At 39.6% G+C, this 144,179-nt stretch overlaps 1 protein-coding gene and 1 pseudogene across 1 annotated transcript; both read right to left on the bottom strand.

Moving 5' to 3' along the window:
* Positions 1-53,699: 53,699 nt before the first annotated feature.
* LOC130037376 (ATP synthase subunit d, mitochondrial-like) lies at positions 53,700-54,244 on the bottom strand (annotated as a pseudogene).
* An 18,729-nt stretch (positions 54,245-72,973) lies between these two features.
* On the bottom strand, positions 72,974-119,737 carry ST6GAL2 (ST6 beta-galactoside alpha-2,6-sialyltransferase 2). Its single transcript, XM_056125482.1, has 5 exons — positions 118,765-119,737; positions 105,290-105,387; positions 99,501-99,602; positions 96,338-96,512; positions 72,974-73,589 (listed from the first exon to the last, which is right to left on the bottom strand). Exons 1-5 carry the CDS (start codon positions 119,690-119,692, stop codon positions 73,318-73,320), a joined length of 1,575 nt encoding a protein of 524 aa, XP_055981457.1. The 5' UTR covers positions 119,693-119,737; the 3' UTR covers positions 72,974-73,317.
* Between the last annotated feature and the right edge of the window lie 24,442 nt (positions 119,738-144,179).

The raw sequence follows: 144,179 nt of genomic DNA, 5'->3' as shown, positions 1-144,179 counted from the left end.
ATGGTGCAAACACTCCTGAAATTCATATGGAACAATAAGCCCCCACGAATAGATAAAGAAATTCTTTGGAAAAAGTAAATGGAAGGATTCAACCTCCCTAACGTCAAACTCTACTACAAAGCAGTGATAATTAAAACAGCATGGTACTGGAACAAAGGCAGAGCTGCAGACCAATGGAACAGGGTTGAATATACTAACTCCTCCACTCAAACATATGATCATCTAATCTTTGATAAGGGAGCAAGAAATGTGAAGTGGAGCAAGGAAAGCCTCTTTAACAAATTGTGCTGGCAAAACTGGACAGCTACATGCAAAAAATGGACTCAGATCTCTGCCTAACACCATGTACAAAAGTAAGTACTACACAACGGAGTACTATGCAGCTGTTAGAAAAGATAAAGTCAGGTCAAAATGGATTAAAGACCTCAATGTCAGAATGGAATTCATAAGGTACATTGAAGACAAGTTTGGTCAAATCCTCCACAACATTGAAGCTAATGGTATCTTCAAAGTTGACATGCCACTGGCCAAGCAAGTGAAAACAGAGATAGACAAATGGGACTATCTTAAACTAAGAAGCTTCTGCACCTCAAAAGAAACAGTGACCAAAATACAAAGACAGTTTACAGAATGGGAAAGGATATTCGCCCAATACCCATCCTTCCTCGCCGGGACCCGTTGGAGGGGAGCGGGTTGAGCTTTCCTCCCCACCCCGACCAGGGCTCCGGCAGCCGAAGACCTCCAGGACCAGCCACCACCATGCTGAGACCACTCTCCGCACACCTGAAGGTACTGGCAGAGGGACAAAGCCACGTGGGTTCCGGGGCCGAGATCTCCCAGCCTACTCGGATTGGAGTCGAGCATCCTCTACCCAGATCCTCCAAATTCCAGTAGGCGGGGGTCACACCCACCACCTGGCCCCCTGGCGCCATGTAATCCCATCAATGGCCAAGACTCAGAGACTATAAAATCCAGCTCCCGGACGAGAACAGTGCAGTCTGCCCCCGCGCCTGGCTGTTCCTCGCCGGGACCCATTGGAGGGGAGCGGGTTGAGCTTTCCTCCCCACCCGAACAGGGCTCTGGCAGCCGAAGACCTCCAGGACCAGCCACCACCATGCTGAGACCACTCTCCATACACCTGAAGGTACTGGCAGAGGGACAAATCCACGCGGGTTCCGGGGCCGAGATCTCCGAGCCTACTCGGATTGGAGTCGAGCATCCTCCACCCAGATCCTCCAAATTCCAGTAGGCGGTGGTCACACCCACCACCTGGCCCCGTGGCGCCGTGTAATCCCATCAACGGCCAAGACTCAGAGACTATAAAATCCAGCTCCCGGAACCGCGCGGCCGCAAATGTGGCCGCGCGACATCTTATCAGGACATCTTTTATGACATCTTATCATCTCATTCCTACTTTGGACAAACTTGCAGGCTATCGAATGTAGCCTGCCCACAGGGCAGAGTCTGGCAAACTCCCCGTGCCGTACCAAATATGCCAAATACCAGTAACAATGATGGGTCTCATTCTCCTAAAGAGCCTTGAATATAATCTCAGGGTTAGGATGAAAGAGACGTTACTGGGGCCTGCTCGAGGCATTTGAAGAATAACAGGAAGATGAAATGAAAAAATGAAAAACCCATCCCACAAGGGTTGACTATCAAGGATATACCAAGTACTGGTTGAACTCAACAAGAAAAAAAATTCAACCCCATCAAAAATGGGGCAATGGAATGAACAGAAACTTTCTCAAAGAAGAAATCGAATGGCAAAAAGGCACATGAGAAAATGCTCTGGATCACTAATCATCAGGGAGATGCAGATAAAAACAACATTGAGATATCATCTCACACCACAGAGACTGGCCCACATCCAAAAGAAGAAAAGCAACCGGTGTTGGAGTGCATGTGGCCATAAAGGGACCCTCCTTTACTGCTGGTGGGAATGCCGACCGGTTTATCCCTTTTGGAAAACATTATGGACAGTTCTCCAAAAATTAGAAATTGAGCTCCCATTTGACCCAGCAATACCACTCCTGGGAATATATCCTGGAGAGGCAAAAACAGTACAGTTGAAATGACACCTGAACTTCTATGTTCATTTTTGCACTGTTCACAATAGTCCAAATCTGGAATAAACTCGAGTGCCTGAGAACAGATGACTGGTTAAAGAAACTTTGGTACATCTACACAACGGAGTATTATGTAGCTGTTAGAAAAGATAAAGTCATGAAATTTACATATAAGTGTTACTACATGGAAAGTATCATGCTAAGTCATATGAGTCAGAAAGAGAGGGACATAGAAAGATTGCATTCATATGGGGAATATAAAGTAACAAAATAGAAGACTAGCCCCAAAGAATAGCCGAGATAAGTACCAGGAGGTTCACTCCATGGCTTGGAGGCCAGCCGCACGTGCTAGGGGAAAAGGGAGCTCAGATAGAGAAGGGAGCACCAAATAAAGGGTGTTGAGAGAGATCCTCCCAGGATGGGAGATGCATGCTGAAAGTAGACTATAGACCGAACATGATTGCCACTAAATAACTCTTTTGCAAACCACAGCATCCAAAAGGAGAGAGAGAACAAAAGGGAATGCCCTTCCACAGTGTTGGGGTGGGAGGAGAGGGATGGGGGGGTGGGAGGAATATTGGGATCCGTGGTGGAGTATGGGCATTGGTGGAAGGATGGGTACTCGATCATTGTATAACTGAAACTGAAGCACAAAAAATTGTAAGTCTACAATTTTACCTCATGGTGTTTCACTCATAAACATTAAAAAAAAGAGAGAGAGAAGAAAGAAGTGTAAAGTACACATTCCTGAGAGCAGGAGAAGAGGGAAATGGCCACTTCAAGTGTGAGACTATCAGCTGTTGCTGTAAAACATCCTCTATGGAGGATTCAGAAAGAATATTTCCCACAGAACCTGTGACTCAGGCACCTCTGACCACTGTCTCCCCATGCCTAGATGCAGTTTTACTTGTCGTTTTGTATCATTGATTTGTGTGGTGTGACTCATTATCATCAACCATTCAGTGTACCCACTTTGCAAAAGACTTTTCCCACAAGTCTTTTCCTTATAAACACAAACATTTTTACCCTAAAAAAGTCAATTACCAGGGCTGGAGAGATAGTACAGTGAGTAGGGCGTTTGCCTTGCACTTGGCCGACCCGGGTTCGATTCCCAGCATCCCATATGGTTCCCTGAGCATCGTCAGGAGTAATACCTGTGCATCTCCAGGTGTGACCAAAAAAATCACAAAAAAGTCAATTACCTATATAACTCAAAAGGTGAAGTCAGGTTAGGAAAATACTATCTAGACAATTGTAATGCTATGATAATAAATACAAATCACTTTGGGTCAAAGTAGAGTCACAAAAATAAATCTTCAGCATTCGTGGAAATTAAAATTTTAAGCTGGAGCAGAGAAGGAATCAGAGAATACAAAAATAACAAGTATTTATAAGTTCAATGGGAGAGTTATAATAAAGTTGCAGCCATGTGCAATTCTAGAAGAAAAAAAGAGTTTCTTCTTTCTTCAAATGAAAATTCTGAGATATTTGACTGGAGGAAAGGATGGCAATAGAGTATTAGTTATTATAGGAAAGAAAGGGCCAAGGAATACTGGTAATATGGAAGAGTTCAGTAAGTACTGAGAGATGATTCTTTACACTTTTCTCTGAATTTTGCATATCTTGCGAACAGAGGCATTGTTTACCTTTGCTTAGAACTGTTTCAGGAAGAGTTTTTGCTGAGACTAGCCTTATAAGGTAGATAGTTTTTGTTCACTGTCCAATAAATAGATCATGTCTCCTCTGGGGCAAAACTCAGGTAGGTTTTGCATACTTTATAAATGATTTAAGCTTTCTAACTTTGGAGATACTTCACTGCAGTCTATTATGGGTACATGTATCATTTGACTCCCTTCTCATTGACAGGAGAATTGGGACTCAGAGAACGAATGTAACTAAGTTATTTATGCTTATTGCTGTGCTGTGAATAATAAAAATCACTTGTGTCTGACTAACACATTTCATATCTTTTTCTGTAAAATTGTAGGAAACTACTTTTTTGCTTACAAACCACATCAAAAAGCAAATGTTGGTAGCTCTGAACAGGGAGCACCGACAGCAAGCAATTTACCAAGTGATAAAAAGGATAAGTGTAGCCATATTTATCCATGCTTATGATGTTATACAAAATCTGACCTCAGGAAAGGTAGAGATATACTGTAGAAACTGGAGCATTAAAAAACCAAGCCCAAAAAACTGCAAGATTTTCTCATTGCTCTGTCCAAACAATGTTCTTTTGCTCCCAGTTAATGTGATGCTAACTGTTTTAAAAAGATTAAAAGTTAGTGCAAAGGAAATCTATATTGGTGCTATAATCACATACATATGATTTAGAGAACATCTCATATTTTTAACAATTTTTTTAGGTCTCATATTTGTAATGAGCTTTAGGAAACACTATCAGAATACTTTATTGGACAGTATTTGCCATTTTTTAATATTTCATTAAAATTTTCTTCCCTAAAATTTTGTGTCAATTTATGTATATGTTCATTTCATTTTCCCGTCAAATGGATTATTGTAAAGGGAATCTTCCCTTTATACATTGCATGCTTTGTTTTAATGTTTTATTTACAAAATAAATATAATGTACTATAAATTCAATTAAAGTAAAGAATATTGCTCCTTACTCTTAGCTCTATGTAACTGGTGTTTACCTATATAAATATTTTTCCTCTATTACACTCAAAAATCATAATCCTTTATCATAATGATAAATGGAGTATCATAATTCTGATTCTGAAAACTAATTTGCCCTTAAAGTTTTATTATTTTCCTTGACATTATTCATAACGTCATTATTTTCTAAAAAATTATTTTTGGTTTTTTTAATATTTAATAAATATAATCAATTTTATTTCTAATTTGGAATTTAAATAAAGATATAAGAATATTTTATCCTATGAGAAATATTTTTAAAATAACTAATCATGTAGAATTATATAAATAAAATGATTCCATGATTGACTTCAAATAAAAACTGAATTACTCCAGCTAGTTCCTTGGTCGGTGCTTTTTTTAAACACCATTTTTGCAATTATATAGTTTATCCTAATTTATCATGCTGTAGTAAGAAGCTGTGCGTATTTAATACAAGCCAAGCAGCCTTTGCCTTTTTCATTATAATCTCAGTGGCAGAGTAGATTTTAAATTAATCTTGAAAAATTCTACTTTATAAGAGCAATATTTTCAAAATAAAGATTTTCTTTTTTCTAAGAAATGTTTTGGTATTCACAAATTAAATTTATGACAGAACTCCTGATCCCGCACCAGGCTGACTTCAGCGGGGCAACTCGGAGGAGGCCAGGTTGAGTTTTCCTTCCTACCCCAGCAGAACACAGCCATACTCAAGGTCACTATCCACAGGTTCATAAGAGCTTCACCTACAGGGGAACCTGCAGAAAAAAACCCAGGTATGCGGGACCTGTGACTGAGATATCTAAGCTTGCTTGGAATGGGACTGGGCCTTCTCCCCCCAGATCCCCAGTTTTCCAGTAGCTTGACAGTCACACCCACAAACTGCACCATATAATCTCATCAATGGCCAAGATCCAGAGCATATGAAATAAAGCTCCTGGAAGAGAGCACCACAGAATGTCCTGGGTGCACGGCTGCATGACCTCTTATACTCTAGCCAACTGATGTACCAAAAGTAGCACACATTTGTTTGTAATCTCTTATACAAGGGTTTAAATGACTCCAAGATGAAATACAACAATCTTCACACATTTTCCCCTTATGATGGTGGGAAGGTGCACAGTGGTGGGATTGGTGTTTAAATATTATCTGTAATGAACTATTGTGAACAACTTTATAAAAATAAAATAAAATTTAAAAAAACAAATAAGGTTTACATTATTTCTTAAGTGGAAGTGTGGTTTTGTTAAAACATCACAAGTGGGTATGTGGTGAGAGATAATTACAAGCCTGCTTAAGCATTAAAAAATTATCCTGCTCGAATATAGCTTCTGTGTTTATATAGGAGGATGCAAATTCCCTATCATTCAGAAAGTCACCTTCTTTGATACCATGGCATTTTTTTTTTATGTAGGAGTACTGCTATTTATTCAGCCACTGATTAGCTGATTGAATTGTGCATGAACTCCACCTTACTTTTTTTCATTTTTTATAATTTTATTTATTGAATCACCGTGAGAGCAGTTACAAAGCTTTCGGGTCTAAGTCTTGGTCATACAATGAAACACCTGTACCTTCACCAGTGTCCATTCTCCACCACCAAAAACCCCAGTATACCCCAATCCTCCACCCTCCCCCTACCTGTGGGTCTGATGATTTCCACATTACTCTCTCTCTACTGTAATCACATTCAATATTTCGACACCAGACCCACCATTATTATTTGAGATTTTACCCCAACACTCAGATATGCTGAAAAGGCAACAGTAGACAATTTGTGTTCTATTGCTGGTTATGAATAACATATGATGTCGCATGGTTGCAGTAGGGCCATGTGATTTTGAAATTCTGAAATTTTAACACTTAAATCTGGAGGGATTTCTGCCAAAAGCCACTGGGTTTTGAGATTTGCTCCTGAGTCTCTGGGATCATGGCCGCTGAGCAGCTTGATCAGGAGCCAGAGAGGCCGTTCGTGAGCGATGGCTTGGGGTCTCATTGGGACGGGGAGACCAGGACCGGCTCCATCCCCATACTTTGAGGCCCAGCAAGTTTTGTCACTGCATGCCCAGACCTGACTGTCCAATGGCCTCTGGAGGATGATGGCCACCGAGCCGCCAAGGGGGAGCAGGCGAAGTGACAACACCCTTTCCCCCCTGGGGTGGCCTGGAGACAGTAACCTACTGTGGGATCTGCACATATTTCTGCCAAAAGCCGCTGGGTTTCGAGATTTGTTTCTGAGTCTCTGGGATAATGGCCGTTAAGCAGCTTGATCAGGAGCCAGAGAGGCCGTTTGTGGGCGATGACTTGGGGTTTTGTTGGGGTGGGGAGGACAGGACTGGCTCCACCCCCATCCTATGAGGCCCTGCGTGTCTCATCAGTGGGGGCCCAAATCTGACTGTCCAGTGGCCTCTGAAGGATGGTGGCCACTGGGCTGCTAGGGGGAAAAGGCCAAGGCATGAAACCTATTCTCACCTGGGTTGGCCCAGCACCAGTAACCTACTGCAGAGACCGGACGCATTTCTGCCAAAAGTCGCTGGATTTTGAGATTTGGTTCTGAGTCTCTGGGATCATGGCCACTAAGCAGTTCAACTCAGTAACAAGAGAGGCCATACCTCCAGTTATATAGCTGAGCTGGAGGTGGTTTGTGGGTGTGTTTCCTACATCCTAACTTTTGGCTGTTTACTTTCTTGGTAAACTTTGCCCCCAGTTTTTGGAGTCTGGCGAAAGGCACAGCAGCAATTTTGGGGTATCTGGAAGTCTGAAGGCGCCATGAGGCTGCAGATGCACTCGCCTCACAGGTACAGATTGACCTGCTGGTGGTACCATACCCCCACATGACTTTTTTTTTTTTTTTCAATCTGGCTTTTGTAAAGATGACTGACACTCTTCTCTTGGTTTTTTTTTTTTTTTTTTTTTTTAGTGCGGAAAATAAAACACATCCAATCACAAAGGAACAAAGAAGCTGACTACATTCTGCCTGGTTTCATCTGGAAACTTTCTACATTTCTTTGTGCCTAATTTCCACATGTGATTTTTTTTTTTTTGTGGGGATGGGGGACATACTCAGCATTGCTCAGTGGTTACTTTTGGCTCTACACTCTGGAAATGCTTCACCAATGCTCAAGGGACCCTGTGGGACGATGGATTGTACAGTGTACAAGCAAGCGCCCTACCTGGTTGTACACTACCCTCCAGCCTCTACTCTCCGGCCTACCCTCCGGCCTCTACAACTCTTGAGACTTATCTTTGAGTTTCCCCAGAGCAACTGCCTTGGCCAAGAGACATTCTGTCCACAGACGGAAAGCTAAGAGTGCCTGACATTTTTTATCTTCTGTACTTCCTTAGGTAAGGATTGATTGGACCCAGTATTTGAACCCCCTGTTCCATTGCATCCATATGGGACCTGTTCTGATTTTAATGCTCAACAAAGCTGGGGAAAAAGGGAGAGTCTAAGACCTCACCCTTACTTTTTTTTTATGCTCCTCAGTCATTCACCTCTGGGAGTTTAATTTCCTTCATAAACCACTGAACACATGAATATTACCCTTGGAATCCTTTTCCATGGGAAATCTGACCTAAAGCATAAAACAAAAAAACAAAAAGTCCTAGAATTCCAGTTATCAATATTTCTTTTTAAAAATTTTTATATAAGTATTTCTTTATTATAGGATTCATTGATAATTGCAGTTATTCTAAAGCAGTGATAAATACAAACAGGGTTGTGAGATGCTATAATTCAAGGCATTATTAGCACTATGTTGATTTATTGCTTTATTTGTAATCAAAGAAAGTAAAAATACAGTATTATCAGTGGAAGTAAAGATGTATCCTACCCACCACCAAAACTGCCTCATGGTATTAGGTAAAATAACAGCACTTTAAAGCTGTCTATGTCCTAATTCCCCAACCCTGTAAATAATTAATATACATGGCAGTGGGAATTGGCTGATGTAAAAATGTTTAAAATTTTGAGATGGGAGATTATCTGAACCTAGTGCTACCCGGGATTCCCAGAAGATATCAGAGTCAGAGATTATATAATGATAGATGTAATTGGAGTGAAGCCACCGGTAGGCAGGAAAGCCATCTTTCTTCAGATGTCCCCAAATGTCAAGGGACTTAGTTCCTCTTTTACACTGTGTTTACTGAAGTACAGTCCTGCCACACCTTGATTTCAACTTCTCACCATCAGAACTTAAGTTTTGTAAATTTTGGGTTTTGTTTTGATATAGCAGTGCTTGGGTGTAGTATTACATTGGTTAGTCAATCCTGCATAGCCTCAGGTAGTTTAGGTTTATTGGGTTGCTCCCATCACAGTGCTCCCATTCCTCTGTGTTTATTTGTAACTTCTTTCTTTGTGCTCTGTTGACTTGTAAATATTGTTTTTCTCTTCTCCTTAAGTCATTTGCATAGTTTATTTGGAACAATGTCATTTTTGCATGGACACAAGAGAACAATAAATGCTATGCTTTTGTAATTTGGGAGTTTATTGACTCTCAATATTATTTTCCTCCTGGGCATCTGTTCTCTCGACCTAAGCTTCAGTTGCCCAGACTTCCTAACACTCCCCAAAGCAGGGTCCTCATGAGGGACTATATGAAACCAGGGCAAGTGGTAAGCTATGTGCTATCCTGGCATCGAAATGGGCATTGAAATGGGCAGGGGAAAAGTGGCATAATGCTTAACAATAAGTTAAGAGCTTGATCATGGACAAATGCTGTCATGATACAAAAAGTAATAACTAGATTCGGACCCTGCTAGGGTTAGGAATGATTAATCTGGTCTGAGAACTGTAGTCTGAGTCTGTGGCAATATGTTCTCAGGAAAGCTGTCTTACAAGCCTCAATGTATCTCTTGCTGTGTCCATACAAACATAACTAGTATTAAGATGTTGATTGAGTTATTGGACTGAGGAAAGGAGAAAACACCTTAAGAGGTATTTTGTCCATGGGCAGTCAGGAAAGGCTTCTGAATACACTTAGGTGGTGTTTCCACCCTTGAGCCTGGTGAGCAAAAGAAGGGCTTTGTTATGTTGATTTTGCTCCCAGACTGTGTGTAGCATCTGCAGGGAGGGCAAGGGAGAGAGAGACAAGCTGGGGTAGAGAGAGGAGTGGGGGAGAGGCAGAATCCAGAGAGCTGGGATGGAGGAATGAGGAAGGAATGAGGAAGGAATGAGGAAGGAAGAGTGCGTGAATTGGGGAGAGACAAGAGATGAGAGAGAGCACAGGGTGGCAAGATGGAGTGAGGAGAGACTAACAAGGGGGACAGAGAGAGACGGATGTAGAAGAAGAATACAGGAACAGGCTCGTGGAGAGAGAGAGCTCAGGCTGCAAGATGGAGCGCAGAGAGATGAGTGGGAGAGACAGAAGGAGACAGGAATGAGGAGCAGTGTGAGAATGAGAGGCTCAGAGAGATTGGAACAGGCGTGTGGAGAGAATTGGAATAAACAGCATCTGATCAACCAATTGGCTTGGCCCTAGTTTCCTTCTCCTATCTCTGCCCCATGGCCCCGGGCCGCCCTGGTTGGGTGAGCTGCCTGGACCCACCGAATGTGGACAGTGAGGGGGAGAGCTGCCAGGGCCTACCCTGGCTGCCTGGGAGAGTTTACATACTTGGATACACAGTGCTGGGGGCCACCAAGGCTATACCTGTAGGTGCTCAGAAATCCATGTGGTACTGGGGATAGAGCTCAACATCTCCACAGGAACCATGTGCAGTTCAGCCCTTTGAGGTTCTGTACAAATTTTCTGTTTTTTTAGCCACATTTTTGGTGGCATTTTGTAACTAGCAAAAGTAAGTGATTAATATGGCTATACTCATCAGTCCTTGCATTTCATTCTCTACCCTCGTAGATTGATATGTCTGTTATATTACCAATCCTTGCATTAATAATATGTATTATTAATAATATATTTTGCAATAACATGAATTAATATTTTAATTACGATAAACAATTATAAAATATATTAATTGTTTTAAAATAATATTAATTCGATAATATTAACTATTGATAAAATAATATTGACTGCATGATTAATTGATTAATACACCTGTTACACTCATCAGTCCTTGCATTTCATCCATTACCCTCAAAAGAGCTCCCAAGATAAAAGCCCTTTGAAGAAGTCAGGTTTAGTGTTTAGGAAGGATATAGATTTCTTTACTATAACATCATGGTTCTTTCCCTTATTATGTGCTATGCCTTTATAGCTTCTTGACTTCTTTTTCATTAACTTTCACTGCCATTGTCAATCTAGCTCACAAAGGTCTTGGTCAAAGAGTTAGAAATGATGAGAAAAATTAATCCTTCCAATCAACTTAGGGTGTACCTCTACTCCCACCCTAATGTCAGGAAGACAGGAGAGACTAGAAAAGTTGTTAGGGAAATTCTGGTGCACAGGACTAAATGGATGCCACTTGGGTAGCAACGGAGCTAGGGATGTTTTCCATAACTTTGCATTGGCTAGATCTAGTAATGCAAGGATAATCAATGGGAATAAAAAATCTTCTTATCCAGGAAAAAAGCATGTTCAATCATTTAGTTCTACTCTAGGGCTTTATAATATTGTTGGAAGGGAATGATAGTATATATGAGCCTTATAGACAGGCAAAGAAAAACCAGAATGTGTCCCATTCTCTTAATAGGCTGACGTAAAAGATGCAATTAGATTTTAGAGGGGAAAACAACCAACAAGCAAAGGAGTCCTAGATGAAACCCCCCCTTTTTATGCAGGAGTACTGCATTTATTCAGCCATTGACTAAGCTGATTGAATTAGGCATGAACTCCACATTACTTTTTTATTCAGAATGCTAATTTTATTATTATTATCATCATTATTATTATTTTAATCACCGTGAGATACAGTTACAAAGCTTTCCTGTTTGGGTTTCAGTGATACAATGATCAATCACCCAACCCTCCACTAGTGCACATTTTCCACTACCAAGAACCCCAGTATCTCTTTAATCCTACCCCCCCTTCCTCTATGGCAGACAATATCCCCCATACTCTCTTTTGTATTGTTTGTTATGAGTAGCATAAGATGTCACTTGGCCAAGAGAGCAGCTGAATGCTCCTGGAACTCCAAAATTCCAGATAATTAGGATCAGAGATATCTCTGCAGTGAACTGCTTGGTTCAGAGATTTTTTTTGTGTGAATCTGAATCATGGCCAACAAGGAGCTTAAGTAGCAGCCAGAGGCAGTTTGTGGGCATGACCTCCAGGGTCCCATGGGGCCCATCCTCTATCTCCCCTATCCCTTGAGGCCTGGAGTTTACTGTCACTGAACCCATATACCTGTACATCTCATTGGGTTCTGGTGGCCGCCATGGTCTTTAGGGGGCAGGTGGAGGGACGATGCCTGCCCCCATCTGAGGTACCCTGTTGAAGTTGGCCTGGCTTAAAGTCCAGAGGCATCTCTGCAGTGAGCGCTCAGTTCAGAGATTCTATTGTGTGTCTCTAGATCATGGCCCTTGTTTCTGTCTTTTCCAGAGAAATAAATTATTGGCATATGCCCTGTAGGGTGTTCCTGCCAGCCCGAAGTGCACCGCCCCACTGGCCCTAACTGTGGTTTTTGATCTCTTTTGAGATTATGGGTCTTTGAAATAAGGTCAATAAATGAGCTTGTGTAGCTGAGCCAGTGGTGGTTTGTGGGTGTGGCTCCCACATTCCTAAATTTTGACTGTTTAATTTATTGGTAAATTGGCCCCAAGTTTTTGGGGTCTGGCCAAAGGCATAGCAATTTTGGGGTATCAGGAAGTCTGAAGGCACCATCAAGTTGCAGGTATAGGTTGACCTGCTGGCGACACTCTACCTCTGCCTAGATGAAATCTTAAAGATGATAAATGGGTTTGTTGTTTTTGTAGATGATTAGTATTTGAAAAGCTAGAGAGGAGAACAAAGGAAGTGCAGAGTAAATTACAAGTGTAATGTTGAATGCATAGATTGCTTCAGCTCATTATAATGAACAAATAGGATTAGTTGGGAATTGTTCCCCATGTCTGGCACTAAAATCACAGTGTGATATCTATCCTTGAGGAACACAGAGGTGATGCAGGAAACCAGACCCTTGGGTCTGGCCACAACTTTGCTAAATGAGAAATGTTCTTTAGTGCTGCATGGGGACTCCGAGAATGAAGAGTTGTACCTGGGAATAGGAATGGAAGGATTTGTGGGGCAGAAAGACTTAGGCTGGAGCAATGCTGATTAGAATAGAGGAGGGCTGACATTCAAGCAAAGTGACTTATGCAACAAAACTTACAAGACCTTGGTCCACAAGAGCTTGATTCAGAAAAACAAGCAAATCATGGAAAGCAAATTCCATCAGCATCCTTTCCCAGATGTATAGGAATCTACAGAGAGAGGCAGGAAAAGAAACACTAAATTCTAAGACTTACCACTAGATTTTATTTCTCTTTTAGTGTTTGTCTTAGACAGGTAAAATACCTTAGCACAGTCCACAGGGTTTATCGATTTTTTTGGTAAAGAATTTTGTGGCACCACTAAAATCCATTTCCAATTTATAAGAGACAGGTGTAATAGCTTTTTTTTCAACCTTTCTTTATTGAACTAGGAAGTGACTGAAAAAGGTTCAGAAACCAGAATAAAAAAGAAGGAAATTTGTATCGATACTTCAAATCCAACCCCCTACAACAAATCCGTTTTCTATCTCTGTTTTTCAAACATTTGTTTTAGATATGAGATGATGTCTTTTTCTATTTTAATGCCACACTATGTTTAACTTAAATCTTGGAGATTGGTTAAGTGGATAATATATACTTGTAATAATATTTTACTTTATTTAAATTTTTAAATCTTATTTTCATAAAGGTGTTCACAGTAATTGATTTCATTCAATATTTCAATACTAATCCCATTACCATTGTACCTTCCCACAACTATTATTTCGAAGTTTCCCACCACTGCTCAAACCTGCCCCACAGGCAGATGCTAGAACATTTATTTTGTATTGCTGTGGGTAGGGGTTTGCCTTGCATGTGGCCGAGTTGGGTTTGATTCCTCCGTCCCTCTTGGAGAGCCCGGCAAACTACCAAGAGTATCCCACCTGCACAGCAGAGCCTGGCAAGCTCTCTGTGGCGTATTTGATATGCCAAAAACAGTAATATCAAGTCTGACAATGGAGACGTTACTGATGCCTGCTTTAGCAAATAGATGAACAACAGGAGGTCAGTGCTACAGTACTACAGTGCTGTTAGAATAGTATAAGATGTCTGTAAGGGTTGACCTCACAGTGATTGAACAAAACAAACAAACAAACAAACAACAAACAAAAGAGTATAAGATATTGTGCAGCCATGAAAATTACCATGCACTCCTGGGCATCTAAAATTATAAATAATTGGGATCCAAAGTCACCTCTGCAGTGAGCTGCTCAGTTCTGAGATCATTTGTGAGTCTCTGGATCATGGCCATTAATGTGCTTCAATGGCACCTGGAGGCATTTTGTGGGCGTGACAGCAAGGACCTTGGAAGGGCGGGGAGATGGGAAGGGACGGCCCAGTCCTGACTCCTTGAGGTCAAGCACTTTCAGTCATAGATCCCGCATACCTGGGGTTTTCAGTGGATTTATTCTCTTGCTTGGGGGGCCCAGGAAGAGCCTGTGAAGATTGGCCATGAGGGTGTTGGAATAGTTTCTGGAGGTTTGGGGCTGCCAGGGTTTATCTGTTTATCTGGTGCAGGTGGAGAGAGAGGATGCCTCCTCCCATCTGAGGTGCCCCAGTGAAATCAGCCTCGTGCATGGTCTGGAGCCATCCCTGTAGTGAATTGCTCGGTTCTGAGATTCATTTGTGAGTCTCTTGTTATAATATATATATATATATATTTTTTTTTCTGAGACTAGCAGAAGGAGTGTAAAAGAAGGGATCCTTGGGGGGTGGGATCTCAGCTAAAGATATCTGGACAAGACCAAAGAAGTGAGATCAACTTTCTCTCTGGTGGACACAGAGAACTGGGAGTGGCAGTGGAGGGTTTTGATCTTGGGAGAATGCTTTTTCCACAAGGAGCTAAGAAAAATGAGGATTTGGAAAGTGAGAAGTGATTGAATCCATGTGTTTGAATCTGGAAGTCTCAGTCTAATCTTGCTGGTCCCAGAGCACTTGTGGGAAATGATAGGAAGGACCAAGCTGCTGTCTGTTATGACTGGATTGGATTTTTCTAAATTCAGATGCTGAAACTGGACCTCTTCTGTGACTGCACTGAAGTTCAAGCCTGAAAAAGGGAATGAAGATAAAATGAAGTCAGAAAAGTGGAGCTATGACTTGATGAAACCTTATGAGAACAGTGAAAGGTACCGACCGGAGTGTAGGCCATGTGAGACACAGCAAGAAGGTGGCTGTCTGCAAGGGAGGGAATGAGGCCTCATAAGCACCCATACTGGCACTGTCATCTTGGACTTGTGGACTCCAGAGCTGTGAGAAAATAGATTCCTGTTTAGTGATGAACAATTTACAACTACATTGATGGTACTGTGAGACTGCATGAGGTACAAATGACCCAAAATTGATTGAGGTCAGCTTTAACATTTATCCATTTCCTTGAGGTTTTCTTTGTGTGGCATGAAGATTCTTGAAGTAATTTCTGATGATCCTTTGAATTTTTGTAGATTCTGGTGTGATGCCCCTCTTTTCATTTCTGATTCTGTTAATTGTTTTTTTTCTCTCTCTTTCTTTGTGAGTCTTTCTAGAGAGGTTTATTAATCTTGTTTATTTTCTCAAAGAAGCAGTTCTTGGTGTCATTGATCTTTTGGATTGTTTGTTTGTCTTCCATCTCTTTAATTTCTGCTTTAAGTGTTTATTATTTCCTTGCTCCTGCTTGGTTTGGGCTCCTTTTGTTGGTCATTTTCCAAGATCTTAAACTGAGGTTAGTTTACTTATGAATATGTGCCACTCTTGCTTTAATTTATATATATATTTTGCAATATATATTGTAAAATATATTGGGCTGGAGCAATAGCATAGCAGGTAGGGCGTTTGCCTTGCATGCAGCCAACCTGGGTTTGATTCTTCTGCCCCTCTCGGAAAGCCAGGCAAGCTACCAAGAGTATTCTGCCTGCATGACAAAGCCTGGCAAGCTCCCCATGGCGTATTCGATATGCCAAAAACAGTACCAACAAGTCTCACAATGGAGATATTACTGGTGCCCATTCGAGCAAATTGATGAACAATAGCAGGACAGTGCTACAATGCTACATATTTTTTTGCAATGGTGTGGAAGCACTGATATTGGTGGCTAGTTGCTGTATATAATATACTCACAGAGTAATTTTCCAGTTTTTCAATATGTTTTCCCCCACCTGGAATAAAAGTCTTAGTCCTTATTATATATTTATTACCTCATATATTTTCTGTTTATGAATGATAATATGCCTTGCAGTACCAGTGAATCCCATAAGTACAATGCCTCACTCTTTAGTGTTTTACTACTTTGTTTATAAAATAAATTCTTACACTCTTGGATATGGCATCTTTCCCCACAACTTTTTATTCTAATTTTCTTATGTGCTTCTCAACGCTTGCCTAATTTGGTCACTACAACACAGCAAACTGATAAATCAATGTATTCCTAACTTTTTTTCATTCTTCCATGAAGTATTAAGGACAAAATATCTTTCTTAACGTTCTGTTCACTGAAGGGTAGTCTTTCTCTACTGTCCCTCACACCCACTGAAACAATTGTTTTCCCCCTGAAGAATTCACCCTTAAGTGAAGGGTGAATAAGAGTTGACTAGGTGGTATAATTCAAGGCTGGGGAGCAGGTCTTTCAGGATTGTTTGATCCTATTTTCTTAACTGTGGATTGTGACTCCATTGTGACTCACAATGGAGTCACAATCCACTTATAACATATACTCTAAAAAAACTTAAAAATACACAATTCATTGTGATATATTATCAGTTAATATTTGGCTTGTAAACCTGTTTTATAGAAATATCTAGGGTCACATAAAAGTTTCTTTGTCAAAAAGAGGTCACTAGTGGAAAAAGTTTATGTAGCCCTTTGCTAGATAATATCACAAAATCTACGTAAGACACATCTGGTAATTCCCAGGTGCTTTTGGTCCTGCTAAGGTTATACAGATACTGAGGGTATCATTGAGGACTGTTTAGAATAAAAGCCCAAAATCCAACCAATATAACTTAAGCGCCTGGGTTTTTGCCTCTCTTCTAGGGTTGGGTTTCTTAGGAGAGAAGCTGTGGGCCTATATTAAAAGACTCAGTGAGTCAGGATCAATGTTTTTGCAGTTCTTTCCATCTTAATTTGACCTTTTGGTTCTAAAATAATGCCCAAAAGTAGAGAGAGAAAGTAAGAAGGAAAGTGCCTGCCATAGAGGCAGGGTGGTAGGATGGAGTGGGAGTGGCAGGAAGGATACGGGGAACATTCGTGGTGGGAAAGGTACACTGGTGGAGGGATCGCTGGTGTTCAATCATTGTATGACTGAAACTCAATCACGAAAGCATTGTAACTGTATCTCATGGTGATTCAATTAAAAAATTATACTAAAAAAATGATGTTGCACCAAATCCAGAGATTGATGATGACTAAGGGCACAGGAGAGAGTATAATGACTAGAATGACTAGTATATGTGCAAGCCAAGCATGATCCCAACCCAGGTTCCATTTCCAGCACCGCATGATCCCCTGAGCAGCAAAGGGTGTCACCTGGAATTTCTCAGTCCCATCAGTGTGGCGCAGGTATCCCCAGCACTTCAGGACGTGGACAACACTGCATCCTCAGGTTCCTGCATTGAACCACCTACCTGGCTGGCTGAGAATCGCAGCTGGACCTCAGGACCTCCTGAGCACAAAAAAAGATGAGAATAGAATGATAAACAAATAAACAAACAAACAAACACTGTCCTCCTGTTGTTCATTGATTTGCTTGAGCGGGCCCAGTAACGTCTCCATTTTGAGACTTATTATATATAGTTACTGTGTTTGGCATATTGAATACGTCACGGGTATCTTGCCAGGCTTTGCCGTGCAGGCGAGATACTCTCAGTAGCTTGCTGGGCTCTCCAAGAGGGGCAGAGGAATAAAACCCAGCTTGGCTGGGCTGGCTAAGCGCAAGGCAAATGTCCTACTAAGTTAAAAGAAAAAGAAAGCGAGGTAAATTGGCCACTGCCCTGGAAAGGAACTTGTATTAAGACCATGTGGAACAGTGTGCTGTGGAAGTGTATGTTCTTGTCATCTGGCTGGGAGAGACGCTGCACCCAAATACTGCCCCAGTTACCCTGCAATCATAATTCTGTTCCCAGGCCCTGTCACTCTGGGTGGAGAAGGAGCAGGCCAGCAACTGTGAGAGTTCTGATGTCCTTGTAGCTGTGCTCCTTTTAAGTACCCAACAGGAACTTCTTGTAACATCTGGACTTCCTGCTGAGCCTGTTCAGAGAAGAAAGACATCAGCCCAGGAACGTCATTAGTGTGCCATTAACAAATTCGTCAACTGTGCTTTTGAACAGTTTTTCTAGTCTCAGAGAGTTTAGGGCTTATAATTCTGCCATAAAAATATACGAATTCTTTATGTGCTGACAAATCAGGAAGATCACCCCAGCGCTCCAAGAGAATTCACTGGGGTCGTCTCACCCACTTGGGTCTGTGTGGTCAGACACCAGCTTTCCTTGGTGACAGCCATTTTGCTCTTTGAGCTTCTCTGATCTTCTCTGCTCAAGGGTGGGGCATGTCTGGTGCTTCTTCGGTATTTGAGTCCTTCTCTCTCACCATATGTGCCTCAAATCATTCTGGTTCAAAGCATTCTGCCTCAAAGCATACAGATTCAGGTGTTGTCTTTTTATTTTGGTGATAAGTTTTTGTGACCCATTTTCACTTTCCATGGGTGATCCCATTGATGTATTTTGTTTCTTTTGCTGTTGTTGTAACAAGGAGTACATTACTTGTGTTTCTTTTCTATTTGCCTTATGGTTTCAGGTCTTAGATACAAGTCTTAAATCATTTTGTTATTATTGGGAGGCATATCGAGCAGTGCTCAGGAGCCACATCTGTTTCTTAGCTCAGAGGCTATGCCTGGTGGTGCAGTGCTGGGATTTGAAGAATTGTTGCAGTATCAGTTACATGCAAGGCAGATACCTCAACCTCTGTATTATCTGTCTGCTCCTCATTTGGAATTAATTAAAAAATTATTAGCTAATGGTCTGGTTTAAAAAATTTTTCAATGTCGCTATCAAGTTTTCTAGTACCATTTATTGAAGAAAATTTCCTAATGCTCTTGGATTCTTTGTTGAAATTGTTCACATATGTGTTTCTTTCTCGACTCTCAGCTCTGTGCAATGGCCTATGTGTCAGCTTTTATTCCAGTATCATGCTGTTTCAGTTATTGTTCTTTTGTAGTATAGTTTGAAATTGAGGAACATGCTATTCCTATTTTTGCTCTTTCATTAAAATATTTTTTTCTTATTTAGGGATCTTTTGTAATTCTAAATAAATTTTATAATTTTGAGGTTCTATTTCTGTAAAAAATGCTATTGCTATTTTTTTAGGATTGTAATGAACCTGACTATTGCTTTATATAATGTAAACATAGGGCGTTTGCCTTGTGTGCAGTCAGCCTGGCCGAGCTGGGTTCAATTCCTCCGCCCCTCTCGGAGAGCCCAGCAAGCTACTAAGAGTATCTTGCCCACACAGCAAAGCCTGGCAAATTACCCATGATGTACTTAATGTGCCAAACACAGTAACAACAAATCTCAAAATGGAGACGTTACTGGGCCTGCTTGAACAAATCGATGAACAATGGGAGGACAACGACAGTGACAGGGGTCCTAAAATGACTTCTTCATTCATAATGAAATGTAGAGGGATTTCATTCTAGACACCTGCATTCCAGGCAGGAGGAAGCAGAGAAACTGGAGGGTCAGTCATGCACTCTTGTTTTCATAAGAGGAAATTCTCCCTTAGATAATAGCTTTAGTTTCCTTGGTTGGAAAGGCACCATAGATGACACATGCCCCCATCCCAGTTACAAAACTGGCTGAAGTTTAATAATAGAGCTTTCACAGGTATGGTATGGTATGATATAGGCATGGGCATGGGAGTGAAAATTTGGGTGCAAGAAATAATTTGTCACCATCACAGTGTCTGTACTACCCAATGATGATAGCCAGCCATTTTACTTTCCACAAGCTCCCTAAAAAACTGGAACTGTTTCTCAGGAGGAAAGAAGTTATTACTCATGATGAGGACTCATTCTACCCCTATGGTGACATATCACACTCTTCACACAGCACTTCAAACTTACTGTAGATGTTTCACCCTGTATTGGGATGGTCAGTTTGAATAACTTGGTTGACTCAGCTGCTTGAACTGTCAAAATCCCTGATCATTTGAAAAGTTATTTTTCCCTCTGGTCACCACTCAAAACTGGAAGTGATTGTGGAACACAGTTAGATGACTGATAGCTGTGTGACAGATTGCTGCCTATTGATTCATGGTCATGTGGGCAACGATAGAGTTGGGGTTTGCCCATTACTCCTGGAGAAGTATACGATACATGCTGTGATCACTTTTAGGATCCTGGCTCTATTCCTGAGGCTTGACAGCTGGGCTGTAGTAGAGGCACGAATATAAAACTGTGTGCTACCCACAGGGTCCTCTTGTTTTCCAGAGTAATAGGTGTTTCCATTTCACAAGCACCCTTGGTATGCTCCATGCCCATGGAAATGGAGATTCTGTTGTTAAAAATGTCTCTCAACACTGGACTAAAGCAGAGACTAGACTTTCCTCAAGGATCTACTTGGTCATCCAAGAAAAGTGAACTTGGTGGCAAACCTGAGAAGCTGAGGACCCCACAATGCAGTGACATGTAATCAAAGCCCACATTCTTGCTCTCCTGAGAAAACAAGTGAATGCTCTAGGTCTCTGAGTAGGTGATTTAGTTTTGAATAGCTTAGAGTGGGAGGGCAGAGCTTGAAAACCATTTACCAGTGCCTAGAGGGGATAGAGGAGCAGGAGCTATGGGATGGATGTATACTAAGAGCCCACGTTTCATTCTTTATCACCTTAGTCATCCAAGGGGGACTGAATGGTGTGGGCTGGACTCTAGTCACACCACACACATGCCCCGATCTCCCCATGCCATTTCTAGTTTATGAGAAAGAAAGATGGCCATGCCTTCCCTTGGTTTGCACCAGTTGCTCCCCATAGAGGTGGAATTCAGGCTCATGCTACAAGGACAACCACCCCAACCATGATAACTTCACCGAGTGGAACTGAGTTCTCAATGTTTTACCTCTGTTACCAAGGGACTCTGGGCTGGAGTGATAGCACAGCGGTAGGGCGTTTGCCTTGCACGCAGCCAACATGGCCGACCCAAGTTCGATTCCTCCACCACTCTCGGAGAGCTTGGCAAGCTATCGAGAGTATCTCGCCTGCATGGTAAAGCCTGGCAAGCTCCCCGTGACGTATTCGATATGCCAAACACCGTAACAAGTGTCACAATGGAGGCGTTACTGGGCCTGCTCGAGCAAATCGATGAACAACGGGAGGACTGTGACTGTGACCAAGGGACTCTAGTGGAAAAGAGTAGCCACAAATATTGGGCTATGAGAGCCTAAAGTGGTGTATCATTTAGGCTCCTCCCGACATGGGTGCAATTAACTTTCACCCTATAGCACCTATGTGGAGACGAGGGAGAAAGCATGTCCTTGACTCTGCTCTCCTTCCTATAAAAGAGATCCCCCAAGACTGTGCGCTTGAGTGCAATAAGGCATACCAGACCTCGCTACAGCTCATTGTCTTTCTTTGTGTTACCTAAAATCCCTGATCAAATACCCAAGCCCACAGGAGTATTTATTCTTATTTATGTTATTGTCACTGTCGTCCCATTGTTCATCAATTTTCTCGAGCGGGCACCAGTGACATCTCCATTGTGAGACTTGTTGTTACTGTTTTTGGCATATCAAAAAATGTTATGGGTAGCTTTCCAGGTTTTGCCATGTGGGCAGAATAATCTCGATAGCTTGCTGGACTCTCTGAGAGGGGCAGAGGAATTGAATCTGGGTCAGCTGCATGCAAGACAAATGCCTTACCCACTATGCTATCACTCTGGCCCTTCTTATATATAAATTGCCGTAATTTATTTTCTATGATTAATATTTATAGAGTTAGAATTTTGTGATTATATACTATTGAGAGAGACTACTGTTACAGGGTTTTGTGTCATCTTTCTGTAAGGGTCTGTTGTCCTTGTAAGTTTGGTCTTATCTTATAGTAGTCCCTTTAGCCCTTCTTTTAGGTTTGGTTTTGAGTCTATGAAGTTCCTGAGCTGCTGTTTATCCAGAAAATGGTGTACCATTTCTTCGAGTTTGAGTGAGAGTTTAGCTGGAGAGAGTATCCTTGATGAAGTGTTCATTTCAGTGAATTTTTCATTATATCCCACCATTGCCTTCGGGCTCAGAGGGTTTCCTCTTGTAGGTCAGCTATGAAATATAAGGGGTGTTCCTTTGTATGTCATTTCCTTCTTTGACCTTGCTGCTTGTAGTATTGCATCTCTATCCATGGCATCCATCATTCTAACTATGATATGTCTTGGAGTGTTTTTGTTAGGGTCTCTTTTAGCTGGCACCCTTTGGGCTCCTTGAATCTGAATGGTTGCCTTGTCCAGCTCTGGGAATTTTTCAGCAATGATATGTTTAACCGTGGCTTTTTCATTGGAATTGTTTCCCTGACCTTCTGGTACTCTAATGATTCTAATGTTGTTTCTCTTGGAATCATCTTCTAGAAGCCTGATTCGCTCTTGAGCTATTTTGAGGTCTCTTGTCATTGTTAGTTGTTGCCTGTAGGCTTCGTGCAGCTGATCTTCCAGCTCACTGATTCTATCTTCAGCTGTGGTCATTCTACTGTTGAGGACACAAACTGAGTTTTATATTTCATCTATGGAATCTTTTATTCGTGCCATTTTTGTGTGTAGCTTTCCAATTTCTGCTCTCATTTCTTCCCCATAATTTCTCAATTGTTTCTCTCATGTCCTCCTTAAATTTGCTGGATATCTGTCTCACTGTTTCATTGAGTTCATTGAACATCTCATTATTTCATATCTGAATTCTTTCTCAGAGAGGTCCCTTAAGTGAGTAGCGCATACTGAGGCTTCTGGACTCTTTTCATTGTCCTCCCTATGTGGTGGGGATTTGCGTTGTTTCTTCATGTTGGTGTGGAGGTATGGGGACTGAGATGTTCCACGAGGTTTCTGGGTATAAGTAAACTACCTGCAGCTGCATGAGCATTGGCCAGCCCAAAATTAGACCATGCCAACTTCTACAGAAACCATGCCCACTTCTGAAGGGGCCATACCCCCACGGGTACCTGATGTGTGTGTGTGTGGGGGGGCTCAGCCCTGGGGGGGAGGAGAAGACCGGCACAGCCTTGGGGACGAACAGGAAGAGGCTCAGGGATGCTGCATGGAGGCTCTGAGTCCTAGAGTTCTTTTAGCCTCCTAATTCTTGCTAATAGAGGATAAACATAATTTGATAGAGAACATAAGCCAAAAGCAAGATTATGACCTATAATAAATAAACTTATATAGTCTAAACTAATGTAGTTCTTAGTATTTAAACTGAAAACACATAATAAATATTATACTAACATATTTTAAATTTTATTATAAACACATGGGTATATGGATTAGTATGCATACATATATTTGCTAGTCTTGTCTGCTCAGAGAATTTAGAATCAAGGATATATCAACAACTGAAACATACAGAATGGCTGGTATTGGTTTCTAAATATCACTATCACTATCACCCCGTTGTTCATCTTTTTGCTCGAGTAGGTGCCAGTAATGTCTCCATTAGTCCCTGTCACCTGATAGTGTAGTCTGATGGCATATTGTGGGTCCTTTCAGGGTCAGGGGAATGAGGACCATCATTGTTACTATTTTTGGCATATGGAATATGCCACGGGTAGCTTGCCAGGCTCTGCCGTGTGGGCGTGATACTTTCGGCAGCTTGCCGTGCTCTCCAAGAGGGATGGAGGCTTTTACGGCAGCTTCGAATCACCTTTACAGGTGTTCCCAGTCAAGCATATATATGGGCAAGATACTCTCGGTAGTCTGCCGGGTTCTCTGAGAGTGAGAACTAGACAGTAAGAGGTCGCACAGCCATGGAGCTTGGTTTTATAGTCTCTGGATCTTGGCCGTTGATGGGGTTACATAGCAGTTGGTGGGTGTAACTGTCTAGCTACTGAAAGATGGGGAATCTGGGTGGAGAAGGCCCAGTCCCAATCTGAGCAGGCCTGGAGATCTCAGCTCTGGATCCCGCACACCTAGGTTCCTCTGCTGGCTCCCTCATGCGTGAAATATAGAACAAATACAACAAATATTTACCACTCAGCCTTTACAACCTATTTTGGTGTTGGGGCCACACCCAGTAGAACTTTCTTCTAAATATTCTCATAAAATAAATTAAGATTCTTTGAAGAACAGTTGATTCTAATATTGGGCAGTCTTATGTCATAAAGTAAGAAAATGCTTAAGATAGGGGATGGGAGAGGGGAGACAAGAAAAAAGGAAAGGAAAAAAGAAAAGAGGAGAGGAAGAAGCATCCTGTGTTCATTTGAGAATATGTCCACAATATCCGATTTTATGCCCACTTGAGAATATGTCAAATGGTCACAGGATCTGATCTACAAATTACACAATATACAGAATTAGGAGAATTAGTACAAGATAAACAATGGTATTAATAGCATTATTTATTGAGTGATCACTTCCAGTGAATAAAATACATGTCCATAAATCCATATTATGTAGTTCAAATTATATAAATGAAAGAAAAAAAACACTAAAAAATTCTAGTCGATTTGTGTGGAATGAATATAGAATATAAAATACTATGATGGAGGAGGTGGTTCAAGATGGTCGAAAAGGAAGAGTTCTGAGTGGTCCCCTGGCATCAACACAAAGAACATATGAAAACTGAATGGAGCACTGAATTCAACAAGGTGTTTCACAGAGGAAACCCCCCTGGAGAAAAATAACTATCACTTCAAAGAGAGACTTAATCTGCAGCGATTCATACTGTGAACATTCAGAGCTAAGTAATGATTGGTTGGTAGAGAGGAGAACTAGAGACTGAAAGAGAAAAGGGAATGCAAATCCAGATCCACACAGAAAATGTGAAACTAGGGCAGAGGATGCTGAGAGCAAAGAGTTTACGGAACATTTGTTTTCAACTTATCACTCTCTAAGATGGAAACAGACTCAGATCTCAGCAGCACAATACTGCTCATAATATTCCCAAGGCAAGTTACATGGAATAAAGTTGTAGTCTTGACTCTACTCAAAAAGGCTTACCTCCTGAGAGAATGTAGCCTCTTCCCAACTCCCACCAGAGAGATTCTTCTGAAGCAGTTAGGCCTTTTAAGTAACTCATTTTGTACTGTGTGAGTTTCAGAATGTTAAGACTTCTGGAAAGGGTGATGTAGCCACAGTTGACCAGGGCTGGGAGCAGCCATTCCTGAGAGGAACCTCAAATTTGTCCAACAGAGGACGTCAGCCACAGCTCTTCTTTTACAGGCTCACAGGCTCAGCCACCACTTGCTTCTAGGCTTAAGGGCTTGGTTCTTCCCTGATAGGCCTCATCCTTAGGATTCTGTCACACTACCCAAATGCTTGAAGCAGCATTCAGCAGAGAATTATAGGAAGGAGCACCACCAAAGTGGATGTGCCAAACTAAATCTTCAATCTAAATTGGAGGACACATCATGTAAAGGATCCAATAAGTTTCAGTTCTGTGCATGTGCACACATTTATGGCACGGAGAGACTAGGAGTTGGCAGTATATAGCACAGTCAGTGTACAGTTGACTCCAAATCTTAGCTGGGACCAGCTACACCTGTGAAAGCAACTGGGAGTTGCCGTCCCAGAAGCAACAGTAAGCAGAGCCATCTATCAGTCCATGGTTCTGTGTAGTCATCCTGAAACTGATGTTCTGGCAAATGCGAAAGTTCTCCAGTGATATGAAGATCAGCTTGATCAACAGTAGTGATTGGGATAAGAACTGCATACCCAGTCACTGCCCAAGTCAGTTTGGTGTGACACTACATCAACTTCCATACAGCAGAGACTGTGAAAGCTGGGCTAGAGCTCAGAACAGTTAGACAGTGATGCTATAGCAGCTACAGACCATGGGTGCCACAAATTCCTTTCACCTAGGTGTACATAAATAACCACAGACTGATCTTATCAACTCCTCAGAAATTCTGACAAGGCATTCATAGCTGCCAGAAATTAGAAAAGTCATAAACACTAGCTTGATACTGCAAATTAGAAAACTGGATCATATCTCAGAACACAGAACTCTTGGCATTCCACTTATAGTTCCACAGAATAATGATCATAGTTTGTTATTTTATGAATAATGAAAACACTTTAGAAATTCAATTACATCAACAGATGGGCACAGAAGTGCAGGTGCTCAAGTAACAAGGAATATGCAATGCCGCCGGAGGAAGACATCAGCATTACAATCCACTTGATGTTCACTTAACTTATGAAATAATTAGAGGAGAGATTAATAAACTGGAAGAAGATTTATGTAAAGATTTAACCATTCACTGAAACAGAATAGAAAGAGTTAAAGAATGTAGTATCACATTTCAGAAGCAGAATGGAAGATGCCAAATATTTAAAAGGTGACTTCAAGGACTAAGTACACAGCATCATCAATAAAGAAGTGGTAATACAAAGATTAAATAGGGCTGGAGACACAGAACAGGGGGGTAAGATTGCTTGCATTACACGTGGCAAACTGAGTTTGATTACAAGCACTGCAAATGTTCCCCTTAGCACTTCCAGGAATGATTCCTGAGTTCAGAGCCAGGACTAAACTCTGAGCACAGCTGGATGTCACCTATCCCCATCCCACTCCCCCCCCCCCCAAAAAAAAAGTAAGAAAAAAAAGTAAAAGGAAGTGAAAAAAAGTTAAAACAGATAGGGATGTGTGCTGAAAGTGGGTAAAGGACCAAACATGATGGCCTTTCAGTATCTGAATAGTAAACCATAATGCCCAAAAGGAGAGAGAGAGAGAGAGAGAGAGAGAGAGAGAGAGAGACAGAGAAAGAGAGAGAGAGTGTCTGCCATAGAGGTAGGTTGGTGGGGAGGGGTAGTGTGAGGAGGAATACTAGGATATTCGTGGTGGGAAATGTACACTGGTGGAGGGATGTGTGTTGAAACATTGCATGATGTTGATCATGAAACCTGAAACTGATCATGAAAGCTTTTTAACTGTATATCATGGTGACTCAATTAAATTTTTTTAAATAAATAAAAATAAAAAGGGTGTTGATATTTTGAGCCAACCCCCCACCAAAAATAAAACCAAAACCCCCCACAAAAATCCATAAAAACCCAACAAAAAGCAAAATACCAACACCCCCCCCCCCCCCCTAAAAACCAACAACCAACAAAAATTTGATTACAAGCACTGCAAATATTCCCCTTAGCACTCTGGATTGGAGAGATAGGACAGCAGGTTTGCTTTGAATGTAGTTAGCCTAGACTCAACCATAGCACTGCTTATGATTCCCCAAACACCACAAGCAGTGATCCCTGAGCACAGAGTCAGGAGTAAGCTCTGAGCACAGTGGGATGTCGCTGATTGCCTCGCTGATTGTTTCCTTCGTCCTACCCCTGAGATTTTAAAAAGTGCCATATTCAAGGCTCTTTCAGGGTTAGGAGAATGAGACCCATCATTATTACTGGTATTTGGCATATTGGGTATGCCACGGGGAGTTTGCCAGACTCTGCTGTGTGGGCAAGTAACATTTGGTAGCCTGCCAGATTGTCCAAAGTAAGAATGAGAGCTGGGTTTTATTGTCTCTGGGTCTTGGCCATTGATGGGATTACATGGCATCAGGGGGCCAGTTGGTGGATGAGACCCCTGCCTACTGGAAGATGGAGGATCTGGGTGGAGGATTCTCAGCCCTGATCTGAGCAGGCTTGGAGATCTCAGCCCCAGGACCCGCATGCCCTTGTTCCTCTGCCAGTACCTTCATGCATGTGGACAGTGGTCTCAGCATGGTGGTGGCTGGTTCTGGAGGTCTTCGGCTGCTGGAACTCTGCACGGGGCGGGGAGAGAATCTCAAGCTGCCCCCCTCCAAGGAGCCCTGGTGAAGACAGCCAGGTGCGGGGGCAGGAGACTCTGTGCTGTTCTTTTCCGGGAGCTGGGTTTTGTAGTCTCTGGGTCTTGGCTGTTGATGGGATTACACGGTGCCAGGGGACCAGTTGGTGGATGAGACCACTGCATACTGGAAGATGGAGAATCTGGGTGTAGGATGCTCTCACAGTGGGATGTTTTCCCCTCAAAAAAAAATAGACTGAAGAAAATTTAAGATTAACAGAAGTAGAATAACTCTGAATCCAGAAGTGGAAGAAATAGATAAATAAATAAAGAATAGCTGATGGATGAAATAATAGCTGAGAACTTTCCCAGTCTGAAGAGGATTGAGAATATCTAACATATATTGAACAAAGCAAATTCAAACAAAATGAAACCAAGACACAGCTTATTTTTGTTTCATTTTTCTTTTTTTTTCTTTTTTTATTAGTGAAACACCATGAGGTACAGTTATAGGCTTACAAATTTTGTGCTTGGGTGAAAAGGAAGCTCAGATAGAGAAGAGAGCACCAAATGAAGGGTGTTGTGAGGACCCTCCCAGGGTGGGAGAAGCATGCTAAAAGTAGTCTATAGACCAATCATTTTTCTTTTTTTTATTGAAACACCATGAAAGATAATTACAAAGTTTCATGTTTGAGTTTGTGTCATACAATAATTGATCAACCATCCCTCTACCAGTGTGCATTTTCTACCACCAATGTACCCAGTATCCCTTTCCCACATTCCACGCTTACCCCTGCCTCTATGGCAGACAATTTACTTTTTATTCTTTCTCTCCTTTTGGATATTATGGTTTGAAATACAGATAATGAGAGGCCATCATGTTTGGTCATTTATCTATTTTCAGCATACATATCTCGTCCCGAAGGATCCCTCCAACCATCATTTATTTAGTGGTTTCTACTCTATCTCAGTTGCCTTCTTCCCCAGCTCATGATGCAAGCTTCCAGCCTGGATCTTGTCTCTACTGTCCTTGAGTGTTAGTTTCATGTTATTTTATATTCCACAAATGAGTGCAATCATTCTGTCTGTCCCTCTCTTTCTGACTCTTTTCATGCAGTATGATACTCTCTATGACCATCCACTTATAAGCAAATTTCATAATTTCATCTCTCTTAAGAGCTGCATAGTATTCCATTGTGTAGATGTACCAACAAACTTTAACCAGTTGTCTGTTCTTGGGCACTCGGGTTGTTTCCAGATCCGGCTATTGTGAACTGTGCTGCAATGAATATACAGGTGCAGATGTAATCTCTACTGTGCTTTTTTGCATCTTCAGGATATATTCCCAGAAGTGATATTGCTGGGTCATATGGAAGCTTAATTTCAAGTTTTTTAAGGAATGCCCATATTATTTTCCAAAACGCTGGTATTCCCATCAACAATGAATGAGAGTCCCTTTCTCCCCACATACACGCCAGCACTTGTTATTCTTGTTCTTTTAGATGTGTGCCAGTCTCTGTGATGTGAGATGATATCTCACTGTTGTTTTGACTTGCATCTCCCTAATGATTAGTGATGTAGAGCATTTTTTCATATGCCTTTTTTGGCCATTTGTATTTCTTTTTTGAGGAAGCTTCTGTTCATTTTTTCTCCCCATTTTTGATGGAGTTGGAGGTGTTTTTCTTGTATAATTTTACTAATATCTTGTATAGCCTGGATATTAATCCCTTATCTGATCGGTATTGTATAAAAATTTTTTCCCATTCCTTGGACTCTCTATGCATTTTGGGCACTACAACTTTTGGGGTGCAGAAGCTTCTTAGTTTAATGTCCCATTTGTTTGTTTCCACTTGCTTGGTCAGTGGTATTTCTTCCTTTAAGATACTTTTAGCTTCAATGCCACAGAGGGTTCTGCCAACATTTTCATCCACATACCTCAGGCATTTAGGTCTTATATTAAGGTATTTAATCCACTTTGATTTGGCTTTTGTGACTGGTGTTAGAGATCTGAGTTCATTTTTCTTGTGTATATTTGTTTGCAGGTAATTGTCCAGTTTCCCCCCATATCCACGCCATCACCACTTGTTGAAGATGCTTTCCTTGCTCCACTTTACATTTCTTACTCCTTTATTAAACATTAAGTGATCATATATTTAAGAGTCTGTGACAGAAAATTCAACTCAGTTTCATTGGCCTGCGGGTATGTTTCTATTCCAATACCATGCTGTTTTAATTGCTACTGCTTTGTAATACAGTTTGAAATTGGGGAAGATTGATGCCACCCATGTTCTTTTTCCCAAGGACTGCTTTAGCTATGCATGGGGGTTTATTGTTACATATGAATTTCAGCAGTGTTTTGTCTATTTCTTTGAAGAATGTCATGGGTATGCTAGTAGAGACCACATTGAATCTGTATAATGCTTTGGGAAGTACTGCCATTTTGACAATGTTAGATCCTTGAGCAGGAGATGTAAGATTCATTTTAATCATAATGAAAAGACACAGAAAGATAGGCTTCTTAAAGTGGCAAGAGAGAAGTAAAGCTTCAAATTGAAAGGAAGAATATGAAATTCTGATCAGATTTCTCAAGTGAAAATCTACAACCAGAAGAGAATGGAATAGCATATTCAAAGTTCTCAATGGAAATAGATGAAATGAAGAGTCCTCTACTCAAAAATATTATCTCTCAGATTTGTGGGAGTTACAATAACATTTATTGACAAACAATAGCTGAAGATATTTAATCTAAATGAGGTTCGCAAGAAATACCAAATAGATTCCTACAAAAACATGCTTTATGATAAAAATGTCCAGAATTCTCATAAAAATGGCAATATCTTCATTTTTGTCAATGATTACTTTAAACATCAATGGAGTAAACTCTACTGTAAAAAGGCATCAATTGGCTGGATGAATCAGAAAAAAAGGAATCCAACTTTCAGCCGCCGAAGACAATTCAATTCTCATGATAAATAACAGTTCAGTGTGAAAAGTTGCAAAAATTATACAGGCTATGTTTACATGAAGAAAAAGGTAATCACTTATAACAGATCAAATAGCAATCAAGCTAAAGGAAATAAAATACTTATATATTATTTAGAGTATAAGAATCATTAAAGATGAATATTTTTCCTTAATCACATTTTAATTATTAATATTTATAAAATAAATGTTTGAAAGCACATACTTTTGATTTTCTCAGTCTCATGTATATTCTTTTTCTGAAGTCTTAAGGAATACAGCTTTATAAAAGTATAGGTCCTTACATCTGTGTAGCTCTAACAAACTTCATAGCACCTACGGGTGCTTGTTAGGCTACTTCGCTATCTCCTGTCAGTAGGTGGAAGCTGGTAAATAAGTTTGAGCTAATTACTTGATCTTAGATTGCAGAGTTCTTTTTCCCAGTCCTGCTGAGCCACCTGGATATTCTGAATTGGCCATCTCATTTGAATTCCTGTCTGTTTCCTGCTTCTGCAAGTTACAAGGAGTGGGAATGAGTTTGGACAAAGGACCATGCCATGGAATAGCATGCACACAGAGACTTTCTTGACTTGAATTTTTTATTAAAGTTTCTAGAAGTAGCATAAGGACAGTGGTGGAAGGTATTAAGCACTTTGTGGTGGTAAATGTCTGGTAACTTTGTACATAAAACTAATAAATGTTAACACTATGGTAACTATGCCACCTAACTACAATAAAAATTTTAAAAATAAAACCTGCAAATTTCTCCAATTCTTTTATTTACTTATTTGGTGAAAATTCTTTTTCATAAAATTCTATAAAATTTTAATTTCAGGAAACTTTATTAATGGATTTCGGTTTCAAATGTATTATATTTTACAAGCTTTGAAATTTGTTGCCTATTTGCTTTCCTGAAAATGTATCAATTTATGCTCCTACTTCAGTCATTCTGAGAGGAAAAGCCTTCTGCGGAAAATCAATCTCAGAACACTGAATCTAAGAGAAGGATGAGGTTTTTAGGAATATGATCTGGGATTATTTATGTGTATTAGCATTTTAAATGCAAAACACGACTGATTAAATGATAAACAGAAAAGACAGACTCATTTAATATCTCTGCAGGGGTAAGAACTGAATCAGCTGAGGTAGACATCCTTCAGGAAAAATAGATTTGAGTAGCAGAGGAGTTGTTTATACTTAGAGGATGAAGTGCTGTTTACTTGAAATTAACTTGGTCAATATTTAATCTTATAAAAATAAAGTATTTATATCTCTCACATACACAGAGCTGAATGCCAAATATTTTTAATGAGGCAAAAAATAGATAAGATCCCATTATCCAGTTGAATAAATATAAAAAATAGGATGTAAAATCAGGGCTATTCTTACACCACATAAAAAATTAATTTACTTAGTAAGACAATAATTTTGGGTAGGGAGGTCTAGAGATGACAAATTATGTTTAAAACAAGGTGATGAGTCTTGTGAGAGCCCCTAGTGTGAGTCGTCTGTGCATAGATCTAGCAAGATGCAGGAACAGAAATACAGAGCAAGGCTACAGGAGTAGGAGCTATGCAAGATTAGGGAGTGGTGACAGTGCATGCAATGCAGAGTTTTCTCAGTGCTATACAGAGAGAGAATACAGAAGAGCAAGAATATGAACAAGTATCAAGTGTTAAGAGACATGTGATGATAATGAACATGAGTAGAATTAAGATGGAAAAAGAAGAAATGAGACACTGCCCCTGCCATTGACTTCCAGTGACTGTTGGAACAAATTGCCACAAACTTGCAGCTTAAAATAACTCAAATTGAATAGGTTTTTCTAGAATTAGAAGTTTATAGTTGAGTTTGCTGGGCTAAAATAAAGACACGCAGGATGGAACGATCGTACAGCAGCGAGAACGTTTGCCTTGCACGTGGACAACCAGGTCTTGACCTCCGGCATTTCATATGGTCCCCTGAGCACTGCCAGGAGTAATTCCTGAGTAGCAAAGCCAGGAGTAAGGCATGAACATTACCAGGTGTGACCCAAAAAGCAAAGCCAAAACAAAACAAGGACATGCAACGGAGTTTTTACCATCTATTGGTACTGGGGAGCCTCTTTTCTTTCCCAGTATCTGGAGTCTCATGGTTTTCATCACTTAGATATCTGAGCTGGTTAGAAGAATCTTTAGAATGACATTGGGCCCACCAAAATTACACAGAATCAGCTCTTCATTGCTGGATCCTTAACCTTATTTTATCTTCACATTCCTCTTAGGCACACCATGTAACACTTGCAAGTTACGGAAATTATCAGATGGAGACTTTGGCGGGACAATTAGTCTTCCTACCACAGATTCTAAACATATCTGATGATTTTTGAACTTCATTAGTTGGAAATAAACTTATCAAACATTCTGATCAGGTGAAGCCTAGAATCTTCCATGTCTCTAGGCAGAATAAACAGTGATGAATGCCAAAAGTGGGGGGGGGGGGAGGACATGATTATTGAAATGGTATATTACCAGAGAAATTCAAAATAATAATTTCCCTCAAAAGATGAATTTTAACTAAATCTTTAGTACCAAACTTAACATGGATATCTTCTAGCTCACCTAAGAAAGCAAGTGAGTACTAAATTTCACCACTAACTGGTAGAAAAGATGGTGGGGGTTGCTATTTTAACTGATGAAAAATAAAAACATGTGCTTGCTTAAGTATTGAAAGGCCTTTTGCTTTGGCACCAGGAGTGTCACACCCAGTATCAGTCACCTGATCACATGAAATCTTTATATAGGGAAGAAAATATGTTCTATTAAAAAAAAATTCTGAACTCTTGCTTCTTCGGAAATGAAATCTTAGGATGTAGGAAAAACAGTATCTGGAAATAATGGTTTAAAACAGAATTAGCAACTTTTCAAATTTATTCTAAATTTAGTTCTTGTTAGGTCAGAAGTGAAGCATTTTGATATCCATGATGATTTTACTAAGGTCCTAATTATAACACTAAGTTGATTTGATGTGTATTGAAGCCTGGGTTTTCTCACGACTGTTTGAACCCTTTTCCCTTGTGTTTCTCAAGTGGTGCTTTGGGAGCCCAAAGTCTTCTCCTGGAGGTGCTTGGCCAACCCGGCAATGGTGGCCTGTGTATGTGGTGCTTCTTGGGTCCAACAATGCCAGAAACAATGAGATCCACCCAGTTCTGCAGGAACTCCATGGGAGATGCTTCATGGGAGACCATGTGGTATTGGATGTGGGATCTGGTTCCACCTGGTCTCTGGCCTCTGCATTGTCTCTCTATCCCCTGGTTTTTGGCTTACATGTGAGGTTGAGTTGGTGCTAGTTAAAGAACTGTGTATGAGTGGGCAGAGGAAATATGGGTCAATGCATTTGTTTATATACATAGGTAACATAGGTAATTAGTAAATAACTGCCAGCAGTGTGACTTGAAAAAAGATCACTTCATTGACTTAGTGTTAACAGTTTATTATATGATATGCTGTAAAAACTGGCCTTAAACGTAATTTTTTCACCTAACTTACAAATGGAAAAAGTAGAATTGGAGTGGTCACCTGAATCTCTGAGCAGAGGAAAGAGATTTCCCTCGAATTTGAGATTTTTCTTAATTTTGTGTTTCATTGTGGATCTTTAAATATAAATAATTGGATTCAGAAGGTTTAAATTTTGGAGTTAAAAAGACATAGAAAGGTGTCAGAGTGATAGTACAACATGTAGGGCATTTGCCTTGCATACTGCCAACCTGGGTTCTGACCCTGGCATCCTACATAGTCCCTGAACCAATGCCAGGAATAGTGCCTGAGTGCAGAGCCAGGTGTAGACCATGAGCATCACCAGATGTGGCCCAAAAAAGCTGCCAAAAGATAAAAAGACATGAAAATTGTTAAACTGTGCAATTTTATTCTTTGTCAATGATACAACTGATTAATCCATTACATCCTTATAGCAGTTACTTAGTAGAGTAACTGCTAATGATTACTGGCTCTGTTCCAAAAGCAGGCTCCAAAGCAGGTGTGCTTTATCTGTTTACTCACTTACTCTGACCAGCCCTAAGTAGGCACTCAGAAATATAAAAAGAATTTAGTGTTTTAAAATCTTGTTCCTTGGAAACTGGCTCATATATGTGCACCAATGTTCACATATACCAGGAACAAAACCAGCTGCCATTTGAACCATTAACCATGGCATTGTAAGAATGGTCACAGTTAGAGTGGAGCATCTCAAACAGTGCACTTATCCAGTAACATTGGTAATGATTCAATGTGTCTGAGCTGGGGTCTGAAAATTTACATATGAAGCAGGGGCTGCTCCTAAGAACACACAGGGAACAGCAGGAAACCAGATAGCAGAGATGACATAAACCCTGCCACATGAGAGTCACCCACGGAAGTGTTTGCAAGCTCACAGAACTGAGAAGCCTTGAGGATAGGCTAAGGTGGGGTGAAGGCAGGGCGGGGTCAGCACAAGGATGCAAATAAAAGCAGACTTTCGTCCATGTGCTTACTTACATTTGTCAGGGACTGGGGAATCTGCACGACCTTTATTTCTGTCCTTGTGCTCCAATTTACTAGTCTGATAAGGCCTTCCTAAAGGAACAATATCGTCAACTAGTAATTTCTGGGTAGCAGATCATTCAGATTCTCAGATGGTTGCTGTCTTTTGACTAAAACCATGTGCATATTCTCAGGGGAAGCACAAAGAAATCTGGGACACTTCTTACCACCAGGGGTTTATCTTCTGAGAATATTCATATATTCTGTCTCAGAATGAAAAATGAGCTCCAAGGGAAGTTCTGTGGGTAGCCACATAGCAGGAAGGGCCAAAATACTGCAACATACCAATAGCCCAGAGGGTTGTATAGTTTATGTGGTATTCTATCAAGGAAGTCTTGCCTTATAAAGTGCATGCTCATTTTCTAAAAGTAATTCCTTAGGGGGCTGGAGCGATAGTACAGCGGATAGGGCGTTTGCCTTGCACGCAGCTGACCTGGGTTCAATTCCTCCACCCTTCTCGGAGAGCCCGACAAGCTACCAAGAGTAAGCCTGGCAAGCTACCTGTGACATATTCAATATGCCAAAAACAGTAAGAACAAGTCTCACAATTTGTTTTGAAACGTTACTGGTGCCCACTCGAACAAATTGATGAACAATGGGAGGACAGTGCTACAGTGCAGTACTAATTCCTTAGGGACATAACACATTAGTGACATAAATATATTTTCTTCACTCTATCATTAACACTAATTGGTACTTTGAAAAAAGGATTAGACTAGTCAGTCTCATAGATCACCTCTGTCTAGAATCACCCTGGAACAGGTCACAATTTCTCTAGGATGACCTTCCTCTATTAGCTCTCCTGTTTGAGTAAACTCTTCTTATTATTACTTTTTCAGTTCCAGCAGAGACCCAGAACAGCATTGGTGGTTCTCAACACCAAGTGAATATCTTTATAAATGTCTGTTTCCCTGAAATTTGAAAGTAGCATGTCTCTAGCTGGTATGATTGCTATTAACATTAATTTAAATGAATTTTTTTATCATCCCAAGGCACCCCTCCCCCAATAATCTTACAAACTATATCAACTAGGAAGGTTCTATTTTGTGATAGTGGAGAAAAACCTGTAGTCACTTTAGCAAACTTTCCAATGGCTGGAACATGGTATCTATTTTCTTCTTGGACACAAGTATACTCCAAGTGACTATTCATATGTGTCTCCAATCAGTCTTATCAAATTAACATTTGATGTTTGAATAGTATCGAATAGCTGAGTGTGATACTAGGAGAATGTTACTTTTTCTCAAAGTCTTCTGTGTGTCATGCTAAACTTATGTGTTTCAGCAATTCTCCCTTATTTAAAAAAAGGTAAAGTTCATCTAAGCCCTACATAAACAGATCTGGTTGCCTAGAGTGTTAGAAATAGTAGTGTTTAGAATATTTTGAGCCCTTCTATCTTATCAGCTCCCTGGGACATAGATTAAAATTGTCATGTTCAATTAATTGAGAAACCAGCTATAAGGCAAAAGTGTTGACTTTTTCAAGGTCACACCAAGTTGATGACGAGCAAAATACTGAAGCTCTGACATTTTTACATTTCCCATAAATTACAAAGACATACAGAAGCCATGCAGTATATTCATTTTCTGCCTAGTAAGATTAGTTTATGGAAAGAGCTCCATGGGAATGGAAAATAACTAAAATGCAATTTTCTTCCTCTTTATGGAGAAAATGAAAACAAGTCGAAGACACCTAACTCTGAGGTTACCGTATGCACAAATGTAGAAGATTGGTGGTGGCACTCAGCAACTTACTGAGATATATGTAAGCCAATTCTTCTTTCTTTCCTTCCTAACCTCTCTATTCACTCTTTTCCTCACATAATTGGAAATTACCCCTATCTCCAAAATAGCAGCACGAGATGCTGTAATGTACCAATTAATAGTGTTAAATGTGCTACTAGTTAAAAGTTTCTCTGCACCCAGTTGGATTTTAACCTGCGTTGCTTTTATTTTATTTAAAAGCTGTTTGCCTTGAATTCTTGGAATTTTATATGGCTTGTTTCTATTTTTTCAGAGCTAAGGTAGAGAGTCTGATTCTTGAAATTCCTACTATTCCCCTCCCCATCTGTCCACAAGTCTTTGTGACTGCTTGAGGCAAATGTCCATCAGCTATTTTTAAACATCTTCTTCATATCTTTCCATCTACAGCCCCCTCAATTCCAGATGGTTTTCAGAAGCTCTTGGAGAATAGAGGACAGACTTAGTCTAATAGCAGAATTTTCATTACAGATTGAAGCACAGGGATTTCAGACTATAATTGATATTGTTTGTGTCTACCACTCAGAGATATTAAGATGCTTAACCAAGTTTTCTGAGCTTTATAGCAGCTGTTATAAATAAAAGACAAAGTGCTGCAGTCGGTCTTATTCCTGCTTAAGCCCCGAAAGCACTTGGTTTAGAGAACACAGTCTCTTTCTTGGCTGAATGTTTCAGAAGAGCCGTAAATAAGAAATACACTGGCCTGTTTAATTTCTCATTGTTTTATTATAAAAAAGATGAAATATGTAAACAAAATTGGGAAAATATATTGTGTCAGAGACAAACCACCCAACCACGTGCTGAGTAGCCTAGTGGTTATTTAGAATTGAAGAAAGAGGTTGAAACACAGTTTCCAATAATCATAGGAATATTCATTATTTATCTAATCCTTTATCTTCTTAAAATATGATTAAAGGTTATCAGTTGTAGCCTGAAATGTGAGAGGCATGACAAAAAAGACTGGGGAGAGAGTTATTAATGGAGAAGAGAGAGAGAAAACTTGTGAGGTGAGTTTTTCATGCATGTGGAGATAAAACACTGGAAAATTCCTTGTTCTTTAAATGTTAACAGTCTTTGTTATATGTTTTCTTTCCAAATTTATTTCTTCCTTTTTTGAGACTATATAATACCAATGCAGTGATTGAATGACAAGTTCCATTATTCTGTGTATGGGTCTCCTTGGGAATATAGTTAAAGTTTTTTGTTTCTCTTTCTAATTTCTTTTCCTTCACTTTAATTATTTCACAATATAAAAGCCTAGAAGGGTAGAGAAAGATTAACTTCGTTACCAACAAATGTTAGTGTGAAACCTATGAGTAATTAAAACAGTATAAAAAATTAGCAAAGGAAAATTATTTAATAACATAAACATAGAGAACTTATCCTGGCTGTTAATTCTAAATAAAATGGGGACAAATCAGAGTATATATCCTAGGCTAAGGGATCTGGGTCATCAAGGAGAGAGGAGGATGATATTCATGTGACAAGGAGAGAGTGAATTCATTTTCACTCAAGGAGTTAAGATGAGACTCAGATATAGAGAACATGTTCACAGTGGGACATATATATCTCCTGATATCTAACTATGCTCTATTCTTCTGACTCAGGAAAAAGGGGGTCAACTGATAGCTTCTTCAGTTAGGGAGAAGGGCAAAAGCTTAGGGAACAATGAATCTTCTTTTAATTAGGAGAGGATGAAGAAATGAGATGAGGACATGGTCCTCTCCTCAACCTCTAAAGCATTCATTGTTCTTAACTCAAAATAATCTATAACTTTCCATAATGGTAACAGACATTCTGAGGCCTATTTAGTCACTCAACCCTAATTCCACAGTCCCAAATGACCCCCAGACAATAGTGGAGCAAAGCAGAGATACTGGTGGAGGGTGTGGTGTTTATGCATTATACTTATAAAACCCATAACAACAGTATTATAAATCACAGTGACATTGTAAAATAAAATTAAAGAAAAATCAAAGGGAAACTCATTTAAAAAAAGGTCATACTAAGAAAGACCTACTGGACTCCTGGATATGGAGGAAAAGAGGAGCCTTCAATATAAACTTCCTTCACTACCCTTTCTTTTTCCTTAATTTCTTTTTTTTCCTTCTTTTTCTAATTTTTGTTAAAGCACTGTGATTTACAAAGTTGTTCATAATAGAGTTGTTTCGGGCATTTAGTGTTCCAAAACCACCAGTGTGACCTCCCTCCCTCAATGTCCCCAGTTTCCCACCCAAACCCAAACTGCCCTCTTAGGTCACTGTCACTGTCCTCCTGTTGTTCATTGATTTGCTCGAGCAGGCCCAGTAATATTGTGAGACTTGTTACTGTGTTTGGCATATAGAATACTTGGGTAACTTGCCAGGCTTTGGCGTGTGGATGAGATACTCTCGGTAACTTGCCAGGCTCTTCTAGAGGGGCAGAGGAATTGAACTGGGGTCGGCCATGTTGGCTGCGTGCAAGGCAAATGCCCTACCCGCTGTGCTATCGCTCCAGCCTTCTTAGGTACATAACACATTTACTTTATATTACTTGTACCAATAAATCTTAAAGAAATGGCAAATAGAATGATCAAAAAATAAATCAGTAAAAGTCAATGTGTTATTGCTATATGACTTTAATCTATGAAAATAAGGAAATTAAAACCATTTAATACAATGTAATAAAATGCCTGGGCTGGAGTGATAGCACAGCGGGTAGGGCATTTGCCTTGCACACAGCCAACATGACCGACCTGAATTCGATTCCTCCATGCCTCTTGGAGAGCCCGGCAAGCTACCGAGAGTATCTTGCCCGCACGGCAAAGCCTGGCAAGCTACCCGAGAAGTATTCGATATGTCAAACACAGTAACAAGTGTCACAATGGAGATGTTACTGGACCCGCTTGAGCAAATCGATGAACAACGGGAGGACAGTGACAGGAATAAAATGCCTATTCTCATTTATATAAGTAAGTTTTCAACTCTGGAATCTAAACTACGTTGAATTAAATTTTATTTTAACTTGGTTCTTATTATGGTAATAATCATGTCTTACTTGTCATTAATAAACTTTAAAATATTCTGTGCTAATAGTGATAGCACAGCGGGTAGGGCGTCTGCCTTGCACGCAGCCAAACATGGCTGACCCGAGTTCGATTCCTCCGCCCCTCTCGGAGAGCCCGGCAAGCTACCGAGAGTATTCGATATGCCAGACACAGTAACAACAAAGTCTCCAATGGAGACGTTACTGGGCCCGCTCGAGCAAATCGATGATCAACGGGAGGGCCTTTACTTACTTATTTTGGTGTTTACATGAAATAGGTAAGATCTACATATGTAAAATTTTTATTCCCCTACATTGTATATAAACACTGTAGTTTACAAAGTTGTTTAGAGGTATATATCCTATGCCATATGGATGCTCAGAATGATTTGTTACAGCATTCAATATTCCAACACCAATCCCAAGACTACTATCACCTTCCCTCCATGACTGTCTCCAAGTTTCCTGACTCCCTGTCAAACCTGCCCTCATAGCAGGCAAAAAATAAGTTATTTTATTCTGCTTGTTATGAATAAATTGCTAACAATTATGAAAACATATTGCCTAAGAAGAAAATTAGTATAAATTGTTTTATCTCACCATGGAGACAGTAAATCCTTGTATGAGAGGTTACTAAGGTGTTGTTACAGGTTAAGCCTTCTCTGCTAATGTTTTGATAGCTGAAATTGGTTGCTATCTACGTTACAACCCATCCAACCTGGTGTGCTACTACTGTATTATCAGTGTTTTAGAGTTTGGAGATGTCACAGCAGCTTGCTAGCTCTAGGAAATCCAGAATTTTTAATTCGGTGGTAACGCTGGACTTAACTTTTTAATCAGGCGGTAACTTTGCCTCCCTGCCCAAGGGAAGAAATCTTGGTATTTCTTCTTGGATTTCCAGTTTCCAAGAATTTTGTTCTTTAAGCCTCCTTGTTTGTGATACTTTGCTATAATATTACTAGTAGATGACTATAAGCCACATACCATTGTTGCCAAAGGTACCCTGGGTACCCACAAAATATGAGGTAACCACAGTAGAAAGAGTTCTATCCTGCTCCTGCTTTGCTTCCTAGGACATTGTTAGTGAAAGGAATGGAAAGCTTGTGACTGGTGACTGCATACATTCATGACCAGTGTGGACATTAAAAAATTGCTTGCTACACTAATATAACTTTCTTTTCATTTGTTTATTTATTGAAGGATTTTTTTTACCATAGCTGGCAGTGCTCAGGCCTTTCAAAAATGCTCTTGAATTTTATGATGTCCTAAAATTCATCGCGAAGGCTTCCCCATCCCAGACCTGACTGAGTATGTATTTCATCACCTAAATTCTTCTATGATTATGTTACTCTTCTTGCTTTACATTATGTCTACTCACCTATTTATTCCTCTGTCACTCATTCCAGTTTGACTTAAATTATATAGTGTTAGTGTCCAAAAGAACACAGCAAATAGTCGTGTTCCCACTTGAGGAACAAAAAGTCCTCAGATAGAGTGGTGTTAATATTGCAATGAGCAAACATGAAAATTGTCCTATATAATTGCTTTTTTGAAAATATAATCTTTTCTGTGAATTTGTCTTCTGGGGTATAAAATTGTTTTCACAGAAATAGCAGTGCATTGGAGTACTGGTAGTTTTGTTTGCATCCTGGTCTCACAATGGCTTATTTCCTTGGGAGGAAAGTACCCTCACATATGAGAGTGAGGGAGGAGTGGTAAGAAGAGGGGTAGGCAGAATAGATTGTACCAAATGTGGGAAAGACACTTGCAATCCTAAATTTGGGCAGATGTTCTTCCTAGATTCCCTATGGTCCACAGGGCCTGATGGAGAATAAGGAAATGTACCCTTGCCTATAGAGAGTGCAATCCTGCCAAGAAAGAAAGAAAGAAAGAAAGAAAGAAAGAAAGAAAGAAAGAAAGAAAGAAAGAAAGAAAGAAAGATAGGAAAAGAAAGAAACCACGTAAGTTAGAAAAGAGAACCTGAATAAAGAATTGACTCTGGTTGTCTTCTGCATACTGAGGTTTTCAGGTTCACAATTTTAAAGTTCCACTGAATTGGAATATCTTGCTCAAACTGTTGAACTGCACAGCTGGCAACAGGCTCATGCTCCTTCCGGAAAGATTCTAAAGAGAAAAGTTCCTTTCATTTCTCCTTCATGATGAGACTATCTGACAGTCAGGATTTTTTCTTAATTCACACTTGACATTTAATAAGTGCTCAGTACTACTAGCAGTGATCAGCATGCATTTCTGCTGCATGGAGAATTGTATGTATGCTTGAGGAAGGAATAATGATTATGAATAAAGATAATTATTTTTTTTTCCTCATTGGATCTACTGAAGGTGTGTCTAAATTTTAATGACATGCACTCTAGATTTCTTTTTAAAGTTTTCTTGTTCCTCACCTATTGAACTTATCTTTTGTTGACAAAGTCCTATCCTTTCAGTGACATTCTTCCTTTCAAGAATTCAACCCAACTGCTTGGCAGCCAGTTTTTTTTTATTATTAAATTTTTTTTTTTATTTTTAGTGAAACACCATGAGTTACAGTTGTAGATTTACAATTTTTTGTGCTTGGGTTTCGATTATACAATGATCAAATACCCATCCCTCCACCAGTGCCCATTTTCCACCACCATGGATAATATCCCTCCCACCCCCATCCCTCCCATCTCAACCTGCCTCTGTGGCAGGGCAATCCCTTGTGTTCTCTCTCTCCTTTTGAGTGTTGTGGTCTGCAAAAGAGGCTTTGAGTGGCAAACATGTTCAGTCCATGGTCTACTTTCAACATGCATCTCCCCTCCTGGGAGGATCCTCCAAACACCCTTTATTTGGTGCTCCCTTCTCTATCTGAGCTGCCCTTTCCCCTAGAATGCCTGGCTGGCCTCTAAGCTATGGAGTAATCCTCCTGGTGTTGATCTCAGCTATTCTTTGGTATTAATCTCATATTTTGTTTCTTTATATTCCCCAGATGAATGCAATCTTTCTATGTCTACCCCTCTCCTACTGACTCATTTCACTTAGCATGATACTTTCCATGTTGTACCACTTATATATAAATTTCATGACTTCATCTTTTCTAACAGCTACATAGTACTCCATTGTGTAGATGTACCAAAGTTTCTTTAACCAGTCATCTGTTCTTGGGCATTCAGGTTTCTTCCAGGTTCTGGCTATTGTAAAGAGTGCTGCAATGAACAAACAAGTGCAGAATCACTTCAACTATACATTTTTGCCTCTCTGGGATATATTCCCAGGAGTGGTATTGCTGGGTCAAATGGGAGCTCAATTTCTAATTTTTTGAGAATCGTCCATACTGTTTTCCAGAAGGGCTGAACCAGTGGACATTCCCACCAACAGTGAAGGAGTGTCCCTTTCTCGCCACATCCACGCCAGCATCGGTTGCTTTTGTTCTTTTGGATGTGGGCCAGTCTCTGAGGTGTGAGATGGTATCTCATTGTGGTTTTGATCTGCATCTCCCTGATAATTAATGATGTAGAACATTTTCTCATGTGCTTTTTTGCCATTTGGATTTCTTCTTTGAGAAAGTTTCTGTTCATTTCATTGCCCCATTTTTTGATGGGGTTGGATGTTTTCTTCTTGTGGAGTTCAACCAGTATTTTGTATATCCTTGATATCAACCCCTTGTCAGATGTGTGTTCGGCGAATATCCTTTCCCAATCTGTAGACTGTCTTTGTATTTTGGTCACAGTTTCTTTTGAGGTGCAGAAGCTTCGTAGTTTAAGATAGTCCCATTTATCTATCTCTGTTTTCACTTGCTCGGCCAGTGGCGTCGCATCTTTGAAGATACCATTAGCTTCAATGTCATGGAGGGTTTTGCCAACTTTGTCTTCAATGTACCTTATGATTTCTGGTATGATGTTGAGGTCTTTAATCCATTTTGATCTTACTTTTGTACATGGTGTTAGGCAGAGTTCTGAGTCCACTTTTTTGCATTTAGTTGTCCAGTGATGCCAGCACAATTTGTTAAAGAGACTTTCCTTACTCCACTTCACATTACTTGCACCTTTATCAAAGATTAGATGATCATATGATTGAGGGGATATGTCAGTGTATTCAATCCTGTTCCATTGGTCTGCAGTTCTTGGCAGCCAGTTTTGATGGCACTTACACTTAATACTTAGACTGTCCTGCACACCCATTCAACATCATTCCCCTGCTCTGCTCACAAATAGCCCTACATCTGCATGAAAACATGAATGCATGTTCATTCATTCTTTGAATGAAGAACTGAATGAAAGCAGTTCTGTTTACTCTCTGTGATAACCATTATTCCAAATTTCCTTTGTCTTTTAATAGCCAATTAAAAAATATATGGGCTCTGGGATCTCTGTAAGAGACATAATCTGCCTTGGGCTCCATGAGTTTGTTGGGCAGGTCACTGAGATATGATGATTCTTACCTCTTTGACCTGATACTTTCACTTTCACTGCTTTAAGCACACCCAGCAGTGCTAAGGGGACCACACACAGAGCTTCAAACCAGTTGGCTTTACACAAGGAAAATGCCTAAATCTCTGTACTATCATTCTGGCTCCAACTATTACCACTTTTCAATTCTGTCTCTGCACCCATCTAAATTCTCTCTGCCCATAACACTCACATTCACATCTAAAGTTTGCCCCAAATATTCAAGTCTAAGCAGTCTATGAAAGGAGTAACCAGTCAGCAAGTTTCTGTTGCAATGTACTTTTAACATATATACATATATTAAAAACAATATTTGTACAAATATAATTAAAAGAAAAAATATAACATAGTACTACAGATATTTTTGTATATAATACAAAATGTATACTTTTTGATTTCTAGTGTTTTATGTTAAACAGTTTGTTTTCTCCAATGTAGAATACTAGAGTTTTGAAAGATGTGTTTACTTTATTGCCTTAAGGTGGGTGTACCTTAGATTTTATTACTTTCATGAGTCTCATTCAGTTCCTGAGAAACCCAGGAGAGCTTTTCTTCCCTGACCCTCTGGGTGTTACATGAAATTCAGGGATCAATTCTGGGTCTAGTGCTTTTTAGGGAAAAGGGACTAGACCCCACTAAGGCAGATCCAGCCACACAAAAGCAAATCCTCTTAATCTTCATGTGTGTGTGTGTCTCTCTCGGTGTGTGTATGTGTGTGTGAAAATGTTGTTGTAAGGCGGGATCTAATGTGGTACAGAGCAGCCCAAGCCCGCTTCTAGGGACTGCTAAGTCCTCAGAGCACATTAGATCCTGCCTTACATCAACATCCAAAATTGTGAACTCACTCACAGCAGAAATGGTGAAAGCCCTGTCTGTTCATAGATGGTTGTGAAGACTTTGTTCCTTTGATCCAGCTTCCTGGCATGAAGAATCTTCTGTATACCTAAAGGGATTTATCTCCACCTGGAGGCTGGCACTGCCCCCATGGTCTGGCAGTGAATCCTTGCAGCTCCATCTTTCCCCAAACATCATGTCACTTAGTAGCAATGAGATTATAATTCCAATCAGTACAGTTTTGTAGTTACATGTATATGGTGCCAGGGTTGGAACCCTGACCAGCCAGGTGTAAGATAAATGCCTTACCTGCTCTACTGTTTGTCTGACCATAATTATCTTTTTTTAATATTTTTAAATTTTTGTCTGAGTCCTTTATCATGGTTTTATTTTCATTTATTTTTATATTTTAAATTTTTATTACTGAAACACCATGGGGTACAGTTATAGACTTACAAATTTTTGTGCTTGGGTTTCAGTTATACAATGATCCCTCCCTCCACCAGTGCCCATTCTCCACCACCACTGATCCCAGTATCACTCCCACCCCCCATTCCCCCTTCCCACCCTGCCTCTGTGGCAGGGCGTTCCCTTTTGTTCTCTGTTTACAATAGCTAGAATCTGGAAAAACCTGAGTGCCGAGAACAGATGACTGGTTAAAGAAAATTTGGTACATCTATACAATGGAGTACTATGTAGCTGTTAGAAAAGATGAAGTCATGAAATTTACATACAAGTGGTACTACATGGAAAGTATCATGCTAAGTGAAATGAGTCAGAGAGGGACAGACATAAAAAGAATGCATTCATCTGGGGAACATAAAGTAACAAAATAGGAGACTATCACCCAAGAATAGCCGAGATAAGTACCAGGAGGTTTACTCCATGACCATCATTATCTTTTAAATTTAAACCTTCTGGGGCTGGAGTAATAGCACAGCGAGTAGGGTGTTTGCTTTGCACGTGGCCAACCCAGGTTCGATTCCCAGCATCCCGTATGGTCCCCTGAGCACCGCCAGGAGTAATTTCTGAGTGCAGAGCCAGTAGTAACCCCTGTGCATCGCTGGTGTGACCCAAAAAGACCAAAAAAAAATATTTAAACCTATTTTTTTGAGGCATGGCATATAAACAACTATATGAATACAGTTTGATGGATTTGGAAGGAAGTTTACACACAAAACCACCTTCACACTCAATCTACAAACATAACCATCTTCTCAAAAAGCTTCCTCCTGCCTTCTTTCTTTATTTTGTTATAAAACTCAATGTCAGAGCCATTCTCTTAGCAAATTTCTAAATACATATGCAATGCCACATAATGTATTTTCTTGGACTTGTTAATCTTGTATAACTGAAGCTTTGTACTCTGACAAATACTTTCCATTTTTCTCTCCCCTAAACCCTAGGATCCAATTTCCATTTCTATTGCTTCTAAAATGTTTTGACTATTTTAGAATCCTCATGTAAGTGACACTATCTAATAATTGTTCTCCTGTATCTATTTAGCATAAGGTCCTCTAGGATCACTGATGTCATAAATAGCAGTTTTTCCCTTTTAATGTAGTTAATAAAAATATTTAATTGCACATGTGGAATGCATTCTGTTTTCATGGGGCAGAACTGTAAGCAGAGATCAATCCATATATGCCATTTAATACGTTTTGTTTTGTCTTTTGGATCACACCTGCGGGTGCTCAGGGATTAGTCCTGGTGCTCAGAAATCATGCCTTATGAGGCCCAGGAGGAGATGATATATGGTACAAGCAATGGAACCTTGGTCGGCTGCATGCAGGGCAAATGACCTACTTACTGCAGGGTCTCTCAGGTCCCAAGACAGTCTTTTACAAGTGAATTATTTTGTTTAGCAGAATATTTGCCTCATATATATAAAGCTCTGAGTCTAGCTACTGGCACCCAAAAAAATCGGTCATTCATCTAATATTCTAAGACTTATACTAATATTATTTAGATTAATAATATGCTAATTACGTTTCAGTAATTGATAAAATGTCTTTATAATCCATTTAGTTATTTATCATGAACTTCCCATGACTATATGTGATGGAACTAAGAAGCCAATTGCAGTCTGCTTATGTAAACCTTCAGTAATTGATTTTGAATTGAGCAAAGTAATATGAAAAAAAGGTACAGAAATGGGCCTTGACTTAATCTTCCTGAGAAAAGGCATTAATCACGGAAGATGATAATTCAAATTGAGGGGCCAATGAGGCATTTCTCTACTTTCAGAAAGTTGGCTCAGGGACATTTCACTCACATTGTCTATAAAGTGGTTACATGCCATGATTATTTGCTGCTTCTAGTTTGGTGAACATTAATTCATAATTCTTATTCTAGTTACTAGAACATGTTAGGTATATAGTCACTAAATTACTTAGCATATTTCTTTGGATACAACATTTAAAATTCTATTTTATTTGGCTAAAACTTGAATGTGAATAAATATGAATGAGTAGTTAGTAGATTGTGTAATGCAAAAATATATAATTTTTATAAAAAAGAAAATTTATTGCTTTTTTTTAGTCTAGATATTTCATGATAAAAATGAATGGAGCTAGTGAGTTAGCTTACTGTGCATACTTTGCAGGTTGAAAACCTAGAATTCTATGCCCAGCACCACTTGTTTTCCTGAAACTTGCTAGAACTAACTCCCAAGTTTAAAGCAAGGAATATCCGTAAAGAACCACCAGACAACCCCCTCCCCCAATAAACCTCAATAAAATGTTGTAAAATGAAATGTAGTAAAGTTTAAGAATATACAGCATTTTGCAAAAGGTATAAGTTAGTGATTACTAAGCTTCAATTGCTTACTAGGAGAAATACTGCTGTCAAATCATCTGTTTATTGTCTCCAAGGAAGTTCATAATGGGAAATCTTTCTTTCTCTTTTGTGTCTCTATATTAGGTAGCCAAACTTTATTCCCATAAGCTATAAATTCTAATAATAAGAAAATCACAATTTTACTAACTTTTCTGTTCTGAATATCACTTGATAATCTCTTAACAGTTCTTATTATGAATGTAATAGTAGCAATAAAACTACACATTATAGTTTCATTAGGAATTGCATGTTTTGTTTCAACCCTCCTGATATTCCTCTTCTGAATTAACTGATAATGATAGCGCTCTAAAATATACAGCATGGAGGTAGGTAACAAAAGAATCTCTGACAAGTAATAGAAGATATTAGATTGGGATTTTAAATTAAATGAGTAAATCAATGAGCCAGAAAACCGACAGGAAAACGGATTTCTCCTCTGCAAGTTTCAGTGGTAGGAGGAGTGAGAATTCACAAAGTAAGGGTTTGAGGTCTGAGCTGGATGAATCTCTGTACCAGACAGCTGAGATAGGACAGAGCAGTTCCAGCCTGGGAAATGGGTTTTAGTTATAGACTTGCCCCATTGCCTTTTAATGGAGTGCATCCAATGTCATTTAGAAAGGACACAATAAATATATATCTATATGTGTATATCTATATATACATATATATATGAAAATTGAAATAAATATAGCAATGTTATAATTTTCTTTGTGTATCTATTTTTCATTGAAGTTCAGAAAAGAAAATACCCAGTTGATGCTCCATTGCAGGCTGAATTTATGATGTTGGGAAATTGCTATATTGTAGGGTCTTATGTGCACAGTCATGTCCTTTTATTTGACAGTACAAGCTCCTACCAGATCAACATGGAACGGCCCTGCTCCACACCTGACAATGTTTGCCACAGCTAGGAAAGAGAAACATGCTTTCACAACATTTGGATAGGCTACAGGGATTCGGGGGGGGGGGGGGGGGAGGAATGAACTAGATGAAAAATTGATGCTGGAAATAAAATCTGGGGTACTTCACATACTAGCAGCACTCTAGCCCTTTGTGTTACTTTCTCTGCTCCCCCAAAGAGGAAAATATTTGAGTTTGACTTCTGTTTTCCTTCTGAGGTTGAGATTGGAAAGTCTTTCTCTGACCAAAAATCTCCTCACTAGTATAGTCCACTTATCTATTTTCTATTATTTTCACCAATCAATATAAATGGCATTATATTTTTAATTTCACATTTCTTTTTTTTACTGATATATAGGGAAGTGATTGACTTTTGCATATTAAACTTGTATCCTGAAATCCTGCTATAATTCTTATCCTAGTTTTTGTTGTTTAATCCTTTGGATTATTTGCAAAGATTATCATGTCACCAATCAACAACTACCTTTCTTCTCATATAGATAAAATTTATTTCTTTCCCTTGTATATTGCATGACAATAATTTGGCATGATTTTGAAAATGAGTGATGAGGGAAGACATTCTTGACTTGTGCCTGATCTTAAAATTTCTAGTACCTCACTGTTAAATACCACTATAGCTTTAAATTTATATTGATGTTTCATATTATATTGGAAAAATATCCTTCTATTTTCACCTACCCACCATTTCCTCACTTTGATAATGTGGCAGATATTCTTCAGATATTCTACATGGTTTCAAGTTTTGTTCTTAAGGATCTGACACCTGCCAACTTGCCTACTTTATCCTCTAAGACTTGCCTCAGCTCACCTGCATGGAAGCTTCTAAGACTCACTTGAATGTGAACCGTTCCACTGTTCCATGGAGTATAAAAGAGAATATTCAAATAATAGTGTCACTCACCAGTTGAGTGAACGAGATAAATCAGCAACTAAGGGATTCTCTTCCTGAGTATAGTCCCAAGAACACATCAACAAGAAACTAACAAAGCAACTACTCAGTTAAGAATTGGAAGCATTGCTCTTTGTTTGAAGACATTATGGCAATATATGTTATCTATTACTATGCAGCAATAGATAATATATGTCAACAGCAGAAATAGTCAAATAGAGGGAAAATAAAACTAATGGTAAGAGAGCTACTTCAATTTCTCACTTTATTTTGTTGAGTGTTTGTGCAGATTCTAAAAATAATTATTTGGACATATTTGGCCTCTTTCTTAGGCAGACCTGCCGATCACAGGTGCAAATCCCCTGTTTTGGAGTACAAGGATAAAAACAAGAAAATTTCAAGTACATATTTTTCAAGTTTCCTGCTGAGTAGAATCTTGAAAACAAATCAATACAAAGACTTTTATTTTATTTTATTCTACTTTAAAACTTTAAACAGGAGAACACTGAAAAGCAATCACCTACTATGTTTAACATCCATCAAATGTTCTCTATTAATATTTTAGATATATTACACTGAGACAAAATATAATAGCAATGATTACACCACCAATAATTTATATTCATTAGATGTCATGCTCTGTGCTAAATAATTTACATGTACCATCTAAATTTATAATCACTATTATCTTCATTTTAATTTTTAAACTATTTTTTATTGAAGTACTGGGATTTACAATACCATTACTCATACTTTTTATGAATGCATCATTCCAATACCACACTCAACATCAGAGAGTTTATTTTTCTCTACCAGTGTCCCAAGGACCCCTTCTACCCCACTCTTATGTAAGCTTAGTCCTGTAGATAAAAACTTTTAGTTCTGATGACTTTGACAATTTGTTGTTCCCTAACTATATTTCTTTCTTTTTTGGAAAAAATCAAAAAGAAGGTCATATTTGAGAGAGACCTCTCTCTTTTAAAAAATTGTGGGGTTGGTAAAACCTACACACATATAGGTGAACAGAGCTAAACTCCTAGAATTCTAGAGAATAATAAATCAATGTATTATCTCCATTTTAGATGTGAAGAAACTGAACTACAGAGAAAGTAGGTAATATATACCATATCATGTTGCTATTTTATTCTATTTATAATTTTTATTGAATCACAGTGAGAATTACAAGTTATTATAAGTTATTCATGATTGAGTCTCCGTTAGATAATGTTCCAACACCCATTCCTTCACCAGTGTACATTTCCCACCACGAATATAGTCCCAGTTTCCCTCCTACCCCCGTCCCCACCTCCTACCTCTGCCTGAAACTTTTCTTTTCTCTCTCTTACTCTCTCATTCATTTTACGCATTATGGTTTGCAATGTAGATACTGATAGGTGATCATGTATATCTCTTTACCTGCTTTCAACACTCAGTTTGTGCCTACAGTGATCATTTCTAATTATTATTGTCATACTGGTCCCTTCTCGATCCTAACTTCCCTTTTACCCCCACACACTGTGGCAAGCTTCCAATCATTGACCATCTTCTTGGCCCCTGTATAGCCTTGGATATTAATCTCATACTATTTTTAAAATATCTATGTAGCTAATTTAGTAAGCAGGGAGAGAACCTTGCCTCTCTGATCAGTAATGTGACCCCATGTGGACTTGGTTGTTGACAGCAGTGACTGCTGAAGCGTTAGCCTGTACTGCACAGACACTTGGAACTGTGACCCCTTTCACACTTGAATAAAGAAATAAATATACAGAATGTTGTATTTACTTGTGACAACACTATTGGAGTCTGGTAAAGATCACAAAATCTCTGGATATTTTCAAATTCTTTGTCACTGTTACTGTCACTGTCCTCCCGTTGTTCATCGATTTGCTCGAGCGGGTCCAGTAACATCTCCATTGTGACAATTGTTACTGTGTTTGGCATATTGAATATGTCATGGGTAGCTTGCCAGCCTTTGCCGTGTGGGGGAGATACTCTCAGTAGCTTGTTGGACTCTCTGAGAGGGATGGAGGAATCGAAGTCGGGTTGGCCATGTTGGCCGCTTGCAAGGCAAATGCCCAACCCACTGTGCTATCACTCCAGCCCAAATTCTTTGTAATCATATTTATTGATTTTTTTAATATGTAAAATAAAGTTTGAAGCCACTTAGTTTTGTTGTGACTCTGAGATAATCACTGTTATTGCAATTATTTAATTTTGGGGGGAGGGTCATGTCCAGCAGTGCTTGGAGGCTACTTTCAATTAATTGCTCAGGAGTCACTCCTATAAGTTCACTAGAAACCATGTGGTGTTGGGGATAAAATTCAGGCTTCCTGAACATAAAGCATATTTACTTAGTCTATTGAGCTATCTCTTGGCCCTATTTTTAAATTTTGTAAAAATTTTCAGTGACATACTTACACATGAGAGATTCACATATACATCTAAAATAGATATATTAATAGATGTGTGCAAATATGAGAAATTATACTTCAGACCTAATTTTATATCCTATTTGTTTTCCTTCACATTATATTATGAACATTGCTCATGCTATAATTTTCTTTATAGTTACGGTTTGCAGACTCTGTGGGGTTCCCTTAACTGATTGGTTCAGTCATTCTATTCTGTTCACCAAAGTTAGAATAAAGAAGAGCCAGGACAAGTTATTTGGAAATACTATTAATTTTTAGTTTCATGTTTTGTCCGTTAGGGCAAGTTCTGATGTTTACTTTGAACTCATTTTGTTTATTACACAGATAGGTTGGATGAAATTTAACAAATTTAAGTGAGAAGACCTGATCTTGAATCCTGCTCTGTCACAATGGTGAAGTAAGCACCCATGGGCATATCATTCTCTCAGTATATCCAATGGATAATAAAATCTGCTTTCCAATAGTGTTGTGAGAAAGAATGGGAGAATGTTGGTGCAGAATTTGCTACATAGAAAATACTTTTTATCAGACTTCAATGTTAATCATCATGTTAATTTCATTTTCCAGATATACTCTTTTTTGTGGGCTGGAGTGATAGCACAGTGGTTGGGAGTTTGCCTTGCACGCAGCCAGCCTGGCCAAGCTGGATTCAATTTCTCTGCCCCTCTCAGAGAGCCCTGCAAGCTACCAAGAGTATTGTGTTTGCACTGCAAAGCCTGGCAAGCTCCACAGTAACAAGTAACACAGTAACATGTCTCACAATGTTACTTGGGCCCACTCCAGCAAATAGATGAACAACGGAGGACAGTGACAGTGACAGTGACAGTGACTCTTTTTTGTAGAGAGACTGGCTAGTTTTCAGGTGACTGTCTCTCTCATAATATCCAGTAAATACAGCTAGTGTGAGTGAAACATGCAGTGTGTGTGTGTGGGGGGAGGGGACTCCTTTTAAAAAGTAAATAGCATAACAACATGAAAGAGCGCTAAATCCCGCTGCCTAGATTAGATTCTGCTTTTGCTACTTAACAGTTTTCTAATTTTTATTAAATTATTTTGCCTTTGTTTTTCTCATCTCTCAAGAAGGGAAAATGTACTTCTTTTGTAAGATTAATTAACAGTACAGTTGATGTGTTTATAATAAGAAATTAGAATTAACTGCTTAATAAATTGTATGCCTTATCATTAAACATCTATTTTTATTTTATTTTATTTTTCACCACCTCACCCTTTTAGTGTCCACTGGGGACAGAGACAGCGCTTTCACCCAGACTTGGGTTTATAAACTCTCAATAGGCTTGTGATATGAACTACATAGGGATAGTAGGGATACTTCTTCATGTCTAACATGATTTCCATGAAGGCCTTGTTCAAGTCCTCAATGGTTATCTGATCAAATGGGATAATGTTCCATCTCCTTCTGGTACTTCTCAATCCCGGCCTTGGAGAGTGCCAGAAACACAGCAGAGCTTTTCATATACTCTTTTTCCTCAGTATTCACCTGAGTAGTGAATTTATCCTCAGGCACAGGGACTTTCAGGACATTGAATATTTTCTCAAGGTCATCGACCATACTGGCCTTCGTCATGTTGGCCTTGTAGTAAGCCCAGTTGATGGCAGGTGGTTTCTCGGGAGATTGGCCAGCATGGAGGAGAGGATCTCATTCCAGTACTTCAGGGAGTTAGCAATGGTCTTCTGATTTCGGGGGATAATTTCCCCAAAGTGACCCGGTCAGTGATTTTCAGAGCAAGTTTTTGCCTGGCTATTTCAAGATTCCTCACTGATTTCAATGGCAGAGAGTCAAACATCTATATTTTTTGCAGCAGTGCCATTCCCTTAATGGCTAAATAATTTTCTAATACCTTATTCTCTGAGGTAAATCCCCATAGCATGCCAGCCCATAACAACCGATACTGGCTTCATAGCTGCTTCCTGTCCCAGCCCTATTTTCTCATGTGTTAATAGATTGTCTTTGCATGACTTAAAGAAGATATATCATTTCATTATTTTCCCTCTTTTTCTAATAATTAAGAAATATTATGATTGAATTTATGTATATTACTTGGTTCCTCTTTATATTTTCTTTCTTTTTTTTTTGTGGAGGCAGAATATACTTGACTATGTCTAGAGCTTACTCCTGGATGATTACTGGCACAGCTCGTGGGATCATATGCAGTACTGGGGATTGAACCAGGGTTGGCCACATGCAAAGCAGATGCTTCAGCACCTGTTCTATCCTATTGATGATTTATTCTCTAAATCTTAGATGATCTATGTCAGTAGTATAACATTTCTCCAAAGATAAGTTTCATGAGCATATCCAAGGATCTTTATTTTCTCTGACTTACTATAATACTTAGGGCTGGAGCCATAGCACAGTGATAGGGCGTTTGCCTTGCACACAGCCAACATGGCCGACTCGAGTTCAATTCCTCCGCCCCTCTCGGAGAGCCCGGCAAGCTACCAAGAGTATCTCGCCCGCATGGCAGAGCCTGGCAAGCTACCCGTGTCCTACTTGATACGCCAAAGACAGTAATAACAAGTCTCATGATGAAGAAGTTACTGGGCCCACTCGAGCAAATTGATGAACAACGGGAGGACCGTGACTATATTACTTCGACACAATATGTTTATAATTACACACACTTATGTAGTTTAAATGTACATACAAAACTGCATATATGTATATTATTATCCACATATATATTCATTTATATTCTTATTTGAAATTTGATGAAATTGCTCAGGTTTCTTCACCCATATGCTTCTGGCTCTTGTTTGTTTGCAAAATTCTTGTTCAGTGCTTCATTAACTAGAATTCACAAACATCAATTTCCTCATGTGTATTTTCAGGGATATTTTGCATTTATGAATATCTAAAATCTTATACTTTCATTTCAGTAGTATTCAGAAACAGTGACATATTGAAGGTGTTACTTCAAATTCTTTTGTCCCACTGAGAGGTGCAGTCTAGTTATGCTTCCCTTGAATCTGGATTGACTTTAGTGCTTTGTTTGACATCTTGAGTCTTAGAGGAGAACATACAAAACCTTCACCTCTTAGGGAGACATAAGCTGCCTTTAAGAAGTCTGTCAAGCCTATTCTGTTCTCCAAGGTTAACTCATGTAGTCCTTTTCTTTGACAGTCTCAAAGAAACCCAGCCATCAAACACCTCTGAAAAATAGCAGATGTGAATAAGGCTGGCAGAAAGACCCCAGAGTAGCCCATTCACAAGCAGAATACAACAAATAGAAGAATCACTCACTTATATGAATATATAAGCAATAATATCACAAAACTTTTTTTAAAAGATCATTGTTTAATTTGGAACTTAGTAGGCAGAAATTAAAAAAAAAACAGGTGAATAGTGACCACTTATTTCAATTCCTCTTGAATGAGATTCACACACATTTTTTCTATAAGCAAGCAGTTAAATGTTTTAGGCTCTGAGAAAGAGGTGCAAAACATACATTTAGGTTGTATATTGAAAGCTTAATTTACAAAAACAATAGTAAACTATTTAGCTGTAGATTATAGTTTGCTGACCAAGTATTGCCATAGTTCAGCATTTGATATATTTTTTCACTTAATATTCATGTTGGTGCCATGTGATACTGCTTTAAATGTATATTATTGAGACAGAACATAAATGATGTCTGATGATGTACAAGGATAAAATATAAATAAACCTTACATGATTTATGTCATGTCAGGAGAAAGTGTTAGGACAATGATTGGATACAAGAATTTAAATGAATCTGCACCATAGAAAATTTTTTCCTATTCACATGATTCAGTTTCAATAAACCAACATTATCTGTAACACTTATGTTGGTATTAGATATGTAAGTCTGACTTTGGCAGATTATTACCATTTAATGTCATCGAAGTTATTATATAGCTATGTGAAATGTACAAGCATGCAGAGATTTTTCTAGGCTTATTTGAGCACATCACAGTCTTGTCATCACTGTATCCCTTTATTATTCTCTCCATTCTGAGAAGTTTTTAGCTTTTGAAGTTTGCTATATTCTTTACTGTAGTTTTGTCACTTTGGGCACAGATCTTAGACACTGCCATTTCTGTTATTTTAATTTATATATTCCACTTATTATTTTAAGGATATACACACCATCCCAGATAATTTCCTTATGTAGTAACCTTTGCTATGTAATAATAGTAATTCACAGGCTTGAGATATTAGAATATATGTAAAAGGTAAAGGCCCTCCCGTTGATGGTCCATTTGCTCAAGCGGGCCCAGTAACGTCTCCATTGGAGACTTTGTTGTTACTGTGTCTGGCATATCAAATACTCTCGGTAGCTTGCCAGGCTCTCCGAGAGGGGCGGAGGAATCAAACTCGGGTCGGCCATGTTGGCCGCGTGTAAGGCGAACGCCCTACCCGCTGTGCTATCACTCCAGCCCACAGCGGGTAGGGCGTTCGCCTTACAACCAGCCAACATGGCCGATCCGAGTTCGATTCCACCGCCCCTCTCGGAGAGCCTGGCAAGCTACCGAGAGTATTCGATATGCCAGACACAGTAACAACAAAGTCTCCAATGGAGACGTTACTGGGCCCACTCGAGCAAATCAGAATATATGTGTACACATATAAATTATTCTATCAATCTCTGTCTTATTTTTGTATGTATACATAGGAACTTAGGCAAAAATGGGTTTTTGGTTACTCTATTTAAAATTTTTTTTTGGTGGCATACCCAGCAGTGGGTTGGAGTAATAGATAGCACAGTGGGTAGGGCATTTGCCTTGCATGCAGCCGACCTGACCGACCCAGGTTCGATTCCTCCACCCCTCTCCGAGAGCCTGGAAAGCTACCGAGAGTATCTTGCCCGCATGGCAAAGCCTGGCCAGCTACCCATGACGTATTGGATATGCCAAACACAGTAACAAGTTTCACAATAGAGACGTTACTGGGCCTGCTCGAGCAAATCGATGAACAATGGGAGGACAGTGATAGTGACCCAGCAGTGCTCATACTTTGGGCCCTGAGCTCAGAGGTCACTCCTGGTGAACTCAAGGTACTACATGAGGGACTAAGAATCAAATCTGACTCATCAGTAAGAAAGGCAAGTGCCCTACCCATAGTATCGTCACTCTGGTCCTGTATCTTTAATTTTTTGAGAAATTGCCAAACTGTTTTCTAAGCTAAAATACCATTTTATATTTATTTCTACCAGCAATGATTGAGATTACCAGATGGTTCACATATAGAGTTCAAAGTAATTAATCCCATTTTAAATTTAAAGCAAATTATCTCATGCTTATTCTTGGAAATCCCACTATTACTTCCTCCCCCTCCCCTATGCCCTCATCTCTCACATTTTGCTTTTATTTTTTAAAATATTTATTTATTTATTTATTTATTTTGAATACCCATCCCTCCACCAGTGACCATTTCCCACCACCACGGATCCCAGTATCCCTCCCACCCCCCATACCCCCATCCCACCCTGCCTCTGTGGCAGGGCATTCCCTTTTGTTCTCTCTCCCCTATTGGGTGTTGTGATTTGTAAAAGAGTTAAGCCTGATTTTCAGGGAGAAACGTTGGATTATTTAACTTTCCATTGATCACTTTGTATATAAGGAGATGTCGTGTGGTTGCTTATGCGGCCGCGCGGTATGGAGTAAAAGTCCTGGTTCCCGCATGCTCAAGCTGTGCTTGTAGAGGCTCATGGTCACCGGGGTTCCATCTGGAGGAGGCGGGATGCGGTACCTACCCCATCTGGGACTTCCCGGTGATCTTGGCTCTGTTTGGGACCTGGAGCATTCTCCGGGAGCTGTGGAGCTTCCCAGGGGCCTTTCTTCTCTGTTGCTGTGTGCTGTAAAGATGGCGCTGGGGGGTAGGTAGTGGGCGTGACTTCCAGAATCAGAGGTTACCTGGGAGCCGGGGCAGTCCTGGACATTTTGTTTTTAAAATATATCAGAGTGGGGTATATTTTTATTTCTTTTCTTTCTATTTAAGCAGCACTGTGTTGAAGTATATGTTTCAAGTATAAGACATTATAAATCAACATCTGTATATTATGATCTGCACAAAAAGCTAACCTTCTGTTCAGCACCATAAATTGGTCTCTCAGCTTGATGTAATTTTCCTACTCCTATACCCCTTCTGCTCTGATTTTCTTTTATTTATTTATTTAAAAAATTTTTCAGGTGTATAAAACAAAGCTCACGGAAGACCTCTTATAGTTTAACCACTGATGTACCTAAAGCAGCACACGTGTGTTTGGTTTTAACATACTTGCTTGTGTTCTCTTATATACATTCTCCGTCCCTCTCAGAGAGTCTGGCATGCTACCAAGAGTATCCTGCCAGCATGGCAGAGCCTGGCAAGCTCCCCATGGTGTATTTGATATGTCAAAAACAGTAACAATAATGGGTCCTATTCCCCTGACCTTGAAAGAGCCTCCAGTATGGCACCATCGGGAAGGATGAGTAAGGAGAGGATTCTAAAATCTCAGGGTTGGGACAAATGGAGACATTACTGGAGCCCACTCAAGCAAGTCAATGAACAACAGGATGACAGTGATACAGTGATACAGTGAATTTTCAGGTCTATTTCAGAATATTTTAACACATGTATATGCTATTTTATGACACTACCCAAAGTCTGGTTTTCATACAAGACCAAACAAGTGACTCCCTTTCATCTTTATGCCCCTCCACTTTCCCTCTGGTAACTGCTATTCCACTTATACAATCTAAAAGTTTGTTTTTGTTTTATTTTGTTTTCTTACTTTGCTTCTTCCTACATCCCCCAGAAATCATTTTATATTTTAGAAATTGCTTTCCTAGAAAAAGCTTTTTCTTCCACATGAGTGAAATTGCACAATATTTGACTTTCCCCATCTGACAGTTCACTTAGCACAATCTTTTCAAATTCAACCCATGTTGCTGAAAATGGTAGTATTCCATTTTTCTTTATATTGTGTACATATGCCATATCTTTTTGTTTGTTTGTTTTATGCATTTTTACTTTTTGGGTCACACTTGGCGATGCTTAGGGGTTAGTCCTGACTCAGGAATTAATTCTGGAAGTGCTCTGGGGACCATATAGGATGCTGCGGATCAAACCTGGGTTGCCATGTGCAAAGCAATTTCCCTACCCACTGTGGAAATTCCCTATTCTGGCCCCTATACCACATCTTTATCATTATTAATGATGAACATTTAGCTTGTTTCCATATAGGAATGGACAATATCAAATTATGACGAATCCTTAGTCTTTGACTACAGAACTGAGAGTACCAAGCAGCAAGGGGAATTGGTGGGGGTAGAAAAGAAGAAGCCATAAGGATAGTATAGGGGTGTATTGGACACTTTGGTACTGATGAAGGTAAAGTAACTGTACATCAAACCCCATTATAACCGTTTTGCACAAATTAAAATGTACCTCTATGTTCACTGCAGCATCTTTCTTTTACCGTTACAGAGATCACAGTATTTCTTGCATAGAAAATTTTGTGAGCATCTGATTGTCTGTCCTCCCGTAAGTGAGCATCAATTCCCTTAATTTTTGTTTTTAGTACATGCTCTTTTAGATTCCTTCAAAGATGAGTGATGACCTGGCTGAGTACATTATTTAGTTGGTAGTAATTTCCATACAATGCTTTGAACATATCATACTATTGCTTCTGGTCAATAGAGTTTCAGTTGCTAATTTTGTAGTGAGTCCTATGGTAATTTTATATGTGTTTTGGTTTGTCTCTTGTTGCTTTCAATAGTCTAGCTATATCTTTGATTTTTCATTTAAATTACAGAGTGTTTCGCATGTCGATTTGCATTTATTTCGTTGGGAATCCTTGGGCTTTCTGGTTTTACATATGTGTCTCCTTGCTTGGTTTGGGGAATTTCTGGGCTATTATTTCTTTAACAAAAAATTCTGTCCATTTTTTCTCTCTTATTTTTTTAATTTTTTTATTTTATAAATTAGTTCACAATATTTCCTCACATTTAATATTCAAACACCAATCCCACCACCATTACACCTTCCCACCACCATATTTTGGCTGTTTCTATCCTGAACCCCAATCCCTGCCCCAAAGCAGAACTGAAATAATTTATTTTGTATTGTTTGTTATGAAAAAACTGCTGAAAATGTTAGAAGTTGAGCCTTGTGTGCATATATATACATATATATATATTATGTGTAAAAAACTATTTTCCTCTAAGATTGGTTGCCTCCTACTTTGAACTCCATCAAATGTGGTGTGGTACTCTTGAAGTATGGGTAGGGTGTGTGGTATGAAGTGTTGCATGGCCATGAATGTGGCAGTGCAGTTCAGTAACAGGTTCACACATGGGTGAGGCTCAGTATGAACATGTGGAGAGTGACTGTGAACATGGCAGCGGTTGAGTTCTGGAGGTTTTTGGCTGCTGGGGCTGGATCCCTTGGGATGGGGAGGGCTTGCACCTGCCCCCCTCTGGGGTGCCCCAAGCTGGGGTCTGGCCTCCCCTCTTCTTATGAAAACTCTGGTTGATAATGTTATTTATATTGATGTTCCATGAATAGTCTATGTTACTCTTACGTTTTAAATTCTTTTTTTCTTTTACTTTCTTTTTTTAAAAAATTATTTCTTAACCCTCGAGCTCATTAACTCAATCTTAACTTTTTGTCACTATGCTTTTATTTAAGTTCTTTTATTTCAGTTTTTTAGATGAAACACTGTACTATTTAGATCAGTAATTTATGCTTGGATTTTCCCCATACCTTCTCTGTCCTTGTTCAAGTTCTGTTCCACTGACTTTCTCACTTCAGGGAGCATCATTGGGATGGTTGTCTGATGCAACCACTAGAGAGTTTAGAAAGCCTTGATATGCTTGGTTCTTCAGAGGTTTTTATCTTTGTATTTCACTGGAAGTGAAATTTTTTTCCTTTATTCTTTACACCTGTGCTGTTATTTGTGAGGATCGGTGTTTGGACAGGTATGGATGATAATCAGAGGTTTGCGATGATAAATTTCTGGTAGTTTCTATGGGTCTAAATGATTGCTAGGAAATTATGATCACATGTGCCCTGCAACAAATTAACTTGCAAAGACCAAGCTGATCTTGGTGGTGACCCATGGTTCACAGCTGCTACTGCCCAGTAGAGGCTACAGTGTCTATAGGCAAGACTGTCTGTACTGAGCAGTGACTTGAGATTTTCAGTCATTAATGCCCAACAGAAGCTGTGGCACTAAGAAGAATTCTGTGACAACTAGGAGACTGTCCACATTTGGCAGTGCTAGTGCCAAGGTCACAGAAGCATCTGTTGTGGCAAGATTTCAAGTACTGATCAAGATAAATAACCCCTTGTATGGCAGGCCTAGGCTACAACCAATAAGCACAATCACAATTGTCTTGGTGCAGTTATGCACCCTGTTTGAGCAATAATGGATAATGACCAGGAGTTGAGCTCTCAAGTGTAAACATCAAGCTTGAATAAGTCTAAAAGAGGGGAAGCAGCATTCAAAATTGCTGCTTCCTGGCTGCTCTTGTTTTGCAAGTTTTAGCTGTTGTAGTAGACAGTGACCAGCCACAAGTGCCCAGGAGACATTTTGTACCAAGTTTATACAGGGCTAGGGAACAACCTGGATTCAAGGTTGTGAGTATCAGGGGTCACAGAAAAACCAGTTTCTAACAGACCTGGATGGTAAAGTCCAAGAGTTGCTAGTGATTCCAAGGGGGCAGCTCTGTACCAATGTTGAGGAAACCTGGGGTTAATCTGGGGTTTAAGATAAGTGGTGCTGAGAGGCAAATGTGCACAGTAAAATCAAGAAGACCTGAAGAGTTCAAAATAAAGACCTCTCTAGTAAGGTCATGCATGGCTGGAAAACATTTGTGGGTGGTGGGCTTAAGAAGAGATTGGGCTTCGGTTATACAACATGCCCTCAGTGGTTGATGAAGACAACCTAGACTGAGGCTTCTCTAACCATTTACAGTTGGGATGGGGGGGCTGCAGGATGATTTTTGACTGTAGTTATGAAATCTCCTTGGTAGCCACAGCTATGGACTTAGGAGGGAGCAGATCTGTTTACCAGTTTAAAAAAGTATTTCTCAGCAACCAGGCTAGCTATTAGCTATTAGCTGGTATTCACCAAGGTATTTGCTTGTCAAAGATGTTCCTAAAAAGAGAGAGGCAAAATGGTATACACAAGCTAAGTTAGGGGAGCTCACCAAAATTCTGTCTGCTGGCTATTCCTTACAATGGGAACTGGAAATTCATTTGGGTGTCTGAAAGTAAGGTTGCGAGATATTACCAAAATGGTGCCTGCTGGTGTCTATTACTATGGAAACTGGGGATAAAATACTGCATCCACCTACAACATTGGAAGAGGATACCATCTTTAGCCCATATGATTCATTTATATCCTGCAGGGCTATTCCTTTTTCTTTCTTTCTTTCTTTCTTTCTTTCTTTCTTTCTTTCTTTCTTTCTTTCTTTCTTTCTTTCTTTCTTCCTTCCTTCCTTCCTTCCTTCCTTCCTTCTTTCTTTCTTTCTTTCTTTCTTTCTTTTTTTTTTGCTTTCTGGGTCACATCCAGTGATACTCAGAGGTTACTGCTGGCTCTGCACTCAAGAATTTCTAGTGATGCTCGGGGAACCATATGGTAGGCCGAGATTGAACCTGAGTTGACTGTGTGCAAGGCAAACTCCCTACTAGCTGTACTATAGCTCCGCCCCCTGTATCCTACAGTTTTTTTTCCCTCCCATCTTAGTGTAGATATAGGATGATAGAATTGGTGGTTTAGGGCATTCAGAGTAATCATCTCTGCACGGCAAATCTCTGTATCTTAGAATTCTCTTCCCATTGGAAGTTTATAGCTTCATTCCATGTTTCTTAATAAGGGTGTCCTTTTGACTCCAAATCTATCTTAAAACATTCCTATTCCTTGTTAATTAGGGTCTCAGTTAAATTTCTATAATTAATCAGTGTTTTGGTGTAGATTTTTGTAATGATATCAATTCAGTCAACTTTACCTACTATTCTTGTAGACTCTCTTGGACATGGTTTTGCTGGTGCTGGGAGAGAAATAAATGGACATTTTAAAAATGAATGATTTTCTACTATGTGTTTAAAAGAAAATACAATAGAATAACGTAAGAGAAAGTAGAAAATACTTCAGTCACATAATTTTGAAATTATACCAGAGATATATTTAGAAATTCAACTCCAATAGTAAGGATTAAAAAAAAAGCAAGAATAAACTAATGAGGCTGCATGAAACTTAAATCCTCATGCGCGGTTAAAAAAAAAAAAGTACCACAAAACCAAAAAGGTTATCTAGAAATTGGGAGAAGAAAACTGTACATTATACAGCTTGCAAGCAGTTGATATTTAAAATATATAAAGAACTCACCCAACTTAAGAATAAAAAGAAAAAATTATCATATCAAAACAAGGGAAAAAGACTTTGATAGGCACTTCTCTATACAGCTGGTCCACAGAAATATAAAAAGGTATTCAGTATCACCTATGATTAGAGGAATAAAAATCAAACTAGTATGAGATATTACTTCAGACCAGAGAGAATGGCCTATATATTAAAAATATTGAAAACGATGGTGAAGATACAGAAAGAAACATTGATACATTCTCAGCTGGATTTTGAATTGGTATGGCTCTATTAAAAAATGGTATGAACATACCTTTAAAAATAAAAAGGGAAATATTATATGATCCAGTAATAATATTCCAAGATATTTATCTAAATGACATTATGAAACTCATTCAGATATTTTTACCCTTATTTTCATAGCAGATTTATTGAAAAAAGTCCAGAACACGAAATCAACCTCATGCTTTCTGGGAAAAATGGATGCATTTTGAGATTACTATGTTATGTAAAGTAAGGAAGGAAGTAAAAGACAATTACTGGTGGATTTCATTGATATGTGTGAAATACAAATTTCAGTGGCTTGTCAAAAGACAATTAAATGAATCTCTAGACTTGGTGAAAAGGATGACAGCCACTGGAGAGAAAACCAAGTAGCAGTGCAGAAGATGAAGGATGATAATTTTGTGAAATGATATTGGAACTTTGGTGGTAACTTAGATAAGTCTCATATATACAAAGAAGTATAAAGTTATATCTCTGAAATTTTGTTTTAAACCTAGTGATAAATCAAATAAAACTAAAATATGTAATTAAGTTACATATTTTATACATACCTCCTACTTAGTTGAAGTGAGAGTTGTCCAAGATGTCATTGCTTGGTCTCTTGTCTTGGAGATCTTGAGCTATATCTTAAATGCCTCCAGTGATACCATGGTAGTTCCATCACTACTAATTCTTCATCATCTGACCTCACATACAGAGGCTATCTGATAGCTGGGTGTCTTCCTGTAGTTTTTTCAGTGCTTTCTTGGATTTACTCAAACCAGTTTTGAAGATGAGAATAAGAACGTTCAAAAGTTCCCTCCCTGATCTCTTTATGCCAAAATGATTTTTTAAATATTCAAGAGGTATGTTACTGTTCTAATCCTTCTTCCTCTGCCAGTAAGTCAGCAATGACAGAGGTGCATTTTCCATAAGCACTGATGTTTTGGTTTACATTAACTTTTGTGATCAGCTTCCCAGCTGCTGTCTCATTCTCTATGTTAAATATTATTTATTTCTCTGGTATGATAAAATTTAGTTTGGAGAGTGGCTGGAAATAAAGTTTATGGACTGTCAACTATCGCTGTCAGCTTTCTCTGTACTGTATCATAGGCTGTCTTTGCAATGGTTTGTGACAGAAAGCTTGCTTCTAATAACAAAATAAAAATTATACTTGACTGACATATATAGTGAAGACACACTTTACTTTCTGAATGTTTATAGAACTAAAAAAGTCGGGTCTTCTGTTGAGCCATACATTTAAAAGCACATTGAAAGATATTCAAGTATCACTATTCTCCTAATCTAAATCTGTAGTATATTTATTGGGGAATATTTGAAAACTGAAGCAGTTTTCAAATCTCAGGCAGGAACTACTTTGTTTGATGTTTTGATTTGAGACTGCATCAGGTGGTCCTTAGAACCTGGGTCAGCTGCATGCAAGGCAAGAGCCCCATACACTCCACTGTCTCTCTCATCCAAAGATAACTACTTTAAAAAAAAAACTAATTCAATTATTCCTTTTATGGGTTTTGAATGATAACAAGACTGAGCCTGTCATTTCCTGACTGTGTGACTGTAGACTGATGAATTAACCTCTCTATTTCCCACTTCCTTGGGGCTAATAAGTCAACCTTAAAGGTGATTTTGTGAGGAGTCCAGAGACACAAAGGGCTGGAGCAATAGCACAGCAGGTAGGGCATCTGTATTGCAAGCAGCTGACCCAGGTTCGATTCCTCCGCCCCTCTCGGAGAGCCTGGCAAGCTACAGAGAGTATCTCGCTAGCACAGCAAAGCCTGGCAAGCTACCCATGACGTATTCAATATGCCAAAAACAGTAACAACAAGTCTCACAGTTTGTTGTGAGATGCTACTAGTGCCAACTCAAGCAAATTGATGAACAACGGGAGGACAGTGACAGTGAAGGTGACAGAGACACAATGTACCTCAAGTGTTACTAAAATATTTTTTGATAAATTGTATCTATAATCAGAGATTAATTATAACATGTGAAGGACCAGAAAATATTTAGGCTTGGTGTATTATGAGTCTCTGTCATGACTAACTTAACTCTGTAGGAGCTATGCACAATATGTAAATAGTGTGTATGGCTGTAAGTCAATACAACTTTGTTTACAAAAGTTCATGAACCAGAGAGTCAACATCTAACATAGGAAGAGAGGTTAACTAATGTTTAGTGCAGAATGACCTGTCTTTTGTGATTCTGTCCACCAAGGTTTCTTGAACATAGCACTTCAGCACACAGTGCTGTCAACCAGTTAAGACTCTAGTCTTGTATTTTTCTGAATTAATGGCTTTGATATGCAAATAGCACTGTCTTTGTACTTGTATTTACTCCCTCTATCTTTAACCTTCACTTTCCTACCCTGTTCCTCATTTCAGAGTTTCTCTCTGCTTCTCCCTGATGTCTTTGAATGATCTAAAATCATTTCTTTTCTTGTCCCTTAATCCTGACAAGAACATTTCCAACTCTCAGGCTGCCGCCTCCTGAATGTGTAACAAATCAGGACTGTCTCATTTCCAGCTGCTCTCTGGGTTTGTCTTTTGAGTGTACAACTCTGGTCCTTCCCAGTCAGGGTCTACAGGTCAGATCCATGTTTTAATTAGGTCAACATTAGGGACTGGCAGCATAAATATGCCTTTTCAACTTGGTGTTTGCACTGTTAATGAACAAAACTAACCCACTTCTAACTCATGCTGTGTGTATTCAAAAAGTGTGTGTGGCCACTCGCCACGTGCCATCAGTGACCATGAGCCATTTCCCCACCCTGACCTGCAGACATCACCAACAAACACATGAAGAAGGGAAGGGTCGCCAAGCTGGCAGGTGAGCAGTTACCGTTTATTCGAATTCGCGTCTGGCCATTTATTCCATTCTCCCCGGATGCCTATTCCAATCTCAGTGGTGCCCCATTCCAGTCTCACACTGCCCCTCATTCCTGTCTCCTACTTTCCCCATGCTCCTCTTCCCTCTCCCAGTCTCACAGCCTTAGTCAAGAGCCCAACCTCCAGACTTGGGTAGCAACTACACATTGGTCAGATAGCACAATCAACATATGTAAAGCTCTTCCTTGGGTGGGGTGGGGGGGGGCAGGGAGCTCTTCCAAGACAAAGATCTCATCCTGCTAGGAGATCTGCTCAAGGGCAGAATTTCATGTAAGGGCATATTTCTCCTTTCCTTAGTCCATAACCATTTAAACAGTGACCTTACGCTTACTTCTTAATAATCTTTCTAGTCATTTTGTATGGACAGAGTTAAGAGATATATTAAGCTTAAAGGGTGATTCTACTGGGAACAACTCACTATAGATTCCAAACTACAGTTCTCAGTCCAGATTAGTTCTTCCTAACCATAGTAGTGTCCTTGTCTAGTCACTTCTCTTTGGGTCATGACAAAATTTGTCCACAACCGTGCTCTAACTTATCATAAATTTTAAGGCACTTGGCTTGTCCTGTTCCGATGTAAGGGTAGCTTACAGCTTGCCGTGGGCCTATCTAGTCCCTTCGTTGGGACCCTGCTTTTGGGATGCTAGGGACTAAAGGAAACTGAGGCTTAAGTCGAGTAAACATGACAGATGTCCAGGAGTAAATATTATTTCGCAGCTAATTAACTCCCAAGTTACAAAAATACAGCATTAACTATCTATACAAAAGGACATTGCTCTAAAATAAACTATGCAAAAGACAAAAGGGAAAGCAAGAAGCAATATTTGACTTACAAATACAAAATCCAGAGTCCTTAGAAGGATCTGACATTACAAGTCACAGGGTCTGATTTCAATATATAGGTGATTAACAGATAGGGAAACCAGAGCACAGAGAGAAAGAACAAACTAACGTTACACTACAATGCTGTGTACATGTTACAGTTTGAAAACATGATATTGTTACTTAATTCTTTCCACACTGCTAATTGGATTCTGGCTGTCTGCCAGGTGTTTGGGGATTTTATTTTGCTCTAGGAATTGCTCTTTTTTTGCCACTCACATCTAAGAATTAAAACAAACTCTAGTCAAATGAAAACATGTTTTATTTACAAGAAAAATCTGTACATTGTGTATACATAAAAATATACAAAACCAAAATAGAAAATATCAAAGTGTTCAAATGTGTACAAACACTCTTAAAATGTGACTCCTGGAAAATCTTAAGTTTCAATTAGTTTGAAGAGTACACATTTCATTTTTAAAAATTATTATACAAAAAATTCCTAAAACTGTTAAAAAAGTTTACTCATTTTCATCAGAAAAATTTATTGAGAGTAAAACAGGATGTGTGGTGTCATGTATATTAGATTTTTCATACTAGCAATGCACTAAATATGTTCAAACTCTATCTTGTAAGACCATTTCCATACATATTTCTCCCCTGGTCTTGCGATAGCACAGCAGGTAGGGCGTTTACATTGCACGCAGCCAACATGGCCAACCCGAGTTCAATTCCTTCACCCCTCTTGGAGAGCCCGGCTAGCTACTGAGAGTATCTTGCCTGCATGGCAGAGCCTGGCAAGCTACTCGTGATGTATTCAATATGCCAAACACAGTAACAACAAGCTCAAAAAAAATGGAGACGTTACTGGGTCTGCTAGAGCAAAATCGATGAACAATGGGAGGTCTTGTCAAAGTCATGAGCATTAGGCATATGACTGGGATACAATCTTTTGGTACTATGTTCTATCTTTAGAATGCTTTCTAATTTTTTTCTCTTTTTGAGGAGTCATTCCCACAATGCTCAGGGGTTACTCCTGGCTCTGCACTCAGAAATTACTCCTGGCAATGCTTGGGGAACCATATGGGATGCCAGGAATCAAATCTGGGTTGACCGTGTGCAGAGCAAGCACCCTACCCGCTGTGCTAGCACTCTAGCCCAAATATTTCTGCCATACTTTTGAACATAGCTATAATATGTAGAAAACATATGTTGGAAGACTTTTTTTGGCCATGCCCAGTTGTGCCCAGGGTTTATTCCTGGTTCTGTGCTCAGGGATAAATCCTTACAGGGCTCACGAGAACATATGTGGTTCCAGGGATTCAACAGGAATCAGCCACATGCAAGGCAAATTCCTTACCCACTTTACTGCCTTTCTGGCTCCAAAAGACTTAAATTATTTTAACTGGGCATATGATATTGGCTTCCTTCACTTAACATATTGGTGTTTGCATAATTAAAATAAAATGTATTGTAAATATTTCAGATAAAGTTTGATGAAGAGACAATATAAACCAAACATATAATTAGATACGCATATATACAATTATATAACTATATCTATATGCATAATTTTTATAACAAGAGTAAGAACTATATCAATGTCTTTAATTCTTTAAATTCTATTAGCCTATCATTTGTAGAGAAATATGCTAGATTTATTTTTTTTACTAAAAGGTTTCATTCACTTAATAAAACAAGAATCAAAACTTACATTTCCTTGAATTGAAAGAAATATCTTTCACTGACCAATTCTGTAAATAATGTCCAAGTGAAAGAAACATGCAGAATCATTTCACAGTGAAAAAACCCAGAGTATTAAAAAAACAGGTCTGTACCTGATTTGAAACCAGGTATATTTTTAAACTAAGCACTTAATTTCTAAATGTGGCTGCTTTTATTCATGAAATTACTGAGTAAAAGCTCTAAAGTGAGAAGTTGAAAAGACAATATTCAGAGATTATTTGGTCTCTGTATTTTATCATGTATTTCTCAGTAACTCCTCATCCTTTCTCTGTCTCTTCCCATAGTAAAGATAAAGGATAAGGCCAGGTTTCTTTGTCACCAGCTGCAAATGTACTGTGCACTGAATCTCTAAGGAAGGTTGGAGAGAACCTTAATCACATTTTTGACACAAAATTATCCCATATTCAATTACTCATGTGACACTTGTGCTCCATTTATTGCAGCCAACAAAGACATACTTGATTCAGTGAATACAGCTATTCCTGCCCAGAGGGCTCTGCCAATAGCCAGGTATTAATCTGTTCCACCAGAATGAATGAGTTCATAAACATGTAACAAACCACCTTACAGTAACCTTAAACAGCTACTTTTATTTCTCAATTTTGAAGACATCATCCTATAATTTCAGCATTACTTTGTCCAGGTGTTCTGGAAATAATGACTGGTGACTACTAGAAAGTATAGTACTGATAAAGTTTTTGGCTCAGAGACAGCTGAAGAGCACAAGAATCTAAGAAATGCTATAGCTAAAGGAAGGTCCTTCTGAGTCCCGCATCTAGGCAAATGACCCAGTAAATGAAAGATGTACAAAAATCCCTCATTCCTTCTTAACATAAATCCCTGATATTTGCATGCAAGTTTTTACTGACCACCTTGTGCTTCTACACACAAAGTTCTTGATAAATGTATGCCTGTAAAGACTTCGTGGGGCATCCCTGGTATTTCTCGGAAATAGTAGGAACCCTGAATCCATTAAACCTTGTCCTAGTATCTGGAAGACATATTGGGAAATCAGGAAATGGAACACAGATGTAGATAAGTTATCATTCCTGATTCAGGCATGCCCATTTTTTTAATCAAAATAACAATAAAACTTTAAAAAACAAGTGAAGTTATCTTGAAATGTAAAGCAGCAAAACAATGTTAGTCCTGAGAGTTAGGAAATGGCCAAGTTATGGCTTCAGGTTGCACCGTAATGATTTCATCAGCATCCCTTCACAGAAGTGAATGGAAAGTTCTGGAAGGGACAGAGACTGGGAAGAACAGAGTGGGAAAACTTGTATTGTTAACTCCAGAGAATGGCCATGTGGTTATTGCCACTCAGTAAATTTGACATACAATGATTTAATGTCTTGCAAAATACTGCCACTTGGGACCAATATGGCTAATATTAACTACAATACCTAATTTATTTGGGACTCTAAACAATTTAAACTTTTGAACAGAAAAAACTCAATCTATGATATAGTGAAATGTGTAATATATTTTCCAAATATTTAATGACCCAGATTCCCAACAGTCTTTAAGGCCTTTATTAAAGTTCAAAATTGTAATTGTTTTTTTTTTGTGACCTTTACTCTTTTTCATACCTCAATGAGATCAAAATTACTTAAAAGAAGTGTATGTGCAATAATAAAATGGTATTTAAAATATCTGAAATATTTTCTTGGAGTTTTCAATTGGCATAATTACATCAACCCCTATAAACTTCCCTCCAACCAAGATCTCATGTCATCCATGAGGATGCCCTGGATAATAAGGACATCTTACTAAGGTTGTAAGGAAAGGATGTTGTCTGTGAAGGTAAAGTCAAAACCATGGCATTTAAAGGCAGACCTGGCAGGTATGGGTAAAGCCAAGGCTGCAAGAAGGGGGTTCAGTAGAGCTATTTCACCAGAGTAAAGTTCACTGGCTCCACCGTCCAAACATGCAAATCGTAATGAAAAGTGACTTGGCCCACGTCTGTGTAACTTAACATGTGCAGGTGTGCAGGACAAAATCATTGAGTCTTCTCATAGATTCTGAAATAGGCTTTTGGTGTCTTAATTAAAACTTTACAATTAGTCTTTATTTTCCAATTATGCACTAATAAGAAAATCAAGGTGTCCTTTTTCCAGCCTGGCTTTTATAGCATGGACTAACCGAAAAACAGAAGCTATTATTTTCTGTAAGACATTATCATTGAAGAAAATGGTTCTCAGAATGCTGTGGAAATAAATGATTTTTCCAATTAACTTTCCTGATATCACACATTTGCATGGATTAAATTGCTGTTGTCATTGCCATGAAGTCTTAACTGCACCGGTGAGATATGTTTTGGTTATAAATTAAAATTAATGTTATAATTAAGTTATTCTAAAATATTTATTTAACTGTATAAAAAAGTTTTTGTTTTTCATTTTTAAATGTTTAAGTAATGAAAGTTGAGTAACAGGCTGAGGATGTGGCTCAGTGGTAGAGTGCCTGCATCTTGCGTGTGAGGCCCTGACTTCCACAAACCACAAAAACATGAAATAAAAATAAATATAACTGAATATAACTAACACACTGAGATGACAATTTTCTCTCAAGCTGCTAAAACTCTAATATATATATGTATTTCCTTTATTAAAAAACAATGACTGCAGACAATTCTATGTATGATTTTTGTTATGTTGATGACGTAAAATATATCTAAAAAAAAAACAGGGAAAGATTCTCTCTGGGGAAGTGAGGGTAGTTGGACACTAAAGTCTGTGTTCCAGTTCTTGACTCATATTTCTGGCCCAAAGAGGAAATTCTTAAATATCTGCCTTTTAGGCAGAACTAGCAATAATTCAGTACAACCCTGTCAGGTTGATAGCTGATAGTAACCTCCATGAAATTGAGTTAAGAGAAATACAGGTTATTGCACAGGGTTATTGCACCCTAAGTCTTTATTTTGATTGGGGGAAACCTTCTCATCAGACATGCTAAATATGTTAAATGCCAGTGCATGTTACTATGAGAGGATTTGGGGGTAGATGACATGTGGGGAGGTAAGGAGATAAAAAGTCCAGGGCACCCTGCAACTCCCTGACTGTACTGTCTTACTGACAATATTCTGCTCCATCTGGTTCATCCTGCATTTCTAGCTGGTTTAAGAAGTATTATGGGAAAGCAAAGTGAATCCTCAGTGGTAGCATACCAGGAAAAGCCTTTTCTTGGACTGCTCAAAGTGGGTGCTTTAGGGTTTTAGAAATTTGTCTGGATACAAAGAAAGGATTCAGCAAGCAACTGAAAGCAGAGATATTTTGAAACATGTGCACTTCCTCTGAGAAATTTCTGTTGTCAAACACATCTTAATAATAGCTCAGATATTTGTCAGAAACTCTAGAACCTTTAATGATGAATGCATGTAAAACTGACACACTAAGTGCTACAAACAACACAGCTCAACTTGAGTTTTTTTTCTAGGTAGAAACCACTTCATAAAGGTGTATATCACTGAAACCTGTAGCTGAAACCAACCCTGAAAGAGGTGTCCATAGCAGAAAGGAAGTTAACATTTGTTAATGTACAGCATTCATTTGTTATACATTTGCATTTTCCTGCAAACTATTCTCCCTTTTAAAAGATCTTTCTCAAGCTTTTATTTTAAAAAATTTCATTCTATATTCAAAGCAGTGATACTCAATGGCTTAGGAAGAGAAGAATTCTGATGGCCACCACTAAACTACAGTTTAAAGACTCAAGACTAACATTGCCTAAAATATATCTTCAAGTATTCTTCTGTGATTTATTGTACAACAGTAGTACCTTATTGCACATTCATCTCCAAAGGTGATTTCAAGACTGGGGAACAGCAGGATTGGGAGCAGGGCAGCGCACAGCCCGTAGCCCTGGCAGGACCACCTTGCCCTTGTGGTGCAGGTCCCCCTGGGCACCAGTGTTCAGACGCTGCACCAACAGCTTCTCATAGAGCAGTGGGTGGTAGGCTCCAAGTGTGCAGGCCGCGTCGTAGTACAGCTCATGGTAATGGCAAAGCTCCGTCTGGCGGACAGAAGGTAGATACTCATACACATGCACTTCACTGCACATAGACATCATGATGAGGATTCCTGATGAGAAAAAAAGAGAGACAGACAGGGCAGGGAGGGAAAGTGGGAAGGGGAAGGGGGAAATAGGGGAGGGGAAGGGAGAGAAGGGGAAATGGAAGGGAAAGAGAAGAGAGGGGAGGGGGATGGGGAAGGAGAGGAGGGCAAGGGAAGGGAAGGAGTAGGGAAAAGTGAAGGCAAGGTGGGAGGAAGAAAAGGGGAGGGAGGGAAGTGAAGGAGAAGAGGGAGTGGGGTAGGGGATAGGGGAGAAGAGGACACAAGGAGAGGGAAGTGTGGATAAAGGGAGGGAAGGGTGTGAGAGGAGGGGAAAGAATAGAGAGGAGAAGAAGGGGAGGAGGGGGAGTGGGGGAGAAGGGGAAGAGAAGGGGGTAGGAGAGGAGAGGAAGGGAGGGAAGAGGAGGAGACCGGAGGAGAGGGGAGGGAAGGAGAGGAGTGGAGAGGAGAGGAGAGGAGAGGAGGAAATTTAGCACCTAGTGAACTTCAAATGGGAAGTTAATATTTTTTTTGCAGTGATGATACTGCCAGTAATAAATGTTTGGCACCCACCTTCTTGTTATCTTGAATCTATTAGAACATTTTACAGTGTTATAATTTACATCTACATTAAGATGTAAAATTCAATCAGTCAATACAGACCAGGGGTTGATACTTCTAGCAACAGGAAATGAAAAGATAAAACTATTGAACTTAAGAAGTCATTATCTAGTGAGTAGCAGATTTACACCCTCAAAGTTAGAATATCACTTATCACATTTTGCATACAAGCCCATCAGTCATTTATCACGTTCTGCATATACCTACAAGCCCACCAAATTTGCATTTGTTGGACCATCATGTTCCAAGGAAACACACATTATAAACAACACTTACAAAATAGTTGCTGATAGGGGCTGGAGAGACAATACAGCGAGAGACTGAGTGGGCAGGGTTCTTGTCCTGCATGCAGCCAAGGTGGATACAGTCCCCATCATCCCATATGGCTCCCTGAGCCCACCAAAAGTGATCCCTAAGTACAGAGTCAGGAATAAGTCCTAAGCACCATTGGGTGTGTTCCCCAACACAAACAAAAAATAGTTGCCTGATATTAATGCATCATAAAATATTTGAAAGAACAGTACCACAGGACCCAAAAGGAAGAGAGAACAAAAGGGAATGCCCTGCCACAGAGGCAGGATGGGGGGATGGGGGGTGGGAGGGATGCTGAGACATGTGGTGGTGGAGGATGGGCGCTGGTGGAGGGATGGGTACTTGATCATTGTATAACTGAAACCCAAGCACAAAAATTTGTATGTCTATAACTGTACCTCATGATGTTTCACTAATAAAAAAATAAATAAATCACAATCACGATCATCCTTTTGTTCGTCGATTTCCTTGAGCAGGCACCAGTAACGTCTCTTTCTTCCTAGCCCTGAGATTTTAAAAGAGCCATTTCGATGCTCTTTCAGGACTAGGAGAATGAGACTCATCATTGTTACTGGTATTTGGCATATTGAGTATGACATGAGAAGCTTGCCAGACTTTGCCGTGTGGGCAGGATACTTTTGGTAGCCTGCCAGGCTCTCCAAAGGAAATATAAGATAATAAGATGTTGTGTGACCGCATTTGCGGCCAAGCGATTCTGTGAGCTGGGTTTTATACTCTCTGCGTCTTGACCGTTGATGGGACCAACCTGGAGCTGGTGGCAGCTGGTGTGTGTGACACCTCCCTACTGGAAGATGGGGGGGTCTGGGTGGAGAAGGCCCAGTCCCAATCTGAGTAGGCTTGGAGACCTCAGCCCTGGACCCGCATGCCTGGGTTCCTCTGCCAGTTCTTTCATGCATGAGGCATGAAAGGCATGAGGCAGAGTCTCAGCAGCTGAGGACCTCCAGAGCCAGCCACGGCCATGCTGGGACCACTCTCCACATGTCCAGACGGGCCTCATGCATGAAATAACTGGCAGAGGAACCCAGGCATGCGGATCCGGGGCTGAGGTCTCCAAGCCTACTCAGATTGGGACTGGGCCTTCTCCACCCAGATCCCTCCCTGCCATCTTCCAGTAGGGAGGCATAACACATGCCAGCTGCCGCCAGAGCCAGATTGGTCCCATCAACAGCCAAGACGCAGAGACTATAAAACCCAGCTCCCAGAGAACAGCACAGAGTCTCCTGCCCCCGCGGCTGGCTGTCCTCACGAGGGCCCCTTGGAGGGGGGAGGGTAGAGTTTCTCTCCCCCACCCCGTCGCCCTGAGCAGAGCCTCAGCAGCTGAGGACCTCCGGAGCCAGTCCAGCCATGATGGGACCACTCTCCACAAATAAATAAATAAATAAAAATATAAAAAAATATTTGAAAGAACAGAGACAAAGCTGGGGACATTGGTAAGATTTATATTAACAAAACTGTTTCTTCCCTGGAACCATAAGTATTAAAGTTGCTTTAATTAAGTTTTCTATTATTTTTAAAGGGAGATGTGCTTTGAACAACACCCGACAGTGCTCTGGGTTACTCCTGGAAGGACTTGGGGGCTGTATTGGCCGCATACAAGGCATGCTCCTTACTCACTGTACTATATAGTTAAACCTGAACTTAAAGGAGCTGCCTGGTAGACAAGGAGTGAAAGGGAAAAAAAGGATACTTCAGAAACATCAAAAGAGTTCACTTCAGTAGCCTGTAACTTTGTTTTTGTTAGTTTTGTTTTGGTGCCTGGTTCTGTACTCAAGGGCTAAGGGCACCTTGTGAGGAGCAGAGGAATAAACCTAGGTCAGCTGTGTACAAGGCAAGTATCTTTCCCACATACAATCTCTTGTTGCCTGAGAAATAAAATGGGGAAGCAGTACTGAAAACATCTCAGATTCATTATGGTTAATTTTAATTAATTTTTGGCTGTTACACATTTAGAAAACTTCAGTGTTGTCAAAATTTTCACAATCCTCCAATTAGCTAGATGCCCCATGTAAGGTCACTACCCATAATTTAAGAGGCTATAAGTTAGTATGTAGTGGAAATCAGTAAATGTGCTTCAAGCAGTATATCAGCTTATCTTTTAGTCTAATAATGTGCTGCTTTAATTACTACAGCTTTAGAGTATAAAGTCAGGGAATGCAATCTCCAAAAATCTTTATTTTCAAGAAAGGTTTGGCTATTCATTGGGTCTTATGTTTCTACACAAATTTCAGTAGTGTTTGTTTTAATTCCTTGAAGACATAACGGATTTTGGTGGAAAAACACATTAAATCTTATAGTGCTTTGGGTAGAATAGATATTGTGACAATAATAATTCTTCCAGTCCAGAAACACGGACTATTTTTACATTTCCTAGTTTCCTCTCCTATGTCTTTTTTAAGTGACTTACTGTTTCCACGGTATACGTCTGAAAAATATTAAAACATTTTTAAATATTTATTAACTGGACATGGTGCTTATTATTTAAAGAATGTCTAAGGGGGAAAGTGAGTTAAAAAGACTATTCCTTAAATTTAAAAACAGGTAGCACAGCAGGTAGGATGTTTGCCTTGCACACAACCGTCAGATTTGATTCCTCTGTCCCTCTCTGAGAGCCCGGCAAGCTACCGAGAATATCCTGTCTGCACGGCAGAGCCTGTCAAGCTCCCTATGGCATATTTGATATGCCAAAAACAGTAACAACAAGTCTCACAATGGAGACGTTACCGGTGCCCGCTCGAGCAAACTGATGAACAATGGGAGGACAGTGCTACAGTGCTACTACTAAACAGGTATGCCAAATCCCATGCCAAAATGATTATATTTACTTATATTTGGATAGTACCTAATTTTTTAGTAGGCTTCATATCCTTCCATCTGATTTTTGCATATATGTATTTGTCTTAGGAAAACATGTTTAAATAAGAATGGAATGCTATAGATAAAAAAGTATTCTCCCCACCAGTGCCCATTTCCCACCACCACGGATGAGTATTTGATCATTGTATAATTGAAACCGAAGCACAAAATTTGTAAGTCTACAACTGTACCTCCTGGTGTCTCACTAATAAAAATTTTAAAAAAAGTATTCTCAGAAGATCAAATCTAATTTACAAGGTTTACTTGAAGGAAGGGTTTTAACTGAAAAACTTAATTGAAGAAAAAAAGCTTGTGTTCTACCTCTAGATGTATCTCACTGCATCTATAAATTTAAGTACCAACACATGATTATTAGATATCTGATTTGCCATACACATTAGATGTGTACAAAGTACTCAGCCCAGCCCAGTTTTGATAATGGATTAGGAGTATCCATGGACCACACACAGAGTTGGACTTGGGGCTATAACTTGTCACAGTGGAAGATACAAGTCCCAAAAATATATAGGCAGAATCAAGGGAAAATCCAGTGCAAGTTTTTGGACTCCTAGAATCCTAAAAGCTTCTAGAATCCAGGAACATGGAATTTATTCAAGATTTCTTAATTCTTCAACCTACTGATAAAATATTGCCAAGAAGGGAAGCTGGTCATGTGAAAGCTGCTCTACCTGGCAGATACCAAAATTCCAAACTCCCAAAAGGGCAACTGCAGGTGTTCAACATAAGGCTTACAATTTACCTAAATAAAGAGGAATAGTGTATTTTTCATTTGGGAACCTTCCTGAGATCCAAGTTCCCATATGCCAGCCAAGGTTCAACCTTAAAATAAAGCCTTCCAAAGATCAGCAGTCAGCCCTGCCATGTTAAATCTTTTCTGAACAGACACTATAATGTATACATTCAAAGTATCACATTATACTAAGTGCATTTGCTATACATATGAAGACAGATACCTAGTTATCATTAAAATATTACTTTTAACTTTTTTGATGAATAGATTTACCTATGAGATGACAGTAACACAAATCTAGTAATTTATTTTCAAAACATAAAGAATTTTTACATTTAGTAATTATGCATAGAGTATCAAAATAACTTTCACCTTTTTGTGGGGGAGTTGTTTGGGCCACATCTGGTTGTGCTGAGGGATTACTCCTTGCTAAGGGACTGGGGAACCCATATGACCATATGGGATCAAACTTGGGTCTGTGTTAAATTACTGCTGTGTTAAATTACTCCTTAAAATTATCCTTAAAATCATCCTTAATATAATTTCATAGCCTTGAAAATGAATATAAACTTTGACTCTTGATAAGAAGATCAGTATTTAGATATTTTTAAATATAGCTTTGCAAGTCAATAAAATGAACATATGGTCAGCTTTTATAAAAACTTTATATTTCAATTAATGTTGTTTTTAGGCTAATATTCATAAATGCATCAATACAGTGAATTCATTTGGAAAGGAAAAATGTGTAAGTTTTTCTAGGAAATTATTAGTTAAAAGAAATTTATTTACCAAATTGCATGTCTAAAAATATTTCATAATGCAATGTAAGGGTTTTAATTGGTCTTAGCAAAATGTCACATTGGTTACTTAGCATATCAAGCAGTACATATACTTCTTTTTTGTTACAAAGTTTCTATAAGAAACCCATATTCAGATAAACACAAATTCTGAAAGAACTTCTCTATAAAAGAAGTAAAAAAAGGTAAAGGCCCTCCCGTTGATCGTCGATTTGCTCGAGCAGGCCCAGTAACATCTCCATTGGAGACTTTGTTGTTACTGTGTCTGGCATATCCAATACTCTCAGTAGCTTGCCGGGCTCTCCGAGAGGGGCGGAGGAATCGAACTCGGGTCGGCCATGTTGGCCGCTTGTAAGGCGAACGCCCTACCGCTGTGCTATCGCTCCAGCCCTATAAAAGAAGTCTCCATAAAACTATATTTTGCATGTATAGATATGTTTGATAAGTTTTGCCTTTGCCTAGTACAATATAATTATTTAATCTTTCTGGACTTGGGCCTCCCAAAGGAAGCTCAGAGCCACACAGATTACTTACAAAACTTGATCTGGAGGAAAGAACTAGGTGAAACAAGATACCCAGGTATACAGTTGATAATAGTTGTATACTGGATGCCCAGTGCAAGCCTGTAGGGAGCTCTGAGCCCTTTGTGAACCCAAAACAGCACAAAGGCAGGATGCATCTTCCAAACTGAAGGCAGGGTGGAATAGTGGTAGCTAAGTGGTAGCTGTTGTCCCTGTGAAACTTCCTTTGCACATTTTTACTACGTACAAATTCAGACCTCCAATGAACAACAAAGCATTTGCCTAGAGTTCAGGACAGAGAACACCTCATGTCAGTTTGAGTTTGATAAACAATGAAATGCAGACTGAGCAAACATCTTAGTATATATCTGAGTATCTGCTTGAGTCTGCATGATTATTGGGTACTTCTAAAAAGCAGTTCACAGTTGCTGCCCAAACTTGTTGGGCATTGACACCATGGTTAGGGACTGGCAAAGGCAATCACTGAGTAATAGCAGTTATCTATTACTCCCCATGGTAACAACTGACACAGGAATATTGTGATGGAAAATTCTCAGCAGCAGTCCAGAGCAACACAAATGCACACTACAGTTTCTGGACAGAATTTGTAAACATGAACCATATGTGGTCAAACAGTTGGAACCAAATAGTTGGGAACTAAACACAAAACTACTGAACTACCAGTATGTCAAAGAGGATATGGAAGAAGAAATATAAAGAATCCTAGAAATAAATGTCACTGTCCTCCTGTTGTTCATCGATTTTCTCGAGTGGGCCCAGTAATGTCTCCATTGTGAGACTTACTGTGTTTGGCATATCGAATACGTCATGGGTAGCTTGCCTGTAGTTGCTTTGCCTGTAGTTTGCCGGGCTCTCCAAAGGGGGGTAGAGGAATCGAACCCCGGTCGGCCATGTTGGCCACGTGCAAGGCAAATGCCCTACCCGCTGTGCTATTGCTCCAGCCCAGAAATAAATGAGAATAAAGAAATAAGCTATCAAGGCATATGGGAATCAGCAAAAGCTGTTGTAAAAGGGAAGTTCATAAGTATATAGGCATTAAACAAGAAATGAGAAAAGGCTCAATTAAATAACAACCTGACAACTCAAGAAACTAGAAAAACAATAAAAATATAAAATTAGAGTAAAAATAAGGTCTATAAAAATAAAAAAGAACAATGATATCAAGGCTGGTGTGTGTGTATGTGTGCGTGCGCGCGCATGTGTGTGTGTGTGTGTGTGTGTGTGTGTGTGTGTGTGCATGCTGACTGCCCACTGCAAACCTGTAAGGAGCTCTGCCATCAGGATAATTCTGCAGTGAAAAATACTGAAAAACCCTTAGCTAGACTCCATGAGAATGAAAGTAAGAAATAAATCAGAATAGAAATGAAAAGGAAGAAAAATGACACTGCAACACAACACAAAAGATCACACAATATTACTGTAAACAAATTTATGCCACCAAATTGTGGGAGCTAGAAGAAAGGGAACATTTTTTAAAAATCCTACAATCTCCTGACAGTGTCAGAAGAAAGTAGAAAACAGACCAGCTTCTAGCATATAAATACAAACAGTGATCAAAAGTCTCCCACCAAACAAAAACACAGGTTCATATGGATTCACCACTGAGTTCTTCCAAACATTCAAAAATGTTCTAATATACATCCTTAAGTTATTCCAGAAGGTTGAAAAAACCAAATTATTCCTAATGAATTCTATGAGGCCAGCATTATCCTGATACCAAAAGTAGACAGAGGAACAACTAAAAGAAAACCACTTCTGATGTACATAAATGTATAGATTTAATAAAATTTTAATGAACAAAATTTAGCAATATAGTAAATGGATAATTGCAACCAAGAGTGCAGTTATCCCAAGGATGTAAGGATGGTTCAGTGTACATATTAATTAATGTTATGTACTACATTAATAAAAGTAAAGAAAAGGGACAAGGAGGGAGACAGAGGCTAATGTTGCATGTGCCCAACCGCAGTCCTGGTTCAATAACTGGCATAGTCCTCTTAGAACTGCCTGACTGGTCCCTGGCACCACAGGGCCTTTGCCTTGAATCTAATCGGATGAGAATTGACCAAAAGAGTCTTCAACGCCCTGATCACAACTTGGGAGTCCCTTTCCAAGAGAAAGTAAAGAGTAATGATAAAACATGCTTTTATAAGAAGAAATAAAAAAAGACATGAAAAAATGAGGATGGGAGGAACTTATCTCAATATAATAAAAGCCATGTATCACCAACTTATAGTTAACATTTTCTTCAATGCTGAAAAACTGAAAATGATTTTACTAGATCAGACACAATACAATGATGTCCACTCCACTACTATTATTCAACATAGTAATGGAGTTCCAAGCCATACCAATAATACAAGGAATTCATTAAATGAATTCAAATTAGAAATCAAAATACCACTATTTGTAGATGACATATTATTACACATATACATTCCTCAAGACTTTGCTAAAAAACTCATCAAAACAAAAACCAATATTGTAAAGTAATGGGCTACAAAATCAACACACAGAATTCTGTGTACTTTTATATGTAAAGAATTATGTAAGGAATAAAAAAATTCCATTTATAATTATGTTGAAAAAAGTCAAGTACTGAGAAAACACTTAAAAGTAAAAAACTATTTGTTGACAATTTAAGCTATTATTAAAAGAAACAGAAGAAGACACAATCAAATTGTAACACATTCCTTTTCCACGGCAAAAATTAACATAATTAAAATGACGATCCTACTAAAGTATTAACAAATTGAGCACAATCATCATCAAAATTTCCATGACAGTCTTCAAGGAAATAAAATTAATATTGGTAAAATTTGTATAAATCTACATAATTCCTTGATAACCAAAGTAATTCTGAGGAAAAAAGACTAGAGGTAGCATTGCATTGCCTACTTTAAACTATAAAATAAACCTATGTTAGTAAAATCTGTGCTTTCTTCAGAATAAAGGCAAATCAATGGACTAGAATTGACAGACAATTAATGACAAAGAGGTACTTTAAGTGGTACAAGGAAAGCCTTTTCAATAAACATTGCTGGGAAAATGAGGCAGTAAAAAAAAAAAAAGTACTGCTATCTCACACAGAACACAAAAGCTCATTAAAAACGTATTAAAGACCTTGAGGTTAGACCAGAATTTGTAAAATAAATTGAGGAAAACAGAACTCTTTGCGATATTTACTGAATGGGTGTCTTCAATGATTTGATTCCATTAGAAAGAAACACAAAAGCAGAAACAAACAAATCAGACTAAGTAAAGTTAAAAAGTTTTTGGACTATTAAAGAAATGGCTAAAACTAAAGAAATCTTATTGACTGGGAAAAAATATTTGCACAAAAAGTATTTTGCACACAAAAATCATACAAGAGGCTAATATCCAAGATGCATAAAGAAAAACTCACAAACAACAGAAAGCTTGTTTTTTTCCAAAATATAGGTAGAGTTGTTGAACAGACATTTCCTCAAAGATGACATATTGATAGCCAGGGATATGAAAAAGTATTTATCAGCTCAGCACTGATTATCAGTCAAATGCAAATCAAAATAAGAGTAAGACAGCACCTATATCTCACTGGCCTATATTAAAAAGTTCAGAAAAAAATAAAACAATGGGGGCTGGAACGATAGCTCAGTGGGTAGGTGTTTGCCTTGCACACGGCCGACCCAGGTTTGATTCCCAGCATCCCATATGGTCCCCTGAGCACCGCCAGGAGTAATTCCTGAGTGCAGAGCCAGGAGTAACCCCTGTGTATTGCCGGGTGTGACCCAAAAAGCAAAAATAAATAAATAAATAAATATAAAACAATGCTTGCAGGAATGTGTTGCAAAAGGAACATTTGCCACAGTTGAGACTGCTACCAGGTTCAGCCTCAGTGGAAATAATGTGGAGAATTCTAAAAACACTGAAAATAGAACTGTTATATGACAAGATGAATCTATTTTTTGGCATCTATCCAAGATAATAAAAACGTTACTTTGGAAATATCTTTTTATACCTATGTTCATTGCAGAATCATTTACAGTGCCACAAACTGGAAACAAGTCTAGTGCCCAACAACAGATGAGTGGCTTAAGAAAACATGGTATTTATGCACAAAGAATACTTCTTAGTCATAAGAAAAGATGAAATCTTGCATTTCACTATAATTTAGATGGAGTTGGGAGGTTTTATGTCAAGCGAAATGACTCAGAAGGACAAATGCTGCACGATCTGATTTATATGTGGAAAATAGAATAGACTGACCAATAAAAACCACCAGAACTTAGGGGTTGGGAGGGTGGGGGCAATGAAGGAGGAAAACCCAATAAAGGACTTAGTGACTGCACACTTAACGGCAATACTTAAAGTATATTGGCATACTGGTGGTGGCTGTAGTATAGTGACACTGTTTGCCTAAATATTAATGTTATCATGAAACATCAGTATTTTTTTAAAAATAAAATAAAAAGTACACACATGCCATCCAAGAGGTATAAGAATCTCTTTATTGCCTCTCTGAAAAGGGGATTTTTTAAAAAATGTGTTCAGTGTATATATCAGTGTATTTTGTGAGCTCTAAGGATAAATACGGATTTAACAGAAATTAAAAGAAAAAGCTGTTTGGCTTTATTAACAAACAGCAAAGTGTCATATCTTACTTGACTCAAAACTGAAACCCTTGGGAATGCAGCTTAATAAAAGAGTCTATAAAAGAAACAAAAGTCTATGTCATCACATAAAAATAAGATATAAAAAATAAGATATAAGGGCCATGCACTCTACCCAGGTTCAATCACATGCACTTAATATGGCACCAAAGCATCACTAGAGTTACTCCCAAGAATGGGGACAGGATATCCCCTAAGCACTGCCAGATATAGTCCCAAAGAAAAAAATAAACAGAATATATTTCAGGTACCTTGATACATGAATATAAAACAACTCGATAAAAATTTTAAAATAAAAATTAAATATTTTTAAAAAGTCTAAATACTCAACAATAAAAGAAATAGATGAATTATGAATACTTATTTGATGTGTGGGCTGGAGCGATAGCACAGTGGGTAGGGTATTTGCCTTGCATGCAGCCGACCAGGGTTCGATTCCTCTGCCCCTCTCGGAGAGCCTGGCAAGCTACGAAGAGTATTTCGCCCACAAGGCAAAGTCTGGCAAGCTCCCTGTGATGTATTAGATATTCCAAAAACAGTAACAAGTCTCACAATTTGTTGTGAGACATTACTAGTGCCCGCTCGAGTAAACCGATGAACAATAGAACAGTACTACAGTGCTATTTGATCTGTCTCTTTTTATAGTGGCGATATCTGATGGTACTCAGTGGACCATGATGTACTAGGGATCAAGCTCAAGGCCTGCACATGCTTTATCCACTTGAACTATCTACCTGGTCCTTTATTTGTATCTTTTAGCATTGATTATATCTTATATATCATCTGACAAAAGTTAATAATATTTAAGAATATACTGTCATATTACCTAGCATAAAACTTTACAAATTCATTATACTAATAGTAAACATGATCTACTCTTTCTTGTGCTAAGAATATCATGAAATACAAAGGTGCTTGAGTAACTTGCTGAAGGTCACATATTTTGTTGACTAGTGGAGCCAATAATTGATTCTTGATTTTGCAGAGACTAAAGTCTTAGTGCACAACTAAAGTTATATATAGATAATAGATAGATAGATATACATATATGATGATAATGATGACCTTCATGTGAACCAACTGATTCAAAGGTGAGACTTTATAAGGTACCATAAAGGACAACTTCCTTTTACTTGTTCATTCAGCAAATATTTATTTTGCTCTTGTCATGTGGAAACATATATTGAAAAGGGGTCATTTTTTCAAACAGCATTGAGAATAAAGAAGCCAGTATGTGGTCAATATTTGATTTGAAAAGGAGGCTGGAGAGATAGTATAGCCATTATGTTGTTTGCCCTGCATGCAACCAATACATACTTGATCCCTGAAACTACATATGATACCCTGAGTAGTGCCAGGAGTGATCCCTGAGCACAGAGCCAGGAGTAAGCTCTGATAGCTGCCAAGTATGCTCCCCCTGTTGTTTGCAAATTAAACAAGAATAATTTATCTAATTTCGAATTAAGAATTTGTGCTCAAATCTGATTTCACTATAGTATTATGTTCAGAAAGATCTTTTTTCCCTATAGAAACTTCCAGTTCACAGATTCCAGTATAACTCAAGAACAAAACACAGTCCTCCAATTCAAAGCACTGTAATCAGAGACGAAGCTGACACAGACATATCTCAAGAGCGGAAAACTCAGAATAGCAGAATAGCGCAAAAACTGACAGAAACTGTTCTAGAATTCTTCCCTTTTATATCTTTTACATCTCTTTTTCCAGAATAACACACAACACATCCCACAGACCCTATACATCAAGATGGGCCTAAATGTTTGTATACCATTAGGGAGCTTACTGATATGGGGCTTTGGGTTGTTCTTGAAGGTACAAGACTACTTCTTAAAGATAATATACTAGCTAAAGCATTGTCCTGCATACTAGTAAGAACACTTTCCTGAGATCAGTGAAAACTGGAACTTGCTTATTTGTTCCCAGAGGAACAGCCTTTTGATATAATGTCTCATGACTATCATTATATCCAAGAATATGGATCCTAAGATAATAGAACCCAGCAGGCAAGTAAGTGAAAAAACAATTCATTTTATTTCTTTCGGCTCTTGGGCCACAGGCAGAGTGCTTAGGGACTACTCATGCCTGTGTATTTGAGTTCTTGCTGTGTTTGAGTACTTGTGACTGTTCTGTGTACTTGTGTACTGTTCCTAGTTCTTGCTGTGTTTGAGTACTTGTGACTGAACACAGGTTCTTGCATGCAAAGCCCTTTGAGCTATCTCTTTGATCCCCAAAATCAATTTTAAAAGACATTTCTAGCAAGAGGATATTTATTGCATTTTATATATCTTTCCGGAACATAAAATAAGTACATTAGCTATAGTGGAAGTAAATTTCATGTCATTAAAGAAACAAAAAGAAATAATGCATTGTCATCTAAGATCTAATGATTCTAAAATATAGAATTTAATGTTACAAAAGTATCAAAAGACAAAGATGTATTTCTAGTAATATTTATTGTTCTAGTAAGCACTTAATGATCCCACCTGTGTTTAAACATTTCAAAATATGAGAAAGTCCTAATAATTATTAAAGAATCATATGTTCTCCTAGTGAGTCAAATGCTTATCATTTTTACATAGCATCTATCAATACATACCCCAAGAACTAGATTACTCAAGTTTCACCCAATTTTAAATAGCTGCCATTAAAAATGAAATTGTGCCTTTTGGGATAAAATGAATGTGGTGACTATGCCAATGAAACACTTGAGGAAGTAGAAGGTAACTATCAGATGGTTTCACTCATATGTAGAGTATTAAATACTAAAACAAAGTGGCAAGATACAATACAAGACTTAGTAAAAACGATGGTAGTTACCAGAGGAAAGGGGGAAATGAGGTGGGGAAAATGGATAGCGAGGTCTTTTTAGTGGTGGATGAACTAAAACTCTGGTGGAAGAATTGCTGACCATTAATATCTCTTAAATCTACCAATATTCCCATTAGAAATAATAAAGAAGAATCTCTAAAGCAAGAACATAAAAGAGAAGTTCTCAAATTGCAGACCACCAGCAGCAGAATTACTCAAGAACCTATTAGAAATTAAGAATTATTTTTTTGGCTATTTGGGTCATACCCAGCGATGGTCAGCGGTCACTCCTTGTTCTGCACTCTAGTGTTACTCATGGTGGTGATTGGGGATCATATGGGATGCCAGGAAATGAACCAGGGTCAGCCACGTGCAAGGCAAATGCCCTTCCTGCTGTACTATCATTCCAGCCCAGAAATTGAGATATTTGCCATCTCCTCCTACTTATACAGTCTAGAGGAAGAACCATTTGACACTGTGGTGTCACTCTCCAGCATGGCACCGGACTACCAAGCTTGGCATTACATCTTTGTGTAGTTCTATCCCACAACAGTGCAGTCTAATTGTGTAACACACAGAAGACAGCCAATGGGTTGTATGACATCTTCCTTGTTTTTTTCTCTCTCTTGGATCTCCTACTCTGAGGAAGCTGGGTGCCAAGTTATGAGGACACTCAAGCCACCCACAAAGAGGTTCTAAGCCAAAGAGGAACCAAAATGTCAGAGCAAGCAGTCATGTACGTGTGCCATCTTGGAAGCATACTGGCCTGAGTCTGGACTGCTTGACTGCAGTCTCAAGAAAGACATCAAGCTAGTCATCCAGACAACATGCTTCCAGTTTTCTGGCCCACAGAAACTGTGAGATCATAAATGCTTACTATTCTTTTAATATCTAAGTTTAGCCGTACTTTGCTTCACAGAATTAGATGTGAAATACGCAAGCATTCTGGGTGATTCTGATGCAGGTTCAATTTACAGAAATACTGAACTAGAATATTCATTCATACTCCTGAAAATGATTTCATTTTGTACTTTGAATTTCTAGGTTAAGAGAAGGAATGCAATGTAGGGTAAACTCAAGGCATCCTGTTCATTTCCCTATTGCATCTGATGCAGTTGTAACTATATTTCTCTATGTGCATACACACTCCCATGATTTTCCCTCACTGCACTGAGTTCTAGTGGGTAGGATCTGTCCTTGGTTACCCTTGCATGTCTGAAGCTCAACCCTGAGTTTGGTCTAGAGGAATTACTCATTTATTATCCATTTGGTGATTACTTTTCCTTCCATTCTCACTGTCTTCCTCCTAAACAGTGACCCAGAACCCAAGAACAGACATTAGACCAGCAGCAGTAACATTGAAGAGGGATTCTAACTACCACTGACTACATTTCCATCAAAAGAAATATCTTTTGTCTTCAGAATGATCAGCTTTAGAGCCCCTCTATTTTTCACAGACAGACAAAGAAAATATAACGCAGAGGGGTTAGAAATAGAAGAAATAAGATGCAAGACTCCCACACAGGATGAGCACCAAAATGAAGGGGGGAAAAAAAGGATTCATGTGCTACACTTCAGGCCCTGACTTCCAGGCCCTTGTTCTAATGAGGAGAGCTGAAGGTCACAGAAACACAATAGTGCTCCTCTGGACTGAGAGACATACTGGTCCTGATGACTTCCTGCCTGAGTCACAACTGGGCTGTGAGCTCCAAAGTTCTGAAATGTCTAATCTCACTAAGCAGCTCCGCCATCGGTTCTTTTATTCAGTGACTGACATTAGAGGTGAATGTGTTTGGAAATAATGAGTTGCTGAGAAGTCACATCAATAGCTTTCAATTTGACCTTAGAGCATAGAAGGGTATTCATAGAAGAGTTGATGACAGAAAAAATTCATCATTGATTTTTAAAAATTCTTGTGCCAAAATAGATTGAGATGTCGGTGACATTCTTTTACCTATATTTAAGAGCATCAGCTAAATGATAAAAAAAGAAAAAGAAAAAAAAAGACTGACTTCCAGCAGACTTCTGAGCAAGCACACACAAAAAGGTTTAAAACTGCATCATCAAAAGGGTAATAATAGGGTACCCGAGAGGGCGCTTGACCTACTACTGGATACAGTGAGCCCAGCTAATATCTGACCCCCATCTTTAGGAAGGGGCTTATGCAGAAATATAGCAAGGAACAAGGGCAGAAATTGAATTTAATGGCAGGTTCTGTCTTCTGACCTATCTGTACTTTGGAGCACTAAGCACAACCTGCCAAACAGGAACTTTAATGTGTGCTTTATAACTTTTTGCTCTTTTTGTCATTCATTTAGCTCTTTCCTATACAGCCTCTGTGATGGCGGAAAGGCTTATCTACACTACGCAAATTCAATAGACATCAGGGGCTACCAAGAACTTGACCAAGGCACTGAAGTTTTCCTCTAACTATCCTAAATAATTTAAATTTAAATGTTCACGTGTGGTTAATAGTTATTCTATTGGACCAGAGAGTGCTAGAACATAACAATGATAAATAGGCCCAGTGACTCATATTTAGTGATGTTTACTATTATAATTATTTCTCAAATAAGCATATTGAGGTTCACAAATGCAACAAATGAACTCATATAAAGGCAAAGGCATAAAAGTCAGTTTAGGCTGGAGCGATAGCACAGCGGTAGGGCGTTTGCCTTGCACACAGCCAACATGGCCGAACCGAGTTCGATTCTTCTGCTGCCCCTCTCGGAGAGCCTGGCAAGCTACTTAGAGTATCTCGCCCGGACGGCAGAGCCTGGCAAGCTACCCGTGATGTAGTCAATATGCCAAATACAGTAACAACAAAGTCTCCAATGGAGTCGTTACTGGGCCCGCTTGAGCAAATCAATGAACAACGGGAGCACAGTGACAGTGGACAGTGACACTTCTATTAAACTTTCCAAGCATTCTCCTATCCTTTTTATCCTTTGTTGACTGAGTTCAACTTCATAAATCAACAGGATCCTACAAAACCACACAGAAGATAAAAAAAAGGGAATTTCAAAAACTAATCTGTAAACAGTGTCAAGGGCATGATTTTCAAAGGGAGTGAGCCATACCAAAAGCAGACAGAGATACCACAAAGAAAGAGAATTACAGGCCAATATCCCTGATGAACACAGATGCAAAGATCCTCAACAAACTATTAGCAAATAGAATCCAATGACTCATCAAAAAGATCATACACCATGATAAATAAAATAAATAAATAAGGGCCCTCCCGTTGATCGTTGATTTGCTCAAGCGGGCCCAGTAACATCTCCATTGGAGACTTTGTTGTTACTGTGTTTGGCATATCAAATACTCTTGGTAGCTTGCCGGGCTCTCCGAGAGGGGCGGAGGAATCAAACTCGGGTCTGCGATGTTGGCTGCTTGTAAGGCGAATGCCCTACCACTGTGCTATCACTGCTCTCCCGCTTAACACCATGACCAAGTAGGATTAATCCCGGGGATGCAAGGATGGTTTAACATTCGAAAATTGATCAACATAGTCCATCATATCAACAAAAGAAAAGATAAAAAGCATACGATCACATCAATAGATGCAGAGAAAGCATTAGACAAGATCCAGCTCCCGTTTATGATGAAAACTCTTAGCAAAATAGGCATTGAAGGAACTTTCCTCAATATAGTCAAAACCATCTGCCACAAACCCACAGCAAGTATCATTCTCAATGGGGAAAAACTAAAAGCCTTCTCTCTAAGATTAGTCACAAGACAAGATTGCCCACTTTCGCCACTCCTATTCAATATTGTACTGGAAGTCCTGACCATTGCAGTTAGATAAGAGAAAGGTATCAAGGGAATACAGATAGGAAAGAAAGAGTTTGCAGACGATCACTATTTGCAGATGATATAATACTACACTTAGAAAACCCTGAAGATTCTACAGAAAAGCTCCTAGAAACAATACGTCAGTTTAGTAAAGTGGCAGGTTACAAAATCAACACCCCAAAGTCCATGGCTTTCTTATATACAAATAATGAAAGAGAAGAAAGAGACATTAAAAAAATCCCATTCACAATAGTACCTCAGAAAATCAAGTACCGCGGAATCAAAGATCAAAGAGGTGAAGAAGCTATACAAGAAATATTACAAAACACTACTTCAAGAAATAAAAGAGGACACTAGGAAATGGAGACACATCCCCTGCTCATGGATAGGGAGGATTAGCATTATCAAAATGGCAATACTGCCCAAAGCACTATACAAATTCAATGCGGTCCCTATCAGGATACCCATGACATTTTTCAAAGAAATAGACCAAACACTCCTGAAATTCATATGGTACAATAACCCCCCACAAATAGCTAAAACAATCCTTGGGAAAAAGAAGATGGGTGGCATCGCCCTCCCCAACTTCAAACCGTACTACAAAGCAGTAGTAATTAAGACAGCATGGTACTGGACTAGAAACAGACCTGCGGACCAATGGAGCAGAGTTGAATATTCTGTCACAGATCTCCAAATATATGACCACTTAATCTTTGACAAAGGAGCAAGAAGTGGAAAGTGGAACAAGGAATGCCTCTTCAACAAGTGGTGCTGGGAAAACTGGATAGCTACCTGCAAAAAGATGAACTCTGACCTCTGTCTAATGCCAGGCACAAAAGTCAGGTCAAAGTGGATTAAAGACCTCAATATCAGACATGAATCCATAACATACAAAGAGCAAAATGTAGGTAGAACTCTCCATGGCACTGAAGCTAAAAACGTCTTTAAGGATGAAACAGCACTGATTATGCAAGTGGAAGCAAACATAAACAAATGGGACTATATCAAACTAAGAAGCTTCTTCACTTCAAAAGAAACAGTGACCAAAATACAGAAAGAGCCCACAGAATGGGAAAGAATGTTTACCCAATACCCATCTGATAAGGAATTAATATCCAGGATGTATAAGACACTAGTAGAATTGTACTAGAAAAAACCTCCAACCTCATCAAAAAATGGGGAGAATAAATGAACAGAAGATTCCTCAAATAAGAAATACAAATGGCCAAAAGGCATGTGAAAAAATGCTCCACATCACTAGCCATCAGGGAGATGCAAATCAAAACAACAATGAGATATCATTTCACACCACAGAGACTGGCACACATTCAAAAGAACAAAAGCAACTAGTGATAGCATGAATCTGAGGAAAAAGAGACACTTTTTCACTGTTGGTGGGAATGCCCACTAGTCCAGCCTTTCTGGAAAACAATATAGACAGTCCTTCAAAAACTAGAAATTGAGCCTTCATATACCACTTCTGAGAATATATCGAAAGGATGCAAAAAAGCACAGTAGAAATGACATCTGTACCTATATGTTCATTGCAGCACTGTTCCAATAGCCAAAATCGGGAAACAACCCAAGTGCCCTAGAACAGATGACTGGTTAAAGAAACTCTGGTACATCTACACAATGGAATACTATGCAGCTGTCAGGAGAGATGAAGTCATAAACTTTGCTTATAATTGGGTAGACATGGAGAGTATCATGCTAAGTGAAATGAGTAAGAAAGAGAGGGGCAGACATAGAAGGACTGCACTCATTTGTGGAGTATAAAACAACATAGCATGAGGCTGACACCTAAGGATAGTAGATACACGGGAGAGTTAGATTGCTCCATAGCTAAAAGCCTGCCTCATGAGCGAAGGGGAGAAGGTAGCTGGAATAGAGAAGGGATCACTAAAAAAAAAAAAAAAAAAAAAAAGATGACTGGAGGAACCGGTAGGGAGATGTGTGCAGAAAGTAGATAAAGGAAGAAACATGATAGCCTCTCACGGTCTGTATTGCAAACCATAATGACCAAAAGTAGAGAGAGATTATGGGGAATCATGTCTGCCATGGAAGCAGCGGAGGGCGGGAAATGGGAGGTGTATGGGGGATATTGGTGGTGGGGAATGTGTACTAGTGGAGGGATGGGTGTTTGATATATGTGTGATTGTAGCCCAAACATGAAAACTTGTAACTATCTCACGGTGACTCAGTAAAATTTTAAAAAATGAATAAATAAACAATTATCTGGAAAAAAAGGGAGTGAGTCAGTCAGAAGAAAAGAGATAGATACAGAATGTTCTTTCTCATTCATGGAATTTAGCGATATGCAGCAAAGGAGCAACAAAGGGCTAAAGGTCGCAGAGATGGATAGTTGGTCCCCAGAACTAAGGTGGGGTGTGGAGGGCAGAGGGGCCTTGGGACCTTGCAGGGAATTGGAGACTCCAATGATGGGTGTGGCCTTGGAACGATATATTCATAGAACCATCATTAAGAGTACTTTAAAACACAGTACCTCAAGAAAGATTAGGAATAACTCAATAGATGGCTATGCTTAGAAAAATAATAGGCAATTGCAATATAATTTTGCATTTAAGTACACGCAAAATCTATCACATTATTACAATACCAAAAACCCATTAAAAAACTAGGCAAGTCCATGCTGGAGTAATCATACAGTGGGTGGGCACATGCTTTGCTCATTGTTGACTCAGGCTTGATTCCCTGAACCGTATCAGGAGTAATTCCTGAGTGCAGAGCCAGATAAAATCAATTTTATCTCCCAAAATCTCTCATTCATGAAAATTAACCCACTACATGGTCCATGTTAACTTCATGTTGGAATTTAGCTCTTAATATTTTAGGCCTAACATTGGTTTGTCCTTTCTCCCTTGCCACAAGAAGCTAAAGTTTATTGAGTCACATCCATCACAGTGTGATGGAGCATCCTCCACCCAGATCCTCCAAATTCCAGTAGGCAGGGGTCACACCCACCAACTGGCCCCCTGGCGCCGTGTAATCCCATTAACCGCCAAGACTCAGAGACTATAAAAACCAGCTCCCGGAACCGCATCCTATTATGACATCTTATTATCTCATTCCTACTTCGGACAAACTGGCAGGCTATCGAATGTAGCCTGCACACACGGCAGAGTCTGGAAAACTCCCCGTGGCATGCCCAATATGCCAAATACCAGTAAAAATGATGGGTCTCATTCTCCTAAAGAGCCTTGAATATAATCTCAGGGCTAGGATAAAGGAGACGTTACTGGGGCCTGCTCGAGGCAATCGATGATTAACAGGATGATTTGTGATTGTGATTTGTGATCCAACACAGTGCCCCCGAGTCACTCCCATTCCTTTGTTTATCTGTAACCTCTTCTTTATGCTTCCCTCTCCAACCAGTTAACCAGCTTTTTCCTTAATCACATTCTGTTAATTTGTAAGGTCAGATCTTTTAGGACACTGAACTTGTATTGTAAGTTAATATTGCCTTTTTCCTCTTCTTATGTCTTTTGAATAGTTTACTTTAAAGCAATGTCCTTTTTGTATAGACACAGGAAGACAGTAAATATTATGCTTTTGTAACTTGGGATTAAATTGGCTTCAAGTATTATTCTCTCCCAGGCTTCTGCTTCCTCAACCTAAGCCTCAGTTGCCCTTAGTTACTTGCACCCCAAAAGCAGGGTCCCAAGGAGGAACTGAATGAACCCAGGACAAGCTGTGAGCCACCCAGGCACCGAAATGGGCCAGGCCAAAGCTCCAAGATACTAAACTATAAGTTGAGAGCATGGTCATGGACAAATGATGTCATGATTCAAAAGTAACAATGAGATTAGGACCCTGCTAGGGAGAGGAAAGACTAATCTGGCCTGAGCATTGCAGTCTGAGATCCAGATGGCTCCAGGAGAGCAATTCTATAAGTTTAATGTATCTCTTACTGTGTCCATACAAAATGATTAATATTATGAATGTTTATATGTTTGCTGGACTAAGGAAAGGAGAAACACACCCATGGGATTCCGCTCTTGGATGAGTTGTCTTTACTGAATGAGAATCTGTCCTAGAAGCAGCATTGCCCCTCAGAAAAAGACTTTACTTCTGTTGATTGTAGGACCACACCTACATGTAATTATTACCCCTACTCCTCATGATTTGGGATTTAACAAGACTGGAAGAGGGGAAGGGCGCTTGAGGGAGAAACAGAGGGAGAGTCAGAAGTGAATGGAGATGATATTGGAATAAATGGCAATTGAGACTAACCAGCCTGGCCCTCATTCCTTCCTTTGCCTGCCCATCTCCATCAACCTCCCTGGAATGGGGGAAGCGGTGGAAACTACCGAATGTAAGCGGTGGGAGAGAGTCACCATTGAGGTCTCCTCATAATATTATTTTTATTGAATACACACCTTCAGGCTTAAATTCCTTGACATTTGGGTATAGGACAATATGATCTTTCTTGAGAAAAATTAATATTCTTTGGCACAACAAGGCATGCCGGTCCTGGGGCTGAGATCTCCAAGCCTGCTTGGATTGGGGCTGAGCATCCTCCACCCAGATCCTCCATATTTCCGTAGGCAGGGGTTATACCAACCACCTGGCCCCCTGGCGCCGTGTAATCCCATTAACGGCCAAGACCCAGAGACTATAAAACCCAGCCCCCGGAAGTGTGCGTGATAATAATAACATCTTATTATCTCACTCTTACTTTGGACAAACTGGAAGGGTAACAAATGTAACCTCCCCACATGGCAGAGTCTAGCAAACTCCCCGTGGCATACCCAATATGCCATATACCAGTAACAATGATGGGTCTCATTCTCCTAATCCTGAAAGAGCCTTGAATATGGCACTTTTTAAAAAAAATTCTCAGGGCTAGGATGAAGGAGACTGTTACTGGGGCTTCCTCGAGGCAATCGACGAACAACAGGATGGTCATGATCGTGATCATGGTACAATTAGATCTTATTAATACAGAACCCAAATGTGGTATTTGAACAGTCTACTTTGGTAAAATTAAAGAAATAACAGAGCTGAAGCATAGGTTAAGAAATGAGGTAAGATTACAAATTGGTTCAAAGTAAGAAATTTTAATATGCCAAACATGATGCTCTTGTTATGTAACATTACTTTGGTTCTAGTGACAAAAACTATACAAAGAATTAGTCTCATCACATTTGGACATAACAGTAATAATGCAATACATGACATATGCCGTGTCTCAAATTCAGCTCCTTAGCTTGGTCTCAGGTCATCTGTGTGCTTCAGAGGAAGTGTGGCTTGGTAAAAGATGGTTGAAATACTATGAATCTATGGCCTCTCTGAGCTACACATTTCACCAACATTGGTCATGTAGAACAGAACTACACATTCAAATCTATCCTGACCCATAAAATCATGGGAAAAATAAAGTAATTCTTTTGCTTTACATGTCAAACTTGGGGATATTTTATTATAGTGAATGCAAAACACAGTTGTCTCTTCTTTTCAATTAATCAAATTTCCCTTTAAAGTCACCTTTAAATTGCTATTACATAGCATGACTGAACATTTAATTAAATATTATTTATATCCCTTCCTGTCTGCCAGAACATGATCATTTTCAACATGCACCTACCAATGAAACCAGAAGACGGTGGGTTGGGTTGAATCTTCTCCTTGGTGTTCTCCTGAATTATATCCCAAAGCTGCCATATAAATTTAGGATGAAGAATGTAAAATGGCTGCTTTGGGTTTCTCTGACGATGCTGAACATATGGAGTGAACAGGTTGTAATCTGGTTTCTTGTACCACTAGGAGAAAAAAAATCAATATTTAATTTCATAGAATCACGCTATGGAAAAAAATAATGGGTAGCTGTTAACCTACAGAATGTGATTCTATCTCTGGCATCACCCTGCTGCTGGTATGAAAGAATCACTTCTTGTTGGGGAAGCTATGTTAGACTTGGGCTGCAGGAATGTCAAATAGGTCAGAGGGAAATCACTTTAGGCATTTTTTACCATGCAGTTTCTGCTGAAACTACATGACTCTATTCAAAGATAGACACAGGAAAAATGAACAGATGTAGCTGATTTCCAATAAAATCCCACTTACAAAATCAGAATCAGATTTGGCCTATGACTCTGGTATGCTAAGTCCTGGAATCAACTAGTATGTTTCAAAGATGCCTTCCCAATTTCACCTACGCTGACACGAAGAAGGTTTGTTAGTTGTAACCTGGGTCTGGAAGAGGAAGAGTGACATGGAAGGAGCACAGGAAAGCCCACATTTTTAATAGGTTAATTAATTATTTTTTTTACCACACCTAGCTGTGCTCAGTTCTTATTTCTGGCTCTCTGCTTAGAGATCACTCCTGGCAAAGCTCATGCGACCATATGTATTGGTGGAGATAGAACCTAGGTTAGCTGCATGTTAGGCAAGTGCCCTACACTCTGTACTATCGCTCTAGCCCCCGCAAGGAACTCTTCAGGTAAAATAATTTTACAAATAGCTATAAAAATAATTCTACTTTTGGTTCTGGTAATGGACGAAAGTCATACAAATTTTCTAATACTCATCTAATATATCATACATTGTACACATAAAATTACTGTACATAAATTATTTTATGAAAAATTAGTAAGGCGATTTTTTCTCTCTTTTTTTTTTTTGCTTTTTGGGTCACACCTGGCGATGCATAGGGTTTACTCCTGGCTCATGCACTCAGGAACTAACCCTGGCGGTACCCGGGGGACCATATGGGATGCTGGAAATCGAACCCGGGTCAGCCGTGTGCAAGGCAAACGCCTATCTACTGTGCTATCACTTCAGCCCCAAGGCTATATTTTTTAAAATGTGTGCAAAAGTATTTCATGTGCCACCATGAGCTGAGATTTGAAGAAGGTATATGGGGATTCGGAGATGGTAGAGCAGTTAAGATGCTTGCCTTGGATGCATCCTGACTGGGAATCAACCCCCAGCATCCCATATGGTCCCCCAAGTACTGCCGGGTGTGACCCAAAACACCAAAATAAAAAAGAAGGAGAAGGAGAAGATTATGAGGAGCTAAAGGGAGATGCTTACACCTGTGCTTCCTTAAAACACCTTGAATGTAGGAATGCATTACAAGAATAAAAAATATTCCTTTGGTGAACGGGTTCTGGGGTTTTAAAAAATTCAAGGAACATCTTTTGTCATATTCTCCCCTGAGCCCTGCCAGGAGTGACTCCTGAGTCAGAGGTAGATCCTGAGCATGACCAGGTGTGGCCCCCAAATCAAAACCTAATCAATCAAACAAACAAAAAACATCACACTACATTTCTTGAAACTGGGTTGTAACATATATCTTGGAAAACATTCTCTAGATGATTTTGATTTGTATTCTTGATTTAGAACCAATGAGCAATCAATCATACTAGGTCTGTGTCAAATGTCACTTCAAGAGAAATAAGATAGATAGTCTTTTCAGGGGGCCCAATCAACAAGCAACTCTCTTAGAAAGGTGCTGCCTCTTGGTGAGGCAACATCTGTTCCTCCATGTTCATTTGAAATTCTATTCTTTCGGATCATAGCATTACAATTCAAAAGACACTCACTGGTACAACTAACATCATCTTTCACAAGACTGAATTATCAACCTTCTTTCCCAGCCTTCTTCAAAAGAGCAAATACACTGGCTTACCATTTACCAAAAGTAGATAGTTTAGGAGATTTTAAGAAGGCTACTGTTTGCTATAATGTTATGAATGCCATCCATGCTTATAACTGAACTAGTAATGATCTTCCTAATGTTATATCACTGAAGATTAAAAAGATGAGAAGCAGAAGTCACAAACTGTCAGACTCAAAAAAGCTGACTGCATTGAAATAAGAAACTGTTGTTTCACAAAGGTTGGACCTTTTTTTTTTTTTTTGCTTTTAGGTCACACCCAGCAATGCACAGGTGTTACTCTGCACTCAGGAATTACTCCTGGCGGTGCTCAGAGGACCATATGGGATGCTGGGAATCAAACCCGGGTCAGCCATATGCAAGGCAAATGCCCTACCCGCTGTGCTATCGCTCCAGCCCCTGGACTTTCTTTTATGTAACATTAATTTTTTTTTTACAAAGCTGTTCATGATTGGATTTTTGTCATACAGTTTTCCAACACCCATCCCTCCACCAGTGTACATTCCCATTACCAGTGTCCCCAGGTTCCCTCCCATCACCCCATCCCCTGCCTGCCTCTATGATAGGTGCTTTTCTTTTCTCTCTCTCTCTCTCTCTCTGTCTCTCTCTCTTCCCCTCCGCCCCCCTCTCTCTCTCCTTTTGGGCACTGTCGTTTGCAATATTGATTGGCCCTTACCTACTTTTAACCCTCAGCTCTTGTCCAGCATGATCATTCCCAGCTATTATTGAGTTTAGACTTTCTTACCAAGTACTTCTAATAGTTCATTTCAAATAGTCTTGTAACAACTTGGTATGCCATATAATCCTATCCAAATGAAAAAATTCTGTTTAACCAGCCAATTCTCCAGAGTAACTAGGAATCTCTGAACATTTCTCATTGCACAGTCTGTGTTTTGTATGGTAAACACCACCCAGCACAACAACAACAACAAAGAACACTTTAGCATTAGATGATCAATGCTTTCCAAGAAAGCTGATGAAACTGAGTAGCAAAATGGAGTGAACTACATGTATTTTATGAGCAAAATGAGAAGTTCCTTCTATTGAGGCATCTGTTACTTGTTCCTACTGTGAATCACTTACAAGTATTATCTAAAAGATAGGTAAAGGGTACAAATAAAACTCTTACCAAATTAAGATTTGCAGAATAAGGAGCAGGATCCCAGGCCACCAAAATTACATCTTTATACAATGAACTGTCAATGAAATGATGGTTGGGGTTGGTCAAAATCTGCAAACAAAGAGAAATATAATTTCAAAACAAGAATTTTGCTCTTTATAATTATACAAGAAACAGTAGTGAGATTTTATAAAAGATGCAATGCAAGAAGAAATGTTCCAATGTTCCATGGGATGTATCTTCCTCTGGGGGAAGAGAGAGATCAGCATTGCATGCTAAATTATATAAAGTTTAAAAAGAAAACAAAAAACAGGAAAGGGGGAAGGAATTTCTTTTAAAGCAACAGTTCTTATATTGTCACCAATATTTTACTCAGGAAGCATTAAATCAGCCCTGAAATTTGAAACTCTAGCGAACCTAGGGCCTCCTTCCCCAAACATCATCTACTATTGCCTTGACAGGTAATTTGGGAAGAACATAACAGGTGTGGGTGAACTGAGTTATTAAATTGTTTACAAAGTACCAGACTTAGGATAAATGGGGCAAAGGATGAGACAGACAGTCGACTTGAGGAAGCCTCATGTGGCTGTCCACTTTCTGTGACCCTCTCTGGTCCTGGGTAAATTCTTCAAATTCACCTGCCAATATTTTAAAAGCTATACTTCTGGAAAAATAATGTGCTATTTTTTTCTATGTTAAAGTAAAAAGTCTAAATTTCTAAGGTGAATTTTTTCCTTTACATTAAAATTTTTTTTTCAAGTTAGAATATACATGTGACGTGAATTTTAAATGGTTAGCTAAATCTCCTCCTCTCTGGAAAGCTATTATTAAATGAACTATACCTTCTATAATGCCATGGCATCTAATAATTAAGGAAGTATAGCAATTTATTATATTTTTTAACTTTTTAATATAATTTTCTTATTCCATGTTTCTACCTGACTCCTCTTCCACATTTCCCTTCTCCTCCAATAATCTTACAAAATATTTTCTTGTTTTTAATCTTGGGAAATGTACTGATCTTTCTATTATTCAATGTATTTCTTAGGAGTTCCATCTCCCACAGATTAGTTGCATACTTACTTAGGTGGTCAATTCCCCAGCTATGATCAGGGTTGGCTCAAATCTTGTGGAAGGGCCCCATTTACACAAAGATGAAACTCTGAGACACAACCTAACTGTTTGAGAGGGACCAAAAGAAACTTAGTCCAAGTTTCCTATTCAGATCACAATCAGCTGCAGAATCCCAAGAATATGAGCTCCCCAGCACAGGTTTCCCGATTACTTAACTGTCAGTAGGAACATCTCTAGCATATGAAGTCCCATGCACATAAAATTCCTAAAAGAGACTTCCAAAAAAAGAACAATTAAAAAAATCCACAAAACTGCTAGAAAGGCCTCCCTCCTCTCTCTAGCCTGGGATGGTCTCCTCTGTCAATCTAGTTTTTTTCTAACAAACTATTCGTTTTGCTGTTGCCAGAATACACTGGTACTGTTACATTCCTTGAAAAACCCACCACTTGAGACTCTATAGAGGTCTGGTGTAGTTGAGGCATCCCTTTATTTTGGCATGTGGGACTGAGACCTTCTTTCTCATTTCCTCTTTATCTCCAGATTGGGGGGCGGTGGGTGGGGATTTTAGCAATTTGGCCATGAATAAAGAAGCCTGATCAGGACAACTCTTTGGTAGTTCCAAAACTTGGTTTGTGGGTTGATTTGTGGGTCTCTCCCATGGCCAAAACGTGCTGATGGAACTTCAGACTATCTCTCTTATTCATGTCCAGAAGAGGGAGATTCCATTTTGCTGGCCAGAAATACTATTGGGAATGGGGCAGTTCTCTGATAGAAGCCTGTCTGGACATCTATGGATTCCCCCTAGGCCAGAAGGTGGTGCTAGAGGTATTTATTTTCCTGCTTGCTTTCTTTTCCTTCTCCCAAATAAACCCGTTTTCAGTCTTCAGTATGAACATCTGTTCTCTTTCTCTTTCTCTCCTCCTTTTCCCTGAATAAGTGAAATACATTTAATTGGTTGAAAACTGAGATGTTTCTGGGCTGGGGTTATTGCCCAGTGACTTTCAAAGTCTGTCAATTTGTTAGTCCTCTTCAGCACAAACAGGTGCCAGAGTTATATACATTTTTCTCTTTTCCACATTCATACACTTCTTTTTTACCTTAAGCTGGATTGTGGGTTCTTAATTGAGATATGGTGTCTTCAGACTCCTATTACATTGCTTGATAAGCCACTCTTACACATTTTTCCTCCTCACAAATGAACTGGACTGTTTGGGCTACAGGGCTGATAAGTCCAGGACTCAAATTTCCTGCATAAGTCAGTGAATTGGCGGGACACCACAGGGCCTGTTCATCATGGCATTACATCACACTCAATCCTTGGATCTCTGACTTAGGAAACATCCCTGCCTGGGACACATGGGCCAAGCTGTCTAGTTATCCATCCCCACTAACTCACTCACCTTTAAGGGACATCTTTGAATAATTGATGTATATTTTACCCACAGATTCCTAAAAAGGAGAGTAAGCCACTTTCTGATAAGGAATCCTGATCGTAACAGACTGTTGCCAATAAGTTCATCATTTAACTGGATATTTACTGTCCCAAACTAAAAAAAAAATGTTTATGACTTGAAGTCTCAGGAGCTCATCAATAAATGTAGACAACAAATTCAGACATAAAATGGTGACATCTAAACTTCCTTGCTCTCGTCCAGTAAAAGATGATGGCTGCCCTCTCTCTCATGAGGGCAATTCTGGATCCCAAAACCTACTAAAAAATAAAGTTCCTCTTCTCTCCCTGGTCAAGGACAATTGCATCCCCAGAAAAATTCTTTGTCCTAAAAGCATTAGGAAAAATTCATCAGAGAAGAAAAAATACAAAAAGCAAACAGAAATACAACCAACCAAACAAAAAACCCTAAAAACTAAAAATCTTCCTCCTAAAAATAAGACAGATATTTAAACAATCACTCATATCTGCATAAGACAAGGTCTTAAAGATAAACAATATACCAATTAGACTTACAAAAGCCAAATTCTGACTTTGCTTTTGTTTGTAAATGAGATGGAGTATGTCTCAGAGGCTGTGAAATTCCCTTCTGCATTGCCATCTCTCAACCATTTTTCAATCCATCTCCACGTAGCCAAGATTGAGGTTGAATGGGCTGATCTTAGAGCCAGAAACTTCTAGGTAAGTCAGGGTTTTTTGCCCTAAGGCTGTCCTTTCCTGTTTCTGGGGCCAGTTGTTACTCATGCCACTTCCGATGGTCAAAAGAACCAGTTGGATATGTCAATCAACTACATATATGTTCTTATGTCTGGCCACTTACATCTAATATTTGTTATAGATCTTGTGATTTTATATGTCGTGGCATGTGGCTCTTTATATTCTATGTTAAAGGAAGTATTTAAAACTAAAAAACTACAAATTTACAGTATACAGTAGTTAACAGGGAACCCCTATCTTAAAAGCTGGGGATATAGCTAAGCATATAAAAATCAGGCCAACTCGGTATATTGGGGCAAGATGGCAGCTTTGTAATTAAAAATCTCAAACATCTTAACATGTATGTAAATAATAACATGAGTACCCTAAAATTAGTTAGAAATTCTAAAGATTTTAATATGTTCTTTGGCTTCATTTTAGGTATTTCAAGTTGCATGTTACAACTGAGTAAGCTTCCATGACAACTGTGGTCTAATAATATCTTTAATTTTGATCATTCCAAATCCTTTAACAATTTAGTAAAATTTTTCTAAAGCCACTTAGACAAAAATTTAAAAACACCCTAAATAAGAAAGAGCTTCTTTATAAGCCCATGCCATTAATGCCACAGAAAACTACAAATCTTTAAAGGCTCTTCTCTACTAGAGATGGCCAGCGTGCTTCTTGGAGAAAGACCTTTCCTTCAACTGTGTTTAGACTTTGCTGCCATTTTTTAACTGGGAAAGGAAAAAGCCTTCACTGCTGGACACTTCAAGTGTTTTCACTTCACCCTTAGTAATGACTATGCTGGTGACATGTTATTGTTCATCCTGGTTCTCTAGTTGCCATATCAGTTCACCAGGCAAAATCCTGTGGCCAGCCTAACACCCTCATGTTCACATATCACCATCTAAAGACACTGATGGCAGACACCCACGTGGACTACTGAATTTTCCTGGAAAACTGGACTTTTTTTTTAAAGAATTTTAATACTCACAGGTAACAACGTTGTTCTTTGGATACTTTCAAATTAAAAAAAAAAGAGTAATTAAGCAATCCCAAAATGCCAGTGATGTGGGTTGAACCCTGATAGTAATTTTTTTCATAAATCCTTTAAGTTTGTCATATTAACTTGAACCCTCAGTTGTGCTCCAGTTTTGGCTTTATTGATATTCCTATGAATCCCATGCTGAGCTTTGATGGACTCACCACAGGTTGCTGTTTAAAACGGGAGAGCCTAAGAGCTAAAAAGACAATTGGTAAAAGGGCAGTGTCTTAGGAGACAGGAGTTAATCAGACAAGAAATCTACCTTGGCTCATTCTCTTTCCTCCAGAACCTACGGGGCTCCCTGGGATTAAGCAAGTTAAACCAGACTGGCCTAAGGTCAATAGTTGGGAAAATTTGACAAGATACTCTTGGGAGAAGTTACCTGCTGTAATCTCTTTATTCCCAAGCTCAGAGAGATCATTTAAACTTAATTTAAGCTTTTCTCCAGGATGGCCTTGACTGTGTCAAACCTAGCCAGTAAATTTAAACTTTAATAGACTTTTTGCTTTGCTCTTGATAAAATGTTTTGTTACTGATAAGTCTTTTATTACCCTGTAACTTGTGCTCCTTGGTGTCCAGGCCCAAGGATTCCCTTCATATCCTCAGGAAAAGTAAAATAAAAATTTTCTTTAAAAACTGAAGCGCTCACTGTTGAGGACTGGTAAAGTGTGACAAGATATAAAAAAGATAAACTGAATCCTATTGAGTAGCTAATGCATCCCAGTTCTTAATCACTCCCAGGGTACCTTTCAGTTAATGATAATTATTTTTTACCTTGCAGCAAGCTGCCTACTTCAGGCAACCTCACATTGAACTAATCTTTCATTCCGCAAACAACTCAACATAAATCACTCATCACCTTCTTTTTCTTTATGGCTTAAAATGCTAGAGATTTGGGTGTATTTTGAGAGTGATTTGTTATAAATTTGAGGAACATTCTTAATTAGAACACAAAGAAAACAGATTTTTTTCTTTTTTGATTTTTTCCCTTTCTTTTTCTTTGGTCTTTGGGCCACATTGGGTATAGTCTGGGGTTACTTCCAGTGAAGTTCAGGGGACTGTGCAGTGCCAGGGACAAAAGCCAGGCTTCCTCCGGAGTGCAAAGTATAAGCTTCAATCCTTTGAACTATCTCCCTGATCTAACACTTTGCATTAAATGAACATTCTACTTTCATTTTTAAAATTTCAAACAGACTAAAGTTTCCAAGCTTCTCTACTATCTCTCAGATTTAATAACTTTGGTTTTCTCCTCTTCTTCCACTGTCTTTCTCAACGTCAAAATTCCTAAGGTTAACTGTTTTCCTCTCTACACAAAAGCAGCAAGTTCTTGATAGAATGACTACACACACACTGTATCCATTTATCTAATATAACCTGGTTTGTTTAGATTTACATTCGGCTAGGAGAAGCTCTAAGCACTCCTAGGTATGGCCCACACTCATACATATGACAAAATAAAAAGGAGAAACAAGATCATAAGTTATTAGTTGATAAGATGTTTATTTGTGAGTTTTACACCATCTGTCTTACCTGGGAGTTAATGATGCGCACAGTAGTTTTATTTCCAACATCTTTCTCATAGCCACGTGTAGGAGCAGAGTTAAATCTTAAAACTGCATCATGTGAATCTAAGGGCATATAAGTAACAAATTTACTGTTTTTTATTAATTTAATCAAAACAACATAGAAAATTTGTTTAAGTAAATATTTCAATACCTTATCAAATAACACACCACCAATTAAGGTTGAGACATTTGTACACATATTTTTCAGTCTATTTTTTTTAATGATTGGATCCTGGTTAGGGACAAAATCAACATGGAAATTTAAAAACCCACACTAAGTGGTTCTACATCATCTAAGTTAATTTACTCAAAGCATATTTGAGTTGAAGGTGTTCACATTCTTGAAGAGACATTTATAGGTGTTATTCACCTATAAATCCTAAAACATTTCTAAGATGGAATCAATTGTACTGATAAGAATGTTACAACACAGATTTCAAACTACAACTAATGTGATCTGCAGCTCACATTATTTGTAGAGCATATAGTCAGAATACAATTATTGCTACTTCCAAATGTTGCTTCTTATACCTAAGACATGAGCTTCTCCAGGCCCAAGACAAGGGTATCCACTCATACCATTATTATTCAATACAGTGTGAGAAGTTCTGGTCACAGCAATGAAGCAAACATAGATATTAAGATCATTAGTTTGGAAAAGAAGGAAAACTATCACTATTTATGGATGACATGGTACTATTCTTAGACAACCTCTACAAAAAAACCCTCCTAGAAACAATAAATTTATACAGTAATATAAGCCACAAAATCAACATACAGAAATGTATGGCATTCCTATATGAAAATAGCAAAACAGAAAATAGAGAAATTTAAAAAAATACCATTCACTATTTCACAACTGTATCTCAGAAATTTAAGCACCTGGAAATCAGCTGAAAAAATAAAAAAAGACATATAGAAATAGAAACACATCCCTTGTTGATGAATTTGAAGGAATAATTCTGTCAAAATGACAATCATACCCAAAAGAAATACACAGACTTGATGCAATTCTATAAAAATACTCATGGCATTTAAAAAAAAACATAGACCAAATGCTGAAAAATTCATACTAGCCAAAACAATCCTAGGAAAGAAAGAAGATGGAAAGCTTTTGTCTTTGTAACTTGAAATTATACTAAAAATTCATAATAATAAAATTGCCCCTTGGGTACAGGGTCATTTAATTTTTACAAGTGAGCTAGAGAAAGTGGAGAAAGAATAGTGTCCTCAGCAAATGGTGTCAAAAAAACTGGTCAGTCAAATGTAAAATTTTTTAAAAAGTGAACTCACATTCTTTTTCAACACCATGCAAAAAAGTTAATTAAAGTGGATTAAAGACCTCAATATCTGATCTCAGTCTATAAATTATATTGAGGAATATACAGGCAGAGCTCTTCTTGAAATTAAATCTAGCGGTATCCGCAATGATCTAAAGCCACTGGCCAAGCAAACAGAAGCAAAGATAAACAATTGGGGCTACATCAAATTAAGCTTTTGCACCACAAAAACAATGGTGACCAGAGTAAAGACAACCTATAGATGTAGAGAATATTTTCCCATCACTCATCTCACAAAGGGTTAATATTTAAAGTCCATAACGTATTTGTAAAAGTTAACAAGAAAAAATAATCATCCATCAAAAAAGGGGGATAAAAGGTAACTAAATTTTCCTTAAAGCTGACATGCAGATGCACAAAAGGTATATAAAAATTATTTATATCACTTATACTAGGGACTGGAGCGATAGCACAGCGGGTAGGGCGTTTGCCTTGCACGCAGCCAACATGGCCGACCCGAGTTCGATTCCTCCGCCCCTCTCGGAGAGCCCGGCAAGCTACCGAGAGTATTCGATATGCCAGACACAGTAACAACAAAGTCTCCAATGGAGACGTTACTGGGCCCGCTCGAGCAAATCGATGATCAACGGGATGGCCTTTACCTTTTTTACCTTTATACTAGGGAAATGCAAATCAAAACAGCAATGAGATATCACCTCAGTCCAGTGACACTGTCACACATTATAAAGAACAAGGTAACTAGAGTTGGTATTGATATGAGGTAAAAGTAACTCTCATTTATTGCTGGTAAGAATGTTGACTATTTAATCCTTTTTTGGAAAATAATCTGGACACTCCTTAAAGAACTAAGAACTGAGTTTCCTTATGACCCAGCGATTCCACATCTGGGCATCTACCCCAAGGATTGAAAAATTCTAATCAGTGAAGACATTAGCACTCCTATATTCATTATAACACTACTCATAATAGCCAAAAATCTGGAAACAATTTGTGTCAAAGAACAGATGACTCCATAAAGAAACTATACCACATATGCACAATGGAATACCACTCAGCTTAAGAAAATATAACATCATACAATATTGCCACTATGTGGATGAAAAATGGAGCATACCGTGCTTAGTGAATTTCATCAGGATACAGAGAACGATCTCTCTCATATGTGGGGTATAAAAGGCCTAAAATAACACAATCTAACAACTTGTTTCACAACTTGGATTCTATCTCATCATGGCAGTGAGGTGTGAGGGAGAATGGAAAAAAGAGTATTGAGGTTACTGTAGGAGGAATATTGATACAATGGTGGAGGAAAGCAGACATGTTGGTGATGGGTGTGGGGTTGAAATGGCATATTCATGAAACCCCATCATTGACAGTGTTGTAAAATGATAAATTATGGTGACTAAGATCACCGTTACTGCCCTCCCGTTGTTCATGGATTTGTTCGAGTGGGCACCAGTAACATCTCACAACAAATTGTGAGACTTGTTGTTACTGTGTTTGGCATATCGAATACTTCTCGGGTAGCTTGCCAAGCTTCGCTGTGCGGGCGAGATACTCTCGGTAGCTTGCTGGGCTCTCCGAGAGGGGCGGAGGAATCGAACTCAGGTCAGCCATGTTGGCTGCGTGCAAGGCAGACGCCCTACTCTCTGTGCTATCGTTCCAGCCCAAATACTGTCCTCCCGTTTTTCATTGATTTTGCCCGAGCGGGCCCATTAACGTCTCCATTTTGAGACTTTTTGGTACTGTGTTTGGCATATCGAATACATCACGGGGAGCTTGCCAGGCTTTGCCGCGTGGGCGAGATACTCTTGGTAGCTTGCCAGGCTCTCTGAGAAGAGCAGAGGAATCGAACCTGGCTCAGTAGGGCTCGCTGAGCATAAGGCAAACGCCCTACCACTGTGCTACTGTTCCAGCCTGGTGACTCAGATATTTGTGAAAAATTTTAATTAAAAAATTTAGTAAGAAAAAAGAAAACACTGGGGAAAATAGATAAATGTATTTCTTATGTAGCTAGAGATATAAATTTCAGGGCAACCTTGTTTATGGGTGCCAATTTGAGATGAAAAAGAAAATCACCCCTATTTATGTGTATGTTTACATTCTTCTGACAAGAACAAGATGATGCAATGAGAAAAACATTAGATCATTCAGTGGTAGGGCGTTTGCCTTGCGCACAGCCAGCCCGGCCAAGCCTGGTTCGATTCCTCTGCTCCTCTCAGAGAGCCCGGCAAGCTACCAACAGTATCCTGCCCGTACGGCAGAGACTGACAAGCTCCCTGTGGTGTATTCGAGATGCCAAACACAGTAACAACAAGTCTCAAAATGTAGACATTACTGGGCCCGCTCAAGCAAATCGATGAACAACGGGAGGACAGTGTTTGGCAGTTTCTTTTCTTCAACAGTATGACTAACTGTTACACGCTGGAGAATTGGAGAGGACTGTGGCACTGGTTACCAAAGCACTTTAGATTCTGTAGCAGCACAACTTGGTTCACACACAACTGCAACACAAATCTCTGATTCTCTTCATTTAACACAATAGGCATCCCAAGTTCCCTTAAATTCAGGTGTAAACATGGTTTCCCTATCATGAGGTAGAAGTAGAGTAAGTGGTCTCATCTAATTATGGGCTAGGACTATGTTTCCTTTACAAAAAGAAGTACAAATATGCCTTGGCATTTCAAAACTCAACTATTTTTTTTAGAAATAGTCTCTGACCAGTTACTCAACAATAAAGTAATTTCTATGGATATCTTTAGCTTTGAAAAATTGAGGTTCAATTTGAGTTTAGCCTGGAACAAAAGTATTTGTGAGAGAGTAAATATATATTTTATTTTGATCTGCAAATGTTTACATTCTGCATTTACCAATGTGATACTCCACACAAATTCCCTACAGAACATAGTTTAAAAGTCCTCTACCACAGTAATTAGACAAAAAAAAAAAAGAAATAAAAGGATCTAAACTGGAAAATATTAAGTCAAACTATCACTATTTGCAGATGATAGAATATACATATAAAACCTTAACGAATCCACAAAAAGACTTAGAAACAAAAAACTATTATAAAAAAATAGCAGGGGAAAAAATCCTTTGCCTTTCTATATACTAAATATTATCTGGAAGAGAAGAACATAAAAAGAACAACACTATTAAAAATAGTTTCTAAAATCATTAAATACCTGGGAATCAACTCATTAATGATGTAAAAGACTTATATAGTGAAAACTATATGTCACTATTGAAAGGAATAGAAGATGATAGTAGAAATTATTATTAATGAGTCGGAAGAATTAACACTCTCAAAATAGCCCTCCTACCCAAGGTAGTATACAAATTCAATGCAATTACCATTAAAATGCTGTTGACATTTTTCGAGGTTCTAGAAAAAAATTTACTATAGTTTATATGGATCCATATAACTCTTTAAATAGCCAAATCATTCCTAAGGGGAAAAAATAAAATAGCAATATTGCATTTCTTGACTTCAAATTATACCATAAGGCTATAAAATCAAACCATGTAGTAGTAGCATAAAAATGGACTCTCGGATTACTGGAATAAAGTTAAGAGCCCAAAAATAATTCTTCAGACCTCTGGACAGTTAATCTATGACAAATGTTCTGGGTGCATGAAGTGGAACAAGAAAAGGATTCAAAAATTCATACTGGAAAACTAGATAGTAAAAACTGTGGGAGAAGTTTTTAAAAATGAACTGAATCTCAGACCATATGCAAGTTTTAATTGAAAGATTAAAGATATTTAGGTAAGACCAGAATCCATAAAATACATAGAAAAAACTGTCCAGGATGTGGACCTTGGAGGTATCATTAATGATTTGACTTCAAAGGAAAAGACAACAAAAACAAATACAAACAAATGGACTACAATCAAATTCTTTTGCTTCACAAAAGAAATGGGCTAAAATAAATAGACACTATTTTGAATGAAAGAAAATATTTGCATACAATACTTAAGAAGACTAATATCTCAGGTATATAAAGCACTCAACAAGAAAATCCAATAGCCCCATCTCCAAATCAGGAAGAGCCAGACAAATAGTACAGTGGTAAGGCACTTGCTCTGCATGAGGCCAATCCAGCTGATCCTTGGCACCTTGTATAGTCCCCAGGGTACCACCAGGAGGATTCTCTTAATACAGAGGCAGGAGTAAGTTCTCATATTCTGAGAATTTCTGGGTGCAGCCCCCAAACAAATAACAACAACAAAACACAAAAATGGGAAAGATGAACAAACACTTCCACCGAAGAAGTAGTAGGAAATTGAAATTTCCAATTTCAATGGGAAAATGCAAATTAAAATAACAATTATATACCATTTCACATCAGTAAAGATTGAATATATCAAAAGGTTTGGAAGCAACCAGAGCTAGTGTGGATATGGAACAAATAAAAATGTCATTCACTGTTGATGGGAATGTCATTGAACCAACTTATGGCAAGCGCTATGGAGACTTCTCAATAAAAGAAGAAAAGAACTCCAATAGGATACAATTCTACTTCCTGCCATCCACCCTACACACAAATAAAACCATTCATTTGGAAAAATACATGAATTCCTACTTTTACTGCATTATTTAGTCATGCAATATGGATATGCATATCAATAGCCAGGATATGGAACCAACCCAAAAGTTTAATAACTGATTCATGAATAAAGAAAGTGTGACCAAAGTGTGACCCACTGACCAAGCAAGTGGAAACATAAACAAATGGAACTACATTAAACTCAGAAGCTTTTGCACCTCAAAAGAAAACGGTGACCAAAATACAGAGAGAGACCAAAGAATAGGAAAAATTATTTATGCAATACTTATTTGATAAGGGGTTAATATCCAGGATATATAAGACATTAGTAGAACTGTACAAGAACAAAAACCTCCAACCCCGTCAAAAAAATGGGGAGAAGAAATGAATGGAAATGTCGGCAAAAAAAAGATATGGCTAAAAGGCACACGAAAAATTGCTCCACATTTCTAATCATCAGGGAGATGCAAATCAAAACAACAATGATATATCATCTCACACCACAGAGGCTGGAACACATCAAAAAGAACAAGAACAACCAGTGCTGACACAAATGTGGGGAGAAAGGGACTCTCATTGTTGGTGGGGATACCAACTGGTTCAGCCTTTCTAGAAAACAATATGTGTATTCCTTTAAAAACTAGAAATTGAGCTTCCATATGACCCCACAATACCACTTCTAGGAATATACTCTGAGGGTGCAAAAATGCATAGTAGAAATGACATCTTCATCATATGTTCATTGCAGCACTGTTCACAATAGTTAGAACCTGGAAACAACCAGAATGCCCAAGAACAGATGACTGATTAAAAAACGTTGGTATACATCTACACAATGGGATACATGAAATTTTCTTATAAGTGGATGGATATGGAGAGTTTCATGCTAAGTGAAATGAGTCAGAAAGAGAGGGACAGACTGCACTCATTTGTGAAATATAAAATAAACATAATAGGAGACTAACACCCAAGGACAGTAGAGACAAGGGCCAGGAAGATTGCTCCATGGCTGGAAGCCTGCCTCATGAGCTGGGGAGAGGTCAGCTGGGATAGAGAAGGAATACCTAAGTCAATAATGGTTGGAGGGATCATTCAGGGTGGGATATATGTGCTGAAAGTAGATAAAGGACCAAACATGATGCCCTCTCAGTGTCTGTATTACAAACTATGATGCCCCAAGGTAAAGAGAGAGTAAGAAGGAAACTGTCTGCTATAGAGGCATAAAGTGGTTTTGGGTGGACGTGGTGGGAAGGATACTGGGGACATTAGTGATGAAAAATGTACACTGGTGGAGGGATAGGTGTTCGACTTTTTATGACTGATACTCAATCATGAACACTTTGTAACTGTATCTTACTGTGATTCAATAAAAAAGGGGGAGAGGGAATAATGATGGCCCTGAAATGAGAAAGGCAATATTTTTTTTTAAAAAAAGTGACACACACACAATGGAATACTATACAGGTATAAGAAATGATAAAATCATGCAATTCTTGGCAATGTGGATATCAATGTTAAGCAAAATAAGTGAAAAGAAGAATAACAAATAAAAGAGTACCTCACTAATCTGTGGAAGACATAGACAAAATAAGAGAATATAGACAGTACTGAACAATGACAAACCCTTGAACTTGGATTATAAAATTTATTAAAAACAGTGGGTTTATGGGGTAAATGAGAGAAGATCCAATAATACAGCTTGTCCTCCAGGATAGAGAGTATTGTAAACACATTTGGGGTATGCACAATAATTTTGTACATCAATACCATAAAATTGAACACTATTATAACTGCCTAAAATATCATAATAAAAAACAACAACAAAAATGTACTAAAAAATCTGAGATTTAATAAAGCTGACAATTTTTCCTACTTTTTAAAGAATACCATGAGTGAAACTGGCTTTTTCTTTTCCTATTATCTATATCAGGAAAAATTCTGTGCCCAACTATCTTGACTTGTGCAAGAAGCAGTTTATTCAACAGTGTTTTGGGCAAAAGTCATCAAGGAAAATATAGGAACAAAACTCATAAACAACAAATACCTAAAGTTCTCAGTACTATAGTCCTTGGGTTTATGGCTTTTTTTTTTAATTTCGTCTTGAGCCACATATGGCTGTGCTCAGGGATAACTCCTAGCACTGTGCTCAGGGACTACTCCTGGTAGGGCTCAGGGGACCAAACACAATGCCAGGGATCATGCAGTGCCACTGCCTTGGCTGCATCCAAAAAAGCACCTTGACTTTTATTTCTCCAGCCCTCTCAGTATTATTGTGAAAATAATAATGATATTGAGGGTTCATCTAATGAACCCTGTAAAAGTAAAGGCCCTCAAATTAACTAGTCATTCCTGACAGTGAAAAAGATGTGTGTGTGTGTGTGTGTGGGGGGGGTGTATAAATGCCAGTGTCCAGTATTGAAGTGTGTTTAAAACCTTCAAACAACTTTACAAGCCAGAGGACAGAGCAATATAAACTCAAATCTTTGGAAGTGGTGTGAATCTAAACCTTCCAGTTGTCAGACTGCTGAAAGCTGTCAGCATATAGCATGAAGAAAGAGATCCCAGTGGAGGGTGGAGGCTGCAGGGAGGACAAGCTAGAATATCTGCCACTCAGACACGTTTTTAAATGGATGCCTGCCTGTGCATCTCCTTGATAACACACCTGAAAAAACAAGGTGTCCCTTCATATTTAGAAAAGAAGGCATACATTTGACAGGCAGTACAAGGGGATAAAGTAAATCCTCATTTCTGAAAAAGGCAGTTCCAGGCTGGACTCATTTCACACTGAACTTGAGAACAGAGCCAGGATAAATATAATCACTGAAGGAAGATGAAAACTCGTCTAGAAGCAGCTCTCCAGGAAGAATCTGCTAAGCTACAGCTCTGGCTTTGGGCACTGCTTCCCTCCCTCTCATTTCTCCAGTCCTTCAAATTAATGGCCGTCTGACCCTAAGACTCTTTGCCTTAGATATCTCAATGGGTCATGGGTCAGAGGTAGAATTTCTGGACACCGACACCAGGGTTTAAATTGAGGCTCTCACTACTGCATCTGCCCAAGCTTTCATTTATCTCTACAATTGGAACAATGCTATCTGTAATTTAGGATTGTAAGGCACAGATAAAAATTTGAGTGCATGTCGTAGAGGACCAATCTGCAATAAACACCCCATACGTGTTATGTATCTCTAAAATTATGAAGTGAGGTTTCTTTTAAATAATACACAAGAATATCTCTGAGTAATACACGGTAGACTACCTTTTGCTTCCCCAACTCCCCAGTGCTTTTTACGGCTCTCATCACCCAGCACATCTGTTTTTAAGTTGCCTGGGTTTTTTGTTTTTGTGTGTTTGTGTGTGTGTGTGTGTGTGTGTGCATGTGTGTGTGTGTGTGTGTCTGTCTGTCTGTCTGCCACACTTGATGGTACTCAGAGCTCACTCCTGGCTCTGCATTCAGGGATTATTCCTGGTGAGCTCAAGAACCATATAGGATGCTGGGGATCAAACCAAGGTCATTCGTGTGCAAGGCAAGCACCCTACCCACTGTGCTATTCCTCTGACCCCCTCACTTGCCTACTATGCTGTCCTTTGGCCCAGATGTCCCTCTTCTCAGCAGTCCTTGCTAATCAACTCTTCTTCCCAGCTCTCTGCCCCCACAATGGATTCTAGGATTCTTTTGCCATTTCTTCTCACCCATCTATTTATCTTTTTGTCCTTCTCCTGAACATAATCCTGGGATTGTCAGTCTTCATCCTATTCTGCAAAGGAATTTAAGATGTAGCTTCATTTTTATATCCCTAGTGGTTAATACTACATATGGTGAAGAGTAATTAAGTCTCACTGAAGACTACTATTTGCTTTCTGAATTTTTTTTCCTTAAGGGCCACAGGACATGTTCAGTATCAACCTCTCACAACCAAATCATAAAAGGCCCTATATATTCACTCCCTCACTCTTTATTGTCCCCCAAACTCCTTAGAATATAAGTTCCAAGTACACTATTGAATCTACTTGAATGTCTTCTATTCCCTGTTGTTAGTTCAGCGAAGCTAATTCTCCTCCATAGGACTGCTCCACTTTCCTCTATGCCCCAGAACTACCACTAGATCTGACTACTAACTTACTGTTTAACATGTAATGGTGAAAAAAAAATCATCTTATGACTCTAGGAAAGGAGTGTTCCCGAGATAGTTAAGCTTGATTTTCAATAACCTGTTCAAAGGGGAGGTGTTTACAATGGCTATACTTTTCTTAAAAGCAATTACACACAATTCACTGTGTATAGCATGGGGAAGCACTGCAAAGCCAATGGAGAGCAACCACAGGAGGAGCTAAAGGGCTCTCAATAGGCAAACCTGAGCCACGAAGGCTCAGTTCCCAAGGGGTAAAGCATTCATTCTGCATCTACCAGGACTGACACGGGTGCTTTTCTAGTTCTTCCCATGCTCAGGGATCGTGGTCACTTTTTTTAAGCTTTTTTTTTTTTTTTTTAATTTTCACTTAGCCAACTCACAGGTGTATATTTAGGGAACAAGATAATTTTGTTTCATTTTTGGGCCCACATTCAGAGATGCTCAGTGTTGATTCCTGGTTCTACTCATAGGGGTCACTCCTTGCAGGGCTCAAATGGGGTGGTACCAAATGGGGTGGTACCAAATGGGGTGCTGGGGGTCAAAATCAAGTTGACAACACCCTACCTTATGTACAATCACTCTTATCAGGGACCAAGATAAAGTTAGCTAAAGAGTTTAGCTTTGGGGCTGGAGTGATGGCACAGTGGGTAGGGTGTTTTGCCTTGCACGCAGTCGACCCAGGTTTGATTCTGCACATGGTTGACCCAGGTTCGATTCCCAGCATCCCATATGGTCCCCTGAGCACCACCAGGAGTAATTCCTGAGTGCCAAGCCAGAAGTAACCCCTGAGCATCGCCAGGTGTGATCCAAAAACAAACAAACAAAAAATGTTTAGTTTTCCCCAATAGTCCAATTTGTTTTAAGAGATCCATTAACTAGGTGCGTCTATGATAACATGAGTAAAAAGGAGGTATAATGTAGATGAATAATACAGCAAGTAAGGTGCTTGTTGACCTGCATTCAAGTCCTTTCACTCCATATGGTTCTCCAAGCCCTCCAAAAGTGTTCTCTGAGTGGAGAGCCAGGAGTGAAACCTGACTACAGTCAGGTGTTGCCCCCAAATGAGAGAGGGGTGGGTGGGTATAAAGCATTTGGTAGACAAAACTGCTAATTACCTGCATATTAAAAAACACTCTGATTTTACAATGGAACCACATTACGGTTATACATTCTTAAAATGGTTGGTACAAAACTGGATTTTAAAGCCCACTCATGAGGGTGGAGAAATAGTACAGTGGGTAGAGGATGCTTGCCATATGCATGAGTTTAAATTTTGGCATTCCATACGGTTCCCCCGAGGACTGCTAGAAGTAATTTCTGAGTACAGAGCCAGGACTAACCCCTGAGCATTGCTGCATGTGGCCCAAACAAAAAATAATTCAGGGACGCAAATGGAGTAGACATTTGCGTGCTCTGCTACGATAACCACAACTCCAAAAAAAAAAGAGTTCTATTTTAAATTCCTGAACATATTTTTACATGTAATTACATATAATAAGGTGATTCTAATCATGAAATTTTATGTATAGGTACAATCAGACATTAAATTTGGATACTATAAATAACAAAGCTGTCACTGACATTTCATGTTCCCCAGGAAATACAGAATTCCCAGGTCTTTCACATTGTCTTCAAATCCTACACAGAGTCAACTTAACAAGACTCTGTTCAGAGATAATGATGCCACAATAAAGAGCGAAGGAATTTTCCCGACACACAAAAGCAATTCAAACATGCAAGCACAAGGCTGAGGTGTTTTAAATGAAGCAACACAAAGTTAGAAGCAAGCTATTGCAGACTTTAAAGCATAATACTTAAAATCCCATCGTACATTAGTGATGGTCCTAGAAACAAGAATCATGGTTACTTCACCCCAGGGACCTCTAAAACACTCTTTCCTACTAATAATTTGAAGCGTGTCTTACAGTGGCTTCTGATATATGCTTATGCGACACTTTGACAGTGTTATATTGTACCTGCTGTAAAGTCTTCATGGGGACATAATAACCCCAGACCTAATACCTAGATTTGTGTCTTGTCTTTTCTTTGAAAAAAAAAGAAAAAAATTACAAATTTTACACAGCCTCATTCCTAAGCACCTCTGAGATGAGGTCTAGGCTGTGGAGCTTGACATGCCCCGATTTCCAATAGTTCTGCAGTATTAGTTACTCTCAAAGGAAGAAAAAAAAGGCAAATAAAACCAAAGCAGAGGCTATTTCTAACATCTGGGCAATGCCCCCATATATCTCTTCTAGATTAGTAACAAACCGTCTACTTTGAGATGGTATTAGCTAGAAACCAATGTCTCCCTGCATTGCTAGACAAGGTAGACAAGGCTATGTTTAGCTCAGGTTTGTTTTCTTAGTACCTAGTACAAAAGCTGGCAGGTAACAGTGATCAAAGAGGTTTGCTGGCTGAAGGAAGGGGTGTAAAGATTTGAGTTTTCTGGGCATAGGTGGAGTCTGAGATCTTAAGGCCAAGACTAGATTGTTTCAGGGAGAAGGAATTTACACTTACAACTCTAATTCACCACCATCCTCCACCCCCACCCCCAATAAAAATAGATTGAAGGAAGAACCTTGGCTGAGCATCCAGAGATCTATCTGATCCTGCAGATTCAGAGCCCAACTACAGTAGCCACTCTTTTGCCTTCCAATGTCAGACCTACACATCCCCCTATGGCCAAGCAGGTCTGTCAAAGAAATTCCTGCTTCTACGACTGTTCAAAGGGTTCTCAAAGGATGAAAAGCGCTTGCTCAGAAGTGGAACTGCACAACAGGCTGTCTAACCATGGATTGGCAGGACAGAGAAGGTGGACTTGCTGCTCAGATATACTGGCCACGACCTTGACGGCGGGCATTGTGCCTGGGGTGGGAACTCATCACCCTTGCTGGTATGACTGAAATCATATGCCAGAAATCCTGTCTTCAAAAAGCAGTGGGCACCTGTGGGCAATGGGTCCCCGCAAGAACTAAATGATCCTATATTTTCATCTTTGGAGGCGACATTCTGTCATTGTTCCATGGGAATCTCCTGTTTACTCTCGTTCTCTGGCGTCTCTCCCAAATTTCTACCACATAGGGGGCCCAATGGGATTTTTGCGGGAGAAGCTGGACGCCTGGTCACGCAGAGAATGTGGTTTCCCCAGAGATGGAAACTACGGAGGCGAGGTAGCACGTGCCCGCTGACAACCCCGCCTTTGGGGACACACATCTCTGTTCTTCAATGACTCACCCCCACCCATCCACCCACCGAAGCACATCTCCCTAGGGACCCTTGCCATATCGTGGCACAGGGAGGGGCCCAAGTACAGGGGGTGCATGCGTGCGTACGTGTGTGGAGTCTAACCCCAGCTAGACTCAGCAGCTTCCACGCCCCCGGGGGTGGCACGGAAGCCCCAGGCGCTGAGCGGGGAGTCCCGTGGGGAGGGAACAGTGCGCCTGAGCGCCCGACACCCACCGATCTCGGGGCCCAGAGAGGAGTTGAGGATGGCACCGGCGGACATGACCACGGCGCAGCTGCGCAGGCCGTGCGGGTGCAGCCGGCTGAGCGGCACCGCGGGTACCAGGTGGCGCCAGCCGAGCTCGGCGAAGGGCGCCTCGGTGCCGTCGAGCGTGCGCACGCGCACGCGGCCCCGCAGCTGGCACAGCAGCTGCGCGCGGCTCCGCGCCCCTGCCCGGCGCCCTCGGAAGCGCACGCCGTGCTTGTTGGCGCTCACGTAGTCCCTCATCGCCTGCTGCAGGCGCGGGGCCAGCATCTTGGACGACACGTTTCCCTTCCAGAGGCGCCGCAGGAAGGCCCTGGACATGGAGGAGGACAGCCGCTCGCCGTCGCCGTCGCCCTCTTCCAGCGCGCGGGCCGGGCCCTGCCCCCAGGGCTGCTTCTTCCAGCGCCCGCGCGGCCACAGCCCTGGGCGCTGGCCCTGATCACGGGGGAACAGGGACCCCCAAGTGGCCTGCGGATGGCGGCGCGGCCCTGCCTGAGCTGCTGCAAAAAAGTCGTCAGCATCCGTGTAGAAAGTGCTTTGGGATTCTCTCCCCAGCTGAGACGATAGAAACTCCGCTTCCTTCTGCCCAGCCGGCTGCTGTGCCCATTTCTGCAGCTCCTCTTGCCCGGGGTAGAAGTGCTCAGAAGCGGGTCCGTCGAGAAGCCCTCGGGTGGAGTCCAGGCTCTCAGTCCCCGCGGGCTCCTGCAGGGCACCCATGATGGCCCTGCGCTTGCCCTGCGGGGGCAGGAGCCGTCTGGTGTCCAGGAGTGGGCAGGAGCTGGGCACCAGAGCAGCAGGGTTGCTGTCTGTGAAATAGAGGAATAGCGCCACGAAGAAAAGCCCCCACGCAAATATTCCGCAAAGCATTCCTTGTCGCCACTGCTTCAAGTGCGGTTTCATGGCAGGCGTCTGGGGTCAGCACCTTGTGTCCGAGAGCTGTGGGAGGTCGATTTGGAATCTGAAAAAACAACAACCAGGTGCCACAGTTAGCCCTTGCTGGACGCCAGCTCGGGGTGGTAGGGAGCGGGATGGGGTTGGGGGGCGGGGGGGAGAATAGCATCAGAAACGTGGATTCAGTGAAATCAGAAGTTGGACTCAATTCACTTGTCAGATCTCCCTGCAGCCTGACTTGTGTAGGGCAACAGCTGAGGATTTCTGGGGAGGACATGGGGTGTCAGTCTGTATATTATAAAAACTTTAGCTAATGCAGCCATAAGTTTCTTCCTCATCCTGACAGTGCTTCTTTGGTGCCAATACCATAGCCTCTCCTTGCAAGTGGATTTTGAAAAATTACAATCTGTAAAAGCAAGAAGGGGACCACCAGAGGTGCACAGTTCAGACACTTCATGGCCACACAACTGTGCCTTTCTAAAGGGTGATGAATAAAAGATTCTTCTTCAATCACTCCCCAACCTGCCTTGGGGCTGCCTTGAATATGCTCCAAGATGCAGTTTCAGTGACTGGTATGAACAAATGCTTGAGAGGGATATTGTGCTTTTTAACAAAGCCCACCAAAATGCTTCCCCACTCAATCCTCACCATGTGTCTCTGATGGAATGGGGGATGTTACAGTTTTAAATATGACAATGAGGGGCGAGCTCATCATCAGGTGAGCCTCCAAGAGGGAAAGGATGCCAAAGGAGACAGAAATGAAAGGTGAAGGTGAAGGACAAAGAGAAGGAAATGTTCCTCCAGGTGCATTGCTACACCACTAGCTAGAGCACTGGACTCAGTTAAGGAAAACAACAAAACATTCATAAGAAATGCACCTAAGCTTCAAGAATGTTAAGCAAAGCCCCAGAAAAGGGAAAACATAGGCATGCTTTTTGAATGGTAATTGAGCTTGTTGGCACTTGAAGTTAAGCACAGAGCCCAGCAGAGACACATGAATAAATACTGACTGAATGAATGACAGGATCCTGTGTGTGTGTGTGTGTGTGTGTGTGAGAGAGAGAGAGAGAGAGAGAGAGAGAGAGAGAGAGAGACTGTATGTCTACATCTCGACTGCTGTGAGTTTGAATGATAGTGTTGGAAAAAGCTGGGAAACCATGGGGGGAAAAATTCATTGGAAAGCTATGCCTTCCCAACAATGGGAAACCTGTGAGATCTATTGGAATATCTGGTCCATGTACTCTATAAAAAATGGGGAGGGTGACAGGCTCTGAGCACATGAGCCAGAGCTAGTTTGAAGGCTGTAAGTCAAGAAGCGGGAGGGGTGTGCAGCAGGGAAATTCTGGGGAAAGATGAAGGCCCTAGTAGAAACAGGCATTTGGAGCCTGACAGGAGGACTTCACAGGGGGAAATACCTCTTGGATAGAACTCACCAGGAATTCTGTGGCTCACCCAGTCCTCTGGCTAAAGTTAACCACTAGAAACGAAAGGCTTATGAAACCCACAATGCAGCTATATTGTATTAACTCAGAATGGAAATGAAAATAACATTACTTGACTAATGGGAAGCGGGGGAATCATATTACCCATAAGCAAACCACTTTTGTGTTCTGTATTCCACTAAAAACAGCACAAATTCTTTGACTCTTCCTATGGAAAATGGGAGCTACCTCTTTTCCTTGAGTAAAGGAAGGATTCGGTGGACCAGGTGCAGCAGTCTCAACTTCCTGCCTTTGAAAACACCCACCCTGGGGAAAGCTGGCTGCCAACAACACTCTCTCCGACCAAACTCAGTCTGCAGTGAGGAAACCCAAGCTAACCATGTGGAAAGCCCGCAGAAATGGAAAGATGCCCAGCAGATCTAGGCCGTTCCAGCTGCATAAGCCCTGGCATCAAGGAGTATGAAGACTCCATCTTGCACATCCAACCTACTGTGGTTTTCAGATGGTCGCTGTCTCAGTAAACCTCTGACTGAAGTGCAACTGAGAATCGTTCAAACATAGTCTATCCACAGAATCATGAGTGACAAAGATGAACTGTTGGCTTAACCCCAGAGTCTTAATTTTTGTTAGTTCTGTTGCCGGGAATCAAGCCCAGGGCCTTACCCTATCACATTACGACTGAGATATATCTCAGACCATAAACTACTACATTTTGAGGTGATTTGTTTCTGAATAGATCACTGAAATGGAATCCAATACAAATGCCAAATAACAGTCTCCAAGTGTTTTAAACAATTGCCACAATTTGAGATGAGGATCAGGCATCCCAGAGGAATTCTATGAAAAGCAACTTTCCAATGTATGTATGAAACTATCACTAATAGTATTGTAAATCATGTTACTGCAACAAAAATGGTGAAGGTGAAGGCAGTGAAGGCCCTCCCGTTGATCATCAATTTGCTCGAGTGGGTCCAGTAACGTCTCCATTGGAGACTTTGTTGTTACTGTGTCTGGCATATCAAATACGTCACAGGGAGCTTGCCAGGCTCTGCCATGCGGGCAAGATACTCTCGGTAGCTGGCCAGGCTCTCCGAGAGGGGCGGAGGAATCGAACTCAGGTCGGCCATGTTGGCTGCTTGCAAGGCAAACGCCCTACCCACTGTGCTATCGCTCCAGCAACACAAAATAACAAAAAGTAGTATTCCACAAATGAGTGCAGTTATTTTATGTCTGTCCCTCTGTGATTCATTTCACTTAGCATGATATGCTCCATGTTGATCCACTTATATGCAAATTTCATGATTTTATCTTTTTAACAGCTGCATAATATTCCATTGTATATATGTACCAAAGTTTCTTTAGGAGATGTGTGCTGAAAGTAGACAATGGACCAATCACGATGGCCACTTACTAGCTGTATTGCAAACCATAACACCCAAAAGGACAGAGAGAGTAAAAGGGAATGTGCCTAACACAGAGGCAAGGGGTGGTGTGGGATGGGGTTGGTGGGAGGGATACTGGGAACATTGGTGGTGGAGAATGGGCACTAGTGGAGGGATGGGTACTCTATTGTTGTATGACTGAAACAATGACTGAAATTTAATTAAAGTTTGTAAGTCTGTAACTATATCTGGTGATTCATTAAAAATTCTTAAGAAGCAGTATTCCTTGAAATGTGTTTGTTTTAAAATTTTAAAAACTGTCTGCTTATGAAAGGAAGGATTTAGGATACAAAGCCCTAAATCAAACACACTTCTACAAAGCATACTTTCACCACAACAGAAATACCAATGCCAAGAACTGAATTAAAAGAAATAATACTGGAATTGGGCTGGAGCGATAGCACAGCAGGTAGGGCATTTGCCTTGCACACAGCCAATATGGCTGGCCCGAGTTCGATTCCTCTGCCCCTCTCAGAGAGCCTGGCAAGCTACCAAGAGTATCTCGCCCACACGGTAGAGCCTGGCAAGCTACCTGTGATGTATTTGATATGCCAAACACAGTAACAACAAAGTCTCACACTGGAGACGTTACTGGGTCCGCTCGAGAAAAATCGATGAACAATGGGAGGATAGTGACAGTGAATACTGGAATTAAGCCTACTATATCCCAAAATGGGTGCTTAGCATTTTCCCTTGCCCATTTCATTTGGTCTTCTCCACCCCTAATGAGGTAAGAGATATTGCCATTTCCATTGTATTGATGAGAATACTGAAGTTCAGATATTTTTAAAACATTTGAAAATAATTTGCTGCACTCTAATTTGTATTTGAAAATTATTTGCAAGCAGCAGATACTGGACAATACAAACGCATCTGCTTAACTGTAGCACTCACACTCCAACTCCCAGTACTGATTTCATCTGACCCAATACAATGAGACAATCTTTTAAAAACAATATGCTTTAAACTATGCATGGCAAAGAATTATCTCCCATCCCAAACCTCCACTGGCACTGGCTGATATTTTTATATTTTCATTCCTGAATATCCTAGCAATGTCCATTTACTGTCAAAAGTTTTCAAATGCTTACGATTGGGTGTATAAGGGAGCACCCAACAGTGCTCAGGTCCTACCTCTGGCTCTGTATTCAGGGATCACTCCTAACAGGGCTCGAGTATGGTGCTGGGGTTTGAACACAGGTCCAATACATGCAAGGCAAATACCTAACCTTTTTGACCCTCAAATGTTTATTATTAAATTCTATGTATAGCTCATTAAATTGCAAATGATTAGTTGCAAATGTTTATAGTCTGCAGCCACACTTCCAGCAGAATTTATTAAGTGACTTTTCTACACCAGCTCATCCTGAAGATCAAGAACCTGTTTCCAGTGGTTCAACACTCTATTAGAAATAAAAATATTAATAATAGTCATTATTGTTAGGGCAGTAGTGATAGCAGAGAGGGTAGGGCGTTTGCCTTGCATGTGGCCCATGTGGCCCCCCTGAGTAAGATTCCTCCGCCCCTCTCAGAGTGCACAGCAAGCTACCAAGAGTATCTTGCCCGCACGGCAAGGCCTGGCAAACTCCCCGTGACATATTCGATATGCCAAACACAGTAACAAGTCTCAAAATGTTACTGAGCCCGCTCGAGCAAATCGATGAACAACAGGAGGACAGTGACAGTGACAGTGATTGTTAGGGCTGTAATGATAGCAGAGCGGGTAGGGAGTTTGCCTTGCACACAGCCCACGTGGCCCACCTGAATGCAATTCCTCTGCCCCTCTCAGAGTGCCTGGTAAGCTACCGAGAGTATCTTGCCCACACAGCAAAGTCTGGCAAGCTACCTGTGATGTATTGGATATGCCAAACACAGTATCAACGTGTCTCACGATGGAGACATTACTGGGCCCGCTTGAGCAAGTCGATGAACAAGGAGGGCAGTGCATTATTGTTAATAATGACTGAGATATTATTTCAACACTCACCACCGCAATTAGTACACTTACATAACTTAAGCCCCATAAGTCTGCCCCCACTGCAAACACTAATCATAGATGGGGCTCCAGACCAGCAATACTACTGAGTTTGGTTGCCAATCTGAGGGGCTCTCATGATATCACTTGGGTTTGTGGGATCTGCCAGGAAAGCACTATGTTAATTAATATAGTTATTTCACTAAAAAACATGTGTAGTTTGAGGCCTGGATGTACATGTGGGAATCTCAAGCAGAGATTCCATGTCTTTCCCTGAAGAGTCGAGAATGTTGCCCTCCACTAACCAATCACAAAGCTTTACTGAAACCCCAGTACTGCTATTATTGAGGTTTTCCTATGATCCATGTGATCGATGGATCTCTAGTCCTCTCCTTTTCCCTGGAGGTCTGAATGGCTCAAAGCCTCCCTCTACTGCCCTTCATGGTTGAAGATGACAGGCCCCCTCCTTGAAGTCATTTAGAGATTCACCAAACATTCCTTCATTGGCAAAACAAAGACATTCTGTCAACTTAGGAAATTCCAAGAGGTTTAGAAGCTCCTTGCAAAAAATCTAGGACAAAGATCAGACACAGACACCCCAATTAGACTGTAGCAGCTAACTTTTAAGACTTCTTTTTGTAACCTGTCTGGAAATCCTTATGACTTGGTTTCCCTACGTGGAGCAACAGCTCTGGGGGCTTATTCTTGTGAATTACTAAGGAATGAGAAACAGGTTTTTTATTTAATCATTTGCCTAAGAATCTTTTTTTTTTTTTTTTTTTTTTTTTTTGGTGGGCACGCAGCTGGCCAGTGCTCAGTGGTTTCTATTGGCTCTGCACTCAAGATTCACTGGATCACTCCTGGCATGGTTCAGGGGAGCATATGCGGTGCTAGGGAATGAACCAAGGTCTGTCACATGCAAAGCAGGTGCTCCACCCATTGCACTACTGGGTGAGAAATATTGCTATTGCCTGAGAAATTTTTCAAACCACAGTCTTAAAAGGCTCTATATATGCATGCATGGAGTTGTGGCAGGCAACACAATGAGAAAAATGACCATAATATGTTGGAGGAGAACAGGAAACCTCAGGTCTAGTGTCCTACACCTGAAGCCAGTGCCCTTTGCCCCTCAATTCAGATTAGACAAGTAACCTGAAGTCAGGAGTTGCAGGAAGCTGAAGAAACTGGAGCTGCTAAATTCTGCGACAGGTTCAGTCTCAGAGTCTGTTATGGGGAAATGCCTAGTTCCAACTGAAGACATATGGACCTTTTCTGTTTTCATCATGAGAAAAAATATGACAGACAGGAGGAATATGACATACAAGAAGAAAATGAGAGAAAACTTGGGGGCACCAAATAATGGAGAGAAAAGGCTTATCAGAATAGAGGGGCCTGCTGTTAGGACAGGGTCCTGGAAAATTTTTTCTTTCTCTTTTTCCATTCACCCTCTTCTTTCCCTCTTTTTACTCCCCCTCTTTCATCTCAGTCTCTGACTCTCTCTCTCTCTCTCTCTCTTTCTCTCTCTCTCTCTCCATCCTCCCCATGCTCTCTCTCCCCCCCCCCATCCCTCTGTGTCTCTTCCTCTATGCTGGGAAGTAGGAAAGAGGTGGGGGATTTGAGCAGTTCACAAAGCACCATGAAAGCACCTATACCTATCACAAAGCAAAGCAGGATGGTTTTCATTAGATAAATTTTATGCGGTTCTGAATGCACAGTAATAATAGAAAGGAGTGGGATCCTGCCACCGGCATAATTAGGTTCAACTTCTAATAATCCAAGAAGACTTCACTGCAACCTCTGTCACAGCAAACTGTCTAATTAAGGTAACAGTCTCCAAAATAATTAAATTTTGAGGTAATGTCAAATCTGCTATTAGCAAAATCCTACAGGAACCGGTTTACCTAGTATGGTCCCAGTTGTCAGCATATTTATACAAATTCTGACTGCAGAGTGATGGAGGGCATCATCACTTGGTATAGCAAGATGATCCCACAAACCAAGAGGAGGAAACATTTGGCTAAGCAAATATAAAATAACACCTCGTCCCCCATCCCCGCCAATTATAGTACATCTGAAATGCTATAATGATGTAGCTTAAACAAAGCCATGTCTGTAATACTCACTACTTTATCCCATCATTAGCTGATGCGATATAAATTACCATCGGGGAGATAAAAGAAGACCATTAGGCAAATCATCTGTCCCCAGGCACCACTGATAAAGTGCTCCCTAATCATATTTCACATGTACTGTGTTAGGATGGGTTAAGTGACAGGTTGTTCAGTTCTTGCTGATGCTTCCCTGGGAAGAGAGCTGGTAAGATTATAAGCAAAGTTTTTTCAGTATGGTTCATTTCTTAGCACTTCTGACATAAATTACCCAGCTGTCTAAAGGTTTAAATTTCAAGTAGATGTTCCATGATTATTTGAACTGCGATTATCTATTTTCACCTTATGTCTACTTCTTGGTGCTTTTCTAGTAAATCATCCAAGAAAAGACAGAGACTATGGGAAATTTTTAAGTGCTCTATTGCCAGAAATTATTTTAATTGTTCCACTTGCTCAGGAATGTCAGTGCCCATATCTTAGATTCTAATTTGCTAAGAAATTAGTCACATTTCTGCATGGACAATCAAACAGCACAAGAGAACATGCAAATTCTCCTCCTAAATATTTATAAAGAAACCAGAATTTCCAAACTATAATTCTTTACCAGTTATCAGATGAAAATAGAAATAAAAGCATGCCACAGGTGAATGCTGCAATGCAACTTGATGTTACATAGCTACCTGCTTATTTTTGTTCAAAGGTAAAAAGAAGTGAATTCTGAGCTTTGCCGCTTTAATGATGACCTCTTAAGCCTCTCAAGGCAGATCACCAGTTTTCTTAAATGGAGAGCATTTCTAACACACATTGATTGATGTGACACTCACAAATGCCATCTGGTCAGGTTTTCTGCTGGGTGTACTATGTGAACTGATCTTAAATCTTAGTATTTACTTTAACATCAAAATCATAAAAAAGATGTAGTGCAGGAGCAATAGTGAGACACTCTTGTATCTTAATCACCTTTGGGAGTCATATTCTCTTTCAAGATTAATTTTTCTAAGATTAGCTCTTGTTACATATTCAAGAAAACACTTAAATCTGCAGAAAAGGAAGACAGCACAACTCCAGATGGAATTCTGTATCTTCACATCCTCATCAGCTCCTTTTTCTTTCTTTTCTTTTTATAAATATAAGAAGATCCCCAGGGAGAAGGGGAGGGAGTGGAGGGGGATATATTGGGACCTAGAGACAGTAGCAGAGAGATGCTGATAGTCTGGGTTTTTTTTTTTCCTGCTTTTTAGGTCACACCTGGCGATGCACAGGGGTTACTCCTAGTTCTGCACTCAAGAATTACTCCTGGCAGTGCTCAGGGGACCATATGGGATGCTGGGAACCGAACCCGGGTCGGGTGCATGCAAGGCAAATGCCCTACCTGCTGTGCTATCACTCTAGCCCTGATGCTGATAGTCTGGGGTTGAGTGTAGTGTAGCAGAAGTGTATTGCTAAAACAATACTGATGCTGTTATAAATCACGATTAATACAAATTTTGGGAGGTAGGTTGGGAGCAATATTCAGCTGTACTCAGGGTTTACTTCTGACACTGTTCAGGAATCATTCCTGGCAGAGCTCAGGGACCATATGTGGTACTGGGACAGAACCTGGGTGGCAGCGTGCAAGGCAAGTACCTCAACACTACAGTGCTGTTCTGACCCCAAATACAAATTGTTTTTTGTTTGTGTTTTGGACATCGTCCAGCAATGTTCAGGGTTTACTCCTGGCTCTGTGCTCAGGGATCACTCCTGGTGGCGCTCAGGGAACCATGTAGGATGTTAGCTATTGAACTCGGTTCAGCTGTGTATAAGGCAAGCACCCAATCCACTGTACTATCACTCTAGTCCAAAAATACAAATTTAAAAAAAAATAAAAAGAAAACCGGTGTGTATATTAAAAGGGTGGAGAATGAAGCGATAGTACAGCAGGTAGTACATACTTGCTTGTATGTAGCAGACCCAGGTTGATCCCTAACACCCCATATTGCCAGTGTGATCTCTGAATACAGAGCCAGGAGTAAACCCTGAGCACTGCTGGGTGTTCCTCCCTCCTAGCCCCCCAAATAAAGAAGAAGAGAAGAAAAGAAAGCCTGTGATCACTAATTGGGTAAATAAAGTTTTACTTCTGAATCCATTAATTTGTTAGCTAATGTAAGACAGACAGTAAAACAATCAAACAAAGAAAAAAACAGTAAGTTGAGAAGACCTTTGTGGTAAGAGTGGTAAGAGACACAGTCTCCTTTACTGTGTCCATACAGAAATGTCAACTCCCATCTCTGTAAGAAATGGGTAACTCTCCAGCCAGCTTGCTAGTGTGAGAGGTTTAAGCAGAGCAAGGCAGGGTTTCCAGCTGCAGGACACTTGTACCAAGAGCTGCGAGACTCTAGGAGAGATGGAGGAACCCCACGCATGAAGAGGGATATAGCCCTAGAGCTAGTGGGCCCAAGTTTTCTGACTTGGAAAAGGCATGCATACAAGGAAAATACTAGAGCCAGTACTCCTATCTAATTTAAACGTGAGTGCTTGGACAATCTCAGGGGGAAGAAGATATGCTCCTTATAGGCAGAACCACATCTGAATCAATCCTGCATATGTGACAAAGTAGGCTATTCCATGGAAGGTTCCACTGATTATTTCTAAAATAAATGATAAGCATAATTTGGATGAGTAAAATAAAATGAGATTTTCCTAACTCTGTAGGAGGGAGAGATTATACACTGCTAATTGACCGTTCCCAAGCTGGAAGGAGTCTGAGTACCTCTGAACTTCAGATATCAAGACAGTGAAAGGCAGTTGTGGCTGTCAGGTCATTGGGAAAGACAAAAGGCCATTTCCCAGATGCATGCCTGATACTATACTGAGTACTACACACATTGTGTCACATTTTTATCTTCATTCTCTGTTTAAACTTTTCAACTATCTACTGGACATTATTTTTTAGTTGGCTTATAAATCAAAATTCAAAGTTGTCCCCTCCTGGTGTACTAATCACAGAACTTTTATTTTATTTTTTACATTTTGCTGAACAAAGTAACAAGTAACAACAAGTCTCACAATGGAGCCGTTACTGATGCCTACTCTAGCAAATCGATGAACAATGGGAGGACAGTGCTACAGTGCTATATTTTACTATGAAGCAAGCTGTTAGATCATACTTAAATTGTTTATCTTTCACCCTTTATGTTTCAAAGTACTATGCCAAACTTATGAGAAGGTGCCTAAGTTGACAGGACCAAGTGATCCCTTCCTATCTTTGCTAGAGAAAATGATCTTCCCAATTAATCTCCAGAATTTGGACATCCTCCATGTTTGACCCATGGCCAGAGAGAACTCAGCCACAGTTCACTAATCAAGTGGGTTTTGCCAATTCAGAAAAGTGCCCAGTGGATTGGTGTAGTGAACTCACCAACATTTTCAGAGATGCTATAGATGTAAGAGTCTGTGAACTCAAAATGGTTTGTTGTCTAGGTGCGAAGACAGATGATTCTGACAGCTTGTTACTCTCTCCTTGGGAGGGTGAATGTACAGAGGGTGAAAGTAATGCAGGAGAGGCCCAGAGAAGAGCAAAGTTAAGGTTGGACATTGAAGGACACATAGTCAGAGCAAAGTAAGGTTGGACATTGAAGGACACATAGTCAGGGAAGAAAGTAAGTTATTTAAGCCAGTAGGACACAAAACTAAGTGCCCCTCTGATGAGTATACAGAGGATACATGGATCATAAGCTGGTAATCAAAAATGATGGCTTTCAGCTAGATGAAAGTGGACAACTCTTATGAAGATGATAATATTATCTTTCTGGGCAATTAATTCCAACAGTATGATTTTTTTTCCTTGAGTGAAACGGCAGATGAGAGAGTTTTAACAACAGATTCTCCCATGTATGAGCCACCCTGGACAGCTTTTGGCTTTCAAAACTTTGTACAATGATGTGGCAGGTGCAGTTGGGGTAGGGGAAGGTATAAATGATTCCAAATATCTATTAATGATTGTGCAGAGACAACACAAGCTGTCTACCAGCTAGATATGCTGGCTTCATGAAACAGCATTTGGACTTTTCCAATGCTGTTTGTGGCCTGCTTGTTTTACGACAATGAGTGCTCAAATATTTACACTTTATACCAATAACGTGCCAGGGCTCATGACTCAAGCTGTAATCTAGCTTCAGCTCTGAAATCTAATCATTAGGAAGATAGAAGAATGCATACCTGCCACTGATATTTGAATTTTATGAATTTCTGAACTGCAAGATGGAGCTGGATGGATCTTTCAAGGAGGCGTTTGTACCAGCAGAAGTCACCTTTCCAAGGAAGAGCATGTTTCCATTCTAGCCTGAGAGCAGTCCAAAACATCACAGGCTGGCATGGGAATGCTGAATCCACTCAAGTGGCAGATGAGGGCCACCAATCGGGTACTGTGGCATGAGTCAGACAACTCTACCTGTCAGAAGGAATTAAAGTGATGTATGGTTAATAGGAACACCCTGTGGGCAGTCTTTCATATCCTTGCATATGGTATAATTTTGGATCAGTCCTTTGAGTCTCAGTTTATTCTTCCAATGTGAATCATAATACTGCCTACATCTTCATGGATAAGTTATGGTCCATGGATAAGTTATGCATGTGCATGCTTTGTCTCGGACCTAGATAAAACTAAGGCTTCAGTGAGAATTATTTTTCACTTCAGGTTTTCACATTCAATAAAAGTAAAAGAAAGTTACGGAACACGTATACTTAACTATTACGTAAAAATATTGAACTTATGAGTATATACTTGATAGTTTTCTAGTAAGCATAATTCTCTTCCTTACATCCTTGATTTATAGTCCCTGATAATGATTTATAGTTGTCATTCAAATGGATGAGGGATTATGAATCGGTGATGTAAGAAAGAATACCACTTTCCCTTGCGTGAGGGAAATAAACACACAAAAGCACAAATATTACATACAAGCACAAAACATATATTTTTTATCAAATGTCCTGGCACTGTCATTGATGATGGGATTAATCCCAGGAAAATATAGATTTCTTATCTTCATTAATATTTAATTTATTAGAAATAACTTCAGAGGTTGGAGCTATAGCACAGTGGGAAGGGCATTCGTCTTGCACACGACTGACCCAGGTTCGATTCCCAGCATCTCATATGGTCCCCTGAGCACCGCCAGGAGTAATTTCTGAGTTCAGAGCCAGGAGTAACCCCTGTGCATTGCCAGGTGTGACCCCAAAAGAAAAAAAAAGAAATAACTATTCAAATCACCTTCATGGTATTACTGTCAGTCTAAAACGTTTTATTTATTTGGTGAAGCAAAATGGATTTTAATGAGAGGAATTCAGTGAGAGAGATATGAAGGAGAAAAATATGTTCAAGAGAGAAAAAGGCCTCTCAAGAAGGGGAAAAGACTGAAATGTTTTAATATTAAATGAAACTGAGGGTTATTGATTCTAATTTATTGCTCTTAAGTAAGCATGCATATAGTTTTACAATTAGGGTGTCTGATCTAATTTCCATGAAATTAAATGAAAGTTCTGTAACAGACAAAAATAAGTAACTTATCCAACATTTATTCACTCAACAAACATCTCTTTAAGGCGCACATTCAGGCATGAAATTATTGGCAATCATGCCATACTTTATGCACAGCTTAAATGAGATGTTAAAGCCACTGCACCACAATCATAAAACAGTGCCACTCTTTATGTTGCATCTTATTCCAGTGTGCATTTGCTCATTTTATTTCTGCTCTTGACAAGATTTAAAGAAAGGCTTTTTCCTCCTCCTGTGCTCTATAAATGTTTGCAGCAGCTATATTACACTGACTTAACACAGCATTAACTACAGTACAAATATACACTCCCAGATGGCTTTTTGAAAAAGGAAAATGTTTATGATCTCTATCACAGAAACATTGAATTCATTGGTCTAAAATTCATTTAAGATGTCAGACGAGTTTGATAAGAAATCTGTATCTGGAACTCACTTCTAAACAGTGTAGCACTGTCATTCCAAATTCAAAAGAAAATAATATATCCTATCATATGTTCTGGCTCTCAGAATGTAAAGTTCCAATTCAGTCATCTATGGTGACTATGGTTTCATATTCTGTATGTCCTTTAAAAAGTATTTCTGACCTGGTTGACTGCTTCATAGCAATTTTAAGTTGCAACTCCACAATATAGGTAAAAAGGTAAAGGCCCTCCCGTTGTTCATCGATTTGCTCGAGCGGGCCCAGTAACGTCTCCATTGGAGACTTTGTTGTTACTGTGTTCGGCATATCGAATACGTCACGGGGAGCTTGCCAGGCTCTGCCGCGCGGGCGAGATATTCTCGGCAGCTTGCCGGGCTCTCCGAGAGGGGCGGAGGAATCGAACTCGGGTAGGCCATGTTGGCTGCGTGCACGGCAAACGTCCTACCACTGTGCTATCGCTCCACAATGAAATAAAATATTAGAAGTGGAACTTCTAATAGAGTAAGTTTCATTTTATTCATCTTTACATTATGACATAGACATCAAACAAAGGCAGGTCACTTAAGAAAACGAATGGAGGCATGGCAGAGCAGTCAAGAAAAGTGACTCCACGCTAGAGAAAAGAAATAGTTGAACTACTTTAATCTAATTAGTTTGGAGAATAAAATGTTTCTGTATTTCTTAGTCCCCAAATAAATGGACACAATAATAGAATTATGAGGTCACTGGTCATAATATAAATGTATGGTTTGGTGCAGAGAAGCCAAAGAACATGAAAAATCACTGGTGAAATTTTCTTCATTCTGGGAACAAAGGAATAAGTTTCATTTTATTTACTCTGAAAAAAAGAGTACATTCATTTTTATTTACTCTGAAAAAGAGTACATTATAAAATGTCCTTATAGATCTTATATAAACTTCAACTTACCTTTTTTCTTCTTCTGTTTATTTTTTTTTACCTTTAGGAGTTCGTGGTCTGAATAAATGAAACAAGTGACAAAGTCAGTTGAAGGTATACTGAATAAAAATACAGGTTTTCTAATTCAAAATCTCTCCCTCCCTCTCTCCCTCCCTCCCTCCCTCCCTCTCTTTCTCTCTCTCATAATCTGTTATTAAATGATAAAAATAGACTGAAATCCCAGAGACCTGTATAAATCTGTTCTGCTAACAAGGTGCTTCTTTGGCACTTAATGATATAATGGAGATAGGATCATGGATTTGACTTCCAGAATATCTGAAAGCTCTGCAACTGGACAAAACACTGCAGAAATTGAGACTGCAAAACCTTAATCATTCTAATGGAGTTCAAAAGATTGTGAGGAGTGCACGTGATCACCTGTTTAAGGTACAGTGTTTCTGGTTGACCCTGGAACAGACCAACACCAAGTGGCATTCTGGAATAAGGGCACCACCCTATCTCAAACCCCACCTCAAACACCATCTACCTAAGGAAAATATGTTGGTTAAGACTAAGAAACATGGATTTGGGGTTATTGAGGTGATAGAACAAGGGAGTAGGGGCCTTGCATGCAGCCAACCCAGATTCAATTCCCAGCATCCCATATGGTCCCCTGAGCCCAGCCAGGAGTGATCTCTGAGCACAGAGCCAGGAGTAAACCCTAAAAACCGCAGGGTATGACCAAATTTTTTTATTTTTTTGCTTTTTGGGTCACACCCGGCAGTGCACAGGGGTTACTCCTGGCTCTGCACTCATGAATTACTCCTGGTGGTGCTCAGGGGACCATATGGGATGCTGGGAATCAAACCCGGGTCAGCCACGTTCAAGGCAAATGCCCTACCCACTGTGTTATCTCTCCAGCCCCCAACTTTTTTTTTAAAAGAAAGAAAAAGAATTCTGGATTTGCCATGTGCTACCAGTGAGATCTGGTACCATCTAGTGAACTGCTCTATGCTTAGTATCTCAATTGTAAAAGAAGAGTGATGACATCTGAATATCTCTCAGTGTAATTGAGGAACCAGATGAAACTGAGTATGAAAGTAATATGAAACTAGGAAGAGCGATGATGATGATAATGATGATGAAGATGATGATGATGTACACAGTCCTCTGACTTGTGAATACTAACAAAGCTCTAAAATAATAATATTTCTCAACATGTGGTGCCTAGGCAGCCTCAGAATCTCTAGAGGTGTACATTAAAAATTTTTGGGTCAGACTTGCTGAACCAACTATATAAGAAAAAAGGATTTACGAGCTGCTTTACAGAAGCTTCCCTGCAGCCCTTAAAATGGTAGCAGAGAGGTTAGAAAGAAAGAGCAAATGCATCCCATGTGTATTTCTGGAAATAGCTTTTACTCACAGGTGCCCATATGACCTCAATCACCTCCTTCCCATCACTTCTCCCCAAACTCTTCTCCCTCTAACACTAGAACAAAAGTAATATCCCGACATACCCCCACGCACCTACTGTGCACTAATTTTGCTACATGAAAAGTGCAACTGCCCCTTTTCTAAAACCAGAATAAAGAATAAATTTCTTGTCTCCCTGCTCCCCCAACCCCCGCACTACTCTCTGACCATTTCCCAAGCCTCCATGTTCACAATTACGATCGCCATCATCCTGCTGTTCGTCGATTGCCTCGAGCAGGCACCAGTAACATCTCCTTCGTCCTATACCTGAGATTTTAAAGTGCCATATTCAAGGCTCTTTCAGGGTTAGGAGAATGAGACCCATCATTGTTTCTGGTATTTGGCATATTGGGTACACCACGGGGAGTTTGCCAGACTCTGCCGTGTGGGCAGGTTACATTCGGTAGCCTGCCAGGTTGTCCAAAGTAAGAATGAGATAATAAGATGTTGCACAGCCGTGAATGTGGCCGCGTGCTTCTGGAAGCTGGGTTTTGAAGCCTCTATGATACTTCCAACATACTTATTTCTCCCTCAGGCAGAACCTTAAAATGGGCAGATTTGACTTTTGATGATTGATGTACAAATAAATAAAGAAAGGAAAAATATGGTATAAAACTTGGGAAAAAATCTGATGTTGGAATTGAAAATGATTTCCTTTGCAAAATCGATTCATATTCATTTTCTAAAGAGAAAACAATAGAGTTGATCCACAAGCACTTACATTCAAATATTTTTTCAACATCACATCTTATCTGTACTGACTTTTAATAGTTATTGACTCAAGGTCAGTTTCTTCATCTGCAAGACTGAGGTAACATCACACAGACTAGCAAGTGTTTAATAGGATCTCAAGTGACCTCTATATGAAAGGCATTTAATGTATTGCCAGGCACAGATGCTGAAAGTACATTCATTTAATTTTTTTTCTTTTTTTCACATTCCCTACTAGGTTCTATAACAGTCTAAAATAGCTACAGTTTATCACAAATGTCCTGAAAGAAACTTTTACACTAAATTTCATTCCTGAATAATAAGTTCTGTTTCATTGTTTTCTATTGAGTCTTGGGAAGAAGGTTTGGGGCAGAGACCTGATTTTTAGCATCTGACCATTTCTGTGGTATAAATATTTCTACTGCGGCCAACTTCACACTAGCTCTGTGCCACCCGTGAATACAATGCTGAGAAGAGATGTACAGAAGCTTTCAGAATAGCATCGATAGGACAGATAAACACAATCCCAAGAGATAAACGACACTAAAATATAATACGACGATTAGGAAATTAAGGCATTAGAGCATATTACACCTTTGATTTTTTTTTAAACTGTTCTTTATTGACTCACTGTGTGATATACCCTTACAACACTCTTCATGGGATTTCAGTCATATCGTAATCCAATACCCATCCCTCTACCAGTGTACATTCCCAGCACCAGTATCCCCTACTTCCCTCCAATCATCCCCCACCCCTCACCCCCCCACTTTTCTTCCCTCCCTCCCTCCTTCCCTCCCTCCCTCACTTTCCCTCTCTCCTTTCGGGCATTGTGTAGAACCAAATTTTTAACTGGTTGACAGATCTTGTGTACATCACAGTGACTAAATAAAATCCATCATCTTCTCATACTTGTATGGTAAAAATCTGTTCTTTGATATTTTCTCTCCTTAGATTAATTTGACAAATGACCAGCCACATAATTTACAAAAATTTATCTTTTCTTTCTTCATATTTTATGTTTTTTTCTTTCATTTCTTTCTTTCTCTCTTTTTTCTGTCATTCTTTCCTTTCTTTTTTTTTATAATATTTTTTATTATTATTATTAGTGAAACACCATGAGGTACAGTTGTAGATTTACAATTTTTTGTGCTTGGGTTTTGATTATACAATGATCAATACCCATCCCTCCACCAGTGCCCATTTTCCACCACCATGGATAATATCCCTCCCACCCCCATCCCCCCCATCCCACCCTGCCTCTGTTGCAGGGCAATCCCTTGTATTCTCTCTCTCCTTTTGGGTGTTGTGGTCTACAAAAGAGGCTTTGAGTGGCAAACATGTTCAGTCCATAGTCTCCTTTCAACATGCATCTCCCCTCCTGGGACGATCCTCCAAACACCCTTAATTTGGTGCTCCCTTCTCTATCTGAGCTGCCCTTTCCCCTAGAATGCCCGGCTGGCCTCTAAGCTATGGAGTAATCCTCCTGGTGCTGATCTCAGCCATTCTTGGGTATTAATCTCCTATTTTGTTACTTTATATCCCCCAGATGAATGCAATCTTTCTATGTCTATCGCTCTCTTTCTGACTCATTTCGCTTAGCATGATACTTTCCATGTTGTACCACTTGTATATAAATTTCATGACTTCATCTTTTCTAAGAGCTACATAGTACTCCATTGTGTAGATGTACCAAAGTTTCTTTAACCAGTCATCTGTTCTTGGGCATTCAGGTTTCTTCTAGTTTCTGGCTATTGTAAAGAGTGCTGCAATGAACAAACAAGTGCAGATGTCACTTCGATTATAAATTTTTGCCTCTCTGGGATATATTCCCAGGAGTGGTATTGCTGGGTCAAATGGGAGCTCAATTTCTAATTTTTTGAGAATCGTCCATACTGTTTTCCAGAAGGGCTGATCCAGTCGACATTCCCACCAACAGTGAAGGAGTGTCCCTTTCTCGCCACATCCACGCCAGCACCAGTTGTTTTTGTTCTTTTGGATGTGGGCCAGTCTCTGAGGTGTGAGATGGTATCTCATTGTGGTTTTGATCTGCATCTCCCTGATGATTAATGATGTAGAGCATTTTCTCATGTGCTTTTCTGCCATTTGGATTTCTTCTTTGAGAAAGTTTCTGTTCATTTCATTGTCCCATTTTTTGATGGGGTTGGATGTTTTCTTCTTGTGGAGTTCAACCAGTATTTTGTATATCCTGGATATCAACTCCTTGTCAGATGTGTATTCGGCGAATATCCTTTCCCATTCTGTAGACTGTCTTTGCATTTTGGTCACTGTTTCTTTTGAACACCTTTGTTTTTATGTGTTAATGTTTGGTTCACAAGCCTCCTAAAAATTTAAAAGCCAGAATCAGCATTTCTTATATCTCACACCACCAGGAAAACAGGACCATAAAAGGGAATTCCCATGAATTTCAGACCAACTAAAGGGCTTTATTCATGCAGAATGCTTTAAACAGAGGCAGAAAGATGTTCCACAAGGCTGCAGATGGTATCAGTGCAGTAGTCTCTCACTCATATTCTTACTACACTCATTAATACACCTTCACTTTTAGGTTCATTCAAGTTGTAAAGCATCATGCCATAATTAGTGTCCATGTCAGGCATCTGACAACTCACCTGACACATGAGGAAACAAATACAGAGAAGGAATGAAGTTACTATGGGGAATAAGATGTCTAACATTTTTATAAAACTACTTTGCTCTTAACAGGCCTCAAGGCATTATATTTCACTTGTCCAGAGACTGATTCATTTCAAAGAGATAAAAAATTTTAAATATTTTTAATTAATAAAAACAATTTTTTCCTACCTGCTCAATGCTAGAAGAGACATATAAGGACCCTGGCTTGCATTTGCATGCCATACCTAGAAGACCAACGGAAGCTCCAGCAGTAATAAAAGGCCAGGAATGGAACTTGAAAGAAGGCCATCAACCACTTCCAACTCTACCTCACATGTTTGGGTGTCAGGCCCAGTTTCGAATCCTGGCACTTCAGGTAAGATGGTTTCTAAGAAACATCTAGAACAGCACTTCTCAACATGTCTGTATATCCCCACTGGACTCCCAAGATATTCCAAGCATATCACAGGTAATCTTATAAGTAGGGAGTGGGGGGGGGGGTCACAGCATGAAACTAGGGGCCACACCAGTAGCAACTGTAGCAGAAAACTTTTAGTGAAAATTGTCACATATCAAGTGTGGTATTATATGTAAACTCACACAAAGGGGGCACGGCACACAGAGGCGGTGGCTCTATCTCTCCCCCCGCCTGCGTTTGGTAGTTTCACCCTTCTCCCACCCCAGAGAGGTCGATGGCGATGGTCAGGCGGAGGAAGGAACGAGGGCCAGGATGGTAGGTATTAGTCATAATTTATTCTGATTCTCTCTTCATCTCTGTCTCTGCTCCCCATTCTTCCTCTCCCAGGTACTTCATTCTCCTTCTCCATTCCCCTTCATCCTGCTTCTCTTCCTCTGTTTCTTTCTTCTGAACCCTAGCCCACTCCTACAGTACAGTTAAATCCTCTCTCCATGAGGAATTGGGGGAACAATTACACATAGGTGAGGTCACAATCAATAGGGGTAGAAATCAATAGGGGTAGAAATCTTAGCCTAAGGGAAGGCCACTCCTAGGACAGATCCTTCCTCAGCAGGAGGACCCACCCTAGAGAGGAATCCCAAGGGTGTGTCTCTCCTTCCTTGTGGACAAGCATATAAGAATATATAATATAAATCATTTTGTATGGATACAGTAAGAAATATCTTAAACTTATAGAATTGCTCTCCTAGGGCCATCTCGATCTCAAACTATAGTGCTCAGGCCAGATAGTCTTTCCCAACCCTAGCAGGATCCTAGTCTAGTTATTACCTTTGGACCATGACAGCATTTGTCTATGATCAAACTCAACTTACAGTTAAGAATTGTGGCACTTTGGCCTGGCCCATTTCGCTGCCAGGGTAGCTCACCGCTTGCCCTGGATCCATTCAGTCCCTCGTCGGGACCCTGCTTTTGGGGTGTTAGGAACTAAGGGCAACTGAGGCTTAAGTCAAGAAAGCAGATGCCCAGGAGTGAATAATATTCAAGGCCAATCAAATCCTAAGTTACAAAGCATAATGTCAACGGTCTTCCTGTATCTATACAAAAAGGATATTACTTTAAGGTAAAATGTTCATAAGGCATAAGGAGAGGAGAAAGGCAATATTTCACTCATACATATAAAATCATGGATTTCTGGGAAACTGATCTTACAAATTAACAAAGTCTGATTAAGGGGAAAGCTGATTAACTGGGTGGGAAGGAGAGCATAGGGAAGACTGCTTACAGATAAACACAATGGAAGTGGAAGTGCTTCAGGAGCACTGTGATGGGTGTAACCAGATAAACCTAAGCTCCTTGTACTCCAACAGTATTATATAAATTACAGAAGACTTCATTTAAACATAAGGACAATCTTTTGAGTTGGTAAAATTATGGTCTCACTTTCAAGATGAAGAAACAGGTTATGGTTGAATCCATGTATCATTGTAGGGCTGAAGAACTTTCATAGGCCTGTAGGGTCCCACACTCAGAAAAATTGCTCTTGATTTAATGAACACCTGTCACTATCTTGTAGCTCTTAATAACTATCTTTGGATTTGCATTTTGAAAATGTATTGTTGGTGGAAAAATAGACAGAAGAAGCCTGTGCATGAGAAGAACAGATTTATGCACAGTGTATGCATCTGTATGCCCATTGTACCTTACAATCTTGATTATTTTCATTCTAGACAGTGAACCAGCCCAGAAATTCCAGTGAGCCCACAATACACCGGATTACAGAAAGACTCAAAGCGAGTACTAAGCAAAAGCATGTGAGTTCTAGAACTAAGTAGGGTATCCACAATCTTGGGATGCAGTGTTTTCTGTTGGAGACAGAAACTCTCTCAAATGTAAAGAGAGAACAATAGTGTTTTAAGAAAAATGACTGGATTAGAATTATGGTTCCAGTGATATAATAGATGCCTTTCTTATTTTGCTTCACTAGTCATCCACATGTGCTATAAATGATGGAGAGAAACTACTTACTTATCAGAGAACTGAAGATAGAATGTCAGTAAAATATACATGGATCATGAGATGAAATAAAAAACAGCTGAATTTGCTTTGACCAAAATTTCCAGTGCTCTGGTGAGAACAAAATACAAATGCACTAGCCAGTTAACAATTACAACTGTGTTATTTTGACAACTCTGAATAAGATTTAAATGTTTTTATATTTGCATTTAAAAGCAACATTGCACAATATAAAAATCAGCAATAAATTCTTGCTAAGAATTAAAATTTAATTTTTCTTTACTTAGAATAGCATTATAATGTTGTAGTTCAAGAGAGAGAGGAAAGATAAAGAAAGGAAAGGCCTTTTGTTTTAGGACTAATGTGAGCATTTATAAATAAACTGTCCATCTTTTAATTTTGTATAGGATCTCTCTTGCTATCAGAGTTTGTAAGTGACAGGCTCAGGATTTGAATCCTGGATCACTCCAAAACTCCTTTGCTTTGACACCATCTTATACACCCCCCTGCTAAATGAAACAGAGTTCATAAAGTTTCATCATTTTGGGGCAGTTATCAATCTAAGCACTTGATTGTTCTTTCCCTTTGACTTTGCTTTCTTTTCTTCTCGTATTCCCTGAAACTTTGTGTAGGATAACAGTTTTGTCCTTCCTCAGGTAGCTTACGTTTATCGGGTCACACCCATCCCAGGGCACTGAACTTGTATTATAAGTTAATATTGCCTTTCTCCTTTCCTTATATCTTTTGAATAGTTTACCTTAAAGCAATGTCCTTTCTGTATGGGCACAGGAAGACCGTTAATATTGTGTTTTGTAACTTGGGAGTTGATGACTCCAAATAATATTTAGTCCTGGGCATCTGCTTTCTTGACTCAATTGTCCTTAGTTCCTAGCTCCCCAAAGGCAGGGTCCCGACAAGGGACTGACTGGACCCAGGGTAAGCTGTGAGCTACCCTGGCATCAAAATGGGCCAGGCCAAAGTGCCACAATAATCAACTATAAGTTGAGCAGATGATCATGGACAAATGCTGTCATCATCCAAAAGTAATAATGAGACTAGGACCCTTCTGGGACTAGGAAGATTAACTTGGTCTGAGGACTGCGGAATGTATAGTGAGATGTTCTCAGAAAGAACTAAACTAAGTTTATATCTCTTACTGTGCTCATACAGAATGACATTGCTAGAAATATTAGAAGTAGATTTATTACAACTATTTAAGTAGATTACTAACTGAGGGAAGAACACACCCTTGTTGGGATCCCACCCTTGAGCGGATCTCCCAGTAATCTGGAGTAATCTCTTTAAATGAGATTTTATCCTTGAGTTAATCTCCTGGAGGAGTGGTCTTACCTCTCTTTGTTGATTTGTTAATGTTCAACCCACCTTTGTGTCACCATCTTACGCGATTGCTATATAAACTAAGACTGTAGGCCCAGGAAAGGGAGATCCAGAGTCAGAGCAAGAGGGGCTCAAGCTTGAGAGAGAGAACAGCTGTCCTGATCCAGGCCACACACAGAACTCAAGAGCACCAAATGCGGGGCGGTGAGAAAGAGCCATCCAGAGAGCCTGCGAACACACAAACTTCAGCGTGCTAAGATTTTACACCTTTGAAGCTGTATTTTATGGCAGATAAAAATCTTTTGGTGGCAGGTTAGGGTTAGCAGAATCCTAAATAAGCACTTTATTGCTAATAATGCAGGTTAAAACACTAGTGGCCTGTGTTCCACAGGAACTCAAAATCAAGATACTTCCATCCAATGACTTTCCAGCATTTTCACAACTCCATAAGGAACAAGAGCCATGAAGGAATAAGTAACTTGAAAGAATAAGGAATTGTAGAAAGAAGTGCTATAAGAAAATAAGAGCAACAGATGGAAACTTTTAAGAAAGCTGCTTACTCTAGCCTCCAAAGTTCTGCAAGACAGCAATCAATTCCACTCAATTTGATGCAGATATTGAAGTCTTATAATAAAAATTGCAAATGCCACCCACAAGTTCATCAGATGTGCTGTTGCCCTTAAAAACAGTGCTTGTCAAAAAAGAACCAGGCCATTTACTCCATCCAAACAAAAGGAAAAAACTGAAGCCTAGGGTTTAGTTAACTTTTTCCTATTTTGTTATAACAGCAAGCTAAAGATATCACAGACCTAATAGAAAACCTAGATGACCTTAGGTAAAGAATTGATATTTCAGAATCAACATCAAAGGCTCAGTCCAGGGGGAAAAAATCTGCTAAGTTAGCTTTAATTAAAATTAAAAGCTTCTGCTCTCAGAAAGACAACATCAAGAAAATGATATAAACAAGCCACATGCTGGGAGAAAGTATTTGCAAAAGATAGGACTGTTGTGGGAAATACACAAAGGATCTTAGAACTCAACAAGGAGAAAATTAATAACCTGATTTAAAAATGTGCCAAGACTTTAAAATAAACTTCAAAAAGGAGATCTACTGATGACAAATAAACACATGAAACAACTCTCCACATCAGCTGTTACTGGGGAAATGTAAATTAAAACAAGGAGATGCCACAACACCCCTTTGAGTGAACAAAATTCAGAAGAGAGGATTGACCCAGGTGTCCTGTAAGAGGGAGTTGTCCATCACTCTCCCATGACATAATCTACACTGTGGGCTGGATTTGTGTGGTTGGCATGTGAAGTGGGGAGAAGAAAGGCATCAGCTTCAAGAGGGGAGTCTACTGCTTTCCTTTCTCTACCTCATTCACCCTGGGAAGTGCCTAAGGATGCTCAGAACTGATCCAAGTCTGTTCAAAGAACCTTCAGGGTACAGACCTTACATCTCATCCAGCTCCACATGGTAGCTATCAAATGATACCCGAGTCACACTTATTCTATCCAGTTTGGGAAATGATTCCTGCCACCAGAGCAGTGGTAAAACCCAACCTGAAGAGAGGAACTGCTCTTTGCAGAAAGTCTACCCAGATGTCCCAGGTCCCTTGCCTTCCTGTGCAGAAAAAAATTTTAAGAGGTGATAAATAGTAAATTAAGATAAGCGTCTTTGGAAAATGCAAGGAGGGGAAAGAGTGTTTCATGATAAAGAGAGAATATAAGTTTCTTCAGAGTGGAATAGCCAAGCACACATATCCTAAATAGAGCTGCAGTGAATTCCCAAAGATGGGAAATGTGTGCCATAAAGAAAGCACGCATCTCAGGCAGAGATGCAGGCCACTTTCCCAGAATAGGAAAATGTGTCCCTTTGCCTATGCCAAGATAGTTTATATAGAGTTTTCCCAAACTGCCTGGAAAAGTCTGTTGCTAGGGTGGTTGCCAAGGAGGAGAACTTGATAGTATTATTTTGATATTCCTACTATGGCCTTTGCCACAGCAGGGCCTCTCTCTCCAGGGGGTCCAGTCATTCGGGGGGCTGCAATTCTGCATCTCAAAATAGATTGCTCTTA

The sequence above is a fragment of the Sorex fumeus genome, unplaced genomic scaffold (assembly GCF_029834395.1).
Source record: "Sorex fumeus unplaced genomic scaffold, SorFum_2.1 ptg000006l, whole genome shotgun sequence".
NCBI classification, from domain to species: Eukaryota; Metazoa; Chordata; class Mammalia; order Eulipotyphla; family Soricidae; genus Sorex; species Sorex fumeus.
This window is presented reverse-complemented; position numbering and strand designations above follow the sequence as displayed.

Excerpts from the sequence above, each read along its gene's own strand:
- ST6GAL2 (XM_056125482.1), bottom strand. The coding sequence starts at position 119,692 with ATGAAACCGCACTTGAAGCAGTGGCGACAAGGAATGCTTTGCGGAATA. Across the intron at positions 105,388-118,764 it reads CTCTCTGGGCCCCGAGATCG|ATTCACATGATGCAGTTTTA; the intron begins GTGGGTGTCGGG and ends ATATGCCCTTAG. Across the intron at positions 73,590-96,337 it reads ACCGTCTTCTGGTTTCATTG|GAATCCTCATCATGATGTCT; the intron begins GTAGGTGCATGT and ends TTTTCTCATCAG.